The sequence below is a fragment of the Harpia harpyja genome, chromosome 15, assembly GCF_026419915.1.
Source record: "Harpia harpyja isolate bHarHar1 chromosome 15, bHarHar1 primary haplotype, whole genome shotgun sequence".
Classification (NCBI taxonomy): Eukaryota; Metazoa; Chordata; class Aves; order Accipitriformes; family Accipitridae; genus Harpia; species Harpia harpyja.
The window spans coordinates 21,024,066-21,145,961 of record NC_068954.1 but is presented as its reverse complement, the minus strand read 5'-3'; the positions used below and the strand labels follow the sequence as shown (position 1 = coordinate 21,145,961).

The window sequence follows — 121,896 nt, the reverse complement described above, 5'->3', positions numbered from 1 at the left end:
GAAGGGTCTCAGCTGCATAGATCTGTAGGATTGCCAGACAACCAAGCAGGGAAAGGAAGTTAAATGTAAGGAGAACTTTATTTTACTTCCCTGGTTACAAGTTATTCTTGGAACATTATTTCTGTTATATTTCTAGGCTATTAGCTGCCAGGTTTTTACATGTCTCTCAATTCTCGAACTATGATGGAAACATCACACTCGATGCTTATTAATGAATTAATGTAGAAATCAGGTGTCCAGTCTGTGTTAATCAGCTGGTCTTAACTCTGTAATCGGTGGAAAGAGACTGGCAGTTCCAGGGCATGCTTTCCTTGCTCCTGCAATAGATGCCTAAAACCAGTGGATTGAATCATGTTCTGAAAAGGCAGTCATCTTTCTCCATTGACTAGCCTAGATTTTCCTATGCTATAGCATAGTTTTGTGACAGCTCAATTTCCTATAGATAGCATTAGTGTCAAGATTTATATACCAATACAATAAAAAGTAGCAATCATGAGCAATGTTGGGGGATTATGAGAATAAAAATAAAAGAATCCTGAAGTGAATGGAGTGTAAATCAGAAGTTTGTCATCCCCTTAAACAGGCAGAGGGGCGAAGAAAAAGCCTTAGCCTATTTTTCCAGCTAGCAGTTACTACCTAGTGCTTAGTGGAAAATATTTCTAAAATGAGGCAGTAGAAATTGTATTAACTCATAGATGGGTTCTATGTCCCAGGGGATACTCTGATTCTTGGAACATCAAGCTACTCATAAAAAAAAAATATTACAAGACATTCTAATGTGTCTTCAAGCACTTTGTTCAATTAACATTCAGAACCGAGCTAAATTACTGCCCTACAACATCCATAAGCAGAGTACATAATCAGCTCACTGTTTTCCTTTTGCATGGAAGCTGGACAAATATTCCCCAGCTGAGTTAATATGAATATTTAACTGGTTTTAAGGATAAAACTTACCCTGCGTTTTAAAGGAGAAATCCTATACTGAACCAATGTGTTTAGTCAGATTATTTTATTGTTGGATAAAACTGGAAAAAAAAATGTTCCTTAAATGTTTCACACCAAGACTTGGAGAAGTGCTATGATTTGTATTTGTCTTGTACTCTAGCTATATTCAATACTATGAAGAATTTTCAGAGTAAAGGTAGCAGTTTTTCCCATCTGCCTGCTACAAAAAGCACAATGGCTTCAACAAAAGCCCCAGCACTTACTAGCACATATTGCATCCTGGTGTTCAAGATATACTAGTGCTGTCATAGAACTCAAATGGGGAAATGTATGCAGTCAGAGAGAAGTAGGAAACTTAGTAACATGAAAACAGCTGCAAGGTTGAACGTCAAAGACATTCTGGGCTTCAGTTCTTTGTGGCAGTCGATGATGTTTTTATCAGCATTTTTAGCATTATTACAGATTTATTTCTCCCCATTACCGAGATATTCATATCAGGATGAAAGGAAAAGGAATTAGATTCATAATCAAACTTGTATTTAATTTGCCCTTCACCTTCCTTTGGATCAAGGCACTGAGCAGTTTGAATTAACTCACTCCATACGGTAAGTGAGAAGGTTGTTACAACAGCACCAAATTCTGAGTTCACGGTCATTTCAACTTACACAGAGTTAACTTCTTCCCAGTCATGCTGTTAAGCTCCCTGAGTTTATTTGCTTGTTGCCTTGTTTTGCACTTTAATTTTTTAGTTTTACTAAGATCTCAAAATACTCTGAAATGTTCTTTTGTTTCATTGCAATCTTTGTCATCCTAATTCTATAAAGCCAAGTACTTCTAATGCTTTTTGTTGCTACATTAACCATTTCTATTCCCTCAATATTTTTTTTTATTTCCTTTTAATCTCTTAATAAGTTTCTCACACACTATCTTTATATCCTGTGGAGAAAGATCTGCAATTGCAATCAGGAAATTACCCCCAAAAACATAGTTTCTGAATGCTCGTATAAAAAGGTTGTAAACAAGCTTTCTCTGCTTTAATCATTAAGATCTTTTACTGATTTTCCTCTTGGAAAAACTTGCACCATACTTCATTCTTGTCTGGTATATTCTAGTAGGCACAGCAGTGCACTACGTCTTTTCCCTTGCTAATTAGTATACATCCCTCAACAATAGATGCCTTTTCATCAGTAGTAAATCCATTTATATGGCATACTTTCTTATGATTTTACTTAAATCTAGCTAAGAAGCATGTAGGTTTCCTGGGGTTTTTTTGCTTTCTCTATCTAAACAGCTTTGCCAACAATCATCAAGTGGTTCTTTGCACTCAGAATTGCTTAGCTCCCTCCAAAGGAAATGTTCTCCTAATTTGACGTAACCGATATTTTGTTTCATAACAATACAGGCAAGTAGGCAAAGTATAGGTGTTATTTTTTTTAATTATTTTCAATATTCTTTTTAAGAAGCACAGTATTTTCTCTACCATCCACAGCTGTGCAACTTTTCCTGCAGTGCTTGCAAAAGTATTTTGGCTAAAAGCGCCTGTATGTTAAACTGTGTCTAATAGTGGGTCCCATTTTTACCTAATTGCTGATCAATTGCTTCAATTTTGTTGGTGCATCTTTATCTGCGATATACACTACCCTTTGATTTATCATACCACTTCACATTTTTTTCAAGGTCATTTTACTGAAAGATTATGTTGTGTTCATTCATCATAGGTCTTTCAAAAAAATCAATCAACCTTTGTTCTTTTGTAGTTAGATTCTCATCTCCTGGTCTGAAAAAATTCAACTGCTTGAAAAAAAATCTCTGTAGTTGTTCTCCAACAATTTGCTTCATTAGTGTTATTTTTGTTTCTCTCTTTTTTTTTTCTTTTTTTTCACAAAGAGAAGAAAGTTAAAATCTGGGATTTTTAGTGGTATGCTCCATCCTACTCTTCTTTTTCCCACATTCCTTTTTTTAATTCGACATTCAAAGCACACCCAGCAATTTCTAGAAGATAGATTGGACAAATTATGTCTCTGTGGCATGAAAATGTCCCCTCCAAAATCAAATGTTCAAACTGTATGAAAAAAACCCACAGTATTTACATAGGGCAGGTCAGCGTTCACTATTCTTTGACACCACTGAGTTTGGAAATTGCCAGAACTGTGTGCAGATGTACTTTATTTAGTTTGAGCTCCAAATAAAATTGAAACTGAGGGAATGGGCATTTCATTAAATATTGCAAAAACTAGGAACATTTTCATAGCAGAAAGAGAGAATATCTCAGTATCAGACGTGGGTTTGCTACATTAAGATGTTACCCAAACTGTATGGACATAAGAACTACCATTTTGTGTCTGGCTAAGATTTGCATAACCCAGAAAAGCCAGGGACCGTTATCAATTACTTAGGAAGGAGTTTTCCAGACTGATTGAACTCTTCAAAAAATCTCTTGTGTAGACAGACTTCTTGTCCCCATCATTTTAAAGCACCGTATACAAGATTTCTAAAAGCGGAACTCTAGCACCTGACAGTATAACCCAACACCATTCACTGCGTGCTATCTGCAATCTGTTTGCAGACTGCCTGTAGGATTTCCCAACAGAGAGCAACCTCCAGCTAACAAAGAACAAGACAGTGATGTATTTAAAACACCCACAAAAAGGATACATAGCTAGAAACCAGGTCAAGGTATGGATAAAATTGTAGTTCCTCTGTGAACTGTAGTTAGTGACAACATCAGAGACCAGACTCCAGGCTGTTAAATGTCCTTAGGGGTTCATTCAGAGCAGCTTGGGAGACACAGATCCATAACCAGCTCCCCCCTTGCTATGAACAGATCTTGCAATGGGAAAAAGATCTAGCTGTTCTAGTAATACATGTAAGTGATTATTTAGATTCCCCCAAATGGACCTAATAATTAAAATTGCTAAATATGCAACCGTCTACTCACTACAGGCACTCACTTTGAATTCCTAGACCTTTGCAGTTGTTTACTGAGCATGTTTCATTTAATATCTGCAGCCGGCTGGGAGTATGCTTACAGATGATTGCTGTGCCTCAGCTGATGAGTGGAAGTCATTAAGCTGTAATAGCTCGGTTACCTGTGGTTGTTTATCTGTGAATCTATCCTTTGACTTTTCAGGTCAAATAGATTAGCCCCACTAGAAGTGTGCTTCCGTGGTGGTTTTGAAATGAAATTAAGAATATAGAAAAATTTCTGCAAAATATTCTTAGTGTGACTAAGAAGCTTAGAGCAAGCAGAAGTAGTTACATTATGAGTAGAAGAAGAATAAGAAAATAAGCACACTTGATGCACTTGAAAAGTCTATTAAAAGCTACCTTTATTTTTTTTAATTCGAATAATTTCTAATCATATCAAACTACGCTATTTATTTTGTATTCATGGCAACATACTTACGCAGAGCAGGAAAAGTCAGACTTTAAATTGTAATACTGTAACATTTTCAAATGCGAGAGGTCATTCGGAGCATCTGCCTATTGAGTTGCATCATTGCTTAATGTTTCTCTCTTGAAATGCATGCCTAATTCTTTTGTGGCCTTATCCAGAGCCATCACCACTCTTACTGCTGGAGGCCCTACATCCTGCACATTCCCTGTGCCACATCAGAAAGCAAAGATTCACTATTTCTTATATGCATTTTGTCTCAGATTTTTGTTTAAGTGAGGAACAGTTTTATGTTTAGACCCAGAAGAAAAATGCTTTCCTTCCTTGAATTAAAAATGAAAGAAAATGGGACAAATATTCTGAAAAGCTGTATTTAAGGGGAAAAAAATTCCTTTCCTTTAGCACAGCATTCCTAAATCTTTTCTATGCCCCTCAAGCCTCCGTTAGTCAAACAGGATTACAAGCAGTTTACATCAGCAAGGTGCTAGCAAGCAAGCGTGGCTTCAGCCACAGTCTTCTACCCACACAGAGTCGTTTCACCACCCAGCAGTGAAACCTGTTCAGCAGACTGCTGTGTCCCTTGTTCTCTGTCATAAAGTGAATCACTTCTGTAAGTACCATTCTGGTGAAATTCAGTGAGGAATAGGAAACTTGATGTAACTGTAATAGCTTTAAAGGGCAAATTCAATTGTCCCTGCACAAATCTAAGTAGTGGAAGGCTGAGCTTGAGCTGAACAGAAAATTATTTCATTAACAGATCATTTAAAGTGGAAAAGGCACAGTGACTTACTCAGTGGCTTTGTGTAGCACAAACAAGATTGCCAAGGAGCAGAAATATTGTTGACAACAGAAGAAGTGTTAAAGTAAAGCACAGACCTTCTGCAGGAGACACTCTTTCTCGGATATATTTTTCTATAGGATCTAATTCCTGAAGATATTCAGTAAAACTTTGAATTAGTCAGTAACATATTAGAGTATTGCTGAAGAGGTAGTGCAAGATGAGAAAGGAAGGAAGACCAGGAATCATATTTGAATCTCCGAAACAAAGCTATGATTCTCAACTGTTAGAAGGAAAAGGAGGAGGAATCTTGATAGGGAAGCATATATTAATTTGCCTTTTTTCTCATACTTTTTTTGGTTTTCCATACTTAACTTTTGTTGTTGGCTTTTTTTCTTGGTTGAACTGATCTGCCTCCACAAACAAAACTTTTTCTGATACCCTAACATAAATTATAAGCTGAATTTGGAAGTGTGCTTACTGGGATGAATTAGCAAAGTAGATTTCCGTGCATCCCAGCACAACTGTTGTGCATCTGGCAATTCCTCCCAACCAGCAATCGATCCACCTAAGTCCAGAAAGCAGAGACTTGAGGCTCTGGGATCCAGCACTTGGGGAATTCTCATCCTGTCAGTTTTCCTGCTACCATGCTTCATTTCAGAAAACACGCCCTGGATTATAAAGATGTTTCCAGGTTCTTCCATTTTAATAACAGCAGAGCTTTCAGGGTGACTAGCCAGGTATGGAGAAATACCCTCTTCCCGTACTGCAGATCAGGGCAGAAACTAAATTGCTGTCAGGAAGTACTGAAAATGAGAGGTGTCTGATTCTCCTCTTTGTGTTCCCTAATTGTCTTGATTCCGTGTTATTCCATGATTTTAGCTCTGCTTCCTCAGCTTGTTCATCACCATGATGATCACAGCACCCACCACTGTTTTCTCCACTTTGAAAATGGTGCCTACTCATGCAGAAGACTTACAGAGTGAAACATCTTGGATTAATTCACTGCCTAAAATTTGTGCAGTTGTCTCTTCTTCACCGTGTACAGGCAAAGAAGGGCTACTTTGAAGTATATAATAAGTGTATTGGAATGACTTGCCATTTAGTTTCAAATGTTTAATATTTACGTAATTAATTTTTTTGTGAGAAAACAATATTTGTGATACAACATGTGATTACAGTCAGAAAGACAAAACTTAAGTAAAACCATCTTGTAAATGAGATAACTGCATTCACAAGGCTCTTGTCTGTAGACCACAAAGCTTTGCAAAAGCATATATAAGTACTTCTAACCTCCTCTTATACATGGGTAACTTCTGTTGAATCACTTTTCTTTATGCCACAGCTGTGTGCAATATTTGTAATAAAGAGCAGGACTGCATGCTCTACTCCATAAACAGTCAGTTAGACCGCTGATATTTAGAAGTAATTTTAAATATGAATTCAATGGTAGGAAAGAAAATTATATTTAAACTGTAAAAGCACTCTCTCAAATGAAAAACTTGGGATGTGAACAGAAAAAAAAATGCAAACTAATGAGCTCCACTGGAACAGCATGAAGCCAGGTGCTTGGGAATATGCTGAGTCTGTCCTGAGAAGCTGTTATGCAGACTAGAGTAGGCAGCATACATGATTACAAACATGTGAAGAGCAGGAAAAGAGAATTATGCAACAATTCCTTACACAGCATGAGCAGAAATACCACTCAATTATTAAGTAACAGTGGTCCTATCAGAAAGTGAAATCCTGTTTGGTTTGCATTTTTTTCTTTTTTGTGCTAGTGAGTGATTTTGCAAATGCAAGTACTTTCTGTATCTCTTCTTGAAACATGTATATCTCACTACCCTGTTCCCCAGATTATAATGTCATCCATCCCTTTGGGGGGACATTATTAACATTCTCACAGAGGATGAAATTCCGTTCTCCAAGAGGTCAGATCACTGCTGGTCACTGAAGGTTTTCTCTTCTCATTCCTTTGTGTTCGCTCATCCCACAGCAGGTGCCTGTTCACTGGTTATATTTCTGCCATTTACTGTATTTTTTCACCTATACCAGCATCCTTGGGTGGTTGGGTTTTTTCATATCTAGTTCCTCTATTCTAGTGGTCTAGTTCCTCTATTCATTCCCTCTGGAAACCAAATGTTATGTTCTGTTAATCAGTTTATTCAAAATTTCTTATTTCCAACTCATATTTTGGAGTTCTTAAATCTCTCAAAGATAGAGGGAGATAGGAGTTTAGCCCCTTTTGGAACTTTCTGATAGCTCACTGAATTGACAATACAAAATGTCAGTTATCTCAAAATTTTACTTCGACATGACACCATCTGGTGTACATGAATTATTAATTATTTATGCTTATTGCATTATCTTTATTCCATTACATTTTTAAAAAATGAGTATTTATTATATAAGTCATGATTATTAAAAAAGGGAATAACAATTTATGATGTTAGATGCTCAGATCTGTATTTCCCTTTACATCCACTGGAAAATCCAAGAAAAGTAATGAAATGTTATGCAGTAAGATTGGGGCTTTTAATTTTAATTCAATTTTTTTTGCATATTTCGTAGTATATTAGTCTAATACTAGTCCTGTTTCAACAGAACCATGACTAATGGCTTAGGTTGGGAAAGATAACATTCCATAAATCACTTATGATTTCAAATTAGGGGGATTTAAAGTTCTCTGAGTGTGCTCAGGTTTCATTTAGCTGTAAAAAAATGGAGACAAGATAGTATTCTTTGTGAAAGTGGTAAGTAAAAAGAGGGAAAGCTAACTGACTTCTCCTTATTTGAGAAAAGTAGTTGTTATGTGTCCTTGAAATTTGTATTAATAGCATTCCCACACGTACTTTTATATCAGCATTTCCAGGAATTTCTATCTCAAATACCACAGTATATTTGTCCACTGTGGATGGCAAACACCATTAGTAACAGAGCCACGCACTACAGCTGTGGGAATTTCCATCCCAAAGTGATCAGTTTGAAATACCCAGCCATTGCTTTTCCTCCCCTCCATCATGCAATCTTGTTTGCAAAGTAAAAGGCAATTGCCACTTCTTGGTGAAAACTTGCAAAAATACATTATGGATGTGAAGCGTGGAGATTTTTAATGAAATTAGTGCTTTTCTCCTGCGTCTGAGTGTCGCCAACAAGTGTCTAGAGTTGGTTCACATTCTGATCAGCAACCCACAATACAGCATGAGGCTGATTGCTGCGTACTGTTGTTCATTGGGAAAAGTATGTACTTCAGATATTATTTTTAATGTCTTCTTTGTCTCACCCAAAGAAGAAAAAGATATGTGAATATCCAGTGGACACTTTATAGGAAATGTTTTTAACCAGTTCCAGACATGCCTTTGAGAGTCAGTGGGTGTCCATGGAATGCCCTAAGAACTCACGGCTTCTAGGATTAAATCATCAGTGGTGACATTAACACTCAGGTTTTCCCCTCTAATTGCCATTTGTTCTTATTTCCACCCTGTAAATCTTTCTTTGTTGAAAGGGAAAGATCATATTTTCTTCAGTAATTGACATAAATTTTGAAAGACACTGAAGTATATTGAAGTCTCTGGCACAGGAAAAAAAATCATTTGAATTAGTATACTCTGTGGCAGCCAATAACTATGTCTTATTAAATGTTTCCTGACAGTCCACTAGCTCTGTCCTAAAAATACATTAGTTCAGCAGTTCATAATAGAGCCAGACCTAAATAGATATCAAAATTCTGTACAGACACATAGAGACTGTTTGAACATTTTTCATCTTGGCCATATGGCAATTAAATGTTTGTTGATTTTCTGTGAGGTTTTGCATATTGTAAGTTTCTTTCCCTTTTAGTGGAAGGTTGTATTGAGAGCCAAAATATTGTGTGACAAAATGATGCCATAAATGTGATCATCTTCATATAGGGAACTACTTACAGGTAATCCCATAATTAACAAACAAAGAAAAATTAACAGTATTTTTTCATACTCACAATGTTTCACATCTAAATGGTATTCATTACATATGTTCTTATGTGTTTTTTGTATTTCAATTGGCAAATTAAAAAAGGCATCTGAAATGCAGTATTTTGAGTGTGTGTGTAGCTTTGCTTTTGTTCTTTTTTTTTTTTATTGGAAATGCAGCCTTGCAACATGTGCATGATTGTAGATTTACATAGTGTAAAACTACTGTAATTTTATCTGTTCAGTTCAGGAAGTCAGAAAGGGATTTAGTAAGTAGTAAAGATTAAACTAGGAAGTAATATAAAGGCAGAGTGTATATATTTTGCACTTTTAAATAACCTTTTATAACAAGAGAACCTATTATCGTACAGTATACTGTAATTCTACTTTCTAGTGATATTCTTGCTATTGTCACAGTGTTGTCTTTACATCTGGATATGAATAGTTTGTACATGTACACACTTCAAAAGTGATTTCTATAATGGAATATGTGCTCCCTGTCACTATTAGCATCCCACTGGAAAAATATTCACCAATTATTTTTTTTATAAATTATGAATGTACAGTGTAAATTAGTAAATCAAATATTGTAGCAATGAAGAGATGCACTTTAAAAATGCAAAAGTGTTTATCTCCAAGAGTGTTATTTTGTATAGATGTTTTTGAATAAATAATTTATTGCTCATTGGTGGTTTTTTTCTCATTTATGAAATAAATATAAGGGATTTGTTAGCAGCTATTTGAGGTTTATATTTTGTCATCAGTGATTTGGTGGGTTTCTTTTTAAATGAAAGTTTTGTAATTGGATCAGTAAAGGACTTTTAGTCACATTTCACCTTTCATTTAGTAAATCATTGTTGGCTTGATCTAGTTGCTATGACGAAGCTTAGGTGTGTTCCATGATGCAGCCCCCAGTCCTTCTCGTGACCAGCCAGCGAGTGGACCTGTCTACAGCAGCTTCCTTCAGCCAGTTTTGGCCATGGAAATCAAGGTGTGGAGAGAGGGATACATAACAAGTGCTTTCAGTCTTAGGACAAGACAGAGTCGGGGTCTGGCCTTTGTCTATAATCTGGAATAAGGAATTAGAAGTACTCCCACTTCCCATGGTTTAAATGTAGCCAGTTGAGATTTACTGGTAGACACAATGACCACGATATATGTTTGTTTCAGTGAGAGATCAGTGCTGAAATCCTGAACTGAAAGGTGCTAAACAGCAAAATGTTCTCAGCCTTCAAAGCTGAGCATGACTCAGATTTGTAATTTGAGATTTCTTGTATAGTTGTTCCTTGCTTTGCTAACAGAGGAAAAATGTGACGCGTTAGGATGACTGTCAACTCTACTGGGCAGATATTTGGAAAAAGGGACTTCAGAAAAGTTTTATAAACAATTTTTTTCTTTTTTTAAAGTCTTCTAGTATATTTAGCCTCTAAGAAGAAAACACATTTACCACCATATAGGTGATACTCATATTGTTAGTATTGGAATCATCCACCTGTCGGGACTGTTAATTGTAGAAATAAATTCTTCCTAAAGGAAATAACAGTATTTCAAGAAGAAAAGAATATATTCTGAATGAAAAATAAATCCTGAATTTAAACCTAAAAAACCAGTATGTGCTGTAATGGAGCTGAGCTTTCTTTCTTAGGTAATGCTAATACAGTGTAATCAAAGACAACCTGTAAGTAATTAACACGTTTCAGTCACCCCATCTCTTAGTCTTTGAATTAAGAGGTATCCTAGTATCACAAAAGTGTATCCAAAGTGAGACTTGGACAAATAAACTGAAAGTAGAGATTGAAAAAGCAATCACAGAAAAAGTCCTCTGTCTGTCACCAAATCTGAAGGCTGTAAATCTTTAAACGTCCTTAATACCCCAAATTTCCATGTGTGCTGATGTGCTCTCCATGTGGGCAGAGGGCAAACAATCAGGAGGAAGGCTGCTGGGTCCAGGGAAAAGCTTGATGCTACAGTGCATTTTGAGAGTGCAGTCAGACCAGTCTCTTCACAAAATGACATGGCAGCTGCCATTTCTATTGAAATATGTACTTCCAGGTGGGGAGAAGCAGAATGACCCCATTATTTAACTGCCTGTTGATTACAGCACTGGACTCAGAGGGGGAATTATTCTTTTAGCAAGCGAGCTCCCGGAGCAGCTAGGTTTTTAGATGGTATTGTGTCCTGCCTGTCCCCTTTCTCTGCCTAGGGCTGTCCCCTGAGAAGAGGCAGCAGAAGAGAATATGTGCCTGCATTGTAGGTCGCAGTTTGGCATTTTAACTCCAGCAGTCCCTGAAGAGGTCTAGTTTAGTATGCCAGCCTTTGCGCAGCAGCAGTGTAGGAAGGACAGGAGGGCCAGGGCAGATTTAAGCAACTACTCCTCTTTGCCTCGGCATGTGCTGGATCCCTTGGGTGCAATGTCGTAGCTACTGCCTTCATCTTGAGAAGCTGCTGTGAATGGCAGCACTTTCAGGCCTCCTGCTGAGGTTGTGCCACTATTGAGGGGAGGAGGCAGATTTGCTGAGGAGGGAGAGTAAAGACAGATTAAGGTGCAAACTTCTGTAAACCAGCAGGCAGGGCGCTCATCTGGGGAGGTGTAATCCTGAGCTCTTGTCCCCTTTCCAAAGAGAAAAATGCAGAGATGTGAGGAAGGTCTCATTTATGTGCGGCTTAAATTGCATTTTACTGTGACATATTGGACTTTTTCACTTCCCCGTGGTAGTAAATTGTGCTTCTCATGGCAATAGATGTAATTGCTTTGCACTAAATTATATTAACTATTTCAGATGGTTTGTTCTACTTCATGCTTGGAATGACAGAGCTGAATTCTTTTCTGCAGTACGTAGCTAAAAAGAAGAAAATTCCTGCTGATTGGGAAAAAATGTTTATTTTTCAACTGCAGAAAAAATGTTTAGACAGTGGCTAATTTTAAAGTAATAACATTTCTTTTGTTGTTATGATTTTCAATGGTGGTTGCTGTTAGTTGTGAAATTCCTGACTTTTTCCAAAAAAGGGAGCTGTTCTTCACAGTTCACTTTTATTAAACTTGGTCATACTCAGTCTTCGCTGCAGCCCACGAACTCAGGACTGGTAGCGTTGCACCTGACAGAGAAACAGGTAGGTTAATTTTTAAGTACCCAAAGAGAAGAGGTTGTCTTCCTTTTCTTTCTTCTGAGATCTGGACTTTGTTGTTCATATGCAGCCTTGTTTAATGATTCAGGTGCAGCTTTTGTGCATCCGAAGGGGGAACTTTACTTGATGGTGTCAAAAGTAGAGCAAGAAGAGCTTAGGACTACTTGTTCAGTATCTCTGCCATCTCTGAAACTCCCATTGCATGAAATACTTATTGCCTACCCTGCACAGAGGTAGCTGGTCTAAGAGCTCACCCTTTCTTAATTATGAAGCTGCAACAAGCTAAGACTTGCAGAACAGTCTTTTCTTGTACTCTTGGAGTGAGTAGTTCCCAACCCAGCAGCAGTGCCAGGTCCTTTCTGCAGAATGACATCAGTCTGACAGTTTTGTAGGGAGCACTACAAAATGGAAGTATTTTACCTAAAGGATATTTGTGTAACTAGCATGAAGTATTACCTGTTCATGGTTTTTAAAGCATGTAAGACCCTCTCTGTTAGATCAAAAATCGTGGTGGAAATCAGGAGAATGATTAAGTGACAATTAAAAGAGACCCAGGACACAAGAAGTAGGGTAAGGACAAAGAATATGAGTGAAAACAGACAGGGAGGGATGGAGAAAGGGGGAGCAAATGGAGGGTGAGAGCATGGGAAAGGGTTGGAAAACTGGAAATAGAAATGTGAGGTCAGCAAGACGGACCTTGTGAGACAGGTAAAGATAAGTGAGGGAAGGGATGAAGGCAGGGAGTCCTGGCCTGGAAAAGTGGCAAATGTCTGTACCTTTGAGAATCAGAGTGGTGTTGCCTTTCAGATGCTAACACTGAGCATATTGAGGTGTGCACTGGGGGGCAGCAGGGCAGGAAGCAGCATGGAAAAAACACTGAATAGAGCTGGGTCAAGGAGGGCTGTGGGTGTTTTGGGTTTGTGTGGTGGGGTTTTGGTAGCGGGGAAGGGGCTGCAGGGCCGGCTCCTGTGAGAAGCTGCCAGAAGCTTCCCCGGCTCCACGTCGGACCTGACTCTGGCCCAGGCCGAGCCCATCAGCGACGGTGGTAGCGCCTCTGGGAGAACAGAGTTAAGAAGGGGAACCTGCAGTGAGTAGGGGGATCGGAATGTGAGAGGAACCCCTCTGCGGATCCTGAGGTCAGTGAGGAAGGAGGGGAGGAGGAGCAGGGGAGGAGGGGATGCCCCTGCAGCCCATGGTGAGATGGCAGGCTTTCCCCCCCCAGCCCATGGAGTGGAGTGGGGGAGCAGATGCCCACCTGCAGCCCGGGGAGAGAGGAGCCCACACCAGAGCAGGGGGATGCCCCCAAGATGGCTGGGACTCCATGGGAAAGTCCACGCTGGAGCAGGCTGTGCCTGAAGGACTGCAGCCCATGGAAGGGACCCATGCTGGAGAAGTTCGTGAAGGACTGTCTCCCGTGGGAGGGACCCCACGGTGGAGCAGGGGACGAGTGAGGAGTCCTCCCCCTGAGGAGGAAGGAGCGGCAGAGACAATGTGTGAAGAACCAACCCCAACCCCCATTCCCCATCCCCCTGCGCCACTGGGGGGAGGAGGGAGAGAGAACCGGGAGTGGGGTTGAGCTGGGAAGGAGGGAAGAGTGGGGGGAAGGTATTCTAAGGTTTGGTTTTACTTCTCACTATCCTTGTTTTGATTTGATTGGTAGTAAATTAAATTGATTTTGTTTTTTCCCCAAGTTGAGCCTGTCTTTTGCCCGTGACCATAAGTGGTGAGTGATCCCTCCCTGTCCTTGTCTCAAGCCATGAGTGTTTTTTTTATATTTTCTCTTCCTCATCCCCCCGGGGCTGGCGGGGAGGAGTGAGCAAGTGGCTTCATGGTGCTTTGTTGCTGGCTGGGCTTAAACCACAACTGTAAGTTAAGACATTTCCTGTTGATGCAGATGAGTTGATAGAGTTTCTTACAACCATAAAATTACTGAAAATTGCTAGAAAAAGATAAGGCTGGAAGGAACGACCTCAAAAGGGGAGGACCTTGTATTTGAATGTCTTGCCCAGAATATTTAATTTTATCTATTTTCAGAGCTTTTTTGTTGTAATTTGTGCTCTTATTCAACTAACTTTAGAGATTAGGTGTACTCACTTTAAGGAAAGGGTGAGACAGCTATACCTTATCGCTTTGGCCAATGTCAGGAACATGGAGAAAAAGTGAAACTTCAGGTGATAAATGAGCTCGAGGTAAAATACAGCTGAAAAGAGGAGAGAGTAATTGGGGGTTTGAACAGAAGCTGGTGAGGAAAATCAGAGAGTCAGAGCAGTCTGTAAAGGGTGCAGAGACAGCTGAGCTGCCTGAACATAATGGCTTACACACAGAGGTCAGGTTAACGCTGACACATGAAGCAGATTTAAATGATAGGCCACAACTGTATTTTTACACAAGTATTGTATCTAAGCATACCAAAAGCCCCTTGACTAACTGTCTTTTGCCAATTCATTCTTACTTATTTCATTCTCTGAGTAAGCTTTTTATTCTTGAGAGCTACTGTAGTTGATCAACACAAGATACTCTGTAATATGAAAAAAACCCACTATTAGACATAGGATGTTACTAAATAGTACTTTTAATGGAGGACCCTTCATATTTCTCAAAGAGGGCCCATGTAACTAAGATTCATTGTGTCTGTGCCTGTTCAACCTTCCAGCATCTTCTAAAACAGCATCTGGCCTCCAGATCTCAGATCCAAATTCTCCAGTCCAAAAATTGAACAAACCTGTCAGTTCAATGTATAAGGTAAGCCATAAAGTACTGGGCTCTCAAGTGAAGAGATGAGCCCACTGCCTTCTGCACCTTCCTCCTCCTTGAACTCCCATGCTGAATCTACATGTCCCTGGCATTCTCAGGGCTAAAGGAGCATATGTACACCTGTATGAGGTTGTACATACTGGAACATCCATAGCTTTATGAACGTCTCCTTCCTGGCTCTCAGAGAAACTTTCCGGCATCTGCTGCCCTGAAACCAAGATGAAGCATCTGTTAAACCATTACCCAGACCTGGCACATGCACTATTTTAAAAAGAATGTTATGGCACAAACAGTGGAGTGCAAAAGTCGTCACAAACTATGGTCCCTGTGGGGCTCTAGCCATCTGCTTGCTAATTATGTATACCACAGCCTGGCTGTTGCACAGAAAACAAACATTGCTGCTGGCAGCTTCGTCCTGCCATATAATTACTGCGACCGGCACAGGCAGAATTCCAGGAAAGTTATGCCTTTTTCTGCCCATGACTGTTGCCACTTTTTGCTTGTTCCCCCTTTAAAGGATGCACCTGCTCTTTCTGCCACCATCTACCTCATTCTAACCTGCTTGCATCTGCCTTTCTCAGCCTGTGCTAATCTCTCTCTCTGACAGTGAAAGTACATCACATTACCCAAGACGTGCTTCCTATGCCGCAAGAACTCTGCTCATATTGAGCTAATGTTGATATGACAGTGGAGTATTTGACATCTTTTATGCAACCCTGCATAAAAGTCACCTTTTTGATAAGGCAGATATATTCACTGTTTTTCTTTGTCTCAGATGAGATCTCAAGAGGTGACAGTTAGTTCAGAGCAGTCAGGGCATACTCCTGTGGTGGCCAGATCTCTAAGAACATACAAGATCTGCACTTATCAGCATCTTCCTTTCCTCCCCACTGCTTTTCCTTGTGTGAATAGCTCTCCCCTGTGCCCACATAGTTGACAACAGGGTTCAGTAGTCCACGGTGTTCATCTGTTACAGACAGACTTGACAAGAAAAAACCTGTGAGAATGCACATTGCCCCCCCCCCCCCAGATCACAGCCTGTTTGGGCCCTGTGATACATTGCTGGATAGTTATGCTGTTGCACAGGCACACAAATGTGATGACTTTTTATTAATGCAAATTCAGCTACTTAGGTGCTATTGCAGTTAGGCAGCAACTGAAAAGAAGTTGACGATCTAAACTTCTCTGTGCCTCAGGGGGAAGAGAATATGGATATCATTCCTAGATTTATGTATATTAAGAAAAGCTACCTGGTGTCATAATATTATTTGGTTTTAAATGATTTATGAAGATTATAAACACATCTGTATGAGTTATACACACGACTGCAGACTCTGCTTAATAATTTCTGCAGGTAGAGGCATCATTTCTTATTCATGGTCCTTCAAAGGTATTACATTATATTTGTCACATCCCAAAGCTTCTACTGGTCCTGTCGTATAGTGTGTCCTTATTTATGGATGAATACCCACACCAAATTGATTAATCATGTCCTCCTGCTAGAGCTCTGGGAAGTTCTTTTTGTCCTACAGAGTGGCCAACAGGAGAGTGCGGGCAAGTATTTTGAGTGCATTCAGCAGTGCAACAAAATAAGGTTAGAGCAATTTGGGGGGGCACGTGTTACCAGTGTGCTATCAAAAATATCTACAAAATTTGCTTCTCACCAAAGGACACTTCTCCCAAGTGTTTATTTCTCCTTAACACAGATTTCATTATTTCTGATGGGAACTGTGATTCTCTCAGAAGGCAAACAATTCTGCTGTCAAATACCATTGATCTGACCAGTGCACAGATTTGTTTTTCTGTCAGCCAGGAAAGGGCTACCTTGTGCATCAGGGGTCAGCTGCATAACTGAAGAAATACATTAGTAGGAAAAACAGGTATTTTCTAACTACAGTACCCATAGTGATATGCAAAAATGTCCAGGTGGTTTACAGCCATATACATATGAGCTGATCTGCTGGGCAAGACCTCATCCCAGACAACCCATAATTAACCACCTACATACCATTATATACCCTGCACTAAAGTGGTGGTTAAAAGATCAGCCAGCCAGGTGGTCATCGACGGGGGGGTGCCCAGGCGGCCAGGCAGAGATCCTCGCTGCCCGCAGCATAGCAGGGCCAGGAAGCTGGGCAGGAGGGTGGGTTGGGGAGGATGGGAAGGGCAGTGGGTAGGTGTTAGCTACCAGTCTGCGGGAGGAGTGATGACAAGATGGGGGGAGGCACAACTTTGGTGTTCTTTCTGTCAGTTCTTGGGTTTGTGCTTCTTCTCACACAGAGCTGGTGCTGCAGTACGGGTGACTGGGACCCAAGGCAATTGTATGTGAGAGCCCTGGGCTAACGCATGCCCAGGGGGCCAGGGCCCTGTGCAGAAAGCTTTCCTTCTTCTCTTTCTTCCTCACTGCACACCTTTGTAACCTCTTCCAATTTTTAATTGTTTTTTTGCTACTTGCAAGTTATGTTTTCTTTCATGGTCAAGGTTGTTTAACTCCAGTACAGCTCATAAGTATTGTATCTTCTTATACCTTTTTCTGCGGAATTGAAAACTTGCTCCCTATAGGTTTTTTTTCGAAGTGTAAATGCTCAACAGCATCAGATGTCAATCCTCAGCATTTTCTCACCAAACCAAGCACCTTCACTGCTTTAAGCCTCACATTGTGAAAGCTTACTCACAGTCTCCAGACCTCAGAAGCATACATGATGAACTTGTAGTAGTGTTATCTATTCCATACATTGACACCAGATCAATTTATTTTTTTAATTCTCCTTTTAAATCTCAGGGGCACACATTATTTTCTCTTGCCAGAGCATTAACCTGAAAAGTCTGTTAAGAATCAGTGATGATTCCTTTATATCTTTTTCTTCTCCTGAGCCACAGCTTTTCAAGATTCTCTGCTCATGTGTATATTATCTTCACAATTTATTTCCAAAGACATCGCCTTATTTTTGGCTGTATTAAAATAATTTTGTTGGATTTGTCAATCTACCATGGTATCTATTATTAATTTTGCCTCAATTCAGATATCAAGACTTCAGCGAAAAATGGGTTCTTTTGTTATGCCTGTGTAATTTCATATATATATATGTACATACAAATACACATTTACACACGTACTCTTCCCTGTTCCTTCAGCTATTTGGTAACCCCTACTTAATTGTTTACAAAGTGTTGATTCTTATTAATATTTGTTTAAATGTGATGGGTTTCATTCTTGTTATTAGTTACTATTTAATGCTGTATGCTTGATAATTCTCATGTGCCTTTTTCATCTGGATGTTTCAACATAAAAATAACAAAGCTGTAACATCTTTTGTTTGTTCAGTCTAAGAGTTTTCTAAAACATACTTCATCTAGCTACAGAATACTTCAAACTCATCAGGGCATTAAAAATAACAGCTCAAGATTTGTGGAACCTTGACATGACGTCAAATAGCCAAGATGTTTTTATTACTCAGTCATAAGGCTCACTTGAACACTAAATGTCCCAGAGAGTAGTGCTGTGTGACCTCTTAATATCGGTGCTCATGAAGAATGTTTCATTTAACTTCTTCAGATCATTTACTTTCCTGATTTGTGACAGACTAATGGAAATCTGGATATTAATTCAGAAGCATACTCATTTGCCTGAGTGAATGTGAACTTGGATGAAAACAGTTCAAGAGTATCTCATTAGATTTAAAATGTGTTTTTCAATTAACAAAATGTGTTTATAATGTAGGATGTGTCTGGTGAACAATCCATCTAATGAGCTGGTATCCATCTTGAGAGATTCTTATATTACTTGATTTACTGAATAGAAGTCTAATTTTTCACTGGCTGTTTGTTTGCCTTTCTTCAAACTGACAATTCTATCTATGAAACAATTTCTTACCATTGCCTTTATCTTTGAATTAATAAAAAGATTAATTAAAAATTAAATAATAAATCTGGAAAGTCAATGCCACTCTTGGGAAAATGCAACCTACCAGGCAATTCACCAAAGCAGACCAGCAGAAAATATTTAAGTGTGAGGAGGAATTCCCATGCTGCTACTCCAAGTTATTGTGCCCACAGAAGGGCTTCCTCCTCACAACTTTGGCAGATATAATGCCTAATTTTGGGATTGGTATCCAGCCTAGAAAAAATCCAGGCTTCTTGGACAGCATGGAGGGGCAATAAGGCTCTTCAGAATAGGATGTACCAATGCTGTCATACTGAGACACCTGACCCAGCTAGTAAGAACAGCTGAGAACATACAACTAACATAAAACGTGCTTCATGGTGTAGCATTTGCACTGCTTGCTGCAAGGCAGAGCCTTTCTCCAGTCACAATTCTATGGTCGTCTCCTTTTATAGGTGTCCATGTCCTCTTCTTGAGTACTTTGACTACGCCACCTCTTTTCTTTCTTCCAAATAATGGGTACAAAATGAAAACATGTTGCCACTGCCTGGATTTTCACAGTAACTTGGCGATGGGAGGCAGGAAGTGAAAGACGTTGGTCCAGTTCCTACTGCTATCCAAGGAGCTTCTGATGTGAGACATCCATGTGTCATGGTTCCCACCATAGAAATATTCACAGAATATTTCACTCATTGCAAAGCACTACAAAAGGAGGACAGGAGCATCTGCCATCTGTGGACACTTTGAGTATGGCAATGAATCACTCTCAATACTGGCATCTCCCAGTTTTTCTTCTGGAATCTTAAATCCTCTTGTGGATTTGTCACTAACCGTGCTGAGAGCCTCATTCACAGCAGGCAGAACACTAAAATTGGTCTGTCATAATTGTATTATGTGGTCATTTTTTTTTTTCCTAAATCAATTTCTGTTTTCTGCTAAGTTAGAAAAGAGCATGCTTGTTATCTTGTTAGTATTTTATCAGCTTTATGGCTACATAACAGATGATGTACCTACCTACCATCTCTAAATCCAAGACATAAACTTCATTATATGATGCTGCTGTGGTCTCTGCAAGAAGGCCATGCATTGTAAGAAGGCAGAAATCTCACCATTAAGCTTGCCACTAAAATGATCTGTCTGAAAGAGATTGAGTTTGGTCTGAAATCAGTGCTTTCTCAAGGTGAAAGATTAATTTTCTGTCTCATTTTAAAAAGAAAAGTGTTTGTGATTCAAGCCATTGAATTTCAGACCTTCTATAGACCTTAAAAATTGTTCATCTGTTCCACATTTTTCCACATAAATCATAATTTGCTCTTTAGTTAAGGCAGAGTTTTCAAACAGTGATATACAGGGTTGGCATGAATTCAGACACAAGAAATTGAGTGGACTTTCCTCTGCAGCTAAATTTACCTTTACAGAGGCTTGTTCTGCATTTATTACAAAGTATAATAAACCACAGCACATTTAAAAAAATTCTTAGGCATACTTCCTGTAACTTGAGTTTTAAATATTGTTTGCTTGCATGAGGTATAACATCAGTTTGGGTTTAAATCAACATTTTAACAAGACAATGTAATGGTCTATAGATTTATTCAGTTAATGTTCAATGAATTTCAGTAATCCCAGTTATTTACATGTTATATTCCATCTGTTTCTGAGAAAAATAATTTATCCGAGAATGTGATTTCAGCATCATACACTAAAATTAGTATGTAATGACCAAATCCTATTGATCTTACTCAAAGCAAACTATTAGCCTAAGGAAACATAAGAATATAAGATACATTTCACTAGCCTGGGACAACTATTCTTTTTCCGGATGAGACCATAACTAATCTGCAAAGGCAGAGACATTATTTTAGAGAACAAGCATGGCATTTGGAAAACCAGTCACCGAGTCAACTAGATGGATAAATAGTTTATTCAGTCACAGACCATCAAACTCTTCCAGATCCACAAGCTGCTTGTTCCTTCTTCAAGCCTACTTATCGCAGGAGTAAAGATCCAATGCTCTTCTCTTCCTTCCTTGCTTATAGTACTTACTGCTAATCAGGATGCTGTTCGTTACTATAGAACTATTTATCCACTATATGTAAGTATATTTTTTTCACTGATTATTTATCCTTTAATTTACGACAGCTACATGTGCCAGTTAAGCTGAGCTTCAAGTCTAAACATAAACCATAGAAATTAGTCCTAAGAGCCATTTAGCTTTGTATTTTGCATTTGACAAAAAGCAACAATTGTTGCTGAGAGAAGCCTGTAAAAGAAGAAAAATTCCAGCCACAGTCTATTTGTGACTGAGGGAGTACCTGATGCAAATCTTGACTCTGATAGGCCTTGATGTATTTTTATTCAACAAAATTGTCAAAACATTTCTAAGAACTCATATAAAATACTTTTACCGGAGCTTCCTGACACCAGCTATTCCACGATGTAACCATGTGTTGTCTAAATAATTGCCTTCTTTTGTTTGTTTTCAACCTGCCACCTACTTGACCCTTAGTTCTGTACTGGAATAGACAGTGAATGATCCTTACCTATTCACCCTCTTCATCCATTTCTGGCTTCAGAGACCTCTGCAAGGTCTTCTCTAAGTAAAGAGAATAATAGCAAAAAATGTTTCTAACAAAATGGAATTAATTCTAGAAAAAAACTAAGTGCTTAAAGTGACTAGAAGTCACAGTATCCATGAAACCCAGCTAAACTGCCCTCTCCTAAACTGCCCTCTCCTTGTAAACTATTTTTCTTTCACCTTTTCTTGCATTTTTTGACTTGGTGACATTTTGCTGAACTAACTAGAATGAGACTAATTGCTGTTTTCATGACATTAATCTGGAACTTCAGCAAATTTTTTTCTGTTGGAGTACTGTTATATGCACTTTTTGCCTCTCCTCTTGCAATAAAGTGTTCTTGGAATTTTAATAGCTAGAAGAGATCAGAGACTAATTCTTCTATTATAGATTAGGCATCCATATTACCGGTGTCCCCTTCACGCCATGCTAGAGCCCAGGATTGCCACTAAATGCCACGAAACGATGTAATCTGCTATCAAAAATAGCTTCTGCAGCTGCACAGATTTATCTCGGAGGTGTCTCATTCTAATCCAATGCTTGTAAGAACCGATGATGCATCAGAGAGCCTGGTAGGGCTGCAGTCTGTTACAGTGCAAATGTAAGAGTTGTTCTGAGGTTGTAGAAACGTGTCTGTTCCCTGTATCAAACATCAGTTGCAATTGTATAATATTTTAAGTATGGGCTAATTTTTCTGAATAGCAGGTCTGCAGAAACTAATACATGTGAATAATCTCAAATTCTATTGCGTTGGGGTATTTCCTTGAACAGAATTTATCTTTTTATCAACAACTCAGAGATTTAATGTATAGGTCTTTAAATTTTAAGAACACAGATACAGTAGTGTTCTTCATGTGCAGGTTCAAATCTTGGGAATATAACAAATGAGTCACGTAATTTAAAACTTAATAATATTAATATGGTTAACTGTTAAGGTTCACTGCTCCTTTTCTTAAAAGTGCTGTTTAGCGTAAGGACTGTTTTATACTTCTCTAGTACTCCATGTTTAGACAGTCATTGATCTGTGCAGTTTCACTGCTGGGCAGAAAGGTCTGACACCCTTTCTGCAGAAAGAATGGCTGAAGACAGGCAGCTAACAGAAAATCCAGAACAAAGGGGATACATTCAGGAAGATATTAATCAAATTATCTGCACTGACATGTAGGCAATATATGAAACTTGGATTCAAAAAATTAAGGTTATTCTTGAGCCACTAAACTTTGCCCTCTTATTTCTCCTTCAGCAGATTTCAATAACAGGATTCTGAATGAGCTCCAGTAAGAATGGGAATACAACTGCATCTGTCTCATCAGTCCAGTGTAATTAAGACTTCCCACACCTTCTAACTAAAACTGCATTTGAGGGTCAATGGGGATTTAAACATTTATACTCTTTAATTAAAGTCAGGAAAACACAAAATAGATACTGCCATTCAAATTTTTCATCACAGGTCAATTTACTGCATGTAACCATCTAAAGCCCACTGTTGACAAATACTTCAACTGCAACCAATGAGCAAAGGTTGAGATCCTTATTTAAACAAACCTTAATGTAGGTAAGCTCCTTTTGAACTAAATGGGGAGGCTTTGATTTTTGACTGTGAAACTGCAAAGAGAATCAGACCTGTTTTTCACTTCAAGAAAGTCCCTCAACTCTCAGAAATGAAATCTGTGATACTTGCAAAGTATATGAAAGGATATAGGTGAGTGTTCCTTATTCTATTAGGTGTTTGGAGTGGATCTGCTTTTCTCAATGCTTTGCTGTGCCATGGAAAAAGTCAGTCTTCTTTATGTTTTCTTATGTAAGGAAACAACCTTAAAAGATTTGCAATGGGCTTAAGGAGGTATTGCGAATTTGGCTTCTTGTCTGCAATCTTAAAGCCCCCAACCAAGGATCATAGACCTACTTTTCCAGTAGAAGTCTGTTTCCCTTTACTCTCTGCTTACTTTTTACCCATGTCCACTCATCTTTGCAGGGAACAGCATTATGGATGATATTCCTGAGCTGAAGTTTGCAATAATAATAATCATAATCATCATAATCATCATAATCTTGAGTTTTACCTCCAGTCAATTCACATGCTTTTCTTTCACTACCACATACCACAGTCACCAGCTCGGGGGTGCTCCCTGCTACCCAACCCCTACTTCACTTATCACCTATGGCAGAGATCAAAACACTGATCTTTGGCTCCACCTTGTGACCTCCCTGTCGAGTCTAGCAAATGAGGGAATTCTCAATCCTGATTCCAGCTCTGATGTTGATCTCTCTGCCTGTATAGGAAATGGGGGGGGGGAAGCTAGTTAATTCTTTAGGTCAAAATACTGACTTTAGAAGAAGCAATAGGGTTGAAAATTGTTAGTAAATAAAAATAAGTAGGCTCAGAAGTGTGAAATAAATTATCGAAGAGAACAAAACAAAATGAAAAGTGCTGCAAAGAAGTTGATGAGCAATCTGGGGGGGTTATCATCTGAGTTTCAGAAAGTCATTTTCGTAAAGTGCCAATGACAGAACACATAAAATAGGACACAAAGTTGCCTTCTTTTTCAAATACATTGACAAAGAGAACTAGTGAAAAGTGTACCCAGAATTTACTTTACTGCATAACATGGTAGTATTTTTTCTTTTAGTCTGAACATTTGTCCTTCACATTTCCATGAAAATGACTCTGATATCAGAACTGACTACACAGGTAGCTCTTGGTTCCTAGCAGGACAAAAATAAACAAGTCAAGCATTAACGTCAGCTTCTGCTTTGTGGGAACATGCTGTGGCCAAAAAGATTTTGAAATCATTTGCATGTTTAAAGCTTGAGTGAATACCAGTGCATAAAGCTCATAGGGTAAGCTGGGCCCCTGGAAAGTACTTCACTTTCAGATTTCAGAACAGTTACTGCCATCGATAAAGTACAGAACTGTGGAAGATAATCTCCTCAACAGACAAAAGGTCAGACTATAAAACTTTTGCTTGCCATTTTCCAGAAGAAATTCATTATATTAACTCATAAAATGTGAAAAGAAGGGGTGTTTTCACATTGAGTTTATATGGGTAATATTGCTTCCCTGAATTTTTAGAGCTGATTTATTAATTATTAATTTTCTTATATTGATAGAATATAGAACTAAAAATATTTTAAATCTGCAACCAACATAGCGCATGTGAAAAATGTTACTTCTTGGATAGATTATATATTTGTACTGCTATAATAACTACCAGAAAACCAGTGCACTGAAATGGAGAATGTAGCTCCCATTTGCCATCTAAGTATATTCATTGTGCTGCTTTGATACCACAGTTATACTTGGATAGAAGTACAGAGGGGTCTGATCAATGTTATTAGTTTGGCCAGTTTCACTATCTTATGTGCAATGACAAATTTACAGTCAAATCATGTCAGTGCACAGAGAAGTTCAAAATGAATGGTAAAATATTGCTGAATTTCTTAGATGTAGGCTGTGTTGTTAATATTGTCAGAACATATTATGTTATAAAATAAAAGTGATGTATCTGCTAGTGCTAGAAGTTTCTCAAAATGGAAAAAAAAATAAGGAAGGCAGGAAAAAAGAGAAAGTGAACTACAGTTATTTCTAAAAATTAATATTCTGAACTTCAAAAACAGTCAAACGTGGCTACAAATCTAATTTAAAAGTAAAATTTCTATATGTGGGAAATTATAGTATGGCTTATAATTAGAAGATGAAGGTATGTATTTTGTCAACAATTATCTCTTCTTTCTTGTAGATGAAAGTGTTCATTATTTTGGGAATTTCAGCAGCTATAGCCTTCACAGCTGTTTTCTTTTCTTTCCTTCAGATAGGCAAAGATATCCTCTTTGGTAAGTAACAGAAAAAATACATGTTATTTTCTTTTTGTCAGTGATTACTGTTAAGCTGAAAATACACTGGCACTGCAGACAATTTAACAAAGGCAGTTTAGCTTAATCTGTTTTTACGTGCAAAATACAGTATCTGACTTCAGTGAGAATTATTCCATGGGTGTTTTCTTTTAAAATGCAGCTTCATAAATTCACAAAGGAAAACTTTGTATGTGTAATGTATCTATCTCAATTATGTATTCTTTGACTAGGAGTGATTTTACTTTCTTAGTGACATTCATAAGTCAGATGACATGCTTACGAGCATGATTGCTGGATTTCGTTCCCAGACTGCCAATCACTACGTTTAGTCATCCTGGGCTAGAGTCAGTTGCCATAGGATAATAGGATATTGCAGCTGGCACCCTGCTGCTGGCCCACGAGGGTGAACGTCTCCTCTGGGTCTGTTCTCTGCTGGCACCCTCAGGATGCCGGGGAGATTTTAGAGCATCTCAGATTGCACTAGTGCCTATGTTCAAACAATATTATCTTGCCATTTTAAACATCAGAGCTATTTTATTTGCATCTGTTCAAGCTAAATCAGTTAGATCTAGTAGATGAGAAATACAGCAGATACTAGATATTGAATTTTAAGAGACTTCTGCAGAGACTGATTTTACATTAAAGTAGGGCAGAGATGATGAAATAAGATTTTAATCTTTACATTCTCCTAATTAATTATACAGCTGTAGATCTGATTCAGAAGGGAAAGTCCTCAGGAAAGTTTTCATTTGAAGTTAGCATAGAATCACAAATGAAACAAAATTATATACAAAATAAAGTAAACAAAAAACCCCTGAAACAACCCCAAGCCATTACTTCAGATGGGCAATCTTTTTTGGATCATCACTGTGAAACAGGGGATCAGATTTATTTTTCATAGTGGATCCTCTACTTGGAGCTTCCATACTAATTGCTTGGAAAGACATGGTCTATAATGAGGTTATATTGCATTTTAGTTAATATAAAATTAATTATATGTAGACTGTAAATAAATGGATTAGATGGACTGCATATGATTCTTTTTTATAGTAAGCATTCTTTGGACTGATGGGAACAATATAAAATAATGTTTATTACTGCAAGAACCACATTTTTTAAAACACTGCATTGGTAACAAAATCATATTTCTCAGTAGAAAAGGAAGACAAACAATGGAATTCAGTTATAGCAGGTGGATCTTCTGTTCTAGATCAGAGTCTGAATCAATACCACATGATGAGCAATACTTTGAGCATAAATATATTTCTCAGAGGTAAACTCCCTAGGAGTAATTAAAAATCATGCAATATTAAATTCTAAAAGAGTTAGCTCTTGTATGGCCTATAAAGATCAGTCTTGCTTTTTAAAATAGACTCAAAACCATTTTCAGATGTAACAGAAATCTGAATGATGACATTAAATGAATCATCGAATATTTTATCATATATAGGTGAAAAAAGAAATAACTACTGCTATGCTTAGAGGCTGAGAAGATCTTTAGTCAAGTAGAATTTTGCCTAGGAAAGATTACTCCTCATCACACATTATTTTCCCTTTATCTGAACACCCTATTCAAAAAGTACATCACAGAAATAGCACAACATGGACTACAGTTAAAATATGTCACTTAAAATTACAGCGTACATAAATGATGAGCAATTGTACATAAATGATTGTTAGCAAACTATTATTATTCATGACTCATTTTCTAAGAAAAAATGGGTGATCTCATAAAATATAGATGGGAATTAAAGCACTGGATTTTAAATATAACTGATTCATTTACTATAAAGCTAGATCTACACAAAAGAGGAATAATCTTTGTTCCATGACAGCACTACGCAAAATAGGAAAGCTGAAGTATTATTAGCTTCACATATGTCTTTCCATCAAATATAGGTGGAGAAATGAAAATAGGGCTTTCATGCATTGGTCAGAAGGTCTTATAGTTTGTTAATTATGCCTGAATATGGACCTGAGTTCTTCATGTGGCTCAGGCCAGCTCATACTACCTGTGAGGGAGGCTCGGATTTGTCCTATCAATCCAAGGACAGTTTAATGCAAAATACATATGAAGCCTAAGGAGCATAATCGCATACACAGAACACAACACGTTTCAGCTGGCCCTGTTAGGTTTGGTACTACATAAGGTGTGCACAGCTGGATTTATACTGGAAGAAACAGAAGGAAAGTCTAACTCTTCAAGCCTTATAAATTAGGGAAGAATTCATTTACTACCCCACCTTATCTCTTTCAGAAAGCTCAGAAGCCACAACATTAGTTCCAGGAACACTAAAATATGGAGATCATTTTAATGGGGAAAAATTACATATAGCTTAATATTACAAACCTGTATATTTTGTAAATGTAAATATTTGAATAAATATGTTATTGAATAACATATTCATCTTTCTTTCTTTTTATTTTTTTCCCTGTTGAGAAGAAACTGAAGATAACTGCATTACTGAGGCTATCCAGAGGGGCTCTAATCTGGTGGATTATGCTGGACATTATACACTGAAAAGGTAAAAAAAAAAAAAAAAAGAAGGATTTACTCAGCAAAAAGTTTTCATAAGAGAGAAGCTTGAGATCAGTCTGCTTCTTTGAGAAAACATATAATTATAGATTGTTTATGATCATCTGAACCAATATAACCTTATGCATTATCACTGCATGAGTTGCTGTCTTAAAATGGGAGAAAAATATGAAATATGAAAATAAACAGGAATGTTTTTCTGATCTAAGTAACATACCACATTCCATTAATATGTGGCTCAAAAAATTGTAATTTTATGGACATTACATATTTTTGAACTTTAATTATGTTTTTTCCCGTGCAAAGTGAGATGGAAAAACCCTATTGCTTTAAATGGGACTGTTGAAGTGAATTGCACATTTCTGTGGTCTGATAGACATTGTTGTTAACCATTGGATCTTTCTTAGGCAGAACATTGCTAATAACAGCTCTCTGAGAACTGGTCATGTCTTTTGGTTAAGCTTGGGGTTAACCCTGTAAGCAACTAAAGGCTTTCAGCAGAGCATTGAAAGATGTGCGTTAGTGTCACCACTGCCACAAGTGTCCGACACCTGCATTAGGAGTGTGAGTCTCATAAGAGTATCATTTGCTCTTATGTTAAAGGGTATAAAATACTTGGTCTTTCAATTTACAAATTATCATTACCAGAAGTTAAAATTTTACTTCTATTGTGTGCTTTTACATAATTCAATTCATTGTCGCCCAATTAAGTGGGGCAGTGAGAATTACAAATATCATTAAGAGACTTCCTCCTGTTTTAATATAGGCTTGTAAAAGCACTCTACACCTGCCTTTTAGATATTAATCCTTGGCCATTTGCAGAGTACAGAGGACTGAACTATTATCTAATCTGATCATTATATTGAGGAGTGAACGTGTGTAAATCCTTAATTAAATAATTCTGCATTTTCACATCAATTTAAAGCTACTAAGGCTTCTTTCCTTTGTAACTTTAAGAATACTGAATACTTGAATTAAAGCTTTGGTCAGCACAAAGACTAAAAACAAGAAAGGAATACATGTGACTACATATTTGAGCTTCTGGAAGTTACGGAGGTCACCGTACTGTGAAAACTCATTTTACTTTGGCTTACAAGTAATTGAAGGAAACTACAGTGCAATATAGATGAGCTCAGTGCTGTCTTTGAGACTGAAAAGCCAGTTCTGAGATGAAAAGGCAGCTCCTTTTTCAGGTTAGAATGGAAAAACTCCTAGTTGTTCCATGTACAATAGTCCAACTTGATGTTTGCTGAATTCATGTGTCTGAACTGCAAACTGAGTCAGAATAACTGGTTTTCTCCTGAGACCTCAGTTTGACCTTGAATTGTGATTAAAATGGACAAGTACATTTCTTCACCTTAGCTGTTTAATACCACCACTTAAAATCTTGAATTGTCATTTGTGTTTTAACTGCTGGAGCACTTGACTGGCAATGCACTAAGCATATTGACTGAAATTGTTTTATTATTCTAGTTTTTAAAAATGTCAGGATTTTCTAGGGAAATGCCACTTCTCAGAAATTCCTTCCCAGGTTTGAAGGTCACATGGGTCCCAGTATGGTCCTCATAGTTTGCTGTGCTGTTCATGACTGTCTCCCCTTGCCAAGTCCTTCTCATGACTGTTTGCTAGTACCTGCCTGCTATTCCAATTAGCTCAGGAGTTTGTTAGTCTTTAAGAGTAGGTGTTCGTGTTTGTCATTAAAGTTCATAATAGTATTAACATAGCATAGATGGAACACAATGACATCATCATTAAAATGTACTAGTTGTATTACAGCAGCAATGCCACTGGGAATCAAGGCAGTTTGGATAGGGCTTTCAGAGCTATATGTCACCTGTGAGATCATAACACTTACCCAGTGGTATGTGCAAATACATTGCTAATTTAGCACCAGGTGCATTATAACATACATTTTGAAAGTAGTAGTTGGCTTGCAAGAGGAAACTCTAATTCCAGTAAATCTTGTTATAATAATGACCAGTACAAATTATGAAACTTCTACTAGCTTTAACTAGTGAATCTCAGCACTGCTGGGAGGGCTTCCGATTCTGACTGTACATTCTTTTTTATATTCTGCTGAGTCTCTGTTTTTTCTGGGTTTTAAGGTGTAGAAGAAACTAAAGATAACTCCAGAATGGGCAAGCTGTGCAAAGTGATAGTCTCCTAGGCCCGTGTTGCACACAGCTGCAAATTATCCTATATTTCTTCTGTTAGAACTTGGCAACTAACTCAAAAGGACTGCTGAACTAGTTATGTAGAAGATAGATGTGAATTATGGTGGTAGGTCAGGTGGGGCTTCCTCCTTGGCACTAGATATTTGGTTTGAGTGAGTTTTAGATAAGACATATTTTTCGACTCCTGTTTGGACTTATCCTAACAGATTGAAGGTAAGTACAATTCTAATACAAACACAAGAGGTTTTCTTAGCCTAATTAAAGAAAGAAATGATTGAAATTACTTAGTGTATTTTAACATATATTTTAGCTGAAGGCACAGTGTTCTTAACAGATTAAATAGATGACAACCCTAAAAAAAAATTCAAGCCTTAACAGCAGATTAAAGATATTTCTCATCATCTTCATTCTGGTGAAATTACTTTTATTTAGTGTATACTACATTTGAACTAGTTCATTTCATGTTTTTAAAGAATCTAAATTGTAAACGTCACAATTTAGGACTATTCTATTGGCCCCTATCTATGCCAAATCAAAAGGACCATCTACAGAAAGGACCATCTATGGAATCACCTTTATGCATAGGGAAGTGGAAAATAATTTTCAGTGTTCCAGATAAGAAGTTGTAGTTGCAGAAACACACTGAGCATGATCTGTTAGTGCCACTCTGGTCTTAAAGCAGACAGGCCATGTACTTACATACTACAGGAAAGAAAAAATTACATTCTTTATAATTTTATAACTTTATCACTTTATATTCTGCACTATGTCACTGTTATGAGAGACCTCCTCAATGGTGACAAATATCTAAGGCATTAATTCTGGTTAGAAATCTCTAAACAAGGTATGCTGTAAATATATTAATTTAAGGCAGAAAGAAATCTCAGAGCCTCAAAATGTCTGAGGCTGAAAGAGAAAGCGTGGCTCATACTCTGGAGAATTTATTTTAATTGGGGGGGGGGGTTAATATATATATTTTTTTAATTATGATCTGTAATGACACTCAGTAACTGAGAGTCTGGCAAATGTAAAGAACCTTCTGTCCAAACACCATAGTCCGCACTAGGACTTATATTGTTAAACAAGTACGAAGACACTTTATATTTGATCTCGTCTTCCTAATAATGATACTATCACAGGTCATTGTATTAGCTTTATGGGGCCATTTCTGCATTACAAAATATCAAGGCAGTTTGTAACTTACACAGTCAGAAAACCAGCATCATCTTCCAGAATTAGAGCTCAGCTTCAGGGGTGTGGGTGAGAACTAGAAGGGACTAGCATGCATAAGTGGGGGGGGCGGGCTGGGACATGACACGACACACAGGAAATGTGGCAAACTAATAACTGCTGTGATAATCTTACAATATCTGTGAGATTAGACAAAAGATAGGGGAGAAAATATCTCAAAATGGAACATACCTCGCTGTTAAGGTACTTTGACGGTTTTTTTGGGGGGGGGGTATTTTTGATTCTTAGCTTCTAGCTAATTTGTACAAATGTTCTTATTTAACTCATTTGTACAAACATGTTTCCCTGTTCGTATAATTTTTTTAAAATGATGCATGACTTAATATCTTCATGTGGATATTAAATATTAAACCTGAGTTCTTGGCATTTAGTTATATCATCTTCCTTTTCTTTTTAACTGGGGGACAGTTCGGGACTTTTAATTCTCCAGATTCTCAGTCAAATTCCTAATTGTCTACAGAAAACCTGAAAAACATGGTACTGAGGAGCTAGATAGCTCTTTTTTAGTTGCAAGAGTTCTCAAGCTCTGCTCTTGAAAGGAAAGGAATAGTTTCTGTATAAAGAATAAATGTGCAGGCTAAGGCTCTTCTGGATCAATTAAGGACAAACTTAGCACCTAGAAAAACCCTGGGAGTTGTATTTTCTTACTTAATGCTTTTTATGTAAGCACGTTTCTAATTTTGCAAACAGAAATTTAACTGTTTTGCTGAAATCAAAACTGCAGTTTCCATTTTAAACTTGTCTCATGCTTTAAACAAACCTAAGTGAATATGACAACACAATGTTTTCATGAAAATTGCATGTCCAGATAAATCTGTGCCGCAGAGAAGCCCTCGGGGATGTCTGCAACCTATGACCATGTCTGGAAATGGAATAGACTGGAGTGGTTTTTTCTGAGCTGTAGGAATTAGTTTAGGACTTGGGACTTCCAGCTAAAAAAGAAGTTCTCCCTGATGCACTTTTCTCAAGGCTTCTTGAGACAGTGGTAAGACAGCCCATGCTGAGTAAAAAATAAATCTTGCAGTGAATCACAGAGCAGTTGAGAGACATCGGGAGACCATCTAGCCCAGCGCTGTGCCAGGTTGCTCAGCACACTGTCCATTTGGGCTTTGAGTATCTCCAAAGATGAAGACTTCACAACCTTTCTGGGCAGCCTGTTGCGGTGTCTGATTACCCTCACAGTAAAAAGGATTTTTCATATGTTTAAGTGTTTAACTTTATGTTACAGAAGTTGTCTCATCAAACCTGAACTCCTTAAAGTTAGAGGTGAGGCCAGGCTGTAAACTAACATATATAGCCATATAACTGTCTAATGAAGCCCTACTAAACTAATTGGTGAAACTCCATATATAACTAGTCAGTACAAGGCAGGTGCTTGGACAGTCTCTGAGAGGAGACGTGTCTCTATCATCAACTGCAGATGGCATCTAGACGACTGTGGGCCAGTTGCTTGACTGTTAGGTGCTAAGGCATTTGTGAATCCACCTGCAATGATTGAGATGGTATTTGATATTAAATGTTACATGAAAGCAAAGCCTACTCACTTAGATGTGTCTGTAGTGGGAGTCCTGTATTGTGACTATTCTACACAAGGTCTTCCCAGCCACTTTGTGCTGTAGGCTCTGTCCATCCCAACAGTTTCCATCTCATCCTAAAGGCTTCTCAAAAGCCCTGTTGTGTGCATCCCATGGAAGGGCACTTTCCCTTTCTTTCTAGAATTTTCCTTCCAGAACAAGGTCACAAAGTAGTCTTCCTCTCTGCTTTCCCAGCATAACCTTCAATCATATAAATATACCTTAAATAAATCATAAATATAAATCATAAAAATATACCTTAAATTCGGAACATATCCAACATAGACAAATACAGCTATGAATAAATTCTAAAAGGTTATGTGTTAAAAAACCTTCTGTGTTGTATCTCAATTATAGAAATATCCAAGGAAAGGGAATAGCAACTCCTACCTTGCTGCTGGCTTTCTCAAAATTTCCTGAACAAGAGAGTCAAGATATTTCCCAAGCAGCTGAACGAATGGAAATGTCAATTCAAGTGCTGAAACAAAAAGTTTGCCAGAAGCACAAACGTTCATTGCATCCAACTGGTAAATATAGTATATTGACACTGGCAAAACCCCCTGTTGATTTCTTGAATGTTGTCTTTTAGATTAAACTTGGGTTAGCGTCACTTTTATTTTACCTTCAGCAGGAGTACATATCTTGTCCACACCCTGGGGCCACGATGCCCTCTCTTTTGTTCTTAAAAGCACCTCACATAGTCACTGTTTTACATTTTTCTTTGCTGGAATGTCGGCTGTGTTCCTATAGTTGAGGAGAGCAGCACTACACTATTGGCATCCTGTGAACTCATGACTGTATATTTGTATTGCCTATAAATCAGCTTGCATATCCGCAGTGTTGCAAGCTTCTTTTTTACAGTGAAATATCTATCTTCCCCAACACTTTGGGGTTAGTGCTCCTGGGGCCTAGAGTCTACAGATAAAATAATACAATTTCTATCACTCTATGGCACTGGCATTTTCAAATACAGTTCCTCTGGACATTTATGGCCTTATTGATAACCCTCTTTTAAGAAAATACTTTCTTATTTCCAAAACTAATTTTATAATGCATGCTGTTACACATTTATTTCCACTTTATTTCTAAGTGTTTTCTTATGTTAATGGAAAAAGAAGGAGAGTCCAGAAAGTTCAGTGAAGTTTAGTTGTCTAAGTGAAGTAAAATTCTTGTTGCTGTTAGACATTAATTTCAAGATGTCTGTCTGGTGTCTGGAAGGCTCAAAAACTCAGACACATTGACTTTTTTCCCATAATTTAATTCTGTCACTTAGAGCAGCATGAACTGGAGAACTGTAATTTGTATTCTCTTAATACAATAACATGTATTTCTTTTTAACATGACATTCTTTTAACAAGACATTCTTTTTCAAGGTATGGAAGCATTAGAGTGCTGTAGACAAAGATCCACAGTTATTTTACTTTTTTTTTTTTCTTTTTGGAAACACCTTCATTACTAAACTAATGGGACATTTGTAGAACTAAAAATTATATCTATATGTGCGTGCGTGCATACATTTATATATACACAGACACTCACACACAGAGATACAATTATTTTTCTGCTGGTGCAGTTTCAAAAGAAATTGAATTTCTAAACTGTAGAACAAGTGTACAAAACTTGTTAATTTTCAAAACTGAAACAACTTTAATGGAAGATGAATAGAGGCTATACAGTCTATGTGCCATGCCAAAGAGTAGTTTTATGTGAATTAAAGAACTAAATTGACTTTAAAGAAAACATGTGAGTCAATACCTAGGCAGCACAGATAACTGGGGAACTGGGCACTCAGTATAACTTTGAACCTGAAGTAACATGGAAATACAGCTGTATCCACAAATTTGGCATGAGTAGCTAGCACATAACGACAAGGTTACGTAGCCACTCTAACAGCACATTCTCTCTCTGTTCTAACCCCTACCTTGCACAGGTTCTAGCTGCTCAGCAGAACAGTTTTTCAGCTTGGCTGTTGAACCTTTTTGTGTTTGTTTTTCTGGCTTACTTTTTTTGGCTTGATTAATGGATTAAAGTAGCTGAGTTCAGAATTGGATGGGCAGAACAGATAGGTGGTGGAACTGGGTGACCTGCAGTAGCCAGTTGGGAGACAAGGGCAAGAGTTAGATGCTGCCTCTAGCATTTCCTTTCAGCATGTGATGGTTACAGTCAGTTTGAATGGCGAGAGTTCTCTGAGTTCAGGAAGGATATTGCTCCTCTTTCACGTGTACTTCTACCTCCAACCAACCGTACATGTGTTTACATACATGTGTGGGTGACAGAGGGTGCCAGCTCTCTGGAGCTTACACAACAATATGACTTTGTCCCTCGTCAGCAGAATGCTCACTGGGACACCCATCTGGGATCATAATTCAAAGATATTAATAACATGCTGTCTACTGGTATACAGCTCCCTGATTTTACCTAGCTTCCAAATTCCAGCTGTTAATTTTAAGCCTCTTCCACTCCACACTTAATTATATAGTCAGCTGTAGTCTCTTTAAATTTCTGCATCTTTCCAGTCCCACATTTTTCCCCCTTGGCATATATTTCTGTTCTCGAATGGCATTTTTTACACCTTTGTTGTAAGCACAGGGACCAGCCAAGCAATGTGACTACAACGCAGGGAAAGAAGGAAGCAGAGAGCAGGTCAAAGAAGGAGAAAAAGGAGCAGGTCAACCTCAGTTCTCAGCTATGGCTGGACTACTTCTCATTCTCTATACATCAGATAATAAAACCAACTCTTCCCTTTCACCCTCTATCTCCTCTAAGACCCCGAGACTGCTTCCTGAATCACGTCTCACTAAGTGCTCTTTCCTAGGAAGAAGAGAGGGGATGCTGTAGTTGTAGCTGACAATAATGCCTTTTTTCCTGTGGCAGCTATATAGCAATAGAGCAAATTGCTTGTTTGGGTTCTTCCTTTCAGATATTTTATCAGCTGATCTGCTCGCTATGATTGCTAATATTTCTGGATGTCTGCCTTATATGTTGCCACCAAAATGTCCAAACAATTGCTTAGCTAATAAATATCGACTCATCACTGGTGCCTGCAATAACAGGTATGTATGATAGGAATTGTGCCCTGAAAAATCCTTCTTTCTTATTCTTTAAACTCAAGAAGCTATGTTTACTTTTTCCTAGAAAAATTGGGGGAGGTGGCCTCAATCAGATAACTTTGGCATCAATGTTGAGGTGTCTCTGAAAGCTCGCAGGGAAAGAACCCCTTCATCTAAACTTTGGTACACTCATTTCTGCAGACAGGCTCTCCCTATGAAGGCTTCCAAGATTATGTAAGGAACTTTAAATTTAGGGTGGACTGATTCAGTAGATGCCTTTTTCTATATAAATTAAACAGACTGAATTCTAACCCAGCATTCATTTTTGTTTGAATTGGATAAAATTATATTGAGCAGGAAAATATAATTACTTCACGAGGAGCAATAAGAAAATCAAGTAGATTCTCATTTTTGTATTTTCCCACAACCTTGACATTTAGCAAGCATGCATCTAAAAATTCTGGGTGATATATTTATTTTTATATATCTATTTATATAAATATTAGTGGCTATCTGAATGACTATTATTTACTACTGTTATCTACTTGTTACCTAATATATGTGGCAATTGTTTCCTGCAAAACCCAACATAACAGATGAAACTATTTTCAGAATCCTCCAATGCAATGCGGGTCTAAAACTGAGAATGAAAGCCCTTCTGAGTACAAGTGTAAACAACATTTATACTCAGTGGCCTTTGGATACGTAGGTGTAAAGGCAGACTGTAATGTTACAAGTGAAGGGCTACTGAGCTGTAAAAGGTAGACTATTAGCATTGCACAGGTTAAGGCACTCTGCAGCGTGTTGAATGAACAGCAGGAAAATTCTTCAGTTTTATTATTCAATCAGTCTGTTTTTATGAGATGAATCTGTTTTGCTACATCACAAGTCATTTGCAAGGAACATGCCTGATAGGCTCTTCGTTGAAAGGACACAACCTGATATGCATCGATGTTACAAATCTAACTATGTGGATATCCATAATTTCCCCCAGGCACTTGCAGAGTTGCTTGGAATCTGAACTAACAGCTAGTATAATATTTGCACTGACAACTCCATCAGGGCTTGAACACATTGGCCAAGATTCATGCAGCTGAACATGGCTGAAGCTCTTAATTTGCAGGCATGGCTGCTGTAGTCTTTCTCTCCAGAGACAGAGAGAAACAGAGTCTCCTGTGGGTAAGGTAAAACATCTTTTTCTCTTCAGTGACTGGTAATACTAGGATGCGTATAGGCATTTCAGGCTGGTTTCTAAAGCTGGGTGGGGTAAATATGATCCATTGAGTCTGGTTAGTCTGTAGTCACTGTGTTCTACTTTGTATAGTTTTATGCTTGCACCAAATCAGCGTTTAAACCCATCACTCATATTTGGTGGTGTTTTAGACTCTTTGCTCTAAACATCTGTAAAAGATGCAAGGCAGCAAAAAACCAAAAACAAAGCCTTTGAAACCAGTGAGTCAGATAACTTAGTCTAAAACTTTGTGAGCCCCTTGAAATACCTCAAGCTTTACTGAAATACATCAGCTTAAAAAGCCCATTGTACTATATTGTAAGCAACCTATTCTACAATGTAAGCCACCTTCAGAGACTTCAAACATTAAATGAAGTACTGGTCTATACTTTTTCTTGCTTTACAGCTGCCACTTTCAGGCAGAAAATATATCAGGACCTATGCTGTATTTGTCATTTTAGTCACCCAGTAGGAATGTGCAGCTGTGCTGTAGATCAGCAAATGCTGCATTTCATAGGTGAAATTTAAAAACAAAATTCACAGTGGAATTAATTGTTTACCTATAAGAAATATCTATTTAAATCTACTTAAAAGTGAGCATGGAATTTCTTTTCAAATATTTTTCTCAATCAGTTCATGTATTTGGGACAAATCAGATAGATTACAAAGGATTTATTCCACAGCACCGAGATTACCTTGTTTTAGTGTGAACTTCTTAGAACAAAGGCATAACAGAATAGCATAAGCATGTCCTTCTATGGAGAGTATCAACATGACATCAGACATTCCCAGCAGTGTCATTATCCACATTTACTAGTAACAGATATGAACAGATTTTACTTTTCTTTCTGCCTGAAGGCATATGTGTGGATAATAAGCAAGATAAATTTATAACTTTATTTTTAAATGAAGAATAAGGGAGACAAGGCACATCAAAATAGCTATTCCCCCCCCCCCTTTTTTATCCCAACTAACTAGCATTGATTTGTGTAGTTTTTAGTGTCTAGTGCAATAGAGGGCTTCAAAGGTGAAGGAACTACATGTACTAAAGGAATGGAATCTCACAGTGCAATTAACCTCACCTAATCTTAGCTTTCCAAGGTAGTTATGTCTACTGCAAGGCTGCAGCTTTGGCTGTTCCTAATAGTGAGAGAGAGGTTGGGATGACAGAGTGGCAGCCAGGGGTTGTCTGTCTCTCTGGCTTGATGGACAGGTGCTTAGATGACTAGATTACATTTTGTATGCCTAATATTTGGGCAGCTAGGAGGAATTTTATCTGCAGCATTTCTATTTCATTGCTGGGTCATTAACCATTTCATCAGGTAAGGACCTGATGCTTAGTCTGAAGGTCTAATAATGTCAGAGTTAGGGGTATGAATATGGCTCACCTAGGGGAAAGAACGAGCAGTCCCCACTAAATCCATTGACTGTAAGAAGGAATTGAGATGTTTCCTTTAGCATAGCTGCTTCACTTCAATACAAGCTAAGTGTTCAATTTAGTGGCAGGCTTGTTTTTCAGAAGTTTTCCGTGTTTGCCAGAAGTTATGTCCATGATAGCTCAGAGTGATGTAAAACATGACAAAATCCAATTATTAAATTGCCATATGGCATTCATTCTTTCTATCTGAAACTAGGCAGGACATTAAAATAACATTCAAAAGACATAAATCTGCATAGTGAACTGCATCTTAAAACTCCAGGTTCCTTCTAAGGGAGCCAACCCAAAATCCAAACTGAGCAATTCCAGTATTTCACAAGTGAATTAAAAGTCCCACTTCCCATAAACAGAATGTATAGTAATCAAATTTGACTACTCTATAAAGCAGTACGGTACCAAAATCTCATTATTTCAGCTGCCCTGGATAAAAACCTTTTTAACTCAAGCAAGATTCCAAGACATTAACATGTTTAATGTAATAATAAAAAGGCATGTGAGAAGGGTTTTACTAAAGTAGCATTCCAGTGATCTGCTAAAATATAAAAGCAATCAGGGGAAAAATCACTGGTTAAGCAGTTAAATTAACATTTCATTATTTTTAATTGAGTGAAATAGCACTACACTATGTGCAGTATTATATGCAATTTCAATAAAGGCAAATCAACTGTAACTAATTTGAATGCTTTATTAAAGCATACTTCAACCTTCAAGTGTGAATTATTGTGGATAATTAAGTGTATTACTGTACCATATAGCTTGGCAAATTGAGCCACTTCAGTGTGCCGGAGATCAATGAAGTATTAATAAAATAATTGTTCCCTCTTTAGCGTCCTGATAGACATACAAATGTATGTTTTAACACTGTGTAGTTCTACTGTCTGGGGATATTTCTGGTTCTTTGTGGCTTAATTTACAATTTTGGTCAACTGGGTACATTGCAAAAATTTTATTTCTTCTTTTTAATGTCTATATATATTTAACAATTATGAAATATATTGAACAGGCCATGTTAAAAAAACCAACCAAACAAAAAAAAAACCCTAACATATTCTCTTAGGAAAAATGCATTAGAAATGTTCACGATAGAAGGACAATTAATTGGGTCAAGCCCAAGACTCACTGACTATACTAATAAATAAAAATCAGCAGGAATCATTTCCTGGCCCTCAAATCAAATATGACCTGACTCTTGCTTTTACTCTTAGACTTTTGTCTGAACTTTATTAGTCCCCTTCCCTCTTCTAAGCAGGCTGGCTGCAGGATGGCAAACTGACATGCACTAATCCCAAGGTGTGCCCAGCCAGGCATCATTCAGAGAAATGCTAATTGACGTGAGCCAAACCCACACTGCAGTTAGTGTTAGCAACTTAAAAGCATAGTTAAATGCATACCAGTGCTTGGGCTTGTGCATAGGCCTTCCCAAAGCTCCACCCAAGTAATTAATTAGTATTGATGCAACCAGAGGGAGCATTGCCACTGAATTCAGCAACTTCAGCCACTGTTCCCCTTTCCCCTTTCCTCAGTCCTTTCTCCTTGGGTCTTGCTAAATTATTAATTCTGTATGACTAGTCTCCATTTTTCTTTTAAGCTTTCTTCACCTTTATTCTAGGGCTCCTTTATTTTTTCCTAAATCGTGATTTCCTAGCTATTGCTCTAAACAAGCATCTTTTAAAAAATACCAGCAAAGGCACTTAAGCGTATATGTGACTTCATGGGGAATGAGGTCACTATCAGGAAATCACCAGTGGGGCAAGTATTTCAAAGATGTCAAAAAGTTACCAACTTACGATATAAACATGAGTAAGATAGTAATATTTCATTAGCAATTTAATTTTTCTTTATTTTCCTTTCGAGTCAACCTGATGTTGGCATACGTGAAGAGCAGCATTTGATGCTTTTCAAAGATCATTACATGATCACCTTATTGCAGTGGAATATTGCTCTGTGGCTGATGATTATTTTATATTATTTTATATTCAGATTACTTTATATTCAGAATAGAAATATATTATAAATATATTATAAAATATATAAATATTTTATATTCAGAATATATTCAGAGGCGCAAGATTTTTTTGGTTTCGCTGCTGTTGTTTTGGGGGGTTTGGGTTTTTTTCTTTTCCCAGGGAACATCCTAGATGGGGAGCATCCAACACGGCCTTGGCGAGGTGGCTTCCACCAGCCTATGAGGACGGACTCAGCCAGCCTCGAGGATGGGATCCCAGCATCCGATATAATGGAGTCCAGCTACCCCTGGTTAGAAAGTGCACCACAAGATCACTTGAAACGCACTGGGCTAGAACCATACCTGCCAGCACAGACCTCCATTTGCATCAGTAAATCAAATAGTACAAGAATCTGTTGAGCTCAGTTAAGGAGCCACTAGCTTTGCTACAGCATAAATGCAGTCAGCCAAGTAGTGAGAGGTCCCCTGCACCTGGGCAGGGGTATGCCCGTGGAGCAGTGCAGGGGGGCACCGACTGCCCTGGGGGGCAGCTCTGCCGAAAAGGACCGTGGTGGAGAGCAGGCAGGGTATGAGCCAGCTGCGGGCCTGGCCTGCCTTGCACCAGACATAGGGAAAGCAGCAGACGAGGGGTGATGATTGCTCAGCCTAGAGAAAAGGCGGTGCAGGGTGGACCTAATCACAGCCCTCCCATGCTGGGAAGGCTGTTGCAGAGAAGAAGGAGGTCTTCACAAGGATGCACACTGACATGGCAAGAGGCAATGGTCACAAGTTGCTCCAGGGGAAACTTTGTCTTGATACGAGAAAAAAAAATTGTTGTGAGAGCAATTAAATGTTGGAATAAGCTGCCTAGACAACTGCTGGAATATCCCTCCTGGGAAATAGCCAAGACCTGGCCTGATGGGGCTCTGAATAACCTGATCCCTGCTTTCAATAGAAAGCTGCAGCATGTGGTCTCCAGAGTTTCCTTCCAGCCTAGACTTTCCAGTGATTTTATGATTCTTTGTTTCAATAATGGTGCCTTTATTCAGGGAAGGAGGAGGGGGAAAACAGGATTGAGTGAGAATTAAATAAGTACAAAGCACATAGACATGCTAGCATGCATATGTATGTACGCATGTATACCATTTCTCCCAAGTTAGTGTACCTTAACTGAACGAGTTTTACTGTCAAATCATAACTTCATTTTTTAACTAGCCCAAGTTACTGAGATAAGAAGGCATTGAGATATTTATGGATTTTAGCAGCTCATATACTTAAAAAATAGCAGAGCTGCTATAGAGGGAAGTTTGAACAAAAAATATTTGCATAGAGGACTGGGTGAAAAAATCCCCAGTGCAGCATACAATGATTTGGGCTGGATTTACTGTTTCTGGTTTGTCATCATTGCTTTGAAACCTGACTTTTAATGGACTCAACGTCTTGTTATTTTAACCACCATATGTTTGATAAGGATGAGCAAGAGAATTTAGTGTTAATGTCACCTGCAACTCATGTTATTAATTAAATAACATTGCCTTTAAGCCGCACAATTTAGCGCTTAAAGATGAAAACCTGACATTTACACAGGTAAATTTCCAGTAGATGGTACAAACTGCCTTTTTCTAGATTCATTAGGGTACATGTTTGTGATGTAAAACACACTAAAACAACTACATGACTGCACCACATCTGATCATATGTGACCATCAGCAAGGTTCTTTGCTTTATTTTGAAGTAAGATAGGCTAAAACTAGTTCCATAGATGTTTTTCCTTATTTACATAATTGCCTTTTTTTGTACTTTTAGCTATCCAACTATATCCTTTAAAAAGCAACATGCAAATAATGTGAAGGTGAGAGATAAGTGTGAGGATTACAATAAAGCAGTATTAGAACACAGTGTAGCTGTGCAAGTTAATAGTGATAAGAAAATCTTACTAACTGCAAGAAAAAAGTTTGTGTTTTGTGGCCACCAAAGCTATTAAAATACTGACATCAAGACTTGTATTCCTGGTTAGCTCTATGTATCTCTGCTCTTGACTATTTCAATATAAAGCCTGATGTTCCTAACAAGTCCCATGTTGGCTCTTGTCCTTACCAATTCTATTTAACTGCACCTGCCTTATACATTCATTATATAGCCCTTATATTTATTACAGACTCTGTGACTCTATTTTATGTGCTGCCCTTTCAATTGCTTGACTTCTAAGGCAGCTGCTGTATGCGAGGGAATATTTTGTGGCATGAGGGAGGAATCTGTGAATAATAACGATACCCTAATCATCACAAACTGACTGCTGATTTTGCGCTGATGGTTTTGCTTGGGTACCAGCTTAAGCTGGACATGTAGCATAGATGTCTTGATGTGTTCCCCCTCAGAACATCTGGATCTCTATGCAGCTTTCACTGAAGTGCCTCAGAAATATGTTTCGGCTTCTCCTTGCCTGGGAAAATGAAGCAGAGCTTTCAGCTACCATGTATTTGCAACCTAGCTTGTCTCCTGGGCTGCATAAGCTGCTCCATTTATGTACGGAGTAGCCCAGAGCCTCTGTGTATTCACAGTGATTTGAGGTTGCCCAGCAAACAGAATCCATTTGTTAAAGGAGCAGAAACCAGAATAAATAGAAAGAAAACTTTTAGACAGTTTAAAAGAAACGTGTGGTTTTCAAAGTTCTCTGGAAAGGAACAGATCAAAGGTACACTGCTCATTTGGCAAATATATAGAAAAACTCAGCTAAAAACATCTTTTAATCTGCTTGTGGCAACAGTATCTCAGCTCCTGAACAGAAATAAGAGTCTGTCAGAGGTTGGGTTTTTTGTTGTCATTGGGGCTTTTTGGGTTTTGTTTTTAGTCAAACCATTAAAAGTGCTCTACAACATAAAGTATTCTAAGGGGGGGGGGGGAAAAGGTAGCTTTTATGACTGTTCCCCCTACTTTTTAGTGTTTTATCATTTTGTGAGAAGTAAATACTACTTGGCACTCAAGGTAAATTAGTTCTCTTCCCAGGTTCGTGAAGTGACAAGAAAAATTATTCACGTGTCTAATGAGGCTGTTACTGAAGACAACCTGTATTCTGATATTATTATGGTATGGGGACAGTACATAGACCATGACATTGCATTCACACCTCAGAGCACAAGTAGAACCACCTTCTTAAATGGAATGGAGTGCCAGATGACATGTGAAAAACAAAATCCATGTTTTCCAATAAAGGTAAGATTCTTAATTCCTTCAAGAGAAATTCCAGGCTCTAAACACATAAAGTAAAGTAAATGTAAAGTAAAACACATAAGTGATACATATACACAGAAATAATTATAAAGCAAATTGATAGATCATCCAGAAATACTAGAGCAGACAGTGATAGAAAAATTGAAACCCAATGTAACTATTAAATGAAACAGGTAGATATTTAAATTGTTTTGTAGAGGTAACAAACTATAGCTAAGGTACTTAGTATAAATATCAAATTTTTCTGCCTCTCAGGTTTATGTTGCAGAGAAACCTTACTAGTCCCCCTAATGTTATTGTTCTCATGCTTCAAGGTTTTGAGTTCCACTGGGGAAAATAGGGAAGCAGTCATAAATAATTCTGTTTTTAAATTGCCAGCCAGATAAAGTGAAAGGATCTTAACTTTACTCAGTGAAAGCAAAGATATTTCCGGCAGCTAATGCAAACTTTTGAAGAGAGCTATCTTTTCAACATATGTATAAAATGATCTTCAGGGAGTTGCTGAAACTTACATACATCACCTCTTTGCTTTGAGTAGATGGAAAACATGAATTCAAAGCTTGTTAGAGGGTTAGAAGAAACATAAATTGGTATAAATATAGGATGCTGTATTCTTGTCTGATTAATTTAGAAGTATAGTTATTCTTTCACTCAAAAAATTAAGTAGCAAAGTCAAACCACTTTTTTGTTTCTCAAAGCACATCTCTTTCTCATGCTACAGGAGAGCCCCATGCCCATGACAGCCCTTGGACTGAAGCCCCCATCTCTGTCCAAAGCAACTTAAATTACTTTCCTTAGGGTTGGAGCTTGATTACTGACCAGCTTCTCTACGCACTGAAGCCAATGTAGGGAATAAGTTCCATAGAAAATGCTTCCCCCGCAACAAAATGTAATTGATAACTATGCCACAGTCTCCTTTTGCCTTAAGTGCCTCATTTGACTTCCATTAAACATGAAGGGAAATATTCGGCTAACTGTAATGGGAACTGAGTCAGCTCCTGTGTTGAAAGATGGCCCATCTTCCATTTGGTGAGAGAATCTAAAACACAGGGAAGGCCAAGTGAAATGAATGACTGCCTGCAATCTTACCACAGGCAGGTAAATCTAGTCTCTCTCACCCAGGAGAAAGTTTGCAAGCATAGCTTGAGAGCATTCAGAAAGAGCACAGACTTCTTAAAGAATCACATTCTCAGGACACTGAGTGACTGGCTAACCGGGTTTAGCCACAACAGCCCTAATTACAAAGAGTCTTCCATAGTTCTGACAAAAATCTCTAGTTTACTATGTCTCAGATTTCCATCTGGGGCAAGAAATTATTTATTCTGTTTATGCTGTTAAGTAATAGCCTTAGAAATGTTCCCATTCCCAAAGTCTTATCAGGAGAGGCTAGGGCAGAATTCCAGTCCCTGACGAGCAGTGCTTCACATGATGTGATGAAGGAGGTGGAGTATGTCTTCACCATGACACAACGTGGCTATGTATGGACTCCCATTTTAAAAAAGTCACTTTGCTGTAGATATAAAACTGCAAAAGTCTTGGAAAGCTTATGTTTTGTGTTTATGATATAGTCTTTGAAAGAGCATAATTAGTATTGATCTTTAAGTGCAAAACCCCCACATTTTTTTATTACTAAATAGATTTTTAAATTGAGAAGAGACTCATACTGTTGCCCATAACTTGAATCAAACGTGGATCACAGGGACCATAGAAGTCTAACCTCTGAACCCTGACTAGTTCAAGCCTAGAAATCCCATCCGATTAAAAAGAGACAATTTAAGGGATCTTTGAAAAAGGACTGCAAGGCTAACATTATTCATGTGGTAGTGGCATTACAGTGCAGAGAGAAAGAAGCTGCACACATTACCATGGCATAGATCCACAAGTGCATCCTTCAGTGCTCTAAACAAGGGACATATTTCAGATTGCTATCTTGGAGCTATGAAGAGATTCATCACAGAGCATGTTTCAAGGATGCTTTTGAAGGCAAGTTACATGTACATGTACTAAATCTAGCACTGAATGTAGCCTAGGAGCAGCTCCTGCTCAGCAGTGTAGCCCAGCAGGGGAATGGGGTCAAGCCCATGGCTACCTTTGGGAATTAGTGCCTGATACTCAGAATGGCCATGGCAGGGGGACATATAAAGAAACTCAGACACAACCCTGTAAATATTAGATAAGTTTCCCAACTTGTGGATTCATTACATGATCACAGTCCCATGAATTTTTCAGCTCCATTTTGTTATTATTCTGTTATTCACAGCTTAGAGGGACAGATATGAAGACGGTTGCTCTTTTGCTTTTATTATATGTCTAGTATTTTGTGATTGTTTTTGTCAAAGGCAAAGAATAGACACTGTATTTTTTAAAAAAAGGAGGGGGGTTGTAGTTATTAGTGTGACCAGAGGAACTATTTTTTGAACACTGAAACAAAATGCTATTACCCCCTAGAACTGATCTTCTTTGTAAAATCTTAATTAAGACTAATCTCCACCTATTAAATATTTGGAAAACTGCCACTGTTAGTTTTATATGTTCATTTTGTATATGAAGAAACTGTGGCTGGTTTCCAAAGACAGCGAAATCAATAGCATATTATCCAACAATGTAAACATAGAGGCTGCAGTTTGCACTCTTGTTGTGTTCCTAGAACAGCAGCACCCAAGGGACAATCCACCCACAGCAAAGGACAACCGTGCTTACACCTGCATGCCCTCTCTGGGGGCTTCACTGGGGAGAGGAAGCTCCTGAATATGCAGGTTAGGGAAGCTGTCTGGAAAATGTTCTGAGTCAGTGCGATTCAATGAACGATTGAAAGCTGCGGTGGCGCATTAATATTAATAACAAGTGTAGGTAAATGATTCATAGGTTAGCAGGATCCATTATGATTTTCTATTCTGGACATTTTCATAATAAAGGCTATAGAATTTGACCCAGTGATTCTCACATCGAGCCTGTAGCTTCTGGTAGAGCCTGAATATTCTTTTTCTGTATCTTTTTAGAATCCCATAATGTGGAAAAAAATAATGAAAAAATCACTAGCTTTAGTTTATACTTCTTTTACAGCAGCCTGACACATGGAACAGGTTGTGGAGATAACCTGTCATTCCTCAGATGATTATTTCAGGTTAGGGCTGAGACATAATGAGGCATTAGAAAGACTTTCATAGGAGAGCTACTGACTTCGTTCAGTATTAATTACATTGCTGACAACGTTAGACACAGCGCATATACATAGTAAGATACAATCCTGAAAAGCTTTCAGTCAGTTAGTTCAGATACAAAAAGGTGGAAAAGAACCAGAGCCACAGAAAAGTGAGGTGATTTGCAAAAGGTGACATGTAACATGACAGATTACTGTCTCAGCTACAAATGGATCAATCTGTGCGCACTCAGCAACCAGCAAAGTGAGCTCCTGCCTTTTTCTTCCGTGTTTCAGAGGTAGCAGCTCACTGTCAGATGGATTCATTGACCCTTCTCCGAGTGTCCACAAATAAACATTCATGTTTTCCGTATTGGCAAACTTTCATAGACCCTAAGCTAGGTTTTCTTTTAAGTCTACAGCAAAAATCCTTTTACAAGGTCATTTCCCACAGAAAAACTTCACAATAAGAAAGACTTTTCTTTAACCAAAATAACAGTTTAGTCATTGTAGTACACTGAAACAATTAGTGCCTTTCATTTTCCTACACATAAAAGAATTTCACTATAAACAGGTTTGACCATGCATATTTAATAACAGTTTAAATCAACATGCAGCTATACTAGGAAAACTATTGTGGCCAGAGAGGGTTTTGTTGTGAGTTTTTTTCCCTCTAGAATTATGCAAGGCAGAGAAAAAAAGATATGGATATTCTTCATTAGTTTTGGAGAAAAATGTGATTCTGTACCCATTTCAGCAGAAAAGGGTCTTATTTTTTTTCTCTCAGGTTATTTTTTATGTCATTTGAATAAGAACGTAAGGAACCTCTCATTTGCACGTTCAGCTGCTGGCTACACACTACTTACCCTATGAAAAGGGAAAGGACTGCATTATGCAGTTCTGCCAGCCCCTTAATGTTCATTACTGCTGTTTTTCTCTACTGGGGCACAGAACGGTTTGAATTGAAATTGCAGAGACAGTTAACTAAAGATTATTCAGTATGAACTTCATTCACTGTTGATATGTTTTGTTGTGAGCCTCACTGTTAACAACTTAAAGGTGGCTCATACATTTTTTCCCACTGATACCTGAATTCTTCCAGGCTTTCCTGATAACTAGACGCAGGAGGCAGTCAAACACATACAATTCTGTGGCTGCCAAGTTCAGGTATTTGTAGTATGAGATGAGCTTCTTGCTTTCATTACCCGCTGAGGGGAAAAAGAAGCCACACTAATAGCAAGAGACTTACTAATAGAGACAAATACTAAATAGCAAACCCAAGCAGAGAAATTACTGATTTCAGCAATCAGTGAAAGAAAGAAAAAGGAAAAAGAAATTACATATTTCCTTCAAAAATAACCTACTTTGATTTGCTAAAACTTAGGTAGTGAAGAAATATTGGTAGAATTTTTTTACCAAACAAAACTTGAAAAATAAATGAAACCTTTTCTTAACTTAAATGCTTTATTGGTATCAATCCCTATTGACATGAGTTCTCAGTAGTAAGAAAATTTTACTTGGTATAATAAATGAGGTAACAATGTTGTTATATGAAGCTCTGGAATTCCATTCCAAAGTTGCCTTGTTATTTTTAACCCCAATTTAATGACCATTCTATCTTCACAGACTGATCTCTGTATTATTAAAAGAATGAAGAAGAAATTACATCATTTTGTATAACATCTGCAGTATGCACTGTCTTCTGCCAAACAGTTTTGAAAAATGAAAATCAAGCAGAAAGATAGAATACAAGTAAGAAGGGTTAGCTCAGGTGTCTGTACAAAACATTTATTTTCTCTTAGTCAAGTTTTTGAAGATTTGGGGGGGGGGGATATTTCAGCAGCTTTAATAAGTGTTACCTGTAACTACTTCATGTTGATCAATTGATAAGAAAACCCTAGATTTATATTCCCTGAAACTCACACTCCATGATTGTTATAACATTTTTAATTGAGGTTAATCTTTTTTAAACTCTTGGAACTGACAGGCTGTTATGGCTCATTGTTGCTGCACAATGCAGTACTGTTAGAATTTGGAAATAATGTGCTTTTCAGAAAAAGAATTTGTAAAGCCAAATCTGCATTAGACAACACGGAGAGAGTTTAGTAATTCTGAAACATGGCAGGTTTTGTTTTAGTGATGAACTCTGTTCTTTGAAACAGACTTGATGTTCTGAGCTTTCCTCTTGGATATTCTACAGTGCAAATAAAACCTTTCTCCCTCTTTCTTTCTCTCCTCCTCCAGCATCTCTGCTGCCTTCCCCACACCTGTTAAGTTAGTCACATACCACTTTCAGTGCTCTCCCGTGACAAAACTTCTAGCTGTCTGGTTTGGGCTGTATTCTCTCCTAGTACTCTTACCTGTACCCCAAGGTCTCATTGGATAATTCCCACATGTCTCTCTCATGCCCTTTACATATATTTGGAATAGCTGACTGAGCAACAGGCTGGTTCAGACTATATCCTTTCTGACTGGCACACAAATGCTGGATCACCATTTGACTTTGCTCTCTTGACTGTGTGTGGGTCAAACCGATAAAGGACTGGGAAGTCTTTCATTTGGCAAAGGCTATGTGCAGCCTTTGCTTTTTTATAAATATAGTCAGAATTCAATACTTGTAAGACACCTGTCGCTGTAATATAATGTGGGAAAAGGATTGTGGGGGACTGGCAGAAAGCAGAGTGAATAATTACATATGCCTTTTTTAGTTAGGAAACTGGATTAGAATTAAGTATTGAAACAAAGCTTTTATAACGTGCTGCTGCAGACATTGAAACTCTTCATTATGTTTTTAGGTATACATGTAAACCTGCTGTTTTATTCGGTGTTCAGTAGAACATAATTTGACCAGATGTTCACGTCTTCACTGTGATACATTCCACGATGAATTTTGATTGTGAAGCCAGGCTAACTTAGGTGTAGATCTATGCAAAAGGGGTTACATCAGCAGCTTGCTCTTATGACAGAGTAATGGTTTCGGGTTTTATTTTTGTCTTTGCTTAAAAAGGGTTGAATCATGTCTTTGCTTAAATCTGAAGGAAAACAAGTTCTACAGGTTTAGCATACATCACTCCAGTAGATGAGATCTGAACAACTGAAAACTGAGGCAGAGGATGGACATATTTACACAAGCCTTAATTCAACATCTACAGCTGTTATCTTCACCTCAGAAAATAACCATTTTTTTTTTTAATGCAGGTGACCACCAATGACACATTATCCACAGGGATGGATTGCCTGCCCTTCTACCGCTCATCTCCTGCGTGCAGCACTGGCGATCATGGTGTTCTCTTTGGAAATCTATCAATGCTAAATCGAAGACAACAGATCAATGGCTTAACTTCTTTCCTTGATGCTTCTACTGTCTATGGCAGTACCCCTGCCACTGAAAACAAACTGAGGAATTTAACAAGCAAAGAAGGCCTTCTTAGAGTAAATGTTAAATACTATGATAACCATCGTGAATACCTGCCTTTTACAGACCGGATCCCATCACCTTGTGCACAAGACTCGAATTCAAGTGAAGGTGAGAGGATTGAATGCTTTATGGCCGGGGACAGCCGATCCAGTGAGGTCACGTCTCTGGCAGCCATGCACACGCTGTGGCTGAGAGAGCACAACCGCCTGGCCAGAGCCCTCAAAAACATCAACGGCCACTGGAGCGCTGAGACAGTCTACCAAGAAGCACGAAAAATTGTCGGTGCTCTGCATCAGGTTGGCTGTTTATTTGCTTATCTACACATTGCAGTGAATATCTTAGAACAGAATTGATCACAAAACTTCAGATATGTTTCTGTGAGTGGCTTTTGAGATCATGTTACCTTTGCCACCTATTTCTGCGCTTCAAATTTGGCATGTTTAAAGTTTGTTCCATTTTCCACTTTCCTGAATGCAATGTCCTGGTCCCTAGTTTGTCCAGACCCCTCAGTGCTCTGATTTTCATGGCAGTTTCTACTCTGCTACATCTTTCTGTGGGCTTCTCTGGTATCTATTTTGTCTTTGAAGAGGTCTTTTCAGATGCATTTTTTGGTAGGTTTTTTGGTAAAGGAAACAATTAAAAAGTAATGTCTCTGTATTTACATAGTGTTCACATTTTTTACTTTCTCATAGGTATTATATAAATCAAAAGCTTCCCTGTGTAAAAATGCCTATGAAGTTCTCAGTGAAGCATTAATGCATAAACTTCAAGGGCTACTCTTGATAGGAGATAGCAGGAGAAATAAATATCGGAAAATACAGAAGAAAAGAGTCCATAAGAATGTCTATATTAGATCTGAGAATAGGCAAATCTGTTTCTACCCAGAATTTTCCTTTTTATTTCTTTTTTTACTTTTTTTCCTTTTTCTTTTTTTTTCCCCCTCCTGAAATAGCTACGCAGGCTTTAACTTCCTTTTCCTCACAGTTCTGTTTTTCAGTGTGGGGAGACACACACACACGCGCGCACACACATGGCAGGCCACACCAAGCAGCGCAGACCAAAAGCAGCATTCACATGAACGTGAATGGCAGGGATGGCCTGACCCATGTTCTCTGCGGCTGCTCAGGATTGAAGCCCATTAGTGAAGTATGCACACAGGCAACGTGGAGCTCTCCCGGACAGCCTTGCACAGTGGCTGGCCCCACAGCTGGTCTGGCTCCTGATGCCTGGGCTCACAAGCCCCTGAGACTCAGGGTCCCACTCATGTTCTTTGCAGGTCCTCAAGTTTCTTATGCTGCTCGTCATCTCTGGTCTGGCTGGAAACTGCCTAGTGATTGTACATACACATTCAGAATAGAGAGTACACCCACAAAGGGGTTAGTTGGAAATAGGATTTCAGAAGAATATAGCTTAAACTGCAGAGATCAAGCACAGGGCTCAGTCAGATGAGCACACTGATCAGCTAACTCTTCACACTCAGACAAGCCCTTTTATCCCCTTTTCCCTCTATTTTGCCATGCTTGTTCCTCCCCAGCCCACCTTGGCCCCTCCCTTTCCCCACCTTTAGTCCTTTCCCTGAGTACTCCATAGTGTTTCACACATTCCCACAATCCCCTTAAAACATTGCAAACGATGTTCTTACCCAGTCCCCCCAAGTCATCTCCTCCCTGCACCCCACAACGACTCCCACCACTGCAGGCAACCACCCCTTTTGCCTGTGTGATGTTTGGAGGACAGGTTCTTTCGTTGGCTCATCTTGGCAGGTTTCACCCACGGTCTTGATGTCTGGCCGCTCTCTCCAGTGGCCTTGGGGAATGGACGATCCCGCGAGCCCCGTTTCAATGGTTTGGTTACTCAGGTTGCTCCACCTGACGTTGGTCCTCCAAGCCTCACCAGGGCCTTTGCATTTGTGGAGATTCACCTTTAATCAGACAACCTAAGACACAGTGATTCAGTCTGTCCGTTATAATCCATAATACTGGAGGAGCAATATCGGGACCAGAATAAACTGAAGGCTAGGGCACTTTCCTACGCTTTCTGATTCTTACAAACAGATAGGTTTTAGTACCAAAAGGAGACTTTTTTGAAGATAAATTAGGGAAGGAGGGAGGAAAATTTCACTATTCTCATAAAACACATTTCTTTTCTTTTGACACAATTTTTAGTCAGCAGAATATGCAGAATGTTTCCTTTAAGAAACCACCTGCATTTGCTGGTGTGTTTTTATACTTGCACTTAAAGCCAAATAACATCAGAAAAGTTATTTAATTGTATTTAGTCAGTCCTTTTGAAAAGTTTGGCTTTTTTTTCTAATACATATTTTGTATACATTAACCATATCAGGTCCTCTGCCGTAAATGTGCTGTTTACATTAAAATAATGTCATTGACAAGTCAGAATGGTTAGAAGAAAAGTGCAAATCCAAAAGTAATACTTTTGTTAGTAATACTAACAAGCAATACTTGTTAGAAGAAAAGTGCAAATCCAAAAGTAGGCCTCTGTGCGTTCGTACGCTTCTGATTTACGTCCACTAATATTATGGCCTGAAAGAAAACACTGTGCAAGGCAATACACTGCATGAATCTGGGCTACTCATTATCTCTGGCAGTATCACAGACTAATGAGATTTGCCTATGGCTCATTAGAAATGTATTTGACTTCTATCTAGCTGGTTTAGAGACATTCATTCAGGAGAGATAATTGGAGTATCTCTATTAATGTGGTATGCTAACCAGCGGACTAATGACAGCTCTAGTTGAAGTTGCCTTGAGATTTCCACTCTAAAATTTTGTTTCAGTTGCTACACATTTCTAAAATTCTCTCTTTTTGGAATGAATACTTTCAAGCATAATTTTTGCCTGTGGATGTGTAATTATAGAGAATTGAACAAAAGGCCTTCCCTTCTTTCTAGAATAAGGAGAATGAAGAAAATCTCTCTCTAGACCATACTTTTCCTCCTGGATGTTTTTTTGGTACCATAAATATCTCTAGTGACAAGCGTTTAATAATAGAAACTTGACAAAGTTACCAAACATAACAAGTGCCTGTTGATATCCTGGACAAAACAGATTTTTTTGGTTGCATTGCAGACATGTTTCCCTGATAAGTAGTAGTTTATATAAGTCACAACAGCGATTAACTCTCCCCTTGTATGTTACTGGAATGACACATGCTTAACTCTAAAGTATTAACACCGCAGTATACAGTGGTAAAAATACATACACTGATTTACCCTGTGTTTTGTGCAAAAAGACATTTTTTCATTGTCATTTACTAACTGAAATGAAACTATCCGCTTGTTTTGCTTATTCCTCTTTTGACCTGAGAAAGAAAATAGTTTAAATTTGTTTTCCTTTAAACAAAAAGTGTAGACAGAATAGGAAAAAATGCTCAATTATGCAACTGCTACAGTCTTAACATTACTATTTTGTACATACGTGGTTTGCAGGATAATATTGCATGCACACATGCTGTTCCTTCCAGAGACTGTTTCCCCTGATGTGCCATTTGGATTGTGAAAACTGGATGATGTGGCATTAGTCAGGGTGAAGCAGGAGTTTTGCAGATCAATCCGAATCAAATTCTCTTTGATTTATTACAGAATCAGCGAACCACCTTTGAATTAATGGTGTTACTGCCAGTTGATCCCAATTGTAGCTGACAACAACCTTTAGTTTTCAATGTGTATATGGGTGTTTTTTTCACTTGCTTCACATCTGCTTGTGTTCTCTGAGCATGTTGCATCCCTACTTCTCTGCCATGATCTGAGGCATAGGTTGAAAGTGGGTGATGTACTTTAACTTAATCTTAACTACAATTATTGCATTCAACATGGCTAACAGATGAAACTTGTCTGTGAAATTAGATGATTAGATAACTCCTCTCAGAGCTTAAACTCTATGAAATTATAAAGGATAAATAGATAAATAATTGATATTATAAAAGAGTATGTGTTGCACACCGTAATAACTCATGTTTACAAAGAGTATAGTTCAAACTATTAACAGAACTATAATAATGTGTTCATTTCTTTATTAAACTCTCATACAATCACCCTTTACATAGAAGTTTAGGACTTCAATATAATCTGTAAATCCTTTAATATTTACAGTGAGAACTTCAAACCAACTGTGCGCATCATTTTAAAGAATTAAACATTGCTATGTTTGGTTGTTCTCTATTATTTCTGCAATCTTTCCCAAGTGCAGGTGATTCACTTAATTGGCTTTTCACTATCTCAGTGAGATAATATTTCTTTGCAGTTACCTCTGGCCAATGGCAAAGACAAATTGCACTTTTGGCCTTACCTATGATAGTTCACATATTTTTATATTCTCTCTTCCAGCCTGTTTTTTATTGTCCTTTTCCATCCATTCTGCCCCATTCACACCTACTTTGGAAAATACTGGAGGGGTTTTGGCAAGGAAAGTCTGCTGAACCTTATGAGAAGTAATATAAATTCCTGTATCATTTGCACCTAATTTGAAATAACTTTTAACACAAACAAAAAATTCTAAAAAATAATCTGAAATTATGTAACCTATTCCCAAATATCTAATGTATGGCTGACTTCCACTGGAGGTGGCCCAGCCTGGAGGCAAACCCAGCCAGGATGCTCTCTGAGTTCATAAGGACACTTGGGAACCCCTGTTGTAATTCTGCCTTCTGAATGAGAGGGATGTTGCCTTTCATGCTAATAGCCTGTTTAACTTGGAGTATTATTGTATTTGCATGTCAGGATTCGATTACTTTTCTATAAACAGTGCACATGTGATTCATAATATGATGTAAAATCTATACAAAGCCTTTTCTGACAGTCTTGTAATCACTCAGATTCTGTTTCTGTCTCGATACTTACCAAATGATTGGTTGAATTGCTAGGAAATAAAAATTTTATTTTCTCTGGTATGACTAAATGAATAGCATTTAAGTACTCGTAATCTCTCTGTTCCTATCTGGTCATATAGACTACTTAAGTAATTTCAAAATTGAGCATATGGGCTTCTTTTTAAAAGACAGTGCCCATTTGTCATCATTTTTCACTGAATTATACTGTTGAAACAATGAGTGCCATGAGACAGTAGAAACATTTACATTATTGATTAAAATTAATTTCTTCATGAAGCTGCTATACAGCTTGGAGTTGATGCTATTAGGTGCTGAATGTATCCTAAGAGGAGCTTGGATTAACAGTAATTTCATAAATGTCACAAGGAGTTGAGACCACCCAGTACCTTGCAGGTTCAGACTCATTAGATCCACATAAATCCCTTATGCTGCTGCAAACACCTGGAATTTAACTTATTATTCATAAATAGACTCAATGTAAGTAATAAACGGTAGTTCACTGTACTTACTTGCAATTTCTTTTCCATATAGTCCCTTTCTGGCTCTGATTTTATTGGCGCATTTTTAGACAAGCATGTTCCTTTGTTTCCACAGGAGAATCTTAGTTGTTGGAGGAACACTGTATTGAAAGAAAGTGTTATGCTTCTTTATGCCAAATATGAAAGGAAATAATAAACCTTTCAAATCATTCTCTCAAAGCAGGGAGTGCATGCAGAAGAATTTTAACAAAAATAATTTTGATGTTTGTCAGCTGTTTACACCTTCTTTAAAACATATATGTGTCAGTTATGAGAACTTGTAGTGAGCATCTCTTTGACTTCACGCAGATGAATTCAGGCAAGGTACATTCAAAGACCACACAAATACTAGATGCTACTTTAGATGTGGTTCTCTGTCAGACTCCAGATTCTTTCTGGCAGTATCACTTTCTGCTGTATTAGTAACATCTTAGTCTGTATTGTCTAAAAATCTCTTCTGCTTGATGGAGTCTCACTTAGCCATTGGAAGTTTCCATCAAACAGATGCCTCTCCTAGCTCAAGGCAGGCATAAGAACCCTCTCTACCCTTAGCCTTTTAATTTTTATGTCTTGAAACGGCAACCTCTCTCCCTGCCCCCCTCAAGGAAAAAAGAAATGAAGATCTTGCCTCTGGAGCAAATGAAAAATCTGAATTGCCCTTTCCTTTAGGGAATCTGGCCTTTACGAGCAGCTTAGCTTGGGATTTCATTTACAATGAGCCAAAAAAATTACAGTCATATCAGGATGTTTGTGTCCATGGCTAACCTAGTCCAATTTAAAGTCTTTGCTTGTAACTAACTCTAAATCTAAAATTAGAAAGAACTGCTGTCTTGCAAAACCTTTGTGAATGTAGGAAAAGGTTAACTTCTCAAATGGTAGTGTCAGTATTAATTTCTAGCAATTACTTTATTTTCTTCATATGCTGTATTAAAGGAGCTGTAAAAGAAATTCTAATCTATTGTCTTTCAAATATTTTGTTCACTGCATGACCTAACCTGAAAACATAAAGCGGTTGTTACCTCTGCCTCCTGAGAAAAGTGCGCAAATTCTGGAGAGGTTTGCTTGTCTCTGGGCTGTGCCTAAAATAAAGATACAAGTTTTTCATAAGGTCATTTTATGCCAACTAGCTTTTCAATATGCACTATATCAAGCTCAAAGTACATTTGTCTGTATATTTTATTGCACACTATATTGAATCTATAAGGTATTTTATTGAGTTCATTATGCTTCATATTCATCCCATTATACTTTATTGAGTTCAGTGTAATCTTTAACCTATAATGCACTTTCATTTTATTTGGTACATTAGATTGTTTTCCCCCTTTTTTTTTTTGGTCATGATTACTCATATGCTTTCTTCATGCAACTATAATACTATTCCATTATAAAGGCATTTGACAGAAGGTGTTTATCAGCATTTTCATTTTTGAAGTGTGGTTTTTAGGAGCCTATAAATTGGCTTGAGTTGAGCATAAAATGTCTACCAAGGGATTCTGGGCACCAGTATTTTAAAGCCTGGACATTTCAAATATTTAGTAAAGAGGATTTGTGTTACAAATAGATGCCTGAAAATAGAATCTGTTCATATTAACAACCATTCTTGAAAGATTTTATAGCAATTCATGCTTTCATTGCCATTTTTAAAGGCATTATAATTTACACAATCACAATCAAGGCTTTAAATCTCAGCATACCTCCCATGAGGTGGATTACCCCCGTGGGTTTTAAGTGAACAACACTGGTAATCTCTGCTCAGGAGGCTTTGGTCTAGCATTTATGGTAGGAGCTAACAGGGGCCTGACTGTTGCACTGTACTGAGCTGTGCCACTGATTCTCTCCGGTCATTTGTCTCCTTCTTGCAGAAATAAAACTGATATTGTTTACCAGCTAATACCGCTCTTAGTCATGCCAAATGCTTGAGCCCAGATGAGTGAAGAAAAAGGCATTTAGCACCTGGGAATCATTACTATTCATCTATAAAAACGCTGAACGATAAACGTCTCTTTTTTTTTTTCTTTCAGATTATTACTTTACGAGATTACATTCCCAAAATCATTGGTCCAGATGCTTTTAATCTGTATATTGGCCTTTATACAGGTTATGATCCCACAATGAATCCTACAGTTTCTAACATATTTTCAACAGCTGCTTTTCGTTTCGGTCACGCAACAATCCAACCAATAGTAAGGCGACTGAATGCACAGTATTTAGATGATCCAGAACTCCCAAATCTTCATTTGCATGAAGTTTTCTTTAGTCCTTGGAGGCTCATTAAAGAAGGTATGGTTTTATTTAAACTGTTTGGGTTTTTTTCCAGAATATTGTAACTTTTTTCAAAGTTACTTCTCTTGAATTAGGAATAGGAACATTTATTTAATTGCTTCACTGATTTAAGTTGTTGAACAGGTTCCAGAGCACTAAACATGAACTGGAACGATTATTCTGAGTTAAATAGTTGTCTGAATCAGACAAAAGTTACTCTCCAGATTAAACCAGTCTGGTAGATTGACAATAGACCGATGATTGATGATGAAGATATTTCATATCTTTTTTTGTGGATGACTGTATTATTGGGTTGCAAATTTTCTTATACCTGAAGAAGAAGATGGAGCCTTTTCATAGCACTATTACTTCTATTTCAACCTGAAGGATATTTTTACATGTGTTTGAATGTAGAAGCCTATGTGGCCAATGTTCAGAAAACATAGAAACATACATGCATTCACATTTGTTAAGAAAGTTAAAATGGTTTCTATATATGCTGTAACGTTATACTATTTTTGTGTTTAAAGGAGGCTTGGATCCTTTACTAAGGGGTCTTCTAGCACATTCAGCAAAACTGCAGGTGCAAGATCAACTGCTGAATGAGGAGTTAACAGAAAAACTGTTTGTGTTGTCCAATAATGGTTCACTTGATTTAGCATCATTAAATTTACAGCGTGGCCGTGATCATGGACTCCCAGGTCTATTGATTTTTTCTTGAATTTTCTTCCAACTGGTAACTGAACTATAACTGCTTATATTTGGGATGTAATCGCAGGCTTTTAAATAATAGCTTTGGTAATTAGAAAAGTAACTTAAAAGTCTCTTTTAAAATGTAGTGTTGCTAATATTTTTAACTTTGATGGAAACAAAATATTCCACAGCATTTGAAGTTAAAATAATCTGTTAAGTCTGGAATCTAGAAGGACAGTACTAGTGAGTGGAGCTGGTGTGCTCAGTGTAGGTACCTGAGGCTCATTCTTGCTCGAACCAGCTCCAGAGTGGAGTTTCTGCCTGCAGCAGCTACTTGCCATCAGCAGGCTGCCCCCAGCCTGTGGGGCAGATCAGCTTAGGTTAGACACAACTTCATCGGCTCTACCAACCATAGAAGGTGTCGAGATGTCTCCAGGAGTGGTGTAGATGGCTTAGTTAGGTGTACACCTCATTTTGAGAAATGTTACATATTTGTGCCTGGTTTTTGCACTACATTTCTTCCTCCAGTCACCCCAGGGTAAGATTGAACTAACAGTCAAGGAGCATTAGCCCATCAGGCCATGGGTGTTCCAGCTTAGAGGAAAACCACTGGAGCTTAGTTCAATTTGATTGCATCAGCTCTTAAAAAATACAGCATGTTCCCAGTTCTGTGTAAAAACCTCTTACAAGCATGCCACAGCTTCTGAAAGCAGAGGAAGCGATCCTCAGCATGGCAGGCAGGGCATCTTTATTTTTAGTTTCTAGAACTAAAACCCCTTGCCTGAGCAGATCACTTGTCTGCATGACTAAGGAACAAACATGGCTGCCCTTCTATGCTCTGAGCCCAGTGTCCTACCCATGGAGGTGGGCCTGACTGACTGTCAAACAGCGTTATGTCTCTGGGTGACAACCCTCTCCACTTCTCCTGTGCAACTCCGCAGCTAGGCATACACAAGTCGTTGGCCCTGGACAGTAGAAATGAAGTCTGACTGGCTTGGAGTTTAAAGCTCTCAGCTACCCAAGGGTAGAAACAGAGGTTTGACCTTCCAGACCAGAAGTTAAATTTTTGTTGGGAGGTAGGGGAGTTTAATTCCAATGATGTAAAATAATGTAAAAGAAAACTAGTTTCTAGAGAGCTGGACATGGACCCTAGGACACTCTCCTTAGTAAAGTTCTTTAGTTACCAACTTCATTCAGGTTACTCCTTGCCCACTCTTCATCTAAATCCTGTATTCCTAGTCTGGAAAGCTCAAGACACAGTGCATGCTCTTATTATCTATTGTCATGTTTTCATTGCTTAAACATGGGAGAATTGTTTTAAACCTTTGTTTTTCTTCATGAAAATGATGTAGCAATTGCATAACCTGTAGTTTCAGATCCTGCCATCATTTCCCTGATCAATTTAACCAATAATAATAGGGCTATTTTTAGACATAACTGCCCATGACTGTGATTAAGGTTGTCAGAATCCAGTGCTTATGAATTTATTAATTTCATATATCATGCTTAACAGTCAAGTCTAATTTTTCTTTTAACATAATATTTACAGGTTATAATGACTGGCGAGAATTCTGTGGCTTACCAAAACTGGAAACTCACACTGACCTGAATACAATAATAACCAATCACAAAGTCACTGAAAAAATCATGGAATTGTACCATAATCCTAGCAATATTGATGTTTGGCTTGGTGGTCTGGTAGAAGACTTTCTTCCAGGTGCTAGAACTGGTCCCCTGTTTGCGTGTATAATTGGAAAGCAAATGAAAGCACTAAGGGATGGTGACCGGTAAGTTCATTCATGCTGTTGAACCATTTCTGTAAAAAAGCAGAAGCAATGGAGGTTTTACAGATATGTGAGGACAACATGGTGCTTAAACATGCTTTAAAAAAATTATTCCCTGCCAATTCCACATTTTTATCTTAGCTCCTTCAGTTTTGTTGGGTGATGTTTGCTTATTCTTCTTTGGTCTGTATATAGTGTCAATCCCAGATGACAGGGATATTGTTTCTATGGTACTGAGATGTCCAACTTTGCACTCCTGGTGGAAATGCAAGGTGCCACCAGCAGTTAACTGTGGCAGGGGCAGCTAACTTCTGTGTGGATGGACGTAGTACTGTGCAGCCTTTAGCTATCCAGTCCCTGAGGGCTGCACTGGGCTCAGGAACTGGAAGAACCTCAACATTTTCCATGGTAACCACAGCAAAGTCAGAAGGGATAGGCAAAGAATTGTAATTCAGGCTTCCTAGAGGGGATAATAAAAACATCATGTACCTGGTCTTACGTGAACTGGGACTGCAGAGTGCTCCCAGAATTGCCCCATTGGACACAGCATAGGATGTCCCTTTACCCAACCCTGCACAACCGCCACCAGGATCTTGCGCCAGTACAACCCTCCACACCAGGAAGGCAGGAGAAAAGCAGCGTCAGGTCACAAAGGGGTGCAAGATGAAGTTTATATCTTGCTTCTGCTCCTGAAGCGATTATAAAACCAACCTTTTTTCCATTTCCGTCATGTACTTGTGGCAGTGGTTTTGAATCTCATGAGAAGACTAATTTTAAACTGCTCACACCATGCTAGCGGTGGCGTTTTAAGTACATCTGGTCCTTGCTCTCACCTTTAAGCTCCTCTCATAAGTCACTGTTGTGGAAAGAAACCATTATGTAAATAAGCATCCGAGGCAGAATTTAAATCTGAACTTTAAAAAATGTTAATTAATTAGCTCACAGGAAAAAGCAATGTTAATCATAAAGGTGGTATCTTATCAGCATAAACTGCATAGACAACAAACATTCCACTCAGCTGTGTTAAAAACATGGTTGAAAGTCCTCTGAATTGTACAGGCATACTTGGCCCTATCTGGGGAAGGTCCTTCCAGTCTTGTTTCCATTATTCAGTGCCTTATGATACTACTTATTATTCAGTGTCTTATGATACTACTAGCATTAATTAAACTTAAGCATAATTTAATGTTAACTCTAAACTGAGAAAAAGAGAGTTCTAGTAATGAAAGGATTCCCCAAGTTTCTGCCACAAAGTTTGTGTCAGCTAACTTAAAGGTGAAATGGTGTTCTGTCATTAAGAGTAAAGGAACTATCTAAGAGAAGTTAGAAGTATGTAACAACATGTTATAGTTGTCACACAGTAAGTATAAGAATGGAAAAGTCTAACATTCATTGCAGTGCCTTGTCAGATAGAATATTGGGTATTATCTATATCTGCACCAGTAACACTACATGCTTGCTAGATACCCTAATTGACACATCAGTAAGTAGGGATTTCAAAACATCTTTTCTAACGTACACTTTTAAGTTCAGAAATCAGGACTAAGTGGAATTTTTGACAGAACTCCATTCTGATGGCCTTAAAATCTTCTGTCAGTAATCTGACAAAACATGAAAGGATTTCGTTTTCCAATGTACTGAACTCAGGCACTGTCTTAACCTTAGCCAAATCACCTGGAACAAATCATTTCCATTCCATTAGCTTTGACTTTCTTTTTCTGTCTCTTCCTACTCTGAATCATTTTGTGATCACAGGATTTGCAATAGTTGGGCAAAAATTCTGAAGCTGACTGTCATTTTTTGCATAGAAGGGCTTGTGCCTCTTTTTTTTTTCTTTCTTTTTTTACTCTAACCCTGAAAAATTCACCTGTAAAAATTTGGTCACCTGATACATATCGATTGGAGCAACTTTGTTAGAGTAAACACCTATCTGCTGGGTAGATTAAAAAATAATTTTCTGCTCAAACCCCAGCCTTGTTCCCCCAGTATTACAGACACCCAAGTCCTCTGTTAAACCTGAGGTCAATTTGTACAGTATGATCACATCCATACTCTACTGCTAATGGTCCTAGGACATGTTACCACAAATCCTGCCTAACATTTGGGAAAATCCTAATTGGCCTGAGTACCACAGGGAACTATCTTAGCAGTTTAGCAGTGCTTAACGCTGTTTAATGTACTAATGCAGCTGTGCTATCAAACTCCCCAGAAATATTTTTTTGCCACTCATTACATGTCTTCATGTACAAAATGTTTATCTTTCCTTTTTCCCCCCAGTGTTTTCTTTCCTTTTTATCTTTAAACACATATGTATGTGTGTATGCACACATATATATTATATATAATATTTACCATTTAACAGATACACCTTTGTAGCAGTAACTGGTTCTTCTGTTCTGGCACCGCACTCCCGATCTGACAAAATGGAAAAAGCATCTCTCTGTTCCAGCCAGTCCTCTTAGCTTACCTTTTTGTATGATCAAAAGCACAATTGCTGTCTTTACAATTTTCTACTATAATTAATCTGCATATCTACAGCCTTCTTAGCAAATGAAGAACTCCATATTAAACAGAGGAGCATTCAGCAATACCTGTTTTCATAGCAACCATTCAGTAATGGCAAGCAGAATTCAAAAGCTATGGTATGGGGAAATCTATTATGGCTACTCCTGTAATTCATGCTTATAACAATTTAGGAGTGCACAGTGAATGCTGGTGTGCCTAAGATTAAGTATCCAGTTCAAATTAGTTCCAAGTTTTTCTCTCAGGATTGTAATATTTTTGTGGCCCTGTATCATCAATGAAACGCAATTCTGCAAATGTGAATAATAAATAGTTTTAATCAGCTGACTTTAACACATCATCTGAGTTGACCAGTACATCAGACTCATGCTAGCCTTTTCGTCACTTTCAAGCTGGGTATGTAAGTCTGCAGATCATGGTGTTTATTTTTATTATTGTTGTATCCACCTACATTTTGCGGTAATTCTTATTTTTGGTCTTTTACATAGGGTCCTGTGAAAGTAAGAATAATCAGCTCTTTGAATTTGATCTTTTCAAAATGTTTCTATCAATCTTTCCAGATTTTGGTGGGAAAATGATAATGTTTTCACAGAAGCTCAAAAGCATGAACTCAAAAAACACTCATTGTCCCGCGTGATTTGTGACAATACAGGAATCTCTGAAGTGCCAGCAGATGCCTTTCAACTCGGAAAGTTTCCACAGGATTTTAAGCACTGTGACAATATACCTGGGATGAATTTAGAAGCTTGGCAAGAATTCTACCAGGAAGGTAATCTGGTAATTACCAATCTTTTCTGACGGGAGGGGAGAGTAAGCAGCAGTTAGAGCACTGACCTTGGTTGTGGCAGGTCTTGAGTTACTGGTCTGATGCAGATCTTTAGTATTTCTACAACTTAGAAATGGGATATAGGCTTTCTCTCCTTCTTTCTCAACTTCCTCTGTAAAAAAGATAGTGCCAACTTCACTCTGATAACATGAATGGCTTGTGAGATATCCAGATATTATGGCAATTGGGGAGGAGTTCTTAGACAGATAGAAAATACTAAGAACTCTGCAGAACATGCTGTTAGAAGATAACACTAATTTTACAAAGATTGTAAGTCAAACCTGAGGTATTCCATATAAATTCTTTTCCAGAAATGAACAATTAAATTCTTGATCACCTTAAAACATGTGAGTAATTTCACTGAAGTTAACTTATAGCAGTAATGGAGAATAATGTCCATTTATAAGGGTAAGGTGGTAATTTTTTAAAAGCTTGTAATAGTCTTTTTATTTGTAGAGGAAATATGTGGAACACCAAACAGTGTGGAAAATGGTGATTTTGTATACTGTTCAGAATTTGGAAAATCTACAGTGACTTATTCATGTCAATATGGATTTCAATTACAAGGAGAAGAGCAATTAACCTGCACAAATAAAGGATGGAACTTTGAGTCTCCTGTTTGCATAGGTATCTATTTTGGTTGTTGTTGTTTCTGAATTTTCTAAAAGCTGAAGTCCAGCACAGCTCATCAGAAATGAACTCCCTCCTATAGGTACAATAACATGATAATGTGAAACTTTTCTTGCTCCAGAATTGCTATCTCAATCTCTACCCATCCTGATTCAGCAATCAAGTTGATGATAGGAAAATGTCACTAAAAAATTATTGAATTAAGCAAAAACTGAGTCTATTAACAACCAGTAGGGAAAAAAAGCAGCAAATCAGAATTATACATTGCTTCCTTCTACATTCAACATAACAGCAAGACAGACAGTTGTCATTTTCCTAGCATTGTTTCAATGGATGCTCTAGATACAAAATGAGCTCCGCACCAGTAGTTCATGTATCAACCTAATAAGTTAAGCAAAAGTAACAAAGAAAAAAATACTGTGCAGTGAATAAGTGAAATTAAGCAAATTAATTATCACTTCAGTTCCAACCTCTCTCTCCCAAATAACTGTGAAAAGGTTTGCCAGAAGTGAACTACTTCTGCAGGTACAAAAGTAGAGCGGGTGAAAAATCAGTAAAAAGATATTGTCTTTTAGCATTTCACGCACATTTTCCGGGGAATACTTTTCTGTTATTTTAATTGTTCTTTTATCTTCTCTTTTCCTTTTGCCTTATTTTTACTGTTGGATAGAATAGGATAGGAAGAAAGAGAATGTGGCAAATATTTCATTACAAGACCTTCACTCTTCACAGCTATGAAGGATGAATTCTCTCTGTTCACATTTAAAATATGTGTGTTTATAATGAGGGGTGTGTGTATATATATTTTTATATATATATACATACACACACACATACTCAAACTGCTCAACTTTATAAGAACATGAGAGAAAATGAAACCTGAAAAGGCCATATTTAGGAATATATTATGGATGGTGGTAAATTAATTTGAATGCAAGTGCTGCAGCTGATCTGCTATAAAGTCTTCTTATCAGTATTTCTGTGACAGCAGAATAGAAAGCTATTCATTCTAATTGTATACCTGGTATGGAAAAAGTCAAATGAAATTTGCAGCTCTTTCCTTTATTCAAATCCTATTTATCCACTGAATTCCACCCACATAAATACCATATAAAGAAATAAAGCTGTTAAATGAATTATAATAAAATCTTTTCAATAGATTAATGTTCTGGCAGCAAACTGAATAAATAAGTAATATGAATGAATCATTCCTTGTCCTAGTTTCTTTTAATATGTTCAGTAATGTAAACAAAAGACTGTATATCTGCTATAGGAAAACAAACTGCTGCATATATTAAATAAGCAATGCCTTTATTAAAAGAAAACCATCAAAACCCACTTATGCAGATGCTACTTGAGTTTTACAGTAGAAAGCACTTTGTTCCATGCATGTCTGTGCAATGTGTTCCCATTCTTTTAAATGTTCAGCAAATTAGGAATAAGTCAAGCAATATAATGAGGAGGATAGAGCTTAGCATTTCTGCAGATGGTTTCAAAATTATATGCTGCTCTGGAAAAGACAGAGTGGCCTGCTGGCAAAAGCATAGGAATCTGAGAGCTGTTAATTCCTGCTTACTAACTTTGGCTTTGACAGAAATCATTTCTATTGATTCAGGAAGTCATTTAGTGCTAGACTACACTACCTTCCTTTATATTAAGTGTTATCTTACTCTTGATAGATAACTCTGTTTACTTTGCTTTAGTAAAGTCCTGCTGTCTTTGACTAGTAGGGTACGCTGGTAAGATCTGACATGCACTATTTAGTGATGGAAAAAAGAGTTAGCTAGTTAACAGATAGCATGACTATGGATCTACTACAAAAGCTGAAATAGCACATTTGAATTACAGTGCAGGCAAAGCCTGTGCAGGTTCTCCTTCCCAGACGATGACGAAGCCAGTGGGAGTTAACCCAAAATGCAGTCTTGAAGGCAGTAATACTTAGTCAGGAATCTTCATCCTGAACAACAGATTATTTTCCTGCTTCAGAGAGGTATTACCAGAGTTAGTGTTTCTTAAGGGTTCTGAAGTTTAAGATTATTCCTTGCATGATTAGTCTTTTGACTGTCTCAGTTGATAGCTAGCTTTGGACACAGCTACTGCTTTGTATTAAAATTTAAGAGAGGATCAGACTTGATCCTATTTCCAGTGATAGAATTCCCTAAGTGGTCTGAGTGACAATGCTAAACTAAGTCAGTAAATCATTCCTAGAGGGTCAGTTTCTAATACTGGTCAAAAAGAGCTACTTAGCCCAAAGCAGCAGATTCAACATTGTGGTAGGGTAGGAAAGGAAAGGAATATAACCAAAAAGAGAAGACACTGAAGGCTCAGCTAGTTGCCCACATATGGGCTTGTAGTGCTTCCCAGGACAATGGGTCAGAGACATTGAACAAGCTGGCAAATATTATACAGGACCAATGGGAAACTATCCAAAACAGTGCTGGACACCTATCTTTAGGCAACAGAATCCAGTCCTGCAAGTAAATATTACACAGAAAGAAGAAAGATGCAGAAATAAGGAAAAGACTCCATTCTTTCCCTCACTGAGTACGTACTTTCCTGCATTCCACACTTCTCGCATTTCATCACATAATCAGAATGTGAGAGTGAAAGTTCTTGCATGGCCTCAGGAACAATATGTTTATGTACATTTTCCAATGGATAATCATTCATCTGCTCATTATTCTGTCAGGATATTGTCATTTCACAGAATTTATATGTGTCAGTGTTATTATTTTCACCATCTCTATAGAGCACAGTATGGAGAAAGTTTGTAGAGGAACTTGAAGTCTTAGCGCATAAACACATGCAAGAAGAGCTCTCAAGTTTACAGTTTGCATTTTTGAAAATTCAGCCAATTGCCATTTGTAGCTTTTGGTGGGTTACCAAAACAACATTTTCTTTTTTCATTTCCAGCTTAAAAACAAACACACACAGATACACACCCAAAATCAAATCAAAACAAAATAAAAAAAACCCCCAAACTCTGTGCTTTAAACAGTAACAGTGAGGATCTTTGGCAGTGTCTATGTGTCACTGAAAGTATACGATATGTTTCATTTATGAATACTTGTAGAAGGTGTGTATGAGAAGGTAGTAATCACTCTCTGTAATTTGTAATGATTGTTGATCAGTGTGTATTCATTTTGCAGACATCAATGAATGTGAAAATGAAATTAATCCACCATGCTCTCCTTCTACTAAATGCATTAACACTAAAGGCAGCTACAAATGTCTCCATACTGATCCTTACAAGCTGTCAGAAGATGGAAGAACATGCCTTGGTAATGCTTGTGAACCAACTGTCCATTAAAACTTTCTCTGTTCTGTTTTACAATGCTGTAAAAATCATAAAATTGAGATTTATTGAAGACCTGTTAACATACGTAAAAAACCTCTACACGCAGTCATGGGCATAAAGAATACAGTCAGATTCTGTAAAGTAAATGAAGGTATTGAATAAATAATATAGACACAGAAGTAAGCTTTTCGTTTTCCATTCCTACCAGATATAAACCATTAAGTATTTCCTGACGGTGCATATGAAGGGGGGTCAAATCTGTGGCAGCTTCTCCTAGTTAGTATCTAAACTCAGTACCTGAATCTTAACTAGAGTTCCACCTATTACATTCCAAAACTGTTAACCCTTTTAGACCTAGCATAAATTATGCATTTTCTTGTTTTTCAGCTTTTCAGCATTCATGGAAGCTGTATTGTGTCTTAAGGTTTAGGTGGGGAGTATGAGTGTAGTTGCCCACTGATGCTGAGCAATACCTGTTCTGGGGAAAGACTGCCTAGATCTATCAAAAGCTCCATGAAAACCTGCAATCCAAACTCAAGTGGATGGACATTTACTTTACCAAAGTGCCCAAGGGAAGCACAGAAAGTTTAGAGTGCTCAAATCTTGCATATTGACTGCTATATGCCACACAATCATAAGTAGACTGAATCTCACTGATGGCACATTTCTTGTTTCCTGTTTCAGCAAATACCTTGGTCATGACATGTGGGATTACACTGTCCCTTATTATTAATTGCACAAAGAAAACACAGAATGATAATTCCCCAGCAAAAAACCCTACCTTCTTGCAAACAGATGTCTTCAATGATATGATGTACATCCAGTCAGTTTTCCAGCTGTGGTTCAGAACCACATGAGGATACCCCTCAAGTGACACCTCATCCCTCAAATGAAACCCTAAGTGAGGCCATGTGAGATCACCAAAGGCCCAGTGTGGCGGTGTGCTCCTCCCCACACCGCTTGAGCCACAACCACCAGTGGGGGTATGGACGGCTGCATCCAGCTTACTCTGGACTTTGGGGGACGGATGGCAACACAGTAGCCAAGGGCTGTCTGGAACAGTGATCCAGATGTCTTGCTAGTATGCAAATATAAGTCGATCATCTTACTTTGTAGTGGACAGCCCGGGCGGTTGAGCTCTCCTTCACGGCAGCGGGCTGCACGCCAGGATCTCCCTGTGAGTAGGGACACCTCTCAAGGTTACTGCTCGAGGTTGAGAGATTTCTTATCATGTCAGATATTAGGTAAGTGAATTGGGAATAAGCACGCTGAAACTTTGAAATCTTAGCTAAGTGATATAAAGGATTGACTGCGTATATATAATCCTTTAGACATAAACCATTGACCAAGTCTGGGACTAGGAGTGGATCCAGCAGCACCTAGACTGCTCTTTGAGAAGGAGTTTGGAAAGGAAGGGGGTCCTTTCTGAACCGCATGACTGAACCGGAGGGTCTCCCTGACACCTTTGTCGAACCCTGTCCTCTGTGCAGTAAATAGTCAAGTGTACCTTGCCATCAAATCTTGTTAAACCACTGTCGCATTTACCACTGAACTTTCTTATATCAGTAAAGGATATTGTTGCTTCTCTTTTATGCGTGAAGTGCATGACTCTATCAGTGACACCCAGGAGTGAAGGACAGTGGGAGACTACGCTAACACAGCAGTACGTGGCATCCCTCTGGGCAGACACACCAGCAGAAGTACCTTCCCAACAGTGAATGTTGCCAGAAGGACCTAGCTCTCTCTTGCTGTAGCAAATGCAAATGCAGATCCTCAGGGTCAACTCTTTCTGGGATAAAACTAAAAAGGAATGGTGTTAGTCATTCAGAGTTTCATCTTTTAACATATCAGAAAAATAGAAAAAAACCCCTTTTTTTGTAGGTGTTTCTTATCTTTATTTACAGGTTATTCCTTTACCCATTCAACCATGGTTATATTTATTTACCACTCTAAATAGAGAGACAAAAACCTGCCTTCAGATTAGCTTAAAGGGATTAGTTCACTGGTGTTGAGTGCAACAAAGACAGATTATATGAGGACATTGCACTGGCATGAATGTAAGGCAGCTCCAAATGTAAGATAAAGTCTATATTTCAGGGGAGGAAATAGAAAGTGCTTACAGTCAGTGCTACTGTGCCAAGTGATCATTAGCCCAGACCAAGTCAAATGTGCTTTTCAGAGCTTCATTGGCTTTCTGACAACTCAAGAAAATGAGTGCAGATACAGCCACCCAGGCCACTGCTGAATGTCTAGCATATGAGGTTAGTGCCTTCCTTTAGACCTCAGTGGCTAGAAGAGATTGTCATCTGCATGGACGCATCCTTGCATGCTATGCTAAGGTTTGGTTTGTTGGATCTCTGCAGTCATAACAGCTTCTGCTATGTGACACACGTTGCTTCCTTTTACAGCTTAGCTATGGAAGAAACTGTCCATTGACAAATGACTGGCAAAATTTGGCAAGTGATTACCTGGGTCTCCCTTGCTTTCTTTTGTAGAAATAATGAGGCTTGCTTTACAGTATCTGTGCCATAACTGCATTTTAAACTGATTGGTCAACTTGAAATTGTGGCATTAATCAACCAACAACCCTTTCATCCACTGCAGAGTGTAAGTCATTACATGTTAGTTATAATTTATATTGACAAACTTTTAAAAGACATCATCCCCCTTCTTATATTCAAGGATGCAATTGCAGCTATTCTTTACTTCATTACCTTTTTACCTCCTCACTGGGAGCCCCTAGCTAAGTACCATGAGTAAGAGGCAATATTTGAAGATGAAACCTTCTAAAAAAGTGGTGTCCGAGGCATATGTACTGAAGAATTAATGCTAAGCCCAAGTTTCAGTGCTACCATTATGTGAGCTGTAACCCAGATATGCATTCCTGGGGAACAACCAGGAGGAATGAGAAGCCTGTGTGCAGTTACAAGGCGATGATGTCACTGGGATCACAGAAGCATGGTGGGATACCTCACACAGCTGGAGTGCTGCAATGGATGGATACAGGCTCTTTAGGAAGGACAGGCTGGGAAAGTGATAGAGGGCATGTTGCACTTTTTGTGAGAGAGCAGCAGGAACGCATAGGGCTCTGCCTTGGGATGGGTCAGGAGTCAGTGCAGAATTTATGGGTCAAGATTAGTGGGCAGAGCAATATGGCTGCTGTTGTAGCGGGTATGTGCTATGGACTTCCTGATCAGGAAGATGAAGTAGATGAGGCCTTCTTCAAACAACTGGAAGAAACGCCAGGTTCACAGACACTGGTCCTCATGGGGAACTTTAACCACACTTTAACCTGGAAGGACAACACAGCAGGGCACAAGCAATCTAGGAGATTTCTGGAGAGCACTGACAGCTACCTGACACAGGTGATCAAGAAGACAACAATGAAAGATGCCCTGCAGGACGTGGTACTTACAAATGGAATCACAGAATCACAGAATGGTTGAGGTTGGAAGGGACCTCGAGAGGTCATCTTGCCCAATCCCTCTGTTCAAACAGGGCCACCTAAAGCCAGTTGCCCAGGACCATGTCCAGTCAGCTGTGGAATATCTCCAAGGATGGAGACTCCGCAACCTTTTTAGGCAAACTGTACCAGTACTCAAACACTCTCCCAGTAACAAAGTGTTTCCTGATGTTCAGGTGACACTTCCTGTATATCTGTTTGTGCCCATTGCCTTTTATCCTGTCAGTGAGCACCACTGAAAAATGCCCGGCTCCATCTTTTTTGCGCCCTCCTTTCAGATATTTATACACATCAGTAAGTTCCCCCCTGAACCTTGTCTTCTTAAGGATAAACAGTCCCAGTTCTCTCTGCCTTTCTTCATAGGAGAGGTGCTCTAGTCTCTTATCTTCATGGCCCTTCACTGGACTGTCTCCAGTATGTCCATGTCTCTCTTGTACTGAGAAGCCCAGAACTGGACACAGGACTCCAGATGATGCCTCACCAGTGCTGACTAGAGGGGAAGGATCATCTCTCTTGACCTGCTGGCAATACTTTTCTTAATGCAGCCTAGGATACCATTAGCCGCCTTTGCAGCAAGGACCCACGGGTCCTTTTCTGCCAAGCTGCTTTCCAGCTAGTCATCCGCTAACATATACTGGTGCCTGTGGTTGTTCCTCCGCAGGTGCAGGACTTTGCACTTGCCCTTGTTGAACTTCATGAGGTGCTTTTCAGCCCATTTATCCAGCCTGTTGAGGCCTCTCTGGATGGCAACTCGATCCTCTGGTCTATCAGCCACTCCTCCCAGTTTTATGTCATCTGCAAACTTTCTGAGGGTAGACTCTGCCCCATCATCCAGATTGTTAACTAAGATGTTAAACAGGATTGGACCCACTATTGACCCCTGGGGTACACTGCTAGTTCCTGATCTCCAACTAGACTTTGTTCCACAGATCACCATGCTCCGGGCCAGCCGTTCAGCTGGTTTTCAATCCACCTCACTGTTCATCCAACCCATACATCGGCTTGTCTATGAGGAACTTGCAGGAGGCAGTGTCAAAAGCCTTACCAAAGTCTAGGTAGACAGTATCCGCTGCTCTCTCCTCATCTACCAGGCCAGTCATTTCATCATAGAAGCTTATCAAGTTGGTCAAGCATGACTTCCCCTTGGTGAATCCATACTGACCACTCCTGATGATTTTCTTGCCATTCATGTATCTGGAAATGGTTTCTAGGATTAGCTGCTCCATCACCTTCCCAGGGACTGAGGTAAGGCTGACCAGCCTGTGATTCCGCGACAATGAGATGATGGGCATTCAGGATCCTAAGAGGAGAGAACATGACAAAAAAGTAGGACCACAGCCCTGGATTTTAAGAGAGCAGACTTGAACCTCTTCAAACCTCTGCATGGAATAATCCTATGGAAGACTGTCCTGAAGAGAAGAGGGGTCCAGGAGAGCTGCCTCATATTCAAGGATCACCTCCTTCAAACCCAAGGATGGTCCTTCCTGACAAGTAGGAAACTGGGTTTGCATAGCAAGGTTTTGGTAGCGGGGGTGGCTTCAGTGAGAAGCTGCTAGAAGCTTCCCCCATGTCCGACAGAGCCAATGCCAGCGGGCTCCAAGATGGACCTGCCGCTGGCTAAAGCCAAGCCCATCAGTGACGGTGGTAGCGCCTCTGGGGTAACAGATTTAAGACGGGGGAAGAAAAACCTGCGCAACTGCAGACAAAGAGAGGAGTGAGAATCTGTAAGAGAAACAACTCAGTAGACACCAAGGTCAGTGAAGGAGGAGGTGGTCCAGGCGCCGGAGCAGAGATTCCCCTGCAGCCCGTGGGGAAGACCATGGTGAGGCAGGCTGTCCCCCTGCAGCCCAGGGAGGTCCACGGTGGAGCAGATATCTACCTGCAGCCCAGGGAGGACCCCATGCCAGAGCAGGGGGATACCCTAAGGAGGCTGTGACCCCGTGGGAAGCCCACACTGGAGCAGGCTCCTGGCAGGGCCTGTGGCCCTGTGGAGAGAGGAGCCCACGCTGGAGCAGGTTTTCTGGCAGGACTTGTGACCCCACGGGGGACCCACACTGGAGCAGTCTGTGCCTGAAGGACTGCAGCCCATGGAAGGGACTCATGTTGGAGAAATTCGTGGAGGACTGTCTCCCATGGAAGGGACCCCACGTTGGAGCAGGGGAAGAGTGAGGAGTCCTCCCCCTGAAGAGGATGAAGCAGCAGAAACTGATGAACTGACCGCAAGCCCCATTCCCTGTCCCCCTGCACCACTCAGGGGGGAGGAGGTAGAGAAAATCAGGAGTGGAGTTGAGCCAGGAAGGAGAGAGGGGTGGGGGGAAGGTGTTTTTAAGATTTGGTTTTATTTCTCATTACCCTACTCTGATCTGATTGTTAATAAATTAAACTAATTTCCCCAAGTTGAGTCTGTTTTGCCTGTGACGGTAACTGTTGAGTGACCTCCCTGTCCTTATCTTGACCGACAAGCCTTTTGTTATATTTTCTCTCCCCTGTCCAGCTGAGGAGGGGAGTGATAGAGCAGCTTTGGTGGGCAACTGGCATCTAGCCAGAGTCAACCCACCACGCAAGCAAAGGTGGCACGAGGCCTGCATGGATGATGCAGGGAACTCCTGACTCAATTCATACCTAAAAGGAAAGTTTACAAGAGGTGGAAGCAGGGACAGATGATCCAGGAGGAGTATAGACTTGGTGACCAATTGTGAAGGAATGGGGCTGGGAAAGACAAGGCCGACCTGAAGTTGAGTCTGGTGAGGGTTGTGAAGGGCAACGAGAAAGGATTCTACAAGTATCTAAACAATAAAAGGAAGACTAGGGCCAGCTGCTGAATGGGGCAGGGGACCTTGTGGCAAAGGGTGGGAAGATGGTGGAGCAACTAATCCTGGAAAACATGAAAGACAAGAAGGTAATCGGGAGTAATCAGCATGAATTGATGAATCATGCTTAACCAACCTGATAGCCTTCTACCTAGTAGAAGGAAGAACACTGATGCTGCTTACCTCAACTTCAGTAAGGCTTTTGACACTATCTCCCGTAAGATCCTTATAGAAAAGCTGGCAAAGTATGGGTTAGATAAGTGGACAGCGAGGTGAATTGAAGACTGGCTGAATAGCTGGGCCCAGAGGGTTGGGACAATGGCACAAAGTCCAGTTGGAGGCAAGTCAGTAGTGGTGTACCCAAGCATTGATACTGGGCCAATTCTATTTAAATTCTTTGTTAATGACCTGGAAGATGGGGCAAAGTGGCTCCTCAGTAGTTCACAGATGATACAAAACTGGGAGGAGTGGTTGATACATGAGATGGCTGTGCTGGCATTCAGAGGGATAAGGACAGTCTGGAGAATTGGGCTGACAGGAACCTCATGAAGTTCAACAATGGGAAATGCAAAGTCCTGCGCCTGAGGAAGAACAACCCCAGGCACCCATATATGCTGGGGGATGACCAGCTGGAAAGCAGCTTGGCAGAAATGGACCTGTGGGTGCTGGTGGACACCAGGATGAACATGAGCCAGCAATGCAGCCTAGCAGCTAACAAGGCCAAAAGCATCCTAGGCTGCATTAGGAAGAGTCTGGCCAGCAAGTCGAGAGAGGTGATCCTTCCTCTCTAGTCAGCACTGGTGAGGCATCATCTGGAGTCCTGTGTCCAGTTCTGGGTTCCCCAGTACAAGAAAGATACGGAATTACTAATTTGAATCTAGTGAAGGATGATGAAAACAATGAAGGGACTAGAGCTTCTTTCTTATGAGGAGACCTTCAGAGAGTTGAGACTGTTTAGCCTTGAGAAGAGAAGGCTCAGGGGGTCTTGTCAATGTGTATAAATGCCTCCTGAAAGGGAGTTGAGATGAGACAGACAGACTCTTTTCACTAGTGCCCACTGACAGGAAAAGAGCCAATGGGCACAAACTAAAAACATGAAAATCAAAAATACTTTTTTACTGTGAAGGTGGTCAAACATTGGAACAGTTTTCCCAAAGAGGTTGCAGAGTCTTCATTCTTGGAGATATTAAAAACCTTACTCGATACAGTCCTGGGCAACCTGCTGTAACTGACCGTGCTTAAACAGGGAGGTTTGACTAGTTGATCTCAAAAGGTCCCTTCCAACCTCAATGATTCTTTGATTCTGTGATTAGGTATGGAGAAAAGGAACAGGTTTCTAGCAGAGTTTTATATGGTTTCTCTGTAAACTGTGGTTCTTAACATGCTTGTGTGCATATCTCACTGTCATTTCTCATACTGTTTCCATTGAGAAAGTAGTTAATTAGCTACTTGACTGTAGATTGCTCCCCAAAATATTTGTATTAACAAGTGAAAGGAGAACATTACCAACAGTCAACTGTGTTCTAGCTTGTTTAATTTCCATATTAAAAAAAAATTATGACGAATTTACATAAAACTACTCTGTGTTTTTACTTAACTGATATAATAAGTTTTTATCAAGGTCATTGGGTGGCTTGGTTTGTTGGTCTGTTGTTTTTCCATTTTTAAGGACATCATTCATAAGGCCCAGCTAATTTCACCATATATTTAGAATGAGGTTTTGAGCCTTGGTAAAAAAGGCAATGCAACACTTTTCTAAACCAACATGTTGATTATAATAAATGAGCAGCTGAAATTTAGCAGTAATAAGAATTTGGGGATCTGCAGTAGAGAGTGATTTAAAATTATGAAAGCACTTCACATTATTATGAGCATTCAATCTTCAAAACTAAAGTGCTCTTAAAATTTTGAAGAGCTCTAGTAATGCTAACTATTCAATACTGCAAATCTATATAACCTTCAATCCTGCTTTTATTGATGGAATTCATCAGCAGGCTCAAGGCTTTCTTTTCTAAGGTTGGATAATGTTTTTGACTCAGATGGAAACTTTTATAGGGTAACTTTATCCAGGAAGAGAATTTGTTGAGTTGCCTCAAATCAAAGTTTCTCAGCCCTTACCACTTTGGCCCATGGTTTGTGTAATTGTTAGAAGTAAAAAAAAAAAAAAAAATTACATACAGAAAACTCCCAACTTTCCATTTATGCATACTCCAACCATGAGAAAAAGACTGTCATGTTGACCCACAGTGAAGAAAATGTGCATGGTTTGCCTCCTAGATGAAGTAGGCTAAAACTAATCATTTATGAAGGCTTCACCAATGGGCAGAAACTTTTTAAGTTGAAGTGTGTCATATGATTAAATAAGTACGTGTTCCTACCCCCAGGACAATGGAAATAAGCTTGCTTTTATAAATCCTATTTTCTTTGATGTGATCTCAAATTAAAAAGGAATCTGGATGTATTTAGCCATATTTTTTTAAAAAATATGACAAATATAAAATACATTAAAAAGTTGAAAAAGCTGTATTAATGTCCTGGTTTCAGCTGGGATAGAGTTAACTGTCTTCCTAGTAGCTGGTACAGTGCTATGTTTTGAGTTCAGAGCGAAGAATATTGATAACACTGATGTTTTCAGTTGTTGCTCAGTAGTGTTTAGACTAATGTCAAGGATTTTTCAGCTTCTCATGCCCAGCCAGTGAGAAAGCTGGAGGGGCACAAGAAGTTGGCAGAGGACACAGCCAGGGCACCTGACCCAAACTGGCCAACGGGGTATTCCATACCATGGGACGTCCCATCCAGTATAGGAACGGGGAAGTGGGGGCAGGGATTCGCCGCTCGGGGACTGGCGGGGTGTCGGTCGGCGGGTGGTGAGCAATTGCACTGCGCATCATTTGTACATTCCAATCCTTTCATTATTGCTGTTGTCATTTTATTAGTGTTATCATTATCATTATTAGTTTCTTCTTTTCTGTTCTATTAAACCATTCTTATCTCAACCCACGGGTTTTGCTTCTTTTCCCGATTTTCTCCCCCATCCCACTGGGTGGGGGGGAGTGAGTGAGCGGCTGCGTGGTGTTTAGTTGCTGGCTGGGGTTAAACCACGACAATTAAAAATACTTTCAGCCAGTAAACTAGCATGTGTTTACATAATTGATGGATGAGGATTTTCTAAAGTGCTCATGGGAAACTTCTGCCTAATCCAGTAAGTAATACAGTTTGGATTTTACTTTTTAAATTACATGATAAATCCATGAAAAATCTATCCAGTGTGGTAAATTTTGGAAGCTTTAATGGGACCTTTGAGTGCCACAAAAATAAGAATACATTATGCATTAAAGGGATAAGAGCCTATTGTGTGAGTGCCCTCAGTGTTCCTCCTGTCCATGTTGTGGGCAAAAAAATGAACAGTATTGGGCTCTTACCTGGTAAATGGAGTAAAGATTTAATTCTGTCATTAGACGTGTCACAATGTAGTCCAAAAGAATTAACATGAACAGGTGGATAGGTTTTCAATTAAAGATCAGTATAAGTAAGCATGAAGAAGTCTCACCTTCATTTCTGTTGTCTTGGTGAGCAGGTTAATATTACCTCCAACTCAGCATACTGCAGCAAATGTAATTTCAAACTGGGAAGAAACTAATTCATTTTACCATGCTGTTTCCCACAGTGCTAACAATTACCTGTCTGTTTCAACATAAATATTCATATATATCCAGTCCCTCTCTTACTTTTTAAGAATAGGAAGTCTAACTCACTAGGAAGTGAAGTTACTTCACTTGTAAATTCTCCATTTTTTCTGAAGCCCGTTAGTCTCAATATTCTGGAAACCTTGCTCTGGAAAAACTTAGGTTTCCTCCCACCTAGTTTAATTCAGCTGTTGTTAATAATTGGTCCACTGGTGATACTGTATTTACTGTTGTTACTTCAGTACCTTTCCTCTTGTGCCTTCATGACAACTTTTAGCTTTGAGATTATACTGTATCTATTTGTTTTTCTTTTCAGATGATGTTTAAATTTGATTGATGGCTTTTTAATATTATAACTTGAGAACTGACCATAAATCTTTTCCATAGCCAGTTTAACCAGTTTGTATGGTATATATGAAAAAACCCAAACAATTTAGCTCCCATTGGTTTGATCAAAGGACAACTCCCACTAAGGAATTGTCCTTAAGTAAGTGTTAAACCGAAAGACCAAATAACTTGAAAGAAGATGCAGATCCAGAAGTGGTGTTTCAGGTTGATCTTTAATACTCCAATAATAGTTCTCTGAAAGACCAAACAAACTGAAAGTTAAGAGGTAGTTCCCTCTCTACTACTGAAATAACATCTAGCTGCCAAGAAATAAGGAATTTTTTTCTCATAAAATATTTTCTGTGTAAATCAGAATGAAAATGAGACATTTTGATTCATTTGGTTAAAAACAAAAAAGAGTGATGGTGAGACACTGTAGTCTGTTGTTCTGGGTAGGGACTCTATGGTTTCTTGTGAATATGTGTTGCAAATTGTCTGTTCTGGAAAACGTCCTCACAAATACTTTCAATCAACTGATGGTTATTTACCTAGTCTGTTTGAAATCTCTGATAAAATTGTCAACAAAAGTGGCAGTATATCGGTTTGCATGCTCTTGCCTTTCATTTCTCTCATTCTAAATACCTATCTTAGAAAAGCAGTATACAAGAAACCCAGCTGCCAGACAGCTTTAAAATTGCATTTCATTACTATATAGCCTCATTGTAAGGAATGAAGTCCTGAAAGCATAAGAAGTTTGCTTTCTGCACTGAATAAGGACTCAAGTATTTGAGACACCTCTTTCCCTTCCTTGCCATAATAGTAGTCCAGGCTCCACTGTGATTTTTATTTCCCCAGGTGCACCAGACAGAGTGGAAGGTTTCTCCAAAGCAGACAGGCTAAGGCTGCACTGTAATCCACCTGAAGTTACACTCCCAAAGCCTGCTACCAGGAATGTGTGCTTTTATTTCTACATATTCCATGCAAAGTTGAGTTCAGGCTTCCTATAAACTTTAAGCACCTTGCTGTAAGCTTTGCCTTGAAACTGGAATGTCTCTTTTCCTTCCTTGTTGTTTGACATTACCACAAACATGGATGAAATGGGCAAAGGCAGCAGAGACCTTGCATGATCCCTCAGCAAGAATGCTCTCTGACATGGGGCACACAAACCCAATAGCTGCTTTTGCCAAAAAGTAATCTAGAGAGGCAGCAAGTTTTGTCACTAGCCCAATCTGAGGGTACTCTGAGCATCAGTGTCTATTTGGGCTTTGAGTTTTTTCTCGTTCTTCTACCTGGGTACCTGTGTGAGTCCAAGGCAGAACCTGTTATCTCAATTGTTATATAAATATGATTCATTCAGAGGAGGTAATTTCTGTATCTAATACTGATTTGCATTGGGATAGTGACAAGAGGCCACTGTCCAATTAGAGCAGGATCTGCACCAGTTCCTCATTCCATTAATTCTTTAGAGACGTTACAGTTTAGACAGAAGATAAAAGATGTGGATATAACAAATACGATGGGAAAAATTACAAAATAATGGTGAGACAACTGTGATCTACTTCTGTAGTACTCAGGCTCTTTGATCTTTCTAAGGAAACACAGTACACCTTTATTTTCAAATTTGAAATTATTGTAGAGGCAGTATAGTTATGTGTGCTGCCCTATATATGGCACAATTTTCGTTGTTGCAGATGCTGGCATGCTTCCTAAAGACTCTTTAGTTTCCATCATTCTAGGGGTCATCATGATTTTTTGTTTACGATATTGAGTTAGAAAGTACTACGCCAGTCATAAGTTTAAGCAACTTTTTATCTTATTTATCTAAATATGCAAACATTTCTTTTCTTCTGCGTAGAATTTCTGCCTTTGATTTTTGTTCTCTGCATAGTCAACTAGTAGCAGACATAAAGTTCCCATCTTTTGACCTTTTGAGGCATTTCTTCTTTCCAGATTAGAATTTCTAAAGCTTTGCATTTGCTTATTGTAGAATGCAACAGAGAACATTCAACATATTTTCAATTTTTATTGAACATACTGAATTAAACTGAAATGGCATTGAAAACATGCAGTGAAGTTTCTGAGTTCAAGGAAGGGAAACAGTTTCTTTTGATACGTATTTTTAAATTAGATTCTGTCTACTTGTTGCTGTTTTTACATTTCTACCTGAGCAATGCTGACAGAATATAAATTTGGGATTTAACAGATTAGACCTTAGGTATCCCTCTCAGACCATGCTTTCCCAGTTATTTTCTGACCAATTGCAATCTAAAAGAATGAAGTCACTGAAGTCTGTAGATAAGATCATGTCACTTGATGCTACGGGGACAGACAGACTCTTTTGGAGATCCTTGGCAGAATGGTGACGGCACTAAGTTGTAGTTAAAATGAAAGCTTTTTTTAAACAGAATGTTATGATTAGCATAGTATAGAATTTTATGATCACGGCAGCACAGGATTTTTATAACCAGAATCAGTGTAGCACAATTTTATAAGTAGTGCAGCACAGAATTTTATAGCACAGCTTACTTAGTGGTTCCTAATCACCTGGACCCTCTGCAGACTGGGTCAAATCTTAATAGTTGGCTTGCTGTATCAATATAACAATCATAATCTCAACTCAAAGACAGGTAAAAGAATACAAGTTACTCACTCAATCCCTGTTCTGTGACAGGGTCATCACAACCTGGTTGGCCACGTGCCTGGGACCTTCAAGGTTGGGAAGGAGGGAAGAAGTCGGCCTGACACCTAGGAACCTTGAGGTCAATAGGGAGGGGGAGGAGAAATCTGCCCGGTGCACAGGACCTTCAGGGCCTGATGAGGAGGGGAAAGGGGACTGATACGTGGCCAGCTCCATCACAGAGACTGGCCATCTGCCTTATAAAATGGCATTACTTATGCTAACCATATTACCAGGGTTCAGGAACAGGGGGTACCAGTCACTGATCAGAGGGAATAACCATGGCAATAACATTCGTGACACTGAATCATCTCTCATGAATTAGCAGTTTTCTGTACAACTCCGGACAACACTATCTAGCTGCTCTTTCTAAGATCTTTTGAATTTATTGTGCATTTTCCCAATGGGAACTAGGAAACTGTGAGCTCTGATTTTCAAAGCCAATCTCGATAGCTAGGGAAAAGAAAAGTATGCCAGAATTTAGTTTTGGTGAAAATGTTACTATTTAGCACAGTTCAACTGCGTATACACCTTAGCCTACATTAATTCCTTTTTTCAGTATGTAGTTCTCTTTAAATATTATTAGAAAGACCTATCTTTGAAAGTGCATTTTACCCTAGCACAAAAGAATTTAGTCTCAGGATTCCTCACAGTCATTCAACCCAAAATATTGTCATCGGCCTCCTAATTTTAATTGGCTTTAATTTTTGTTCTGAATTTTATGACAGTGACAGATTGTAACCTTTGGATAAAAGTTCTTACCTTTTTGCATGCTTTTAGTGCTATGTCAAAGGAACATAAATCCTGAAAATTATACTTCTTTAAACTTTGCTGGATTTATAATATTGGACAAACTTTCGTTGCTGTGCTGCAAAATGCAGAATGCTGTAAGTAGTGACTCATCACAGCAGGTGCTTTAGTCTGCAAAGTCACTCCATACTCTCAGCACTGCACCCTGCAGGGGTGAGAAAACCAGCTGCTTTGAGGTGACAAAAAACATGACTCTTGGCACTTTTGTCAAAACTATAAAAAAATGCTGCCTTTATTTGAGAAAATTTTGCTACAGGAGCCCTAGATTCTGTGCCATCCGGGTATTTAAAAAAATAATCTTTTGACGGTATGATTTTTTTATTTTCCAGTGGATGGATTCATGTCCTTGTAAATATTTAACTGAGAAACTAAGTTAAATACTGAGCTGTATTCAGGGGAAGGTAAAGAGAGTAGATTGAAGCAAAAGAGTGCTGCACTTCAAATTAACTGTGTACTAAACACAAACCACAATTTTATTCCACCAATGACTGAGATGTGTAAAAGCAAAACTAAGTGCTTGAATTAAAGTAGAACAGGAGATGGTTTTTACAATGTTTAGCAGCTATTATATTCTTGTCTGACACATCCCCTTCTATTAGATTGTTTCAATGAAAAATATTAAAACTGTATTACGATTTCTGTGAGTATTCATGGCAATTGCTTTTGGCATTTCAGTATACATAACAAAAGTTTTGTACATTTATAGTAAGTTAAGAGCATTGACAATGGAAAGCTACTGAGGAATTAACATTCTCACTATTATTCTTGCCACCCTGGCTCACAAGCTGCAAATGAACTTGGTGTACCTCTCTTCAGAAGTCTGTCAGTCACATGATTACATCCTTTGAATATTGAAATTCAAGATGAACTGACAATCAGACTTCCCAGGTTGGAAGGTCACCTTTATTTTACATGGTGTGCTGCACAGCACTGGAAGCATACACATCTGCCATGCTGATGGATGTCTGCCCACTCCCAAGATAGCAAACCAGTTTTGCTAGGATACAGATAGCAGCTGAAGACGCATTGCATACCCATCACTGCAGGGGCACAAATTCCACTTCCCAGGAAAGCTTTGTCACTTTATCACCATGTTCCTGTTTGTACTTGATCATACTTCTGTTTGCATCAGAAAGACAACACGGTAAAGTGAAAAAGGCAACAGATACTCTGGCGCTTGACACAGCAAAACAGATTTGTTGTGATGGGCTTCTGGAATACCTGTCAGTCCACGTGCTGGAGCCTATGTAAATGTGAATCCCGAGTTTCTGCATACAGCATAGACAGCCAACCTCTAAGCAGACCTGGTTAACCCAGGGCTAGCTCAGAAGCAAGCACTTCAAGGGAAACAAGCCCAAACCATGGGGCTGAACTGGTGCTGAAAGGCCAGAGAAAAGCCAAAGACATGTGTGCTGACCGTTTCCTCAGGGTGATGTCTGCACTCTATTATGTGGTGCAGAGTAAGAGCTATGATTTTAGACACCGTGTCTTTGCAGAGTGATGTTGTCAAACTGCCTGTGCAGTGCTTGAAAAGGGGTAGGCAGCCAGTGCTCTGTCACGATTATCATGCTCTTCCCATTCTCCTTTTAGGTGTTTCATGTACCTGCTTTCTTATCATATACGTGGCCTGCATGTACTTTCTCTGCCTTTTTATCATGAAACTGTAGAGTGCTTATCCTTTATTTCCACTCATGGTTTCTTGGGGTTACTCTATTAATTGTAATTAATTATCACTTTGCTGCTTTGATTGCTGAATGAGATTTGGCCACAAGGGAAAGGATGAACATTATCTTTTGAAGAACACAAGAAATGTTAATATTGGATCAGTCCCATGAAGGTGGCAAGAGAGACTTCAGCCAATGCTCAAAATGAACTGCAGTTTTCCCAGTTATTTCTTTGCAGCATTTATCTGTCGTTCAGCTTGGTTGAGCACTATACATTACAAGTGCTCGGTTTCACATCTTCAATAATCGTTGACGTGACTGAAATAAGAGTCTTGTGTTTCCTTTTCTTTTTGAGCTCCTAAAATGAAGAATAATGGACACTACCACTCCCTGTATAGCCAAATAACAGTAAAGGTAAACAAGCACGGGCTGAGTTTAGTGCCCCACTAGGTGAGCTATAAATGAAAGGTACTGACCCATTTGGGTCATTAAAATCCCATGATCCTTTGTGTGAATGGAGAGATTTAGATCTATGGTTCAAAGTTTATGTATTCCACAATGCTTCAGGGAATTTCTGATATTTTTCACTAAGATGGAAAGTAACCAAGATGTCAGCTGGAAAGTATTTAAAGAACACTAACTTCTTTGACAAAAACAAAATATCAGCATTCATAACTTTTTTCTCTTTTACCATTTTGCATTCTGTGAGCAAATTTTCAGGATTTTTCTGCCTTTCATTATTAATTTTAGGAAAAAGACAAAGCTCTCAGCTGCTTTAGATAATTTTCCAGCTAGAATAGCTCTAGCAATATCCTGAGTTTTTTAACTCTGTCATGTCAAAACTTATATCGGGCATTCTGATCTGCCACAAATGGTCTCTGAATACCAAGTGGGTAGACTGTTGACCACCCCAAAAATTTGCGAGCTTTGGAGGCAGAGGTGGTGGTAAGATAGCCAGGCTGTTGCTGGCTACAAAGAGCCTGCTGACTATATCTCTCAATAATTGCTGATACTTACTTCTATCCTATAAATTCAAATGTGAATCTTGATTTCAACTAAAATATAAGAAATATGACAAAGTGACAATGTCAGTTACATGAGATTTTACCAGAAGGAATTTAAATAATTGTTACATTTTGGAATGATGCTATTCATAGTCAGCTCTGACCTATTTTTGACTGTTTCTGAATGAATTTTCCCATTATATCCCTCTGACATATTATTCAAATAAACTCATTAAATGAAGTTATTTCTCATGGAACAAGAACAAGTCCTCACACTGCAAAATTCTTCCATTTTCTTCCATGGGACAGAAATTCTGCCTTTGGGCTGTTACCATATAAAGCAGTGCTGTTCTCTTTGACCTTTTTCTAAGCTTGTGATATCTGGCTTCTCACTGCTATGTATTACACTTTTAAAATAAAGGGAACCTGTCTGTTTAGTTGAGGTAAGTTCCATGGGAGTATTCAAGTGAGCATATTATACAGTGATCTTGTGTTTTTCTTTTGTGGTATTTTCACACTTGTTCTTGGATTACTGCAAACTCTGGTGTCAATTCTCTTTATGTTAAACATAAACCCAAATGTATATATATACCTTCAGTGAAAGAAGCCTGGCAACAATAGGAAGAACAAATTTAAGTAATTCACATAAGGTATGTCCCTCTCTCCACAGAAACTTTAGAAATCTTCCTGCAGCAGACATGGCCCTTGATTTCTTGCAGTTGAAGGCACACTGCTTAAAACCAAAATCATAAGTAATTTGGCTTAAGATAAATGAGAAAAATAATGACACATGAAGTTGAGGTTTTCTTCACTCATGCTTACAAAAGATGCTATGGTGTTTCTGAGAAATGGTGTAACATCTACTCTTCTACCAAATTTCTATTACAATACTAAAACCAAAACTTCCATATATATATATATATATGTATGTAACCTTTGAGATTTCAGTGATTTAAGTTAGGCAGTTCCCTTCTTATGAATCTCATCTGTCGGTTTGCTTAATTCACAGGTGTTGCATTCTGGCAACATAATCTTGCAAGCTGTGGTATACTTTACTCCATGTTGCTATTCTATGTACCAGATAAATGTGGAGAATGGGATTTACACTCCTTGATTATAGATTTCTGCCTGTAGCTGAAATTAGGTTGCCTTTATGGGGGTCTGGGGAAAATGGGCTCTTTTGGGGTACAGCTCTTCTGAGATACACTTCTGACTTATTTTAGCTGTCTATATGAGGATGAAGTTAATACTCCATAAGCTCACACCATCACAGATGTAGACACATAAAATCCAGATATCTATATTCAGCTTAATAAATTATGCCAAGGCACGGTGGGGGCTGGACGTTCCTTGAGGTTGGTTGAGGGGGGGATGGAGGCTCCCCAGGACAGGAAGGCAGGGGCTGGCTGGGTCCCACCACCCCAGCCAGGCCCAGGGCAGCTGGGGGGCACCGGGGCAGCCCCAGGCCCAGGCATCGGGCACCTCCCTGGCAATTGGGGATGGGACAAGGCTGGGCTGGGAAATGGGCCCCCGGGTGGACTTCATGTTCCACATCGACAGAGGATGTGATCTGTCATGGGCATTGCCGCGCAGCATCTGCGGCAGAGCTCAGGAGGGGGACAAGCAGGGGAGCCCCAACTTAAAAGCCGGTCCCAAGCAAAAGCATTTTCAAAATGCATGCAAATGTTACAGCCCTATTAATATTTTATTTTTCTGGAACAAATGTGGGGTTTGTGGTTGCTTAATGGAATCTTCTTTATCTTTTCAACCTGAGGTTTCTCCCTGCTAAAATAAAGACTGCATGACATTTAACAGCTGAGACACCTCCTGTGAAAACTGTTTGCAGCTGAAGTTAATTTCTGGTGCATCTTAAATAGGTAGAATTTTTTGTTTAAGAGAATCTGTCATTTAATTAGCCTGTCACTACAAAAACCTAATAGGCAAGACTGAAATTTATTTAACAAAATGAATAATGATTAATTATATGTCTACAAAGTATTTCTTCTCCTGCAGGCTCTGGGAACACTTTGGAGACTGCTAGCCCAGGCTTACATCACCGTGTTTGTAAATAATTACAGCAGTCTTTCTTCACTAGCAAAGCTACTAATGAGATTTTTTTGATTTTTAGAAAAGGAAAAAAAATACAACTTTTTCAGTTTTAACAGCAGGAAGGAATTAGGTTTTCAGCAAACTGGAAATTTAGGAGCAGCAATGGGCTTAATACTTTGAAAAGTATTACTGAGACATACTTACATTGTTACTAAGAATTTGTGATGAGGAAACTGAAAGTTTATTAAATATGTGAAATACACCATATTCATATCCAGTTCACCTACATACATGGGACTGTTGAACTTGTGGAAATCTGGCTCTGTTTCCCTGCTTTTGACACCCAAACTGTTTTCCTGCCTCCAGCAATATCAGATCTACTCTTTATTCCTCATATCCTTCACAAACTGAACTGTATTCTTATGTTCTTGCACGCATCCCAATTCTTGTTAGCAAAATCCCTTAATATTCATGGAGATGCTGATATCCATGAGGAAAAGAACAAAACAAATTAGACATATGTGTGTGTATATATATATACACACATATTTTAAACAGCTTTCTGGTCTCTGCAGCAACTCCATTTTTTTAAATGATACTGTATTGACTTTGTGTGGCAAGGTTTTGGTAGCGGGGGGCGGGTTACAGGGGTGGCTTCAGTGAGAAGCTGCTGGAAGCTTCCCCCATGTCCGATAGAGCCAATGCCAGCCGGCTCTAAGACGGACCCACTGCCAGCCAAGGCCGAGCCAATCAGCGATAGTAGTAGTGCCTCTGTGATAACATATTTAAGAAGGAAAAAAAGTTGTGGGAGACACAAAAATGGCAGCCGGAGAGAAGAGTGAGAACATGTAAGAGAAACAGCCCTGCAGACCCCCAGGTCAGTGCAGAAGGAGGGGGAGGAGGTGCTCCAGGCGCCGGAGCAGAGATTCCCCTGCAGCCCGTGGGGAAGACCATGGTGAGGCAGGCTGTCCCCCTGCAGCCCAGGGAGGTCCACGGTGGAGCAGATATCCACCTGCAGCCTGGGGAGGACCCCACGCCGGAGCAGGGGGATGCCCAAAGGAGGCTGTAACCCCGTGGGAAGCCCACGCTGGAGCAGGTTTTCTGGCAGGACTTGTGACCCCACAGGGGACCCACGCTGGAGCAGTCTGTGCCTGAAGGACTGCAGCCTGTGGAAAGGACCCATGCTAGAGCAGTTTGTGAAGAACTGCAGCCCATGGGAAGGACCCACATTGGAGAAGTTCGTGGAAGACTCTCTCCTGTGGAAGGGACCCCATGCTGGAGCAGGGGAAGAGTGTGATGAGTCCTGACCCTGAAGAGGATGAAGCAGCAGAAATAACATGTGATGAACTGACCATAAACCCCATTTCTCAACCCCCTGTGCCACTGGGGGGGGCGCGGATAGGTAGAGAATCTGGGAGTGGATTTGAGCTGGGGAGGAGGGAGGGGTAGAGGAAAGGTGTTTTGAGATTTGGTTTTATTTCTCATTACCCTACTCTGGTTGATTGGTAATAAATTGAGTTAACTTTCCCCAAGCTGAGTCTGTTTTGCCCATGATGGTAATTGGTTGAGTGATCTCTCCTGTCCTTATCTCAACCCATGAGCCCTTTGTTATATTTTCTCTCCCCTGTCCAGCTGAGGAGGGGGAGTGATAGAATGGCTTTGGAGGGTACGTGGCATCCAGCCTGGTTCAACCCACTACAGATACCTAAAATTTTAGTAGTATTAATAAAGCACAATAGGAAGAGTGCTGGAACAGTAAGTTAATGCTAGCTACAGCTTGGATTTACCTTTCCTCTCCTGTCCTGAATCAAGTGTCTGTGTTTCATCTCTCTGCCCTCATTCCCCTAAGTATGTTTTCTGCAGCATTTTTTCAAGTACTGTCCAAAAGAGCAAAAAACCCTTGTTTTAAAATTGATTTCTTGCAAGCCTCTAGGCCACTCGTGGGTAAGTCATTTGCTGAATAAAGTTTGATCTCCCAATTTGCCTTTCACACAAAACAGAAATTTATGCAACCTTTTGGAATTTCCTGTGCTTATTCACACAGTGAAGCTATATTTACTATTGATCACTTTTACAGAAACACTTGGTTTATTTTCTTGAGACAATGCTTATAAAAGTACATAGGAGCCCAAGGGCTAGATCAAGTACAGCAATCAAGCAGCTAAGCTCCTTCTACTGTGAGTGAGTTGTATCAGAATGACGTTCTGCTCCCCTCAGCAAATACACACACACCCCCCCGGCTAAAATTAGACAGTTTGGAAATACCGAGCATGAAGCATGTCTAGGCAACCCTTAAACTTCAGTTTCTGGCTGAAGGCAAATGCATTTTTGCACCCGAGATCCAAAAACCTAGATTCTGTCCCTGCCGCGAGTTTTCTTGAATGAATGGCTGGGCCCTGCCTTTTCCTTTGCAAATAGACCCTTACCCCATAATAGCTTACAGGTTGGAGAAAACAAGACTTTGAAGGGACTCACAGATGCATCCAGCACATCCCAGGAGATTGCACTAATCAGGAGACCAGGCTTGATGCTGTTACAGCTGTGGTGCGCTGATATCCAGTGAAGCTGAGTTAGCAGTATAAGGAGGTGTGTTAGCCTTGATCATGTATATGATTTTAATTCTGTTCTGATTAATATATGAAATTAATTGCTTATGTGGCACCTATTTTGAAAGTATCTTTTCATCATTTTCCCGTAAGTGTGCTATGCCTGATAGGTTTTTTTGCATTATTCTCCATTTCAAAAAAAAAAAAAATGTGGTGATAATAAGTGGACTCTTTATGGAATTAAATCTTTAGATGGCCCTGTGTGGAGTACAGAGTATATCTCCATTAGGTGAGACGGAGGAAAGGAACAATGTAACACCTGTACTGAGCTAATTTGCATGTTTGACCCACTTCTATGAGCAGCGTGTTTAATAGCCAACCTGCTACAGGAGAATTGTCCAGATGATGAATTAACAATGCTCTGTCAGCATTCTCTAATAATATTGTGTTAAATCCCTGCCCTAAATTTACACTGCGTGGAGATAAATACCACTGCCACCATCTTTTTTATATTTAATAATTATTCTGCCACTATAGGTACAGATATGTGAACAGGATTTAAACTCTCTGTCTGTTTGTGGTTTGGTTTTTTTTTTTTTCCCAAATACCTGCTGAGAAGGAGCCATTTTGATTTAAGGACCCTGCCTGAACTACTTAAATGTCACTAATAAGGAAAGCTATGTTTACCAGTTCTATGGTTTTTTGTTTGTTTTACAGTAAATTACTTTGAAAAGAAGAATGACTGCAAAGTGTTAAGGCTGATCTGTGTGTCCTTGTCTGTGCACATGTGTGTGTGTTTGCCTGTGAGTACACATGCTCTTTGACAAAATAATTGTCAATTAGCTGCAGGGAGGTGAAAACCAGAAAAATTCTCAGGATTAGAACTTTAAGAAGCATCTCCTCTGCCTTACTTAACTGATAAAAAATAGTCAGAAGTGGTTTTAAGGAGCTAAGCCTGAAAGTTGAACTATACGGATATGCACCAGCACTGACATTCAGCTCTCAGAAGTTTCACCAAAGTGCAGAGAACCCTTTGTGGACATTCAACTTGCTGGCTTGGAAAAACATAAATAATTATGTATAAAATGAAGGCAAATTGAGCCTGCAAATTACATTCTAAAGTCTGCAGCTTTCGATACAGTTTCTGTGACTAAGTTACAGTAGATTGCAGCTGGAGAAAAATTTATAGAGACCTGGTGTAGGTGTCTGTGAGCGCCTGTGTATATGTATATGTATATATTTATGTCCAGTTTTTAACAAAATTCTGCTTTTTTTAAAAAAAGGCTCAAATTGGGAGTCCTTTCTGGCTGGTAACATTTTATTTCAAATTAGACATTTCATAGCACCTTTAAATTTACTGAAAAGTAAACAGACAAATAGTATAACTGCCACTTTAACTGTTCTGTTTGACCCTGCAACTTTGGAAGTTTATGGCTGTCCCAAAAAGTTATACTGATAACTGTGTGTTAGATTAGAAGGGCTGAAAATTGAAAGAACCTTCAACCTTCTGGGTTGTCTTTTATTACCCATCTGTGGGTTGTAATCTATTGTTGAGAAATACAAAACTTCTGTGCTCATTATAGGGTGATGAGAGCAGAAGCTAGGTCTCTAGGCACTGATTCCAAGAAGCATACTACTAGATGGCATAGACATTCAGCATGCATTTATATTTTGGAATCTTAACACAGAAATATTCCAGTTACTCTGTGTAATTTTTCCTTTTCTTTTAGTGTTTGAAAGCTGATCTAAAGAACATACTCATTTTCTTTCCAAATTTTGCTAAATAATTTTTTTAGGTCTTACTTTATAGTTAATTACGTGACCCAGAAGATGTGTTTTGATTCATGCTGAATTGCTCACCTGATTGGCCATCTGAGAGGTTCGGCATGTTTCCGTGTTTCTTTTAAACAGGGCATATTCAGTTAGCACATCAGGTCAGTTGAACATATTAAAATATGGAGTTAACCTATCCAGAAAAAGGAAGCTGCAAAAAATTGCCATGAGATGAAGACATCTCAATCCACTGTATTGGCTGATCCAGCCAGTAATATGTAATGTCCCTTAAAACCAAAATGCCATAGAAAGTATTTCTGAAGTGAAATCCTACATCTGGTCCAAGTTTTCCTTACAGGGAAGATTTTTAGTGGAACTCCAGCAATACTTCAACAAAAGTGGGGGCAGTTTTACAGACTGGTGTACATACATAGAATGGTCCAGTTTCCAAATCCAGCGTAAGGATGTAGAAAATAGATGCAGCAGAAAATTTGGAAGTGGTTATATAAAGCCCTGCAGAAGCACTGGGACTTTCTTAAATGTTTTACTAATATTTTGTTCTGTAGTTTTGGGCAAATTATTATTTTTTGGTTTTAATATACATTTGAAAATACATAAAATGCTTGAATCAGTGTCAGAGACAACCTGGCACATGCTGATAAAACAAAATTTGCCCTTGCCCAGAACTTGACATCAAGTGAATTCTTCTTTCCTTCCACATGAGGTACCACAGAAAGGAGGATTACAGATAAGCCTTGGAGACTAGGATGTCAGCAGAACATTACATGCAGACTGCAGTACACGTCTGCTTGTGGACTGCTCTCTGAGTTGAATCCCAAAATAAGCAGGGAGCTAGTGAAACTGTATTCGATAGGATGTAGGTGATGACATTGTGGGCTTTAGCACACATATGAAAGGGCGGATGGCAACTATACGCTGCATAAATTAAGGAACATGGACTTTGGGATGCAGAAAATAATTTTTTAAAAGTCAAGGCAAGAAAAGATGAGTGAGTGCAGGGATATATTAGCAAGTTGCAGAAAGCCATTGTTGCACAATAGATGCTGAGATAGGTGCACAACAATTTACAAGCAGAGCTCATAATTCATGGCATATATCAACACTAACAGTGAAAGTTACTGTGGGAACAAATAAAATCAAAAGGTGAGAGACAGAAAAGGAAAGGGAAAATTCTCCTGAGTGGCCAGCGGGAAGAGAAGTGATGGGGTCCTCAGGTAAGCAGCCACCCCAGGGCTCCCACCCAGTGCAGCAGGGCTCCCCCATAACATAGGTTTCATCAGGACCTGCTCAAACTCCTCTTGGTGGTTCCTTCCTCTTATCTCTGACTGGCACATGCTGGCCAGGACTGGTGCTGCATCCTTGCTGAGTGCTACGCTCAGTGAGAGTGTATTATAGGATCTCTCACATCCCTCAAAGGCCCAACCAAGGGCAAAAGGGGCAATGATGGAGTGTTTCTCTTGTCTGCCACAGTTGCTTCCTTGGAGAACACACCACAGCCACATTACTAGCTTTGCCAGCCTGAGAGCAAGACCGTGAGATCATGGAGGGGAAAATTCTGCCCCAGGGCTCTGGGAGACCCTGCCCAAGTGGCTGGGGTGACGGACACCTCTCCACTGCTGGGAGAAGGCAGGCTGCACACCTGCAAGCAGAAGACTCTCAGCAGCACAAAGGCTAAGGCATCCAAAGTATTCTGCAACAGCCTGCATACAGCAAATCAGCACTGAGCATCACCATTATCTGATGCGGCTGTGAAGTATGAAAATCCTTTTCTGAGCTGTGAGTCATAAAACAATTTTGTTGGTGCAGCCATTCATCAGCCTCAGCTCTCTAAAATTAGATACTTGGGATCCAAATCAGCAGAACATTTTCTATATGTGCATCGAATTCAGGCAAAGCTTTAGATACAAAATTTATGTATTCTTTTCCTTGTCTTTAGGACCATCACAATTTACTCAGCTTGTAACAGTCTCAGAACATCTTGGAAGACAATGGAAAAATTCAGAAAAAAATTCATTATTTTGAGAGCATTCAGTATCCAGACACTTTTGAACTTCTTTTAACAAAGAGCTCTTGTAGTTAATATCATCTGACTTTAAACTTTTTAGACTTCTAGTATCCTGTATCAGCATTAATATCATCATTGAAAGTACATTACATTTTAATCTATGTTCTCTTCCAGTGTTTTGAAGTAATTAAAGAGCAGTATAATATTTATTCTAGAAAGTCCAAGATGTCCTCTTAAAATTTCTTTGTAAACAAAGGTAAAGAACTCTATTCTTTATCTAGCTCCAGAGTAATCTCCAGTAAAATGAAAATTTAAAAAAAAAAAAAAAACAAAACCAAAAAAACCCCAAAAAACTCCCACAGGCTGACATACTCCCTCAATTTCATTTATTTGCATTTCATTCACATAAACGCTTCGTTCTCAGCCACTAGCACGTCCACTTGAAATACAGCTTCCTTGCGCTGTATTCATCCAAATTACCACTTTTACATACTAGCCATTTAGAATCTTTAGAGATTCTTGGTTTTGGCAATCTCTGTCCCAAAACCAAATTAGGAACATATAAGCAAGATAGATGCATATGCTAAGAAATGCAGATTAAAACAAGACAATTGCATTTACACCAGTGTATAGCAATATTTCAGATATTGTCATTTTTGCTGATATTTATATCCGCAATGATCTCTGCACATGACTCATAGTTAACACACTGTGTCTTGATGCCAGCTATCTTTTTATGCAGGTTTGAAGGTGACTTTTTAGCTTTCCCATGTGCACAGCTACCTATAAAAATGTCTATGAATTTTTTTACATTTATGATAAATTTGACTGCATTTTCAGAAAAGAGAGCTCATTTTTATTGCTGTTGGGTGAAGCTATTTTTAAACATCGTCCTACTGCCTTCTAATAAAACTTTGTCTTCTTTTGCTACTTCTCCTTTCTGAGCTTTTTGGATTTTCAGGCACCAATAGAATATGGGTTTTTTTCATATGAATTTCTCATTTGAAAGAGGACATGAGAAAAAAAAGGTATTTTAAATGTTTTTGTATTTGATATCTGTAGAAGACAGTCAATGACTCTGTAAATACAGATATAAAAATCTATACCTTTCTCTTGTGAATGTGGCAATTAGGAGAAAAAAAAAACCAGAATGAATGAAAAAAGTTTTTTTCCTAAGGCTTATGAATGGTTACAAACATGAAAGCATGCACAAAGCAGGAAAAAAATGCCTGTAATGCTACCTAGACCACAGATTCAGCAAGGATTTAGTCACAAAGATTGACAAACTATTTGAGTTGTTGTCACTGCCAATGGATATCAAAAACCTGTTTAAAGTAGTAGCACTGAGATTTTCCCCACTGTGCCTTCAGAGCTTTTCCTTGCCTTCTGTCTTCAAATTCACATTGTGTTTTCAAAGGGATGGTTGAACAATGCCCTGTTTCTGAATTGTAAGGCAAAACAGCAATGAATGTACTGTGGTACAATACAGATTTACTGTAAGGCATTGTAAGATAATAGGGAACTTCTAATGAGCTCCATTTATCACTTTGAAGTGAAAAATTCACCTACACCACGGGGAGAGAAAATATTAAACTCTTGCTATAATATTTAAAAAAAAAAAAGAAAACTCTATTGGTCTTGAACTCGTGTCTCTAGCAGTAAGAAGAATCAATTACATGTTCTATAGAGTCTACAGTTTAAATGTAGAACCACAAAGGAATACTCAGTAAATGAGTTGGTTTTTCTACACAGCACAACGTAGAGACAGTGGCTAGCACTCCTGCATATATCATGTAAGAACTAGCTTGGGGCCAGGGGGGGAGGGTGGTCTGCCAAAAGCTGCATAGTATGTTACGGATATACCCATAAGCTTCTACATGTTTGGTGAGTTTGCTACAAGACTGACAAATGGATGGCTACTTCACATTACCCCAAAAGCCAAGAGTCAATAACAGGGCTGACATTGTTCATTATCAGCAACAAGAATCACACAAGCACCTTCAGCAAATGTGCAGATGATATCAAATTAGGAATGACACAAGAAAAGGCAGAGCTTAGTCCAGAAGGACCTCGATAAATTCGAGGACTAAACCAATAGAAAGTTCCTGACGTTCAACAAGGACGTCCTATGAAGTCCTATGCCCAAGGGTGCAGCAACCCCCTTCATGGGCACAGGCTGTGGGGCAGCTGCCAGAGCAGCAGCCCTGCTGAAGGACCACAAGCTTGGGAAGTACAGTGGGTGCCTAGTGAGACATGAACAAACACTGCACCCTCACCACAATTATTGCAAGCCACGTAGTGGGCTACATTGAAAAACAGAAAAGTTATTATCCCTCTTTACTTGATACTGGTGAAGCTGCACCTGGAGCACTGTGTCTTGTTTTGGGCCCCCATGTCAAGAGGGGTGTGGAGAAGCTAGAGAAGATCCAGCCAAAGTCTCCTAAGGGATGAGGTACCTACAAGGAGAGGCTGGGAGAACTGAATTTGTTTAATTTGACCAAGACAGGGTAAAGAGGTGATCTCCTAACAAAGCCACAACTCTTTGAAGGGGAGTTACAAAGAGAAGAGAGCCAAACTCTCTTGCCAGACAAGGAGTGATGGGTACAAGCTGTATCATGGAAGGTTTTATTGGATTTAGGGAAACTCTTTTTTCCTAGGGGAATAGTGACCCAGACAAGTCATGGATCTCCATCCTTGGAGGTCTTCAAGACTCATCTAACAAAGCCCTGGCAGGCCTATTCTTCTGTCAGCAACAGTTTTGCTTTGAGCAGGAAGCTTGCCCAGATGGCCACCGGACCTCTCTTCCAATTAACTTATCTCTGATTCCACGGTCCTGTGTTAACATGATTATGGAGCTACCTAGTTTAGATTCTAAGCAGGTCTGGTACCACCACCCATTACTGAGATTCCCCCACGTTACCATGGTTCATGCTTCCCAATTATTTTGCCCCATTATGAACTAAGCATTGCCACTGCAGGCTTTGTCTTGGGTCTGAACTTTTTGTTTCAAATTTTTCACCTATAAGAGTTGTCTTTTTCAAAAGGGTAACTAAGGTGAAAGTCATTCCTTTTCCCAAGTACATTAAGAAATGCAGACAACAGTTTTTTGAAACTATCCATGTTTTGGAGCACAGATATGAAAATGATAGCATGATGCATATTTTAAGAGGATTTTTTTGAAATATACCCAAATTTAGCCAGATTGTTAACTTTTCCCAAACACACAAGCCAGTCACAAAAGAGACTTGGTAAACTAAAAATTTAGGTGGTATTATCTGCAACAGAACAAGTACCATCTCAAACCTGTAGAAAGCTAACAAGCAGTTGCAGCTCTGGGACTGCTGTGGACAAAACTGGTCAGGATAAAGAGCCATTTTAGCTTTGTATTCAGGCTATGTCTATATTAGCAAATGAGGCCCAGGCTTGGGGTTGACCCTTCTCTCATAATCATCCATGTGGTTTTTGACCCATATCAGTTAACATTCTCCTATGTAATGCTGGGGCTCTAAGCACCATTTCCAACACACAGTGTGAGATTGATTGCTCCAAACCTGACTCCTGAGATGAAGATCTTAGCATGAAATCCACAAAGGAATGAATCATTCTGATTGAGAACTGAATTTAAATGGTGTGCAGTAAGTATGGCAGGGGGCCACACACTGAACAAGACAAGAAAACATTGAAAAGCATAGCTATGCTGTTCACAAATGAGTTGCGCTGGTTCGTGTGGAAAAGAATATATGAGCATATAGCTAAGGAAGTGAAGCATAAACACAAGGGACCAAAGTGTCACAGACAATCTTCCAACTGGCATCCCTGTTTGAATTTGCAGTCTTAATTAAGGTTTATTATGTAGCAAACCTATTCCTTTTTCTTATTCTGGTCTGGTTTCCTTCTACATCCCTGCTGCAGAACTTCGGGATGAGAGGATATAAAACTCACAAAAGAAAAGCCCCCAGAAGCAGGAAATTAGCTTCCAAGACTTAGACTCTATCCAGCACTATGACGTTTTCTTAAAGACTGAAACAAGGAGAAGAGTGAGAGCATGCTTTCACATTGCAGTCCTGTCCTGGACTGAGTTGGTTCCACTTATTTTTTCTATTTCCTGCATGAGCAGTGCCTTCCCTTCCTCCTGCATTTGTTTATGAATCAGGGTGTCATACATTGCTGATGCTGAAATCCATCTCAGGTTCACAACTGCTTTCTGTCTCTACCTTCTTAGCAGCCTCTCTAGCTTTGACAATATCAGCATTGCAGTACATAGATCCCTGGTATATTGAAAAGCAAAAGTTTAAATTTAATGTTTAAAAACCTTTGCAGCCACTGGAAATTCTGCTCTTGGTCTCAGTGAGACTGAGATGTCCTCCTGACAAGTAAGACAGGCTGGCCTGTTGATTCTAATGATCCTTTTCATAATTAATCCATTATAGTTTTCTAAAAAAATAGTTTAAGTGGTTGCAGAATTTCCAGTTCGCTGCATCACATGGGCACGGCAAACAAAGTCTTACACTGATTGTGTAAAAGTGTTTTTAATACTTGTTTATTAAGCCAACATAGTTTATCATCGATATTTACAAAGCATTTCCTTGGCAGAAATTAAGTCTAGATTGCCATGAGACACATAAAACAAGTTTCTGTCATGAACCATCCTTGGCCCTCTCTGCACATATTTAATCAGCAGAGACACACAGATTTAGGCTGGCCTGGCTTACAGCCACATAACATTGGAGTAGGGCCCAGCATTGGAAACCAAACTTTCTGACCGAAGTCAGCTTGAGTGAGAAATCATTAGTTTGTGACTCCTGGCAGACTAATTGGTGTGTATGGAGCTGCATAATAATTTGTCTATATTGATCCTGTCTATGCTGTGTGAATATCTAATCTAATAGCTTGGGAATCCCTGTATTGTGCTCTATTTTGCTGTGTAGATGTGCTTGCTATTTGCTGCTGAGCTTTTGCAGTGATGGTTCTTCTGCATAGTTTCAGGCAATGGTGTTGGGGAGCAAGAATAAAGAGGGGCTCTAGGGATGATGTGTCTGTGATCAGCCAGCTCTATCAAAATTTCCAGGCAGCAGTACATATGGGTACTTCAGCCACTTGTCTCAGTTTTGTGAGTTGTTTTCATCATGTAGTAAATCTTCGGTATTGGTGTGAAGTTTTGTAATATGTATAAGAAACCTCTTCATATGATTACCTTATTAATACTTTATCGTATGCAATTGCCATTGATTTGGACAACATCCTGGGGTGGCTGCATGGAAGACATTTGTAAATATTTATGTAAATTATTATATTTGCTTAATGAACAGTAGTCAGGAAAAGTAATCACCACCATCATTTTATACAATTCTCCTTAGCATGACACAGAGACAACTGTTCCTTCATCAAACGAGAAATACTGAGCGTAAGAAGGAGATACAGGTCCTTAAGACAGAAACAAAGCTGATAGGAGTGCTGTTGTGAAAGGGTCTGTAAGAAACCGTGAAAGCTTTAGAGACATGCTAAAAAATAGAAAGAATGAGGAGGCTTTCAGCTACCCCCAGTGATTTCTAACACATGCCACATAAAGACTGCACTGAGCAATGAAAGATTGACAGTGATTTAGAGGCCAGATGTTTTTATGAATGAGCTTCATCATGTCACGGCAGTTCAAAATGCTGAAGATAAAAAAGAGAGGGGAGAAGAAGGAGGAGTACCTGGGAGAGACTGAGGGGAGGGAGGATCTTATAATAGAGATTTATATTGTCACAACTTGTAGCAATATCAGAATAAAAAGCAGGAGCAGATTCTTTGACCCTAAATGAAAAGCCCATCAAGTGGGAAAGGAAGAAAAGTAATTCATGCAAGAAAAATTGCTAGCATTGCTGTAAATAAGTTGAGGCAGGCATGTTAATCTATAGAGCATTTCTGCTTAATTTTCAAAGCAAAACCTACCTACCACTGTAATAATTTATCCAGCTCTGTAACATCACAGAGTCATACAACATTCAGGCTGGAAGGGAACTCACAATGCCTGTACTGCAACGTCCTGCTCAGAACAGGGTCTACACCAAGTTCAGACAAGGTTTCTGAGGGCTTTGGCCAGGCAGGTCTATAAAACCTGCAAGGACAGGAGTTATGAAATCTCTCTGGGCGACCTGTTCCAATTTTTCCTACTGACTTTTTTCTTCCCACCATGCACCTCAGTAGAGAGCCTGGCTCTATCTTCTCAGTAATTTCCATGCAGGTGTTGCAAGCCTGCTGTCAGGTTCCCCCAAGGCCCTCTCTGCTCTAGGTTGTACAAGCCCAGCTCCCTCAGCCTCTCCTCTCAGGACAAATGCTCCAGCCCCCTGAGCCTGTTGGTGCCCTCCACTGAACTCACTCCAATTTATCAACACCGAAATGCAAATGAATGGAAATGTTATTGCAAGTTCTGTTACATTTGAAAACTAAGTGAATGTACCATGGATGGCATTGCACGTCATGGGAGCCACTCGAACTGAACAGGCTGTTAGGGGAAATGTTACTGCATGCAATCAAGGTGCTCTGTTGCTGAGCTCTGCCCAAAAATACGACTGCACCTGTCAAGCGGAGCTGACAGAAAGTCCCCGAAGCCAGCGCAGACATTTTCTTCCTTCAAACCTTTCCCATTACAGCTGAAATTTCACTGCATCACTCTAAATGAAAGAAGGGAGGGGGGGGAAATCTCTGGTCTCATATACTCAGTCTTAGACCCCTACTTCATAATTCACTTCACTTGATATTAGAACAATGTGTAAGGTGTCTGAATCAAAGCCTATATTACACTGGTTATCTGTAGAGTTTATGGGAGCAGAAACATCCTAAAGACAGAAATGGTTTAAATCTATCTCAGATTTACCTCTGCTGATATTACTATAGGTACAGCAGCCATTGTAGGCTGGCTAGGAGTTTGGCTAGGAGTTTTGTAGCTGTAATATTTTGCATTCCTCCTTTTTTATCATCTAAATGTGCTTGTCTAAGTGGACAAGCATGAAATATAGCAAAATGTTCCCATTGTTTTTTCTCTCAACTTCAATCTTTGCAAATACAAAATGAGGAAAACTTGCCTGGTTTTCCCCTTTTTCTTGCATATGAAGTTAATATTCACCAAAACTGAGTCACCTAGTATACAGGTCACTAAGACAGTCCAAGGACATAAAGTACTTCAGAAAGTAAGCAGAGCATCTCAGAGCCTCGTCAAGTCATAGGAATTTATAATATCATTTTGAATTAGTGTATTTAGTGTTTTCCCAAATAATTTTTAGGATCATAGCTTAGCTATCTGGTGTTTTATATAAGCTGTAAACATGTATTTGAAAGAAAATTATTCCAAGATGGCTCTGTCCGAAGGACTTTGGCATGCAGGAAGTGCAATGGTGTGTTTTGGTGAAAAACTTGTGAAAATTTAAACTCTGTCTGTGGAAAAAATACATTTTAAAAATCAAACTTTAAATTGTGTTAGTGAATTAAGGGACATAAATATGAATTGCTTCAGATAATTTTTATTCTAAAAACATAAGCCTCTGAATACTCTGTATTTACACTTAATTGGAAAACCTCTGCAGTGCTGGCTGATTCATTCAGTCTTTCTTAGCTCTTCAAAGTTGCAGAAATAGTTGTTGAGGACTTGTACCTACTCCTTCTAATCCACTAAAAATAAAAATGATGTATGAGTGGGTGAATCTTTGTCCTTGAGAAGATGGGATTTTCATATTTAGTGTTGAGTTTAACTTGTATCCAACCTCATTACTTACACTTTTGGAAAGATGTGTACTTTGTTTCTTACTGTAAGGTATGAGTCTAGGAGCTCTATTAAACCAAATACTACTGCTTTAAATATAATTCAGATAAAAATACACATCATATAAATACATATTAAAAAGAGAAAACCCACAATAAGATATAAATAACAGTGAAATTAATTAATGGAAATTCAAACTGGGAAAATTCAACAGAATTTCGCTTTTGCATGAAAATTCTAATGTAGCGCTATTCTGGGCAGATATATTTAGGCTAACTGCATAGCATCCAGTTTAATTACAACACTCATACTTCTGTTATGGCTAAAAATATAGAGAACAGATCAATGTTATACTATGAAGTAGATAAGGTATCTTATCAGAGGTAGGAACTATGTAAATTAACTAGCCTTTATCTGTGCTATTAATTTTTGTCTTAATTAATGATCTGCTAAAAATACTACATAGTTCTTTCATGGTAATGATGCTAATTTGTATTCAAGTGTCCTTCTCTAGTAGAAGATATTCTTTGCTTTTTCCAGCAGTTGTAGTAAAGCATACAAATGAAAACACTGTGACTTTATCTGAACATATGGGAGAAATGACATAGCTGCATTTCTCAGGACTACAGTTGGTGTGCTGGAAATTACATTATACTTGATTTATTAGTTGCATTAAATAGGCGGCCATTAGAAGGTCAGATCCCCAAATGCACTACTTTGGCATTGAGGACAGTGCAGCTAGGTTGACCTACCTTAGCTATGGATCTGACCCATGGTTCAGAAGATAGAGTACTCCAGGGACCTCCATTTATTCAAGGTTATGAGTGGAACTCAAATTCACTTTTAAAAGACAAAATCATTTAGAAGAAGAATGGCTGAATAGAAAGGGGGAGGGGAATAAGAAATTTAAACAATGAGCCAGATGTGTACAAGCATTTGCGACTTAATAATGCAGACGTGTACTCAATGGGGTTTTAAAAGCATCAAGAACCAAGAATTCAGTGTTCAAAACTATCATCTAAGCACCTATCCTTAGCTTGAGCTATTTCCTCCTTTAAATTTGGTCATCAAGATAAATCGTATGTAATTGAACCAGTTGCTTACATCTATATATTGAACCTTTAGAAGGGTATTGGACTGGTCAAGCTACTGTAAACGTGTTGCAGTTTAACCCCAGCCAGCAACTAAGCACCACACAGCTGCTCACTCATTCCTCCCCCCACCCAGTGGGATGGGGAGGAGAACTGAAAAAAAGAAGTAAAACTCGTGGGTTGAGATAAGAACAGTTTAATAACTAAAGTAAAATAAAATATAATAATAACAACAATAATAAAAACATAATATTAATAATAATTGTAATGAAAAGGAATATAAGAAGAAAAAAAAGAGAGAGAGAAATAAAACCCAAGAAAAAACAAGTGATGCACAATGCAATTTCTCACCACCCGCTGACCGATGCCTGAGCAGTGATCCGCCCCTCCTGGCCAACTCCCCCCAGTTTATATACTGGGCATGACATCCTATGGCATGGAACATCCCTTTGGCCAGTTCAGGTCAGCTGTCCTGGCTCTGCTCCCTCCCAGATTCTTGTGCATCTCCTTGCTGGCAGAACATGGGACACTGAAAAATTCTTAATTTGGGATAAGCACTACTTAGCAACAACTGAAAACATCAGTGTGTTATCAACATTCTTCTCACACTGAATCCGAACACACTGTACTAGCTACTAAGAAGAAAATTAGCTCTATCCCAGCCAAAACCAGGACAACATGCTGTCAGGGAAAAAAATTATAGTAAAGCTAAAGCAGACACACTCACTGGTAAAATAAAGGTACCACATCAGTGACATAGTTGGGAAAAAGAATTCCCTTAGAAACTGATGGGAATTTTCTTTCCTTTTCAGTGGTCACTCAAAGTAATGGTTTTTTGTTGTTGGGTTGGTTTTTTTAAATATGTTATTATTATTGACATGTGTTAGCTACTGTACATCAATCTAAGACAATTAACAGAAATCTGACTGTAAATTCAGGAGGAGAAAAGACAAATCAACTAATTCTTAGAAATAGTTTATGACTAGCTCATGTTTGCCATGCCTTTTTTTTTAATTGACACAAGCACTTCATCACTGATGAACAGTTTTGTCAAATAACTTCAAGGAGATATCAGAACTGACAATTTCTGCTACCATATTTGCATGTTAATGAACTTTCTGATGATGCAGCCCACTGCTATTCCAGTGTCTGACTGGAAGTGGCATATTTTATGTTCTCTGCTCAGCTCTGTCCTGTAAAACACTGCAGGGAAGGAGAGGGCTGCGGGAGACAGTAGCTAGGCTTAGAAAACAAAAAGCTGAGGGCAGAAAACACAGCTGACCTCTCAGCTTTTAAATTAGAGGCTTGATGAAAGTGCCTGGCAGGTGCCTCCAGGGTTTGTCCCTTGGTTTGGCATGCAGCCTGCCTGTCCCCCAGCAGACAGGGTGCTCCAGGGACAACCAGCTGTCCAGGCACCAAAGACAAGACCGAATCGTGCCCTCTCCAGTGAAGGTGCTCACAGGGTGACTACAGCTCACTACTCCAATCTCTTCTTGCAATTCTGCGTCTTTTGCGGACCAGGCTCCCTTGCATTGCTCAGCCAGGAGACTCAGCTTGACAGGGATGCTGTCATTTGATGCTTTTACTCAGGACATTCTTGTAGCAGAGTTAGCCTCTCACTGTTTATCAGTCATTCTACCAAACTCCTACTTAGACTATCTGGTTTTAGGCCATCATATCACTGCTTTTAACCTCTTCTGTCCACATGTGAAAGACGAGAGCCAGAGGAGGCACATGCACGGGCATCTTTCTCTAAGGGGTGCACAGAAGTACAGTTAGACTTTCCTTCTGGTTCCCTGTGTCTGTGAAGGCAAAATGGGTCAGGATCAGAGACACACACACTCTCCTACAACTGCCCCTGCTCTGCTTCTCCCAGCATCACCCAGAAGATTTAGGGCAGGATTTTTCACTGAGCAAATAATTTGAGAGCTGTGACTGACAATTCATAGAAAAGTAGGGAAAAAAAATACCTGGACAATAGGTATAAGCTGACGATAAACAACTCAAATGATATTTTACTGGAGTATTCATTCTAATGTGAAGCTGCTTATACAGTCAGTGTTTTCTCTTTCTCTGCATCTCTTCCCTCATGTCCCCTTTTGGCATATTGCTTCCTTGGCTTAGGAAGCAGTCACTGTTGCACAGCAGGACTAGTGGTGCCTCCCTGGCTAGAAGGGGTGGACTAGAGGATACAATAATGTGGAAGAGCTTGCTAAAATGGGCTGCAGGCCCAAGAGGCAGCTGCTGCTTCCAACAAAACGATTAGCAGATATTGCACTATAAGCACAACAGGGCAGCAAAAACTTGTTTTTCTAGAAGCCTGACACTAAGAGAAGGAGAAGGTAAGCAAGATTGGGCCTCCTTTCGAAAACCAAAAGGATCAGTCAAATGTGTACAAGAAAATTACTTGGAGAAGTTCTTGGCCTGATAACTTCAGAAATCTTGCTACACTGGAGATAATTTGCATTTGAAAATTAGCATGAAATGAAAAGTCAGAATGGGTTTTGTGGTGTGGTTGAAAACCCACCCACTGCGCACTTGTTGCTGGCCAGTCTAGCAAGTTCCTTGCCCCATGCACTCTGCAGATACCTCCATAAGCACTTGTCACTTGTCTTTCATCAGACAGACCCCTGCCAAGCACAGGTCCGGGAAGTGGAGCTGCAGGCTCCATTTGACAGCAGGCCACCCAAAGCTTCAGTGTGCAACAGGAAGCTGAAGCTTCCTCCACTGCCCTAATACCAGTTAGCTTGTAAGAAAGGAAAGTTATTTTCTTACACAGTGACATGGGGAAAGGATGTCTGGGTTCAGGAACATAAATCTGGATGGCAGCAGAACTTTCTGAATTTTTCTTAGGCCTAGTACTCCACTGAAGTAAGCGCATTCTATTTTGCATCAAAGGAGCACAAAAGACTTGCATAAAACTTGTGTTATCATCTGCTTATATCAGTGAGTTCTGATGCTGAACAAAAACCAGAATAAAAATCCAAAGAGTGCTCTTTGGCTATTCCATGTTCCGTTATTTTGATTTCATTTCTACAGCACTGAGCAATATCATCTGCTTTTGCCAATGCAAATTAATTTATTTATTTGCTTAATTTGCGTTGCTGCCTTTACCCTACAATTATTGGTTTTGGTGGACTTGATCCTACATTGGTGTATGTTGATGCAGCTCCACCGATTTTCAAGAAAAGTAGTTTTTCATGTCCATGTGATAAATATTTGTGTACAAGGCAGAAATGCAGGGCTTTCTTAGCACTCTCAGCAGAAATGCTAAGCAGTGGATTGGCACAGAAATCTCATTCTGCATTAGTGCAAGGGAACTGGAGGATCTTGCTGCCGAGGGCGAGCAGCCTCCGTGGGGAGACTGGGTGACCTGCGGCAGCTTTGGGGTTCATAAATGGGCTCGTGGCCCAGGCCACTTGCGGCAGTCATCCAGACTGCTGTTACTGGTGGTGCAGGGAGCCTCTCTCACATTTTACAGATAAATAGGGTGGCATTCTCCTGGGGTCCCTCCTGTCCCTGAGGTCAGCTCTAGCTTGCAGTGTGCAGCTGTCTCAGCGAGACGCTCATTTCTCCTCTGCAAATGCCATTTATCTTTCAGCTTGAAGCAGGGCATCGTAACTGGATGTCCTTTGAGACTTCTCTCAAATAAGAATTGCTTGTGCCATGTGCATTGAACTTGATTTTTACCAATGCTCTGTATTTGCCCTGTGTGGAGAAAATTCATTAACATTGATTCCCAGTGAAGGAAGAAGTCAGTATAAAACAAAGGCTGCTGGAAATATCTGGGATTTTCTCTCAGAAAAAATATGAGACTGAAATCATCTCACTTTGCTATGTCCCAGGCAGAGCAACCAAAACAAAAAAAAAGAGAGATTTATCCTTCTCAGCAAATATGTTCAAGAACTTTCTAAACCTCACTATGGCCTAGCATATGCTATAATACACTAGCATATTAGTATTACAGAAAAGAATTCAACATATTTTTCATTATTTCTTTTTTTTAACAATCCTATGCTCACATATAAACCACACATAAATTGCAACATGTTTACACGACCTCTCACAACAATTTGTGGATTAATCCTGTGTGCAGAGTAACTTGTATGTCAGTGATAGCTAGACAGTTTAAAATCAGCAGTCAGGGTACAATGCATATTTTATGCTACAGCACCATCTACAGGAAGGACTGAAATATCTTGTGGTAAAGTTTGTATTTTATCAGATGTTAAACCTTACAGTAGGCTTGAATTTACATTTGTCTGTGGATTTGTTATGTTAGTCCCAATTTGCAAAACTGAAACTGCTTATTTTCTAATTAATGGATGATAACCTTTGCTTTCTTGTCTGTTCTTGTAAGTCTGCTTCACTTTTTTATATTTTATAGGCTAACTTTTGTACTTTCTAATTTCATAATACTGTAGTCTGTGGAAACTCTTTCTAATCATATAAAATATAGGAAGTGTTTAGATTATATCAGATGTTACAAATAAACCAGAGATCTGCAACTTGAATCCTGAGTTACGACACATGTTATGTTTCAAGTCCAGGCCTCCCCGCTTCCTCCTGTTGCCACAACAGGCAGGTGTTTGCTGCCAGACAAATTAGCTGCCCCACTGTGCCTGGATCCTGGGCCACTGGTCAACTACATATATGTTAGTTCAGTCCCAAGTTCTCACCTGAAGGAACAGATCAGCTTCATATGAGCACAGTCCCCAGGTGCTTTTGCTTGTTCATTGTTCTGAGGAGAAGGAGAACAGAAAAAATTATGTTTTCCTTCCATACTGTCCAAGTTTCTGGAAATATCTCTAGAGGGCACTATGGTACAAAACATCTTCCAGTCTGGTTGATCATATTTATCCCCCCTCCCCTCAAATCCTTGTAATTATACAACATCACTGTATACCTCATTGTATACATTTACATTTAGAATTTCTGCTAAATGTGCAAACTCTGCTGGAAGTGTCTGTAGTTTAATAGGACATTTTTAATTCCCCTTTGCTTATAACATTTTATTTTTCTTTTCTATAAATCTTACCTAAAGTATAACAAATAATTTCCCTAAATGTTGGAATTTTTTATGTTACTGACTTATACCAATTTGCCTTGTGGGATCCGGGAAATCTACTTTTCCCTCCCAAATACTCCAAACTCTAAAATTGCATTAGGTGACCAAAGGAAACTTATTCTAAACCTGCAATTCTTTATTGCTTACTAAGTGGTAGAAAAGCTAGCACTTGCACAAATCAGACCAGACACTGGAGTGCATGAGATGAAGTCCTTAATTTTTTTTTCCATACTATTATTAGCCCTCTAATTCTACTCTGCAAAGAAAAAATTGTTGTGGGTGAAAAAAAGGGTAGGACAAGGGGGGCAGGAGGTATGGGAAACCCCAGGGCAGGAGTTTATAAACTTCTCCCTAGTGTCCCACAGTAAAACACCTGCACCAAATTCTTCTGAACAATTTCAGCAAATCATTTTTCTTCTGACAATTTAGCATAGTCTTAGGTGATTTACCTCATATATTCTCCTGTGACAGCACAGGAGTTTGACCTAAGAAACAGGTGGAATTAGAATTACAATCTTACTTAATTTAAGAGAGGAGCTCTACGTATGGAAAGACTCTGTTGTAAGTTGGAATACTGGCTCCTCGCAAGCAGACTTTGCAGTTAATAACTTTACCTCCTGAGTGTCAGAAAAGTATTGGCAGAGCTAAGAAGAAGCTGTAAGAGCTGTATTGGTGGCCTAATGCAGATTCATAAGTGGAATAATTCCTGAAGGTATGTGTAATGTAACACGCATCTGAAACGATAAAGCAGCTGCTCCAGTTTGCTCCTTTTTCACAATAACCTTAGCAGAAAGCTCAATGGTTCATGAATTGAGAAACCAGATAATGCTTCCTGTAAACTGGGCAGGGAAGGCAACAGAGACAGCTAAAAATCCCCAAATTGTCTATAATTTATAATTTCAAGTGACTGGATGTGGCATTTATTTCACTTTTTCTGTTTTTTTAACAAATGCTGAGTCAGTTTCAATACTTTTCTCCATCAAAAAGTCTTCCCGAGAGTGCTATTTCATCTTTATATCTCTTCTTCTGGATCTAAAGAAATGGTGGCCTTTTGTACACTAAGATTGAGAAGAGTTTATTATACACAGCCTATTCACTTAAAGACATAAGGTTTGAGACAATTAAAAAGCATTAAGCTGTCTGGTCTGATTTCCCATGTCTGACACACCATTCAGTTTTGTACAGTTACCCTTGCATTAGATCCTATGATTTGTTACATATCCCACAATTTATGCTTAAACAAAGTTTGAGCAAGGTTTTCTGGTCTTTTCATAGCTGAATGTCAAATAAGAAAACAGTGAAGACCCTATGCGTGACTGGATTAAGCCACTTGTCTGTCCTAATTTGGGGATGGTGCTGCCCTTTCTGTTTCTACACTCTAGGGTTGCTGCCATATTCTTACATATGGTGCCTCTGGTTCTTCCCCTGTCTCTAAATGGGGATGAGTTGTCACTTTAGTTTTAATTCCATTTAATACCTCATTGTAACATGATTGTGCCTCCCTGGCTGGGAATTAGTCATGATTTGGAGACAGTGGGAGAGGAAGTATCCATCACTTCGTGGGTAGTCAGCTCCAGCTGTTAATGGCACTGTGTCTTGTTTGGAATGCAAGTTCTCTGGCTTCAGGTTTCACTTGCTACTTCTTGTTGCCTTCCTCTGCTGCATGTTTTCTCCTCATGGGGATATTAAGGTTCTGTAAAAAAAGTCATGTTTCAGACTTTTTTTTTTTAATTTAATAAACTGGAGTTTTTAATACTCACAAAGTATTGTCTTTAGTCCTCAACTGATTTTTCAGACTCTTTTTGCACCTCTCCAACTTTTTCAATGTTTTTTAAATGCTGGATGTGCTGAGTATAGATAGAAAGTAATTTCACTTCTGCTACTCACTGTTCTCCTATTAAATTTTAACCCAGGATTGCATGAGCTGTTTTTGAAACAGTAGTATCTTGAAAGCTTCTGTTGAACTATTTCTCCTCGAGACCTTTCTGAGATGCTGTTTTCCAGAACAGAATCCTTTCTTCATTAGGAACAGACTGCATATTGGATTTTTTACCTTTAAAATCATGTCATAATTTTTAATGAAAAAAATCATCATACAGATTTTAGTCATAATAAACCTTTCTCTCTGCTTTACCAGCTGTAAGAAGTCTGGGCTTATAACACCTCCAGAGAGGCATGAGAGTTGTGCCTCTTACTGAATGTGGAACTCAGAGGAAACTGGTTACTGAAAGTCATAGCCATAAGATCTCTCTCAATACCCTCTGGATCCTGGCCCTGGCCCAGATGCTTTCATGCCGTTGAAAATCTACCTGTGTGCCATTTTTGTATTGGCTCTATAGGCCTGTGGTCCCACTACTACAGGTACTACCTACTCCTACTACAAAATAATCCCCATTCCTTTTGATGAGTGATAAGCTGGAGTCTGTGCATTCTGCAGGTTTTGAATCATGACTTGTAATTGCAGCAAAATTAATTGAATTTCCCATATCATGCAAGTGCTTGCAACTCCTTTTTATCACTATTCATTGTTGTAATCACTAAACATTACCAGCCATAAATATGAGCAGCCTTTTAACATGTTCTTGTAATTCCAAAAGGCAATTGTTTCCAGACTTTGAACACGACCTCCTAACACATGGCAAAGCTGCATTCTTGTTTTGGTTTAGTAAATGCACTGAGTCCAGACACACATTTTGTCATTTGAATATTCTTCCACCTTATCTGTTATAGCATCTTTCATAATGCTTCTCACAGCTGTGAAGTATTGTATTTAGTTGAGGAAGTTATTGATTTCACCACCCCCTCCCAGCCTTTCCCAGCAGAATGTGTTCACTAGCAACCATATCATAGATTAGACCAGCAAGACAGTTTTGGACACAGATAGCCATTTCATGATTCAACGGGCCTTTGGAAATGACATAAACATTAAGGCATACAGAAAAATTAAATTTTCTAAGGTAGAAGCCAAAACCATGGACAAGAAAAACAAACAGCCGTTGCTGAGAAGGAGAGTATCAGCTTTTCTGAATGTAGCCAGTGTCCTCAGTGGTGAAAAATATACAGGCAGCATAGTTCACATCTCAAAACAAGAAGATGATGTGGGGTAAGAAACCCTGGCAACATCCAGCCTGATTCTCTTATTTTTTTCTCCTACTGGTTTCATACTTTAGTTCAAAGATGAATGATTATTTTTATCACCAAAAGTTCATTTTACTGACCAAGAAGCAAAAATAAATATGTGAAGGTGTCCTTCCAAGAAAAGGACTTCACTAACCAAGTAAGTTTTGGGGTTGGGGCAGGGGGCTAAGTGTATGCATGTGTGTTCAGGGGTTGTGCAAAGGAATTGCTTAAGTTACAGTCATAGCCATGCACTTAGAGACAAAAATCATGCAAAACACTCCTTTTCAGTTTTTCAGCAGTCTTATTTCAGATGCTAAATAATCAGTTGTGAGAACTTGAAATCAGTGGTGAATAGATCTACTGATTCTTATTTTAGGGGAGAAAGCCATTTCAGTTTGTTTTCTCTCAGATATTTACGTGATCATGTTGATTCTCTGTGCATGTGTCCTAAAGCTTTCCTTTTCCTCAGTGGCTTCTCCACTATTGGCAAAACAGACAGATTGATATGATGGAGAGAAGAGGTTTCAAAGCAAAATAAGCAGGGGTACTGCTGATAAGAGACTGAGGCAGGGGAAATGGAAGGGGTCTGTGAGCACCGTGGAAAGAGCACTGGCACCGCAACTGCAGAGACCAGCTTCAGTTGTCCCACTGCTTGGGGTACAGACTTGCTAAGATAGAAAAGCAAGTGAAGGGCAGCCTGCTAAATTTTGCTGAATGTTGTGACAAACCAGGAAACCAGGGATGACTGACGGCACTATACTTTCGCTAGCACAGGCTGGAGAATGACTGAAAAATCACAGCAACCTGTTGCCAGCAGCTCAGCTTTTCAAGGACTGCTGCAAATATTATGCTCAGGCATGGCTTGTGCAGATGCCTCCAACTTTACAGTGCCTTGAAGCTGGCAGTGTGTTACTTCATTTTCAGCATGGTGCCGTGGTTCCTTGATGACACGCAACAGGCTTAGCTGTGTTAGGAGCCCGTGACCTGCCCCTGTTCTGCTATGTGATGCACCAGTTGCTGCTGCTTCATCCCATGACCAGTGCCTTGGGTTTCACACCATGCGGCAGAAGGAACTTGGAGACGTGTGAAGTGTTTTGTGCCCACAGCTGATGAACGTTGTGATGTTACTGCTCTTATGTATGGTCTGATGCAATGTGTACATTTCCCTATAAATGACTTTTTTTGCTAAAAATGGAGCTTTTTTACCTGTTATTGTCACAGGAGGAAACACAGGCAACACCAGGTTAGCACCAGGCTAATCTCAGTTTATTAAGTGGTCCAGGCAAGAGATGAGCTGTGTCCAAAAAACTTTTGCCCAGACACAAACACGCACAGAGACACACATAGCGTCAGCATGCCAGCGAGTTGTCACAGCCCATGCTGGGGTAAGACGGCACTCACCGCAGCTGGCTCAGCGTTGGGCTCTGGACAACAGTGCAGCTCCAACACAGCAGTCCCACCTCACATCCTCTGCTTCCACAATGACTTCGAAGTCCACTACAATGCTTCCCCCCATCTCTGTTACTGCAGGCGCAGGGGTTATAGCCAGGTGGTGGCACAAGCTGTTAGTCAGATATGCTCATGATGAAATTAAGGTATGCCCTTCCAGCAGTTTCAGGTATAGCTATATATACCTATATAATTTAATTGAACAAAGAGTAAATCAACATTGCCTTTCAAGACAGTTATGATTATTAACTGTCTCATCCTAACTCATAATAACTCATCTTTATAATAATAACTCATCTTTATAATAAAGTATTACTTGGTATATTTGAAGATATATCACAGTATTTCTGCCGTAATATTTTCTCTCATTAGTCCGGACTTCCACAAAAACACATCAGTGTTTCCTGCATAAGCCCTAACTTCTGCTGAGCAACAGCAGTGGATAGACTGCTAAACTTGGGGTAACTTCCAAACTTGTGGTCAGATAGAGGAGGGCTCACTTTACCTTGCAAGATGTGTAAATACATTGCATTCCCAGTACAGTGTTTATACCTTATTTTATTCTGAAATTGTTTAGTTTTAGCTGACAGTCACTGGACATTTTTGTGCCTTTGTTTGCAAGATTAATGACCCATATACTCTCAGAAATCACATTCCAGTGCAGGTACTTACAGACTTTGATTCAGTTACTTCCTAGACTTAGAAATTGGTATCAGCTGTCTTAGCATTGCTTTACATTGTAAGTTCATGTCCAGTTTGTCATCCACCACAATCAGGCTAATTCCCTGAGTCAATGATGTTCAGAACATATTCCCCAATGTGTAAGTAACATCCTTAGTCTCTAGAATACCTCAAATTTGCTGCATTAAAATACATACTATTCAAATGAGCTCAGCTGGCTGGACAACAAGGTGTTTTCTGGAAAACATATTTCCTTTACTACTGTTTTTAACTCTGGCAATTTTTTGTATTATATACTGCTATGTCAGGAAGGTTTTATATTGCTAATGGTTTTCTTCAGGGTAGTAAGAGGCCAATAACATATTCTTGAAGAATCCCACTTGAAATGTACCTATTGCATAATGATTAACTTATCTTTTAAGGATCTGTAAAATAATTATTTTAATGTAGACTTGAAATTATAGTGTTAAAGTTTTTGTCCAAATTCTATACCATGCTACATCAACTGACTTCTAGTAGTCTAAACATATTCCATCAAACCCTTCATAAGTCAAATCTGTAATCATACAATGAAAATTTGGTTTGGCTGGGATGATCTAATAGCTATACAAGAATGTTGAATGGTATTAATTTAGTTACAATACTTTAATCCTTTCTGAAGCTTCATGCATCAACATTTTCATGAAAACTGCGTAAATATAGATAGAAAATATAGGAAGTGGAGGTCATGTCAACTGTTTTTATGAATATTTTTCTACCTGCCTAACTTCATTAAAAGGTGATGTAAACAGGAAGGTGCGATTTGGAGGAATATGGTTTAGAGGAACTGCAGATGACTAGAAGTGTAGAATGCGGGTTATCCAGTCTGACCAAGTCAACATGAACATGAGTTTTGCAAGGAGATTCCTTTTTTGTTCCTGGAAATCTTATCAGGGCAAAGTATTTGCTAGGATTTCTCCAGGATTTCTAGACATCTCTCAGCACAGCAGGAGCTCTGGCCATAATATCTGTAGATTAGATATGCCCACTGCAAAACCTCAGACCATCATCACAGGATCAAAATGTCCAGTCTTACAGATCTGATCTTGATCTACTGAACACGTGTCACGTCAAAATGTCTGGACATAGAATCATAGAATCACAGAATCATAGAATGTTTTGGGTTGGAAGGGACCTTAAAGATCATCTTGTTCCAACCCCCCTGCCATGGGCAGGGACACCTTCCACTAGACCAGGTTGCTCAAAGCCCCATCCAACCTGGCCTTGAACACTTCCAGGGATGGGGCAGCCACAACCTCTTTGGGCAACCTGTTCCAGTGCCTCACCACCCTCACAGGGAAGAACTTCTCCCTTACATCTAATCTAAATCCATCCTCTTTCAGTTTAAAGCCATTATCCCTTGTCCTATCACTACATGCCCTTGTAAAAAGTCTGTTCCCATCTTTCTTATAAGCTCCCTTTAAGTACTGGAAGGCTGCTATAAGGTATCCCCAGAGCTTTCTCTTCTCCAGGCTGAACAACCCCAAGTCTCTTAGCGTGTCTTCACAGGAGAGGTGCTCCAGCCCTCTGATCATCTTTGTGACCCTCCTCTAGACTCACTACCACAGGTCCATGTCCTTCTTATGTTGGGGGCCCCAGAGCTGAACACAGTACTCCTGGTGGGGTCTCATGAGAGTGGAATAGACCTGCTGGTCACACTTCTTTTGATGCAGCCCAGGATACAGTTGGCTTTCTGGGCTGCAAACGCACATTGCCGGGTCATGTCGAGGTTCTCGTTAACCAACACCCCATGTTCAAGTTACTGCAGATTAAAAAAAAATGCTATAATACATGTAGAGTATGCCTCATGCTTCCTGGACATGTTTGGCTCTCTGATGTGCTATACATACCACAGTCACTTCTGGGCAGGAAATTTAAGCAGAACTTTGGACTTCTTGCTGTCAGCCATGTGGTCTTAATATTCCTTTGTGGGCAGGAATTGTATAAAAACATTACCAGAAGATTTTGCTTGCAAATTCCCAGGAGGCAGTTGCAATATGATACACTCCAATGATCCTGGACAAAAGAACAGATCTTGGAAGCTGTGACCTGTCAATTCAAGAGAGCAGCCCTGAAGCTTTAATTTGCATCAGCAAATTACCAGACTCCCCATCCTCAGTGGACAGAAAGTTCACATTTTCATTTTCATATAAGAGAGATACTAATGAAATATACTCATGATACAAAGGTAGAAAGCATACCACAGAGCCAGTGTGACAAACTGAGGCACTTAATTTTTGTGCAAATAGATCTGAATACTGGGCACACAGCACCAGTAGGGAAACACAATCTACTCTTCTGAAAAGACGTGCTCAAATTCTTTCTGCAGTCAGCAGAGAAAAAGCTATAATTTTGAAGGCTTCTGGAGAGCTATAAAGTAAAATTATACTAAGGTCCTTACCTCTCTTACTGACTTAATTGAAAATGCCTACAACCACTGGCAACCCAAACTGATGGTCTCCTTTAAAGGATATAGTGAAGTGGTCAGAACAGGACAGATGGGTGTGAAACTATTCCTTTCAGGGTCTGACCTCACTCTTCCAGGAAAATGCCCTAACTGTTAGCTTTTGGGGTTGTTTTCACTACTTTTATAGTCATGGTGCCAAAAGTGCAGGAGTAAAAAGTGGTGAGACAAGGAGAGCAGACAAGGGGGAGCCCAACTCTCACTTGCAGGGAAAAGACTTGGACTTTTTGTCCCTGCTCTGTCACATTAACAGAGGTCTGTCATGCCAAGAGGGGAAAAAAAAGATGTTTGTGGGTGAGAAAAGAAAGCTTTTCAATTACTGATACTGAATAAGAAGCAGATCAGTGCTGAATTTGGCCACACTGTATAAGATATTCATGTCCTCAGAAGATAAAATCATGAAGTCCATATAGCAGAATAAGGCAGCGCTGCAGTGTTTGAAAGGTGCCTGTCAGATGAACTGTCAAAGTTATTCCATTAATTTTGTTCAATAGCTATTAGAAAGCTGGATTACTTTATTGAGAAAGTGAGATATCTTTCAATTAATTTATACTCCTGTTAGCAAAATCCTCTAGGGATTAGTCCTGAAACTGAGTTATATGAAGAAGTTCTATAAAGAATGCATATGAAAACTCAAGCAAATTTAGCATTTAATTACCACTTATAACATGATGTTTCAAGGAGGTGACTTTTTATTGCTTGCTGTCATAGTGCAAGGCTTTGTGCTCAATCTCAACACAGGTGTAAATTCAGTGTAATTCCTGGTAAGTACAAAGAATTGATAAAACCCTCAGGTCACAGCCACTCTTTTCTGCACTGCATCTTTTAGATCACTTAATTACTGTATTTTGCACTTCTGCTTCAATTTCTGTAACAAAGAGTGAGGAAAACGAGCTTGTGACATAAGCGTAAGGTCTGCAATGAGAACAAATCCCTAGGGAGCCTTCAGTGACACCACACAAAACATACATAACAGCATAGTCTTGAGAAAATACTTCAATACAACCAGCTTATTAGCAGTGCTATGTAGATCTAAGTTATTGCCTGGTTTATTCCATTTACTTATGTACAAAAGGCCTACAGCCTAAAATATTTCATGTAATACTGGTTTGTGAAAAAACTTATCCAGTTACTTTTGAAAAGCAGTGACATTACAGTTGATGTCTGACTGAACTAAACAAAATGTCAAGCAGATTATGAGTCCTTTGGCTGAACTTTTTCATTAGAAAATGGTAATTCACTCAACTTGAAAGTCTGTAAAGGAATGTCCAGCTCTAGTAAAATGTTCTCCTGGTGGGGAATCTGATGTCCAGAGTAGCACCTCTGTGCTAGGAAGCTTGATCCTGAAACCGTAGCTGGAACACTCACTGGGTCTCTGGCCACAGGGGTGAAAGACATGCATTAATAGAGTAGTGCAAGGAAAATGCTCAGTTCACGTGGTTTGAATCAAATCAGGATCAAAGCAGTTTATTGATTTGTTAATGACACAGAAATTACAGGTCACCCCCTAGTGGATGAGGGAAAGGCTGTGTCTACTGGACTTCAGTAAGGCCTTTGACACTGTCTGTCATGGCATACTCCTTGAGAAGCTGGCGTCTCATGGCTTTGAAAAGTGTACTCTTCACTGGGTAAAAAACTGGCTGGATGGATGAGCCCAGAGGGTTGTGGTTGTGAATGGAGTTAAATCCAGTTAGTGGCAGGTCACAAGTGGTGTTCCCCAGGGCTCAGTACTGGGACCAGTTCTGTTTAATATCTTTATCAATGATCTGGATGAGGGGATCAAGTGCACCCTCAGTAAGTTTGTGGATGACACCAAGTTGGGAGGGAGGGTTGATCTGCTGGAGGGTAGGAAGGCTCTACAGAGGGATCTGGACAGGCTGCATCGATGGGCTGAGGCCAATTGTATGAAGTTCAACAAGGCCAAGTGCCGGGTCCTGCACTTGGGTCACAACAACCCCATGCAGCGCTACAGGCTTGGGGAAGAGTGGCTGGAAAGCTGCCCGGCAGAGAAAGACCTGGGGGTGCTGGTTGACAGCCGGCTGAATACGAGCCAGCAGTGTGCCCAGGTGGCCAAGAAGGCCAATCGCATCCTGGCCTGTATCAGGAACAGTGTGGCCAGCAGGAGCAGGGAGGTGGTTGTTCCCCTGTACTGGGCACTGGTGAGGCCGCACCTCGAGTCCTGTGTTCAGTTTTGGGCCCCTCACTACAGGAAAGACATGGAGGTGCTGGAGCGTGTTCAGAGAAGGGCAACCAAGTTGGTGAGGGGCCTGGAGCACAAGTCTTATGAGGAGCGGCTGAGGGAGCTGGGGCTGTTTAGTCTGGAGAAGAGGAGGCTGAGGGGAGACCTTATCGCTCTCTACAACTACCTGAAAGGAGGTTGTAGTGAGGTGGGGGTTGGTCTCTTCTGTCAAGGTGTCTGGAGATAGGACGAGAGAAAATGGCCTCAATTTGCACCAGGGGAGGTTTAGATTGGATATTAGGAAAAATTTCTTTACTGAAAGGGTTGTCAGGCATTGGAACAGGCTGCCCAGGGAAGTGGTTGAGTCACCATCCCTGGAGGTATTAAAAAGCATGTAGACAAGGCACTTCAGGATATGGTTTAGGGGGCATGGTTGATGGTTGGACTCGATGATCTTAAAGGTCCTTTCAACCTAAATGATTCTATGATTACTGGCAATCAGTAATTCAGGATCATTATCAGCAATACAACAGATAAACCACAATACTAGACACAAAGTGTCAATAAACACCTAGGAATTTCTGAACACTCTTTTATAAAAAATTCAAAAAAATTCTAATCCTGCCCCAACACACACACACTCCCACACAGACTGATGTGCACACATGTGCCCTCTCTGTGCTTGTGCGGGGTTACACATGCACCCCCTCTCCTGGGACAGGGGTTCCCCACTTTGCACAGTATACATTTTTATCTCCCACTGGAGGTATGGGTGCTCCAGCTCTGCATGTGCCCCTGCAGCTCCCCACAGCCTGCTGGGGCTGGGGCTGGTGCAAAATCCCTCCCAGGGTCCCGTAAGCACACTGAGGCATGAGTACCCATGTGTGTCTCCCATGTGTGCCCGGGCTGGGCACAGGCGGCTCGTGGTGGCCCATGGGAAGGCTGTGATGCTGCAGGGCAGCTCCTGGCAGTGCCACACCAGGCTGTGCCACACCAGGCTGTGCCTCATGTGCTTTTCTTACACCTCTGTCTCCCAGGTAAAAAACATTCAAGGAGTCTTTTACACTTCTTTTGAAGCTGACCCTTTTTATGACTGAAAAGTCCCCAAGCAAATGCCTGGTTACTGTTTAACCTGGCTGGTTGTCGTCTTCCTCTGCAGCACTACCAGTCTGCAGGCAAACACCCTCACAGGCAGTTTGGGGTAGTCCATTCACATATCCAGTTTTCAAGCACTTGGGCTTGTTGGTTTTTGGATGTTTGGGTTTGGTTTTTTTATCATTGCCCAACCACAATCAATGATTTAATCTGTTTGGAAATTTTAAGAGAGTTAATGGATTGGTTGCAAGTGGTAATCAAAAGTTTGAAAAGGGATTTCAAACTAGGTAATTTTTATATTCCTGAAATGAGACACCTTAACAAAACCTTTTTTTCAAAGATGCCCCAGAAGGGGGGAGAGATAAAGGGATATCTGATTGCTGTCTAATACAAGGTTATAGGCAAGACAGAGCCAGACTCTTCTCAGAGATGCTCAACAAAGGGTCAAGAAGCAACAGTTATAAGTGGCAGCAAGGGAAACTTCAAGTTTTTTATTTACATATAGAAACTCCCCATGAAAGTGGTTAAGCGCACATTGCCAGAGGGCTTGTGGTATCTTCATTATTGGAGATTTTCAGAAAGTGACTGGACAAGACCATGAGTAACTAGAACTAACTTGGAAAGAAATGTTGCTTGGAGAAGGAAGTTGGATTATATGACCTTTGGTAATCTCTTCCAACATAAATAATTCTGTGATTCAGCACTTCTACCTTTCACGGACTTAGTGCTGTCCTAAGGATAAAAGCCTGATTATTGCAAGCAAGTCTGCAGTCTAGTCTGGCAATTAAAGCACTCGTGAGGAAGACTGCCTCTAAAGTAGAAAACTACTTAATGCACAAGCACTAAATGGGAAGAGTCTGGACAAATTTGTTCTCTTAAATTCTCTTAAACACCAAAATAGATGGGTGTCATTGATTTTAGGACCCTGAGAACAGAAAGGTGAGGTTAACACAAGAAAGGGTGAGATACTAGAAAATGTGTGCATATCTGTGCTAACTGCATCACTATTGGGAAAGAGCTGTAATAATTTAATAGTCTGAATGTAAATGTTGATATCAGTGTAACTGGCCTAATGAAAATACTGACGACTTTAGAGTAATAACAAAGTATGACTCCATATAGAAGGTATGTTTCTTTAGCCCACTTTATTCGCAGAGGGTGCAGCCTGGTACCCCACCCTTGAGAACCAGTTGCTGAAATTTAGATGTAACAATTGATGGAGAATGTGGGCAATGAAGGGTGTAATGGGGGATGCACCAGCTGATCAGGGCAAACAGCTGGTTTGAACCCAGGATTATTTGAAAAGTCCAAGACAGCCTGAGCCATATCCATACATAGAAAAAAAATTAACCACAGAACCCATTAAGCTCCAGTGTCCTTGCTAACCAGCACGGGCATGTGCCTCTCTCCTCTGCGGGTATTCAAACCTACATTGTCCACTTCCTTTGTGAATGCCTTAGACAGTGGTTGATAGAGTAAGTACATCTTCAGCTCTGTTTGTTTGCTGAAAATTGTTGGGAAGCCATGAATGTCAGAGCCATAAAAGCAGACTGAGGTCAAATACAAAATGTTACACTGTCACCTAGTGATCTTGACACTTGGTTTGATGAATACAGACAGACTCATGCACGCTCTCCCTGAATCAAGTATGCATTCTTCATTGTATTCCTTTTGAGACTAAAACAAAAGCCAGAAATACTCTGGAGAATAAATACCCTACCTGAGGGCCTCCAGTCTCCTCTTCCAAGGGAGTGCCCTAGCTGTTAGCCTGTTCTGCAGAAGTGGTGCACTGCTCCCCTTTCTCAGATGATACTATCTGTGGTTGCTTTGCTGTCTGCTGAACTCTGTGCTTACTGTGTGGCAAGTAGTGCACTGTGGTGGTTTAAGACCAGCCAGCAACAAAGCACCACGAAGCTGCTCGCTCACTCCTCCACCACCCGGGTGGGATGAGGAGGAGAAAATATAAAGAAAGGCTCGTGGGTCAAGATAAGGACAGGGAGGGATCACTCACCACTTATGGTCACGGGCAAAAGACAGGCTCAACTTGGGGAAGAAACAAAATCAATTTAATTTGTTACCAATCAAATCAAAACAAGGATATCAGAAAGTAAAGCTAAATCTTAAAACACCTTCCCCCCCACCCCTCCCTCCTTCCCGGCTCAACTGCATTCCCGGTTTTCCCTCCCTCCTCCCCCCAGCGGCGCAGGGGGACGGGAATGGGGGTTGGGGTCGGTTCCTCACACGTTGTCTCTGCCGCTCCTTCCTCCTCAGGGGGAGGACTCCTCACTCGTCCCCTGCTCCACCGTGGGGTCCCTCCCACGGGAGACAGTCCTCCATGAACTTCTCCGGCATGAGTCCCTTCCACGGGCTGCAGTCCTTCAGTCACAGCCTGCTCCAGCGCGGACTTTCCCATGGAGTCCCAGCCATCTTGGGGGGCATCCATCCCCCTGCTCAGCATGGGCTCCTCTCCCCCCGGGCTGCAGGTGGGCATCTGCTCCCCCGCTCCACTCCGTGGGCTGGGGGGGGGGACAGCCTGCCGTCTGGTCCCACCACGGGCTGCAGGGGCATCCCCTCCTCCCCTCCTTCCTCACTGACCTCAGTATCCACAGAGGGGTTCCTCTCACATTCCAATCCCCCGACTCCCTGCAGGTTTCCCCTGTGGAATCTGTTCTCCCAGAGGCGCTACCACCGTCGCTGACGGGCTCGGCCTGGGCCAGAGTCGGGTCCGACGTGGAGCCGGGGAAGCTTCTGGCAGCTTCTCACAGGAGCCGGCCCTGCAGCCCCTTCCCTGCTACCAAAACCCCGCCACACAAACCCAAAACATGCACAAAGATCACACCTAACAGACCCTGCTTTCCCCAGGGTTTTAGTCAGCTCTTTGTCTTAGCTGTGAATCACAACATAGACAAGGCAGGAACTAAAAAGACTTCTTTGTACATTTGCATGCCAGGGCAAATTTGCAGTGCCAAATGTAAATGCTAATTACAAGTATGTTCTGGAGTTTAGATTTTTCAGATTGCTCTTCTTGATGCTAGATCTGAAGTTGGTAGGATTTTTTGAAAGAACTCCATGTCTGAAAGTTAGATAAGAAGAAACAAATTAGATGATGGGGAAAAAATAAATAAATCTGGTGATCATGTTCAGGCTCTCAGAAGGTCTACACAGACAGAAAATAAATAAATAAATAAATAAATAAATAAAATGAAGGGATCTGTTGCCTAAGCAGGAAACTGTCTTGAGAAAATGTATCTGTAGGAACCAGAACCAGAGTTTTTAAGAGTCATTGGGAAAAACACCAAGAGCAAGAAAACTAGAAACATCTCTCAGTAAAATGCCCTTCTCACAGGAGTTAGGCTTGCTTTAGCTTATTTTCTTGCTTTGTTTGCAGTTTGTTCTGTAAAAGGTCCAGGTTCAACAGAGAAAGCTCAAAAGAGAACCAGCCTTGACTTTTCTGCCAGCTTTCTGGCTACAAAGTAGTGGAAATTGTAGTGCAAACGTCCTCAAGCTAGTGTAAATCTAGAGCCTTTTCCTGATTTCTTGGCAACTGCTCTACTACTGTGTGAAATAAGCTCTCCTCTTACCTCCTTCTGTGCTTGCTCCCAAAAGAGTAACCAGTGTCTGGATATTAAGGTATCATCGGAAGTGCCTGTTATGAATCCTATGTTGGTCACCAAATCAGTCCAAGCCCAAAATTTCCAAGTAATACAGAGGTGGGTTCCTAACTGAGGCTCTCTGAAATCATGGTTGGGAGACCTGTGGCCAGGTAGAAAGCCTAGGACCAGGTTAGGTCACCTGAATCACTTTATGAAAGCCTGGAGTCTACTTTTTAAGCACTGAAGCATCCGAGTTAAATGTCCCAAGTTGGCAGTGCAAATGACAGCTTTTCCTTAACTTTGAGGAGTGTAGTACTTCTGCAATGTTTTGTTCTAGTGCAGGACAAGAAAAGAATTTATTTCACCTATGTAAAGTTAAAGCCATAATGTCTTCTTTAAAAGCTCAAATGTAGTTCTGCTAGAGCATGTTTTGAATGTATTTCATCCTGACAGTGTTCTGCTATACATGGAGTCCTTTTTTGCTATATGGTTACCAGGACAGGAAAAAAAACACCAACAAAAACTTCTGGTAGTAAAACAGAATTTCCTTGTTCAACAGTACAAAACCCCTTCACTGGTATGTATTTTAGAAAGTGTTTCATACTTTCCCATAAAGAAAATTTCCTTTTACTTTTCTAAGACCTACAGTACTTCAGTGGTGTTTGTTATAGTAACAGGTAAGACAATATGTTTTCACCTTTTTCCGTAAAATAGTATCTGTGGAAGTAAACGTGAAAATCTTTGCATTGGCTGTTACTAACACTGAAAATTATACAAAAGTACTAGGAAATTCTAGAGTTAAGTTTCCAATACTTGTGCTAAATCTTAAGTATAATTTTTATACTATAGCCTTTAATAACATAAGCATATACTATTTTTTCCGCAGGATACTACGTCATTCAGTGCACAGGATA

The 121,896-nt window shown here is 39.4% G+C and overlaps 1 protein-coding gene across 1 annotated transcript; it reads left to right on the top strand.

Moving 5' to 3' along the window:
* The first annotated feature begins 24,175 nt into the window (after positions 1-24,175).
* Positions 24,176-67,746, top strand: TPO (thyroid peroxidase). Its single transcript, XM_052810030.1, has 14 exons — positions 24,176-24,348; positions 25,144-25,237; positions 27,702-27,783; positions 33,151-33,320; positions 35,714-35,846; positions 40,639-40,768; positions 43,464-43,670; positions 50,026-50,541; positions 57,633-57,891; positions 58,404-58,574; positions 60,116-60,353; positions 63,434-63,642; positions 64,156-64,326; positions 67,479-67,746. Exons 2-14 carry the CDS (start codon positions 25,144-25,146, stop codon positions 67,637-67,639), a joined length of 2,541 nt encoding a protein of 846 aa, XP_052665990.1. The 5' UTR covers positions 24,176-24,348; the 3' UTR covers positions 67,640-67,746.
* Positions 67,747-121,896: the final 54,150 nt, after the last annotated feature.

Coding starts and splice junctions, on each gene's coding strand:
- TPO (XM_052810030.1), top strand. CDS start 25,144: ATGAAAGTGTTCATTATTTTGGGAATTTCAGCAGCTATAGCCTTCACA. Junction 57,892..58,403: donor TTGGAGGCTCATTAAAGAAG/GTATGGTTTTAT, acceptor TTGTGTTTAAAG/GAGGCTTGGATCCTTTACTA. Junction 63,643..64,155: donor GCAAGAATTCTACCAGGAAG/GTAATCTGGTAA, acceptor TTTTATTTGTAG/AGGAAATATGTGGAACACCA.